The 144179-nt window shown below is 37.6% G+C and overlaps 2 protein-coding genes across 6 annotated transcripts in view; both read right to left on the reverse strand.

Moving 5' to 3' along the window:
• Nucleotides 1–966: 966 nt before the first annotated feature.
• Nucleotides 967–56669, reverse strand: FXYD6 (FXYD domain containing ion transport regulator 6). Of its 3 annotated transcripts, XM_031960057.1 has the most exons (9): nt 56235–56669; nt 53992–54124; nt 14817–14882; nt 14256–14294; nt 14028–14102; nt 6417–6453; nt 4742–4791; nt 4294–4346; nt 967–2833 (listed from the first exon to the last, which is right to left on the reverse strand). In XM_031960057.1, exons 2-8 carry the CDS (start codon nt 53993–53995, stop codon nt 4318–4320), a joined length of 300 nt encoding a protein of 99 aa, XP_031815917.1. In that variant the 5' UTR covers nt 53996–54124; nt 56235–56669; the 3' UTR covers nt 967–2833; nt 4294–4317. The 3 variants fall into 3 exon arrangements, with proteins under 3 accessions (XP_031815917.1, XP_012402608.1, XP_031815918.1); XM_012547154.3 differs by lacking the exon at nt 53992–54124 and having other exon boundaries at nt 56235–56665; XM_031960058.1 differs by lacking the exons at nt 53992–54124; nt 56235–56669 and adding an exon at nt 56057–56172.
• Nucleotides 56670–106671: 50002 nt separating this feature from the next.
• The window catches only part of TMPRSS13 (transmembrane serine protease 13), a 50243-nt gene continuing 12735 nt past the window's right edge, over nt 106672–144179 (reverse strand). Inside the window, exons 2-13 of one of the 3 annotated variants that reach the window (XM_031960060.1) lie at nt 132419–132779; nt 131178–131282; nt 128094–128216; nt 126588–126717; nt 124557–124649; nt 122042–122085; nt 119430–119592; nt 118418–118590; nt 113550–113648; nt 112111–112253; nt 111764–111916; nt 106672–109527 (exon numbers count right to left, since the gene is read on the reverse strand). In XM_031960060.1, coding sequence (XP_031815920.1) covers nt 109501–109527; nt 111764–111916; nt 112111–112253; nt 113550–113648; nt 118418–118590; nt 119430–119592; nt 122042–122085; nt 124557–124649; nt 126588–126717; nt 128094–128216; nt 131178–131282; nt 132419–132779 — 1614 coding nt within the window. In that variant the 3' untranslated portion in view covers nt 106672–109500. Of the gene's footprint in view, nt 109528–111763; nt 111917–112110; nt 112254–113549; nt 113649–118417; nt 118594–119429; nt 119593–122041; nt 122086–124556; nt 124650–126587; nt 126718–128093; nt 128217–131177; nt 131283–132418; nt 132780–144179 lie in introns of all 3 variants that reach the window. The other 2 variants (XM_031960059.1, XM_031960061.1) reach the window with 2 other exon arrangements.

The raw sequence follows: 144179 nt of genomic DNA on the forward strand, positions 1-144179 counted from the left end.
AAGAAAAATAAAGTGAACATGGCATGTGTTGGTTTACATTCATTCTCCAGAGTTTTCTCTCTAGATACAGATGACATTTTTTATACAAAGTGGGATTGCCTTGGGTCACTAAACTGCTGAGAAGAACCAAGTCTTTCATAGTTGATCATCACATCATCTTGCTATTGCTGTGTACACTGCATTCCTGGTTCTATTTGTTTCACTCAGCACATGACAACTATTACTAATGAAGAGGAGATTGACATCGCTTCTCGTTTACCAGAACGCCTTGATTCAACCTATTTTGAGCCTTACCCCCAACTATACTATAGTTCACATCTCTCTTGTCCAAAAGAACATTCTGAGGCCTTTATTAAATACCTTGATGAAACACAAATATACTATAGTCATGTTATTTTCCCTATGACAGATGAATAACCCTATCTAGGTTATTATAATAAATAATGAGATTCTTCAAGTATAGCCTGACTTAAACGAATGCATGCTAGCTTTTAATGTCCAATTCTCTTTCAAAATGGTCATAACCTATCTTCTTAATAGCATGTTCTAAAATTTTGTCATAAATTAGAAGACAGGTTTAATCTACTGGTCATCCTGCCATCTGGGGGAGGGGGTGGGGGGTAAGAGGTGAAAAATTGGAGCAAAAGGTTTGGCAATTGTTAATGCTGTAAAGTTACCCATGCATATAACCTGTAAATAAAAGGCTATTAAATAAATAAATTTAAAAAAATAAACATTAAAAAAAAGAGAAGGCAGGTTTATCAGCTTATTGTCTGAAGAATCTTCTTAATCTTTTTGAAGCATTTGCCTAGCTTTCATACCACACCTCTCTTAATAGAAGCTCAGTAATCACATTTATTAAATTCTTTCCTAAGCAAAGACCAATTGGCCCTTTAATCGAAGCATTCCCCAATACATGAGTAACTTCTACAAAAATAAATATAAATAAATAAGTCTGAGAGCCTCTAGGATAGAAATGATATTTTATTCTTTTTTTTTTTTTTTGCTTTAGGAGAATCTAAATCACAATACAGAATACAACAGTCTTTGATCACAGCAATACAGTTTGCTCAATTTCCACAAGAACACAAAGGTGGTAAGGAGGCAGGTTGTGGCCTTTTTTTTTTTTTTTTTTCATTCATATTACAATACTTAAGATCTCATCATTTTTGATGCACATTTGGGCAAAAAGGACTAGATTTGTGAAAAGATAAAATAAACAGCCACATCATGCAATCTCCACCTAAGTAAGCTACCATCACCACCAACATTCTGAGTACATGAGGCAGTGTGCACTGCAAGCACAAAAGGACTGAAACAGAGAAAAAGGCATATAGGGAGATGCCTTGATTAATATCAATATTCTCTCTCCTCTTCCTCCTCCTCCTCCTCCTCCTCCTTCTTCTCTTCTCTTTTCTTCTCTTCCCTTCTCCTCCTTTCTGCCACCCCTGAACTCCACACTTTGTCTTTCCCCAACTTTAGTTTCCCCTCTAGTGCTGTTCCCTCATATCAGAAAAAAATGATAATAAGGGTTAGGTAAACTTCAGACAGGGTGAGACCAAACACCCCCATTAAACCACAATAAGCAATTCCTGCCACGGCCCACATTTCATACTAAAGGACAGTAGTTTGGAGTTCAGCTGACACCAGGTGAAGGAAATTAAGATCCTAAGAGCAAGATTTGGATTTGGGAACTATATTAGGCTTCAGAAATACTGGGGCTATTGCTAAGATTCTGAAAATCAAGCTGAGACTATCCATAGAATCTCAACACCTCCACTTTGGGGTAGAGGATGGGGGTTAGGGAGGAAAGACAGAGGCTTTATCTAAATGTCACTATGACATTCAGGCTTTCCTCAGCTTGGGAGATGGCAAATGTAGGACCATGATAGGGGTTGTTATCAAGGAAAAGATCAGAAATAAAGGACAGACTCTTGATGGCTTCAAGGCAAGTTGATTTTGATTCAAAATAGAAAGGAAAACTCTTCAACAATTAAAACAATCCAATAATGTCACAATCTGCTTTGAACAATTGCCAGCTTCCTGTCTCTCAAAGTGCACATGCAGGAGTTAGATGTCAAGACTACTGTAGGAGGAATTATTGCACTATTTGAGGAGTTAGCTAGATGGCATCTCAGTATCCATGATTCTAAGAAACGGCCAAGTGCTACCCTTCTTCCCACAGAAGCAAAAGCTGCAGCTCTAAGTTGCCTTGGGCTTATAACAAGTGTTTAGGTATCCTCAGACCAAGCTGAAGGGCAGAATATGCAGCTGTTACAGGTGGGGAAGAAGCAGGAGAGATAAAAGACTACAACTAAGACCATTGCATATAACACCTATGTTGCCATCCTCTGGGAGACTCAAAGTAGTCAGAAATGTATACCCTGCCCTTCCTTATCCATACAAATCAAGGAAAAGAACTGCTTGTCTCCTTGGGAAACAGCAGCCTTCTCTGAGCAGGGTGGGAGGAGAGTAGATAGGAAGAGGAGACCATGGTGGTGGGTGGATTTTCTAACTCCTGACCTTGGGGAAAATTAATCCAAGTTTTACTAGGGACACAATATCATCCACAAACACAGAGTCACAAAGACCATATTGACCAATCACACACATACACATCACACAAGTCAGACAGGACAATAGGGTAACAGGAACAAGAATTAGAAGTCACCAGACTTCTTTTGGAGGAACCACTTTTGGAGGAAATGGACGGGAATGAACACATGACTTCTTGATTTTTCCTGGGAAAGCTTTTGTTGCTGTGGTTTCCAGGTTTTTCAAGCATCACTGTTGGCATCTATGGTATTGCGCAGTGATCTTTAGGGATTGGTGGCTGTGAAAAGAGAGGAGAAAAACACTTCTTTTGATTTTGTAGTATGTATAGTAAGAGCATCAAGGTGGTGCGATGAATAGAGTACTAAGTGGAGTCAGGAAGTCAGGAAGAATCATCTTTGTGAGTTCAAATATGACCTCACATTTTCTAGCTGACCCATTGTTAAGTCACTTAACCCTGTTTACCTCAGTTTCCTCATCTGTAAAGTAAGCTGGGGGACGAAATGGCAAGCCATTCTTTGTCAAGAAAACCTCACATGGGGTTATAAAGAATTCGACACAACCAAAAAATGATAAACAGCAGCATATGATATTGCACTTTTAGGTTTGTAAAGCACTTTGTATGTGGTATATGCATTGATCATGTGGAAGAAAGTAGGTCTCAGGGGACTAAATCTCCTCACCTGAAACCTACTTTCTTTCACACTATCACTATACATATTTAACGTACATCAGATTGCTTGCTGTCTTGGGGAGCAGGGAGGTAAGAGAGGGAGGCAGAAAAAATTTGGAACACAAAGTTGTATGAAAATTAATGATGAAAACTATATATGTATTTAGAGAATTAAATACTATGTTAAAAAGAGATCATATGCAAGTCTGTGTTGGGAAAGAAAGTTTGGATATTTGCTACTTTGGAGCAAAATTATGACTTTTATCCTAATTATAGATCTGCAATCATTCAACTTTTCTGGGCTTCAGTTTCCATATCTATGAAATGGCCAACTTTGTGGAATAGAGAGGAGACAATAGATATTATTTTTAAATAGGTGAATGTTGATAACCATATGACATTTTGATTATAATAAAATCTGATTTACTTAATATTATAACAGTAGAAACTGTCACATATGCAACTCTGTATCATATATATGAAGGACAAATTGCTGTATAATTGACATTATTTATATTTTACCAAGGAAGAAACTGAGGCATAGGGAAGCAAAAGAATTTGTCTGTGGTTAGTATAAGGGACAGGGCTCAAATCCAGATCTCCTGTTCAGTATTCTTCCAGTTAGTTCTGAAATGTCCTTAAGAACCCACTCAAAGTGCTTTGTGAATCTTCAAAGAAAGGTTGTTTTCAGTATAGCTTCAGTATTAGGTGTTTATTGCATTCAAGTATGCAATTCTTCAAAAGCTTCAAAAAATGACAAATATATAGAATCACTGCTAACTCCTCATTAACAAAATTTTGGATTATTTAGAGTCCCCTACTTGTACAGGGCCAGAGAATTAACTGCAGTCACACATTTCAGCACTCAGAGTTTGCCAGCAGTTAGCCTTTCCTCTCAGACTCAGAATTCCCTCAGGAGAAGACCCCTCTAGTTCCATTCTCTTCTATTGCCTTCCCCCAACTCTCTCAGATATTAGTATAAGACTGTCTCTCTCTAGGGGTTTACTTTGACATCCCCTGACTAACTGCCATCATAAGCTGGGAGAGGAGGTAGGGAGAGGGCTCACCATTTTGTCTGATGGCTGCACATCTCAGTTCTCCACTTTCTGTGGTTCTGTGGCTGAAAAGGAAAAAAAAAGCATAAAGCATAATACAGTCTGACCAGCAGGGAGGCACTGCCAGGCTATACCACTGTCTGACTAAAATGAGATTTGATTTTTGCTTTCATAGGTGGGAAGGGGATAGGAGACAGCAAAAGTGACTTGCCAGAGGTGCTGCTGGTGACTTGTGGGGATACACCAAGCCAGCCTTGAAGAGGGCTTCCCTATCCTACCTCCCTACACACACACACACACACACACACATACCTCCCAGTGACTTGCTACATACAAAACTCCTAGGGATTATTTTGGGGGGGGGGGAGATTTTTTTTTACTATGTTCTTCATCTTCTTTTTTAAACCACTTTTCTACATCCCCTTAACTCCATTGTGACCAGGTAACTGTCAAAAGTTACCATTTGAGGTGATCAGGTTCTCCACCTGGGCTTCCTCATCCCCAGGAGCTCTGAAAGAGAAGACATAATAACATTGGCCCATGGTTCTCAGAGAATCCTTTCCTTAAACTACAGATTCTCTGACAGACCAAAACAACCCAGGGAGAAGATTACAGACACATAAGAGCAGGGTACATTGGGATACTGAGAAGAAACCAACAGAAACTGATGAAACAGATACAGACATTTTTCAAATGTCCATTTCTCAAAGATCATGGAACATATCTGGTCAAAAACTTTCAAAATCAGTCAGTCAACAGACATTTATTCAGCATTTTTTAAAACATGTAAGGCATTTTTGGGGGGCACAAAATAACAGACAGTCCTTGTTGTCCTGTGGCTCTCTCTTTTATAGTTGTTTTCTATGAAAAAAATCAAAATTAATTATTACCTTCATGTTATATTGACTTTTATTACATTGATTTCTATTGTATTAATTTTATAACTGGATCTGTATCCAGCTGGCTTCAGCTCAGTTTAAGAATCCAGCTGAGCTATAGCTTAAAGTTAGTTTAAAAGAAAGGTTGTTCACTCTCATGCTGGTACCCCTAGAATACTTCATACATATCCATTTGTTTAGCCTCTCAAAATCTCCATTTGCAAAAGATAAGTTGTCTGTCCTTTCCTGTTTTTACATACTAAAGAGAGATTTTAATCTCCAAGTAGACAGCAAGTCTGTTAGTTGGAATGCCCTAGCAAAGATCACAAGACAGAGATGAGCCCCAGAAGGCAATTAACATTTCTCAATAGTTAAGAGAGGGGAGTGATTAGTCTTATCTAATCCAGTTCACCTTTCTCAGTATAGATAATCATAATAACGTTTCTGCCCCAATCCTATAACCTATCATCTTTTCTCCACTTCTCACAAAACCCTTTCTTTGTTGTATGTTAATAAAGGAAGTTCCTTCCTCCTTTGGGGATTGCTGACTTTACTAAAGTCAGAGTAACCCACTTTATTCACAATTATATTTACCATTATTAATAAACTCAGGATCTATAACTTCAGTCTCTCTTTATTACATTTACTCACCATACTCCCAAGGGAATTTTTCAGCTTGTACAACCTGCCCCTCCTAATTAGTTCCATTTCCTCTAGATACAACCATCTCTACTCTATTCCCATTATTTTTCCTGGCATAGATACCCAACAATTGCTCTGCTTCTATATGCATAGGAGAGTATATCACAGGCTTACAATGCCAGGATTCACTGGATCCTTCTCTGGCTGATTTGAAAAGTTAGTCTGTCTAAGGAAGAGGAAGAAACACGATTCTTTGAAATGGTCTCCCAGGCACCTTAGAACTCAAGACAGCCAATGCTCCTGAACATTGGTGGTGTTCCTCTAAGAAAGGTCCCAAGCCAAAGAGAAGGGAGATTGGCAAAAATGGAAATATATACTCTTTAAAGCCAATTCCATTCCCTGACTGAATTGTCCTGTGTGTTCCAGCTTCAAGATAGCAGATCTTACTTCCCACAAATTAAATGAAGATGAAGTTCTATCCTCTCACCATCTTCACTACAAAAACTTCAGCCCACTTCCTGTCTTTGTCACTGATTTAGAAAGGTAGAAATACTTGGGATCAAACTGATTATAGCAAGTTTTTCCCCAATCATTTCAGACTTCACCATGTATTACCTGGGCTTCTGATTGAAGCTGCACTTGCATCTCCGACCTAAGAGGAAAATGATAAAAAAAAAAAAAAAAAAAAAAAAATCCAGTCATCCAAGTCTCAGATTGTAGTAGATGAGACTCTCAATATATTTTGCCCCCAGGGCCACAACTGTGCTGGGTTGTGGGTATTACATCAAGAAAAGAAATTATCAATCTGAAGTGCATCTGGGATACTGAGAAGAAGCCAACAATAACTGTTGGAACAGACACAGACATTTTCCAAATGTCCATTTCTCAAAGACCAAAGAAATGTCCACTTCTCAAAGGAACAACCAAGATAGTAACACAACTTAAAGCCATATCATATGAACATAAATGGAAGGAATTAGGATTTTTAACTCTGAGAAGAATTAAAGGAGACATTTTAACTCTCTTCAAAGTATTTTAAGCAAAGATTCTTATGCCCCATATAGGATCACATAACTAAATGTGGGGGTCACAAAAAATTTAGCAATAGTAAAAAGTTTTTGAATACTCTATGTCCTGCAGTATCAAATATTCTACCAAAATTTAATTCTTTACGTAAAAATAAAAAAGTGTATCTATCTTAGTAGTATGTAAAATTGCTTTCATCTTTAATTATAAAATTATATGTATACCAATGAATTGCTTAAAATAAATATTTTTGTGGTTTATTATCAGTAAATATTTGATTTGAATACCTATTTTATATAATTACATACCTGGAGCTGAGTAAAAATGTCTCTGGCATAAAGGGGATGCAAATAGAAAAAGTTTAAAAAGCCTTGATTTAAAAGATTGTCATATGCTTGTGATAAAGAGAGCTATTTGCATCCAGAGAGAGGACTATGGGGTCTAAATGTGAATTATGACATAGTTTTTCACTTTTTTTGTTATTATTGCTTGTTTTTTTTCTTTCTCGTTTTTCTCCCTTCTGATCTGATTTTTCTTGGGCAACATGATAAATGTGGAAATATGTTTAGAAGAATTGCACATTTTTTGTGCAAAAATGTTTGTGGCAGCCCTTTTTATAGTGGCAAGAAACTAGAAACTAAGTGGATGCCCATCAGTTGAATAATGGCTGAATAAATTATGGTATATGAATGTTATTGAGTATTATTAATATATAAGAAACAATCAGCAGGATGATTTCAGAATGGCCTGGAGAGACTTACATGAGCTGATGCTAAGTGAAATGAGCAGAACCAGGAGATCATTATACATGGAAACAACAAGATTATGCAATGGTCAGTTATGATGGATGTGGTTCTTTTCAACAATGAGATAATTCAGGCCAATTCCAATGGACTTGTGATGGAGAGAGCTATCTACACCTAGAGAGAAGACTGTGGGAACCGAGTGTGGTTCACAACATAAAATTTTCACTTTTCTATTGTTTGCTTGCATTTTATTTTCTTTCTCTATTTTTTTTTTTTACTTTTTGATTTGACTTTTCTTGTGAAACAACATAATTGTGTGAATATGTAGCCTATATTGGATTTAACATATATTTTTACCATGTTTATCATATATTAGATTACATGCCATCTAGGGGAGGGTTTTGGGAGAAGGGGAAAGAATTGAAACACAAGGTTTTTTCATGGGTCAATGTTGAAAAATTATCCTTGCATATATTTTGAAAAGAAAAAACTTCAATTAAAAAAAAGAATTGTACATGTTTAACCTATATTGGATTACTTGCTATCTAGTGGAGGGGGTAGAGGAAGGAAGGAGAGAGAAAAATTTGAAACACAAGGGTGAATGTTGAAAATTATCTTTGCATGTGTTTTGGGGAAAAAGCTATTATTAAAAAAAAAAGATAGGCAAGGCAAAAATAAATAAATTACTGTCATTTGGAAGAGAAATCAGATTTACTATGCTTTGGCCCCAGGAGTAATGGATAGAAGTTACAGATTTCAAATGTAAAAGAACCCAAACTTGCTAATATTTAAAGCTATCTAAAAAATGTTATGTCATCTTAGAGGGCAGTGAGTTTCCCCAGCGGCCTTCAAACAGAGTTTGAATGGTCATTAATTATATCAAAAAGGTGATTCTTGTTCAGGTATGTGTTGGATTAGATGGCTTCTGGAATCCCTTGCAACTCCACAACTCTGCTTTTATTGTTTTGGCTTTAGCTCACAGAATTATATAAAGTTAAAAATGGGAGACACTTAAGAGATCCCCTAAGTCTAATTCCATTTACACTCAAGGAAATTAATGCCCCGAAATAAAAAGTGATTTGTACTATGAAACAAAAGTAGTTTATATCAGAATTAGATCTAGAACCCAGACCTAACTCTCTGGTTCTATATTCTTTCCATTACAATATCATTGTTCTATAAGAAATAATGATCAGGCTGATTTTAGAAAAAGCTTGGAAAGACTTCCATGAACTGATAATAAGTGAAGTGAGCAGAACCAAGAGAACATTATATAGAGTAACAATAAGATTATGTGATGATCAACTGTAATGGATGAGATTCTTTTTAACAATGAGGTGATTCGAGGCAATTCCAATAGATCTGGGATGGAAAGAGCCATCCACATCCAGAGAGAGGACTATGAAAACTGAATGTAGATCAAAGCATAGTATTTTCACCTTTTTGTTGCTGTTTACTTGGGGTTTTTTCCCTTTTTTCTCATTTTTTCCCTTTTGATCTGGTTCTTGCACAGCATGACAAATATGAAAAAATATTTAGAAGATCTGTACATGTTTAACTGATATCTGATTGCTTACTGTCTTGGGGGCAGGGAAGAGAGAGAAAATTTTAGAACACAAGGTTGTGCAAAGTGAATGCTGGAAATTATCTTTGCATGTATTTGGAAAAATTAAATACCATTAATATATATGATATTTTTAATATTAAGAAAAGGTTCATTTATTCCTTAAAAAATATTCTTTCCCTTACAACATCCATTTCTCCCTCAAATACTTAAGAATAGTGCTTTTGAGGCCACGGGTACAGATAGGTTTTGTCCCCTTCTATGCTATTAACTTTCTCTCTCCTATGTTCCATCCCATCCATACCTTGTTCACTGTCTCATACAGATATGCCATTGTCTGTTATGGGAAATAAAGCAAGAGAAACTATGTATGTCTTAGTACAAATTACTCCCACTCTTAGAAAAATAAAACCAAGTAATAGCACATGCTGTATCGTTTTAGTTCACCTGTTTTTCTCAACCCTTATTCCATTGCAACCCACTTAAGTGCACTGGCCATTTAAAGTTCAGACAGCAAAATATACTGTAAAGATTTTTATTTTTTATTTTCCATTTTTCAGGTTAGTGTTGATTAGTCACCTCCTCTCTAACATTTGGGCAAGTTATTTTTAACTCATAGAATCAAGAATTTAGAGCTGGAAGAGCAAAGGAAGTCATCCACTTCAAGCCCTTTATTATACAGGTAGGCATGTATCACACAGGTTGCTAGGGTAGTGCTGGGATTTGAGCCTTGAACTAATGCTACATCTAGTGCTCACTATGCAAAACCACTCTGGGTCACTTAATCTTTTTTCTACATCTATACAATTAAATGATTTGATTAGAAGATCTCTAAGATTATTTCTTATAACTTTATATTCTAAATCTTTATATTATAACCTTATATTCTAAATCCTGTGATCTAACCAATAAATATGTAATTAGTACCTAAATATGTTAGACACCCAAATACTGATATTCCAGTTGGGAGTTGTGATCCATCCTCAGTTCCCACAGTTCTCTCTCTGGGTATAGATGGCTCTCTTTATCACAAGAGGACTGGAACTGGTCTCAGTCATCTCATTATTGAAAAGAACCACGTCTATCAGAATTGATCATCATATAATATTGATATTGCCATGTACAATGCTCTCCTGGTTCAGCTCATTTCACTTAGCATCAGTTCATGTAAGTCTCTCCAGGCCTCTCTGAAATCATTCTCCTGATTGTTTCTTATAGAATAATAATATTACATAACATTTACAGATAAGTTATTCAGCCATTCTCCAACTGATGGGCATCCACTCAGTTTCCAGTTTCTTGCCACTATGAAAAGGCTATCATGCAACTTTCCAAAGAATAATCACAGGATTATTCCTGTGCTGATCTGCATTGACAATGGGTGTCTTGCTGGGCATTCCCTCTCCCCATGAACTCACAGGTCTAATCCTAAACCAGAGTAAGTACTGTGATTTCATTATGGTAGAAATTCCCAGATGAGGAAATACTTTCTCTGCAATTTATAATATTTGAATTGCAAAGAGCAGTAAGAGTTTAACTGATCTGCCAAAGGTTATATGTATCAAAGGCAATCTTGAACCTAGATGCCAAATTCAAATAAAAACAATGGCTACTAAATCATACAAAAGGATTCCTGCTGGTCAGCTATTGACTTAGAAACCCACATAGTAACATTATCCATGTTAAATTTTTATATATTTTACTGTTCTGTAAGAAATGACCAACAGGATGATGTCAGAAAGACCTGGAGAGACTTACACGAACTGATGCTGAGTGAAATGAGCAGGACCAGGAGATCATTATATACTTCAACAACAATACTATATGATGACCAGTTCTGATGGACCAGGCCATCCTCAGCAACGAGATCAACCAAATCATTTCCAATGGAGCAGTAATGAACTGAACCAGCTATGCCCAGAAAAAGAACTCTGGGAGATGACTAAAAACCATTACATTGAATTCCCAATCCCTATATTTATGCACACCTGCATTTTTGATTTCCTTCACAAGCTAATTATACAATATTTCAGAGTCTGATTCTTTTTGTACAGCAAAATAACGTTTTGGTCATATATACTTATTGTGTATCTAATTTATATTTTCATATATTTAACATCTACTGGTCATCCTGCCATCTAGGGGAGGGGGTGGGGGGGTAAGAGGTGAAAAATTGGAACAAGAGGTTTGGCAATTGTTAATATTGTAAAGTTACCCATGCATATATCCTGTAAATAAAAGGCTATTAAAAATAAATAAATAAAATTTTATATATTTTAATTATTGTGTTAAAGATTTCCTAATGACATTTTAATCCAGTTCAAGTCCAGTGTGTTATAAAGTTGTCTGTATGAGACCTCTGTTCTACAGTAGGGCTTCTTAAAATTTTTCCATATGTGACCCCTTTTTGCCCAAGAAATTCTTATGTGACCCCAGGTATACAGGTATAGAAATCAAACATTTACTGATAATAAATAATAAAGAAATTTATTTTAAAACAATTCTTTGGCATACTTATAATTTTACAACATATAAATTTACAACTTATTAAAGATGAAAGCAAATTTGCATGCTAATGAAATGGATGTTTGTTCATTTTTACATTATTTTTCTTTATGTAAAAATATTCTTGGTAGAATATTTGATGCCTTTTATTGCTGCCAAAATTTTCATCACCCCTACATTTATTTATGTGGTCATGACCCACAGTGTAAAAAATTTGTATAAATATATTTATACATATTGGATTTAACATATATTTTAACATGTTTGATGTATATTGGATTGATTGCCATCTACAGGAGGGGGTGGGGGAAAGGAGGAGAAAATATGAAACAGAAGGCTATGCAAAGGTCAGTGTTGTCAAATTATCCGTGCATATGTTTTGAAGATAAAAAGCTTTATATAAAAAAAGGAAAGTTGCCTGAATGACTGGCTTAGGCTGCACTGTTAGAACCACAAAGCTTACAAAGGCAGAACCTGAAATTAGATCTTCCTGAATGGGAGGCCAATTCTTTATGGATTCAGAGTCTCCTTACAATAACTCCTTGGCTCCTAGATTGCCTTATCCTGCACTCTTATTTATCTTTTCATGTGCTAATATGTATAAAAGGTACTGTAAAACCTAAAATACTATATAAATGTTAATCATCACCATCACCATCTTTGATCTTGTCTTCCCAAGATTTGTGGTTTCAGGACTCATTTGTGCTCTTAAAAATTATTGGTAAGTAGCTTGTATTTATTTGGATTATATGAATCCATATTTATAATACTGGAAATTAAAATTGATACATTTTTAAAATATATATATTAATGTAAAATAACAAATCCATTATATACTAACACAAGTGATATATATTTCATAATAGTTATATATGTGTTTATATATATAACTATAGTTGCATAACTACATATAAAAATAACTACTTTCCAAAACAACAAAAAAATTCAATTGGCATTGTTTTGCATATTTTTGCAAATCTCTAATGTCTGCCTTGTTAGAAGGTAGCAGGATTCTCATATCTGTTCCTACAGTCAATCTGTTGCCATCTGTTATTTGGGTTGAGGTATATGAAGAAAATCTGGACTCACAAGAACATGTAGTTGAAAAAAAGGAGGAGTATTTTGTTTTTTTCAGTCAATTCAATCATAGCTGATTCTTCATGGTTCCTTTTGGGTTTTTCTTGGAAACTTATGGGAAGAGTGTGTGATTTCCTTCTCCAACTTATTTTATAGGTAAGGAAACTGAGACAATAGGATTAAGGGACTTGCCCAGGCTCACACAGCCAGTGAGGGTCTGAGGCCAGATTTGAATTCAGGAAGATGAGTCTTTCTGACTTCAGATTCAGCACTCTTATCTACTGCACAACCTCGCTGCCCATATCACATATGAGTATCCTTTTTTTTTCTATGTTTCTAGATGTTCCTGAGATTAATGTAGTGCAGATTCACTTTACAAGTTATTGAACTCAGAGCAGCTTTTTGCCATTTAGTGTTTTCTCAATTAATGAATGCTAATAAAAAATTGTTTCCACAGGTAGCTATGTGACTTTTTAAATGCTAAACAGGCTTCTCCATACCCCAAAGAGTTTGGGAACCACTGAACTAGACCATTAAAACAAGAGGAGTTTAGAAGAAGGAGAAACCTCTATGAGTGGTGATCAGGGAAGGCTTCACAAGAGTCAAATTTGAGCTGGGCCTTAAGTGATGAGTAGGATTTCAAGCGACATAGAGAAGACATTCCAACTACAGGAGGAAACAAGTTCTATTGTGGCAATAATAATAAAAGCAATAACAATAACAAATTACAGTTAATAGATCACTGGATTTTCTGCCAGAAATTCTGCCCCAGACATTTACTAGCCATCTAGTCCTGGGCAAAACACTTTGCTTTTCTCAGTCTCAGTTTCCTCACTTATAAAATGAGGATGAAAAATAATAGCTCTTGCTTTATAATGTTATTGTGAGGGTGAAAAATACTTTACAAATTTTAAAAAAGGTATATAAATGTTAGTTATAATAATAGTTGAAATTTGAACAGCATTTTAAAGCCTGTAAAGTATTTTTAAAATATCATTTCACTTTATCCTATAAGCTGTGTGAAATATGTCTTACAGGCATTTTATGGATAAGAATATAGAGGATCAGAGAGGTAAGGGATTTATTTGCCTGTAGTCACAAAGCTAGTTAGTGTTATAGGAAGGAATCTGAGTTCTTAACTGCAAGTCTAATATTCTCCAGAATAGCACAGAGCTTCTCTAAGAGGGATCTGGTCCTACCAACCCATTCAGGTGAAGGAACAATTGAGCCCTGAGTTCTAAAAGGGTACCCATTATGGGGCTGGGAGGTGAGGGATTTTATTTTCTCACTTTCCCTTTTATCACTTACTCAGGATAAGGAGGATCCCAACTGAAAACAGGACCACAGCAAACACCAAGCCTCCAATCCTCAAACTCTGGTAATCTGTAGAAGAAGCAACCAGATATGAATGAAAAGGGAAGGTGAAAAATACAAGCAGGCATTTCCTGCTCCGTCTTCAGGTTGTTCACCAAACTCCCAAAAAAACCTTCCCTCAAACTCTTCTTAAAGCCCCTTACCACCCCAAAGGATGCTCACCATAATGAAAAGGATCTTGTTCTTTTTTCTGATCAGCAGCTGGAAAAACAATACAAGCAAAATCATGAGGAAAGGAGAATAACAATTCATTTATAGAGCATTTATGATTATACAGCATTTTCACAGAAATTACCTCATGTCAACCCTGTGCTGTCAATGGGAAAAGGTGGCTCTGTTTCATAATCACAGAATATTTGCATTGGAAAAAATTTCAGAGTTTTCATCTACTCCAGGAGTTCTTAACCTTTTTTTCTGTTATAGAAAAATATACCCTCCATTCTTTCCTCCATTCCTTCCTCCCTCCCTCCCTTCCTTCTTTTTTCTCTGACTTGCCCAGGGACACAATACTTAATTATTATTAAGTGTCTGAAGGAGGAATGGAAGAAAGGAGGGAGAAATTGACCAGTCCTGAGCTTCATCATAGAAGCTGTATCCTATTCCCAGCCCCTGCTCAGGGGGTAAGTACCCAGGCTATATATGGCAACATCCAGCAGCTCTGGAGCATACAAGGTTCTATAGGCTCTTCCCTTGTCCACCCAGGTCCCAGGAGAGTCCACTTACCACTGGCTAGGACTAAAGGAACCAATAGGCTACATAGAAAGGTCAGCACCATCTCCATGGTGGTATCTGGGGAAAGAGGAAAGAAAAGAAGTGACTCCAATCTAAAGACTCCTCAGGCTAATCATCAGCACAGCTGGGAGAAGAAAAAGGCATGATCCTGCCTCCAAGGAGCTTACAGTCCAATTGGAGAAATAGAACATTCGCATATGAAAAAAAGAACAGATTATATAAAGCAGATAGGGTGGGGTGGCAAGAGATCTGGACCTGTAATCAAGGCTTCTGGATTTAAATGCAGACTCTGCAGAGTCTTTATATAATCTGTTCTTTTTTTCATATGCGAATGTTCTATTTCTCCAATTGGATTGTAAGCTCCTTGGAGTTGTTGATTGACTATTATATACCTTGCATTTTATGACATTCATTGGTCAGGATTCTCATGCTTTATAATGCTGTTATTCACATGAAGCCACAAGGTTTAGGTTAAGCACTGTTCTGTAGGAGGCACAATGCTAGGTACTGAGGGATATGTGAAGATAAATAAGATATAATCTCTCTCCTCATAGAGCTTGCAGTGTAGAAGACAGCCATTCTTACCACTACATCACCAGTATAGTCACACACAATCTCTGCCAATGGTAAGCTTGCAATATAGTAAGGACATGGTATTTACATATGAAACTATAATTTTAAAAAGAGGGCATCATAAACTCAGAGACAAATTAATCCGTGCTTTGTGAGGTCTGAGGAAGAAATAGTACTCCTGGTGGGGGGAGGGAGATGAAAGCATTGAGGAAGAGGCAAGTCTTGTCTCCATTCTTCATTTCTTACAAAAATATAATCTATAGAACAAATTCCTGACTATGAAGGAAGATTCTAATAAAGAAGGAAAACCTCCACAACAGGACATTTTAGAAACAAGGAGGATATCTGATGGAAATCAATTAGAAGTATCTCATTTTTCTGGGATTACTCAAAATTCACATTATCTAAAAGTAGAAGAATGGCTCCGTTGAAGCCAAGAAGACTTGCACTATGGAACTCTAGGTCACACCATAGATAATCATTGGAGTGGACTTGATAGAGAAAGCAAAGGGGTCAGAGTTTCAAAGAGAAATTCCATTTAAAGTAACTACTGATAGGATTTAGGAATCTATCTGCCAAGGGAAAATCAGAAACTTTATGAGTAAAATTACAAACCACTTTTCACACAAATTAAGTCTGATCTAACCAACTGGAAAAATATTAAATGCTCTTGGATAGGGCAAGCAAATATAATAAAGATGACAATACTACCTAAACTAATCTATTTGTTTAGCACTATACCAATCAGACTCCCCCAAAACTATTTTTTAAAATTTAATAGCCTTTTATTTACAGGTTATATGTATGGGTAACTTTACAGCATTGACAATTGCCAAACCTCTTGTTCCAATTTTTCACCTCTTACCCTCCACCCTCTCCCCCAGATGGCAGGATGAACAGTAGATGTTAAATTATTAAAATATAAATTAGATACACAATAAGTATACATGACCAAACCATTATTTTGCTGTACAAAAAGAATCAGACAAAGCAGGGGTAGCAATCCTTATCTCAGATCAAGCAAAAGTAAAAATTGATCTAATTAAAAGAGATAAGGAAGGAAACTACATCCTGCTAAAGGGTAGCATAAACAACGAAGCAATATCAATATTAAACATATATGCACCAAGTGGTGTGGCACTCAACTTCCTAAAGGAGAAGTTAAGAGAGTTGCAAGAAGAAATAGACAACAAAACTGTAATAGTAGGAGATCTCAACCTTGCACTCTCAGAAGTAGACAAATCAAACCACAAAACAAATAAGAAAGAAATTAAAGAAGTAAATAGAATATTAGAAAAATTAGGTATGCTGGATCTTTGGAGAAAATTGAATGGAGATAGAAGGCAATATACTTTCTTTTCAGCAGTTCATGGAACCTATTCAAAAATTGACCATATATTAGGACATAAAGACCTCAAAATTAAATGCAAGAAAGCAGAAATAGTAAATGCTTTCTTTTCAGATCATGATGCAATAAAAGCTACATTCAACAAAAAGTTGGAAATAGACCAAAAGTAATTGGAAACTAAACAATCTCATCTTAAAAGAATGATTGGGTGAAGCACAAATTATAGATACAATTAATAATTTCACTCAAGATAATGACAATGATGAAATCATACCTAAAATTTGTGGGATGCAGCCAAAGCGGTAATAGAGAATTTTATATCCTTAGAGGCTTACTTGAATAAAACAAGAAAGAAAAGATTAATGGATTGGGCTTGCAACTAAAAAACTAAAAAGACCAAATTAAAACCCCAATCAAATACTAAATTGGAAATTCTAAAATTAAAAGGAGAAATTAAAAATATTGAAAGTAAAAAACTATTGAACTAATTAATAAAACTAAGAGTTGGTCCTATGAAAAAGCCAATAAAATAGATAAGCCTTTGGTAAATCTGATTAGAAAAAGGAGGGAGGAAAATGAAATTAGTACTCTTAAAAGTGAAAAGGGAGAACTTTCCACCAATGAAGAGGAAATTAGAGAAATAATAAGGAGTTATTTTGCTCAACTTTATGCCAATAAATTTGATAACCTAAGTGAAATGGATGACTACCTCAAAATAAAGAACTTCCCAGACTAACAGAGGAGGAAGTAAATTGCTTGAATAGTCCCATTTCAGAAAAAAAATAGAACAGGAAATTAAACAACTCCTAAGAAAAAATCCCAGGACCAGATGGATTTACATGTGAATTTTACCAAACATTTAAAGAACAATTGGCCCCAATGCTATATAAATTATTTGATAAAATAGGGAATGAAGGAGTCCTACCAAATTCCTTCTATGACACAGACATGGTACTGATACCTAAACCAGGTAGGTTGAAAACGAGAAGAAAATTATAGACAATCTCCTAATGAATATTGATGCTAAAATCTTAAATAAGATATTGCAAAAGACTACAGAAAATCATCTCCAAGATAATACACTATGATCAAGTAGGATTTATACCAGGAATGCAGGGCTGGTTCAATATTAGGAAAACTATCAATATAATTGGCCATGTTAATAACCAAATTAACAAAAACCATATGATCATCTCAATAGTGCAGAAAAAGCATTTGATAAAATCCAACATCCATTCCTATTAAAAACACTTGAGAGTATAGGAATAAATGGACTTTTCCTTAAAATAATCAGCAGCATCTATTTAAAACCATCAGTAAGCATCATATGTAATGGAGACAAACTGCAACCATTCCCAATAAGATCTGGAGTGAAACAAGGTTTCCTACTATCACCATTACTATTTAATATTGTATTAGAAATGCTAGCTATAGCAATAAGAGCTGAGAAAGAGATTAAAGGAATAAGAATAGGCAATGAGGAAGCCAAATTATCACTCTTTGCCGATGACATGATGGTATACTTAGGACCAGAGATTCTGCTAAAAGTTATTAGAAATAATCACAACTTTACAAAGTTGCTGGTTATAAAATAAACCACATAAGTCATCAGCATTCTTATATATCACTAACAAAATCCAACAGTCAGAGTTACAAAGAGAAATTCCATTTAAAGTAACTACTGATAATATAAAATATTTAGGAATCTATCTGCCAAGGGAAAATCAGAAACTTTATGAGCAAAATTGCAGACCACTTTTCACACAGAATTAGTCTGATCTAACCAATTGGAAAATATTAAATGCTCTTGGATAGGGCGAGCAAATATAATAAAGATGACAATATTACCTAAACTAATCTATTTATTTAGCTATACCAATCAGACTTCAAAACTATTTTAATGACCTAGAAAAAATAACAACAAAGTTCATATGGAAAAACAAAAGGTCTAAAATTTCAAGGAATTAATGAAAAAAATCAAATGATGGTGGCTTAGCTGTACCAGATCTAAATTATATTGTGAGGCAGCAGTTACCAAAACTATTTGGTATTGGCTAAGGAATAGATTAGTTGATCAGTGGAATAGATTAGGTTCAAGGGATAAAACAGTCAACAAATATAGCAACCTAGTCTTTGACAAAGCGAAAGATCAGCTTTTGGGATAAGAACTTACTGTTTGATAAAATTGCTGGGAAAATTGGAAACTAATATGGCAGAAACTAGGCATTGATCCATACTTAACGCGTACCAGATAAGGTCAAAATGGGTTCATGACCTAGGCATAAAGAATGAAATTATTAATAAATTAGAGGAACATAGAATAGTTTACCTCTCAGACCTGTGGAAGGGGAAGGTCTTTATGACCAAAGCAGAACTAGAGATCATTACTGATCACAAAATAGAAAATTTCGATTATACCAAACTGAAAAGTTTGTGTACAAACAAAACTAATGCAGACAAGATTAGAAGGAAGCAATAAACTGGGAAAATATTTTTACAGTCAAAGGTTCTGATAAAGGCCTCATTTCCAAAATATATGAAATTAACTCTAATTTATAAAAAATCAAGCCATTCTCTCAATTGAAAAATGGTCAAAGGATATGAACAGACAATTCTCAGATGAAGAAATTGAAACTCTTTCTAGTCATATGAAAAGATGCTCCAAGTCATTATTAATCAGAGAAATGCAAATTAAGACAACTCTAAGATACCACTACACACCTGTCAGATTGGCTAAGATGACAGGAAAAAATAATGATGATTGTTGGAGGGATGCGGGAAAACTGGGACATTGATGCATTGTTGGTGGAGTTGTGAATGAATCCAACCATTTTGGAGAGTAGTTTGGAACTATACTCAAAAAGTTATCAAACTGTGCATACCCTTTGATCTAGCAGTGTTACTACTGGGATTATATCCCAAAGAGATTATAAAGAAGGGAAAGGGACCTGTATGTGCACGAATGTTTGTGGCAGCCCTTTTGTAGTGGCTAAAACTGGAAACTGAATGGATGTCCATCAGTTGGAGAATGTTGAATAAATTGTGGTATATGAAATTATGGAATATTACTGTTCTGTAGAAATGACAAACAGGATAATTTCAGAAAGGCCTGGAGAGACTTACATGAACTGATGCTGAGTGAAATGAGCAGGACCAGGAGATCATTATATACTTCAACAACAATACTATATGATGACCAGTTCTGATGGACCAGGCCATCCTCGGCAACGAGATCAACCAAATCATTTCTAATGGAGCAGTAATGAACTGAACTAGCTATGCCCAGAAAAGAACTCTGGAGATGACTAAAAACCATTACATTGAATTCCCAATCCTATTTTATGCACACCTGCATTTTGATTTCCTTCACAAGCTAATTGTACAATATTTCAGAGTCTGATTCTTTCTACAGCAAAATAACGTTTTGGTCAAGTATACTTATTGTTGTAATTTATATTTAATATATTTAACATCTACTGTCATCCTGCCATCTAGGGAGAGGGTGGGGAGCGGTAAGAGGTGAAAAATTGGAACAAGAGGTTTGGCAATTGTTAATGCTGTAAAGTTACCCATGTATATATCCTATAAATAAAAGGCTATTAAATAAAAAAAAAGAAAAAAAAACATAAATAAGGCTAAAAAAAAAAAAAGAATCAGACTCTGAAATATTGTACAATTAGCCTGTGAAGGAAATCAAAAATGCAGGTAGGCAAAAATATGGGGATTGGGAATTCAATGTAATGGTTCTTAGTCATCTCCCAGAGTTCTTTCGCTGGGTGTAGCTGGTTCAGTTCATTACTGTTCCATTGGAAATGATTTGGTTGATCACATTGCTGAGGATGGCCTGGTCCATCAGAACTGGTCATCATATAGTATTGTTGTTGAAGTATATAATGATCTTTTGGCCCTGCTTGTTTCACTCAGCATCAGTTCGTGTAAGTCTCTCCAGGCCTTTCTGAAATCTTCCTGTTGGTCATTTCTTACAAAACAATAATATTCCATAATATTCATATACCACAATTTATTCAGCCATTCTCCAACTGATGGGCATCCACTCAATTTCCATTTTCTAGCCACTACAAAGAGGGCTGCCACAAACATTCGTGCACATACAGATCCCTTTCCCTTCTTTATGATCTCTTTGGGATATAAGCCCAGTAGTAACACTGCTGGATCAAAGAGTATGCACAGTTTGATAACCCAAAAAACTATTTTAATGACCTAGAAAAAATAACAACAAAATTCATATGGAAAAACAAAAGGTCAAGAATTTCAAGGGAAGTAATGAAAAAAAATCAAATGAAGGTGGCTTAGCTGTACCAAATCTAAAATTATATTATAGAGCAGCAGTTACCAAAACCATTTGGTATTGGCTAAGGAATAGATTAGTTGATCAGTGGAATAGGTTAGGTTCAAGGGACAAAACAGTCAACAAGTATAGTAACCTAGTCTTTGACAAACCCAAAGACCCCAGCTTTTGGGATAAGAACTTACTGTTTGACAAAAATTCCTGGGAAAATTGGAAACTAATATGGCAGAAACTGGGCATTGATCCACACTTAACACCATACACCAAGATAAGGTCAAAATGGGTTCATGACCTAGGCATAAAGAATGAGATTATAAATAAATTAGAGGAAAACAGGATAGTTTACCTCTCAGACCTGTGGAAGGGGAAGGAATTTATGACCAAAGAAGAACTAGAGATCATTACTGATCACAAAATAGAAAATTTCGACTATACCAAACTGAAAAGTTTTTGTACAAACAAAACTAATGCAGACAAGATTAGAAGGGAAGCAATAAACTGGGAAAACATTTTTACAGTCAAAGGTTCTGATAAAGGCCTCATTTCCAAAATATATAGAGAATTGACTTTAATTTATAAAAAATCAAGCCATTCTTCAATTGAAAAATGGTCAAAGGATATGAACAGACAATTCTCAGATGAAGAAATTGAAACTATTTCTAGCCATATGAAAAGATGCTCCAAGTCATTATTAATTAGAGAAATGCAAATTAAGACAACTCTGAGATACCACTACACACCTGTCAGACTGGCTAGAATGACAGGGAAAGCTAATGTGGAATGCTGGAGGGGATGTGGGAAAACAGGGACACTAATACATTGTTAATGGAATTGTGAATACATCCAACCATTCTGGAGAGCAATTTGGAACTATGCTCAAAAAGTTATCAAACTGTGCATACCCTTTGATCCAGCAGTGTTTCTACTGGGCTTACATCCCAAAGAGATCATAAAGAAGGGAAAGGGACCTGTATGTGCACGAATGTTTGTGGCAACCCTCTTTGTAGTGGCCAGAAACTGGAAACTGAGCGGATGCCCATCAGTTGGAGAATGGCTGAATAAATTGTGGTATATGAATAGTATGGAATATTTTTATTCTGTAAGAAATGACCAACAGGATGATTTCAGAAAGGCCTGGAGAGACTTACACGAACTGATGCTGAGTGAAACGAGCAGGGCCAAGAGATCATTATATACTTCAACAATAATACTATATGATGACCAGCTCTGATGGACCTGGCCATCCTCAGCAATGAGATCAACCAAATCATTTCCAATGGAGCAGTAATAACTGAACCAGCTACGCCCAGCGAAGGAACTCTGGGAGATGACTAAGAACCATTACATTGAATTCCCAATCCCTATATTTTTGCCCGCCTGCATTATGGATTTCTTCACAGGCTAATTGTACAATATATCAGAGTTGATTCTTTTTATACAGCAAAATAAAGGTTTTGTCATGTATACTTATTTTTTATCTAATTTATTTTTTAATGTATTTAACATGTACTGGTCATCCTGCCATCTCGGGGAGGGGGTGGCAGGGAAAGAGGGAAAAATTGGAACAAGAGGTTTGGCAATTATCAATGCTGTAAAGTTACCCATACATATATCCTGTAAATAAAAGGCTATTAAATAAAAATAAAATAAAATAAACAAAGTAAAGGGGACAAAGGAGGAAAAAACAAAGTGGTCTTTGGGGAAAACTGCATAGTGTTCTAAGTGATGGAAGCCTGTGGACCTAAATGCTCTTCCCATCTCAAAGTCTGAGTTCCCTGGAAAAGATTAAGCCTACTTTGGTTGCGTGTGGGTTTGGGGGACTGGAAAGGGTGTGGAATCCAACACCACAAACTTTTCCTTAGTGTATTCAAGAAGATAGCCATCCTCCAGTTCCTCTAAAAGCCACTAGGGGCCAGGATTGCTCCAGGGATGCCTTGTACTCGGCACTAACTGAAGAGGAATTTTGTTTTTATTTTTGAAACAGACCTGAAGCATTATCAAGGTCAGCTTCTTCATTCAATTTATCAAGGGCTTTGTTTGGACCATAATGTGTAAAGAGTAATCTGCAACAATTCTGGAAAGACCAAGGAGTGGAGCAAAATTAGAAAAGCCTTTAAATGCCAAACTGAGAAATTTGTATTTTATCTTTAGAGCCAATAAATAGGGAGTTGCTGAAACTTGCTGTGAAGGGGAATCATATGATCAGATGGGCTTCAGGAAGATTAATTTGGCACTGTTTTGAGGATGGTTTGGAGACAGGGAGAGATTGGAGCCAGGATCTAGACCAGAGGTCCTCAAACTATAGCCTGCGGGCCAGATGCAGCAACTGAGGACGGTTATCTCCCTCACCCAGGGCTATGAAATTTTTTTATTTAAAGGCCCACAAAACCAAGTTTTTGTTTTTACTATAGTCTGGCCCTCCAACAGTCTGAGGGACAGTGAACTGGTCCCCTATTTAAAAAGTTTGAAGACCCCTGAATCTGTGTTCTAGATAACTACTAATTCACTTTTTGGTCTTATTTTCAAGCCCCTTACCATCCAAGATGACCTCTAGACATTATTTCTACCTACAGAACCTTGGACAGGTCAAGTTGTCTTTCTCATCTTCCTCATCTTTAAAAGAGGATTTGACTAGATCATCCTAAAATCCCCTATTTATGGGTTCAGTCTTTCAATATCCGTTCTAAAATATGCTGCCCAAGACCAAACACTGAAGTCCTAATGAGTGTGACCATGGCAGAGCACAACTAGAATGTGACTCTCTTTTCTGAACACAGAATTCTTAATTAAAAGAGTCCAAGATTTGCCTAAGAGCAATGGCGGACAATTGCAGAGAGGTAGGTTTAGACTCAAGAAAAAGTTAGGAATAATTTCCTAACAACGAGAATGGGTCCCCCTAGTGGTGGGCTCTCTCGAGTGTGAAGGTCTAATCCAGAAGTAGAAGAGTCACTTGTTGGGGATATCGTAGTGAAAATTCCTTTTTAGGCACAAGCTCCAAGAGCCCTTCCAATGGTTACAGTCGTTGTGATTTGAAAAGACTTTCAGTCAGTTCATCACTGACTAACTCACCATGGGGTTTTTTGGACTGCAAGATCGTTTTCATAAGAACTGTCCTCTAGTTTAAGTCCCTGATACTTTAGAATTAACCCTAGACTCTTTTGATCACATTGACCAAAAGTGACTAGAGAAGAAACACCGAACATGAGCAGCCTTCTCATCAATATGCTCACAAGTCTGGATAGATTCCAACTCTAATTCAGCTGTGTGGCTTCTAAATGCCTGGGTAAGACACTCTCTCTCCAAAACAAATTGGACACACCCATGATTAGAGGCTTTAAGGAAAGGTCCAGAAGCCCATTAATGAGCTAATTTTTACCAAATATACTGCTTCACCTTCACTCTTTTTTTTTTTTTTTTGGTTGGGAGAGGGTTACTGCTTTACAGTTTTTCCGGATTTCATTCCCCACTTCTACCTATCTGCTCAGCCCCCATGCCAGGAGCAAAATCCTGCCCATCAAAATCCCAGGACTAGTAACCAACCAATGTGTAGAAAGCTGTCCTCTGAGCCTTGTGGGCCAGTGGATCACCTTAAGCCCAGTGACTTATCTCAAGAATGCAAAATGCTCTAGGTTTTCAGTATGGGAAGCAACATAGTGGGAGGAATGCTGGTTCTGAAATCAGAAGTAAGACTTTAAAATCTAAAATCTAAGCAGGAGATGCTACAAAGCTTACATTCCAGCCCAAAAGAAAATGCGTAACACTGTTGTGGAGAATGCTTTGCACCAGGGGACAACGTCAGACATTTTTCTAACTTAGAGGTGGGTAGGAAGAATTGTCCTCTAGAAAGTACAGTAGGCAGAAAGGCAGACGCTTCTGTGGGCTGGGGAAAACTTTCTGCCCTTCACACACTTGTGTGTGGACCTAGCTCATCTCCAGGCAGAGCAGTAGCCTCTGGGCCCTTCCCAGCCTGGTGCCCCTGAACTCAGGGTCCAAATACAGAGGCTTCCTTTGTCCCTCCCCAGCTAGCAGGTTGCATAACAGCTCTTAGATAATATAAAATACCTTTGTCTGCCTCTGCCTTCTAAGAAACTGAATCTTCCCCACACACACAACTACCACTCACCCCTCATCCCTCCCCCACTTTGTCCCACATTCCTTCTTAAGGGAAGAAGCTAGGTCCAGGGAGGCAAAAGGGACTGGGAGTGTCTCCTTTCAAAGGAACATCCTACAAGTGCCAGAAGAGACAGACCAAGCACCCTCCTCCTAAGCCTGTCCTCTCCCCTCCCCAGGCCCAAGAATTTCTCTGGCTTTTAAGGGCCTGGTTTACTCACACTCCATCATCAGTGGAAGGTGGGGGCTCACTGCTAAGAGGAGCAAGAAAAGTCTAGGAGGGGACAAGGAAAAAACCCGTTCCTGGGCCTTTCTTGTAGACGTCTCACATCTTCTCTTTTGATCAGGAAATCAATCACTGCATTATTCAGGTCAAGTCACTCACACTTAAACTGGAGCAGAATTTAGTAGGAGGAAGGAAGGAATGCTATATTTGGAGGCAGAAGATCTGGGTTCAAATCTCAGCCCTACCCATTACCTCTGTGACCTTGAACCTTCCATAGCAGAGGACTGGATTTTCTTATCTATAAAAAAAATTAAAAAGTTGGACCAGATCTCTTAGGCCCCTTCTAACTGTAGGTCCTAGCTATCTCTGAGGTATTTTTCTTGATCTTCCTTCAAGCTATAGTTCCACCCCCTCCCACACACCAATTAGTTTTTTGGGGGACCAGACTGTTTGGTTTGGTGGATATGAAGAAGTCCCAATGAAGAAACTCTTACCACCAATAAAGAGTAATACAAGGAGGGAATTAATGAAAAAAAATTAAATGAAGGTGGCTTAGCTGTACCAAATCTAAAATTATATTATAGAGCAGCAGTTACCAAAACTATTTGGTATTGGCTAAGGAATAGATTAGTTGATCAGTGGAATAGGTTAGGTTCAAGGGATAAAACAGTCAACAACTATAGCAACCTAGTCTTTGACAAACCCAAAGACCTCAGCTTTTGGGATAAGAACTTACTGTTTGATAAAAATTGCTGGGAAAATTGGAAACTAATATGGCAGAAACTAGGCATTGATCCACACTTAACACCGTACACCAAGATAAGGTCAAAATGGGTTCATGACCTAGGCATAAAGAATGAAATTATTAATAAATTAGAGTAACACAGGATAGTTTACCTCTCAGACCTGTGGAAGGGGAAGGTCTTTATGACCAAAGCAGAACTAGAGATCATTACTGATCACAAAATAGAAAATTTCGATTATACCAAACTGAAAAGTTTTTGTACAAACAAAACTAATGCAGACAAGATTAGAAGGGAAGCAATAAACTGGGAAAATATTTTTACAGTCAAAGGTTCTGATAAAGGCCTCATTTCCAAAATATATAGAGAATTAACTCTAATTTATAAAAAATCAAGCCATTCTCCAATTGAAAAATGGTCAAAGGATATGAACAGACAATTCTCAGATGAAGAAATTGAAACTATTTCTAGTCATATGAAAAGATGCTCCAAGTCATTATTAATCAGAGAAATGCAAATTAAGACAACTCTAAGATACCACTACACACCTGTCAGATTGGCTAAGATGACAGGAAAAAATAATGATGATTGTTGGAGGGGATGCGGGAAAACTGGGACATTGATGCATTGTTGGTGGAGTTGTGAACGAATCCAACCATTTTGGAGAGTAGTTTGGAACTATGCTCAAAAAGTTATCAAACTGTGCATACCCTTTGATCCAGCAGTGTTACTACTGGGATTATATCCCAAAGAGATTATAAAGAAGGGAAAGGGACCTGTATGTGCACGAATGTTTGTGGCAGCCCTTTTTGTAGTGGCTAGAAACTGGAAACTGAATGGATGTCCATCAGTTGGAGAATGGCTGAATAAATTGTGGTATATGAATATTATGGAATATTACTGTTCTGTAAGAAATGACCAACAGGATGATTTCAGAAAGGCCTGGAGAGACTTACATGAACTGATGCTGAGTGAAATGAGCAGGACCAGGAGATCATTATATACTTCAACAACAATATTATATGATGACCAGTTCTGATGGACCTGGCCATCCTCAGCAACGAGATCAACCAAATCATTTCCAATGGAGCAGTAATGAACTGAACCATCTATGCCCAGAGAAAGAACTCTGGGAGATGACTAAAAACCATTACATTGAATTCCCAATCCCTATATTTATGCACACCTGCATTTTTGATTTCCTTCACAAGTTAATTGTACAATATTTCAGAGTCTGATTCTTTTTGTACAGCAAAATAACGGTTTGGTCATGTATACTTATTGTGTATCTAATTTATATTTTAATGTACTTAACATCTACTGGTCATCCTGCCATCTGAGGGAGGGGGTGAGGGGTAAGAGGTAAAAAATTGGAATAAGAGGTTTGGCAATTGTTAATGCTGTAAAGTTACCCATACATATAACCTGTAAATAAAAGGCTATTAAATAAAAAAAAAAATTTTTAAAAAGAGTAATACAAGGGAGGCAGCTAGTTGGTGCAGTGGATAGAGCTCTTTGTCTGCCTCTGCCTTCTAAGAAACTGAATCTTCCCCCCCACACACAACTACCACTCACCCCTCATTCCTCCCCCACTTTGTCCCACATTCCTTCTTAAGTGAAGAAGCTAGGAAGGCAAAAGGGACTGGGAGTGTCTCCTTTCAAAGCACCATCCTACAAGTACCAGAAGAGACCCTACTCCTAAGCCTGTCCTCTCCCTTAAGTCAAGAGGACCTAAGTTCAGATCCAGCTGATGACACTTAACACTTCCTGGATGTGTGACCCTGGGCAAGTCACTTAATCCCGATTGCCTCAGCAAAAGAGAGAGGGTGGGGAGGTAAGGAAGAAGGGAGGGAGAGGGAGGGGGAAGGGCTCAAGTTCTATCTCAGTTTGTGTAATAAGGATTCATGTTATAACTGGTTTCTATTCCAAAAGAAGAGAGAATGGGAGTAAAGATGGAAAAGAAAGGAAGAGGGAAAGCAAGAAAAGAGAAAGAAGGGAAAGGGAAGGGGGAAAGATTAATGACAGTAGAAAGAAGAAAAGTAGAGAGAAGGTAAAAAGAAAGGAACAGAAGAATTTAGATTTTTATAATATATAATGAAGGGGTCTAGCCTGTGATTTTGGTAGTGTAGGAAATTCCTTCCACCAACACTGATCAGCAACTGCTATGCAACTTACAATCTTAGAGAGTTGTCTGAGGCTCCAAGAGAGAAAAGATTACAAAGATGGTCATCTTTTTCTTGGTATAGTGTTAGAGCTACTTGTTTAATGCAGGATTCAAATTGTTTGAGCTTAAAAGCACAGAATGTTTGAGCTGAAGAGGAATTTAGAGATCCCTCAGTCTTACCACTTTACTTTAGAGATTGGGTAATTAAGTGTTTGGCTTTTAAAATTTTTCCATTAAAAGGTAATGGGGAATGTTGGAGGGGCTGTGGGAAAACAGGGACACATACATTGTTGGTGGAATTGTGAATACATCCAGCCATTCTGGAGAGCAATTTGGAACTATGCTCAAAAAGTTATCAAACTGTGCATACCCTTTGATCCAGCAGTGTTACTACTGGGCTTATAAAATCCCAAAGAGATCATAAAGAAGGGAAAGTGACCTGTATACACGAATGTTTGTGGCAGCCCTCTTTGTAGTGGCTAGAAACTGGAAACTGAGTGGATGCCCATCAGTTGGAGAATGGCTGAATAAATTGTGATATATGAATATTATGGAATATTATTGTTCAGTAAGAAATGACCAGCAGAAGGATTTCAGAAAGGCCTGGAGAGACTTACACGAACTGATGCTGAGTGAAATGAGCAGGACCAGGAGATCATTATATGCTTCAACAACAATACTATATGATGATCAATTCTGATGGACGTGGCCATCTTTAGCAATGAGATCAACCAAATCAGTTCCAATAGAGCAGTAATGAACTGAATTAGCTACAGCCAGAGAAAGAACTCTGGGAGATGACTAAGAACCATTACATAAAATTCACAATCCCTATATTTTTGTCCGCCTGTATTTCTGATTTCCTTCACAGGCTAATTGTACACTATTTCAGAGTCCAATTCTTTTTGTACAGCAAAACAACGATTTGGACATAGATACTTATTTTGTATTTAATTTATACTTTAACATATTTAATATGTATTGATCATACTGCCCTCTAGGAGACAGGGTGGGGAGAAGGAAGGGAAAAATTGGAAAAAAAGGTTTGGCAATTGTCAATACTGTAAAATTACCCATATATATAACTTGTAAATAAAAAGCTATTTTAAAAAAATGTTTATGGTACCCTTTAACAAAATGTAACAAGAAGAAAAGTACATCTTGTTAAAGGGTACCATAAACATTGAAATGATAATGATACTAAAAAGACTAAATATATAAATAAATAATTCTCCATTAGACTCTAAGAAAAAGTAAACAGAAACAAGAAAAATAATCTCCTAAGAAGTTCAGTGAATTTTACTAAGAGTTACTTTAGTGGATATGACAGAGTTAGGTCCAATTATAATAACTATAGAAAATTATATTGAAATTCTGTTATAAAAAATAATTAATATACAATATTTTATTTTCCCCAATTAGATGTTAAAACAAAATTTTTTTGAATATTTGTCTTTTTTGTTTTAAGTTTTGAGCTCCAAATTTTATCTTTTCCTCCCCTGACATGGTAAGCAATCAGATATGGGTTATATATGTGCAATCATGTAAAACATTTCCACATTAGTTATTTGATCAAAAAATTGTATAAAAACTATTGATCTAAAGAGATTGGAATCATAAATTGGCTTGGAGACAAAGGGACTTATTCTGGGAGTAACTATCTGGAGAAGGTGAATCCTATGTAGAATCCAAAAGGAAATAAACATTCTAGTTAACAAAATTAGGTTCAAAGTAAAGAATGAGTAAGTTACATGGGACAATGAGCATAATGGGCTGAGCAGAGTTAAGACATTCAGCTAGGAATGGTAAGGGCTGAAGGCAGGATCACAACCAGTAGAGGAATCTTGGAAGCTAGTGTGGAAATAAAAGAAAACAAAACCCTGAAGTGGGTTTGCAAGCAAAGGAGAGAAAGGTTATGAAAACTGTTTGAGGAAGGCAGTTCTTGAAGCTTTGTGTAGGCCTTCTGAGTACATGAAGAAAGTTTCCTCCTCCTACCATTCCACTTCTGCATTTCAGAGGACAAGATGTGCTCGTGAGTATAGCTCTTCCTCACATATCACAAACAGACAGACTGTGTGCTTATCACCTTGTCTCTGGTCCTCCTTCATTAGCCCGAAGCCTTATTAAACTCCTATGGCCAGCTTCAGTCAGCTCTCCCTCCTCCACCACTAATCTCCTCCCTACCCATAAAAATTTAATTAAGATACCAAAAGCATCCCATGGAAAAGAGGGTCAAAATGGAGAAGAGTGGGGAGAATAGGCTTCCTGGTTAAATATTTACCAAAAAAGCTGGGCAATAACTGTGGGCTCATAAATATTCATATGGTGCCTGTCTGCCTGCCCTCCTGAGGGATGATTCATATTCCCTTGTTATAGTCTGTAAAATAAAAGGGATGAACAGATTATCTCCCCAGTAGGCCCCTTCCACTTCTAACTTAAATCTCAAGCATTCTGTTGAGGAAGCAATGGAAGCATTCTTTACAGGATAGATTATTAGGATCATGAAATGAAAAAGTACTTATTGATGATAATCAGAGAAGTCCTAAAATGCAAGGAACTGCCTTGGGAAAGGACAATAACAAATAATAAGAAATCACATTTGAATGGAGTTTTGAGGTTTGCAAAGAGTTTTAAGCCATCCTGGAGGCCTAGAAAATAAATGATTAACCAATAATGTTATAAATCATACAATTATCCCTTCCACACTGCAGGGGTCAGGGCTGCAGCACCCCTATGATCTGGAAAATCTGTGTAAAAATTTTTGGCTTTCCCTTTGTACTAGAGAAGAAATCTGAATTTTTCTGCTTTTTTTCTTTTATGGAATGCTTATAGTACCTTATTGTAAAATTTTGGTTAAGTATTTGGTCATATTATATTATATGACTGAACATACATTTTATGCGTTTATAATTTCTAAACTTTTTGTGTTGTGTGACACCCTTTGCATATTGTTTATCACTTCTGCAAACGTCCCCCAGAAACCCCATTTAATTTCTTATGCCATTGCATGATATATTGAAATCATGAGAGGGAAAGTTGGGATGTGAAAGGCATAAATGTATTCCTTTTCTGATGCAGTTTAGATTCTCTACAGCAATTATTTTTAACTTTGTGTCAAGGACCCCTTTGGCAATCTGAAGAACTCTGTGGGGCTTCCTTTTTGTTTAGAATGATGTTTTAAATATATAAAATAAAATACACAGGATCACAAAAAAAAAAAAAACCTAATTATATTTCAATTAAGTTTGGGGTTTGTTTGTTTGTTTTTTTAAGTTAAAGAGCTCCTACTCCAGAGACTAACTTGCCCATTCCTTGCTTTCGGAGGTAAACCTAAGTCTTTGTAGGTGAGGAGTGGGAGAGAATCTAATCTTAGACCTTTCCAGTATGCTGAAGACTCAAAGCCAAGAAGTTTTTTCTAGCTCTAATTCAAATCTTCACTCTTTCAGTGTAGGTCCATTGCTTAAATGGATCTAGTCATTTACCATATTAAGGACTATTTAAACTAAGTTCAGAGGCTATGCTGTATACATGATATGGAAGGTAAAGCTGTTAAAAGGGAGAAATATTTTGCCTATCAATTAGTATGTGGGTGGAAAAGGGGGGTGGGGAGGGAAGAAGAGGGAAAAAGAGTAAAGCTACATAATGCTAATTTCTCCATAGATCTGTAAGTGTATACTTAAGTTCTAATGTGAGACTCTCTGATAGAGATTCTTGTTCAGTGGTTATGGGAAAGTGCGCTTAGAGATCCTCATTACAAGAATTTATAGTGAAGTTTGTAAGAGATTAGACCCATAACTGCCATTAGATCCATTAGGTATGGCTGTATGAAGTGCCCAAGAAGGGAGAGAACCATTCTACCACTAAAATAAGGGTAAAGCATCCCCAGAATTATTTAGAGGGAGTGAAAATACCTTGAAAACATATTCTAAATCAGGTCTCATTTATATTCAGGGCAGGGCCACATTAAAGTGAGAAGAAAAATACTGTCTTGTGACTGACACACTATAAGGCCTTGGAGGAGCCAAGAGGAAAGGGGCCCAGACCCTGTGCTCTGCTTTGCTTCTTAGAATCTGAAATATTAGAGCTGCGATCCTTACCTCGGCTTGGCAAAGCTAATAACTGCCCTCCCATTCCTGAGTCCAGTAAACGCTTCATTTGCCCAACACCCTTACCCTCTGCCACAGGGAGTGGTCCCTGGCAATCTATCTCTTCTGTGGGTCCCTGTCAAGCTTCCTCCTCCCACAACAAGCCACCTCACCTCTTGCTTCTCACCCTTCCTCCTTTTCATCTTTTATCTTCCCTTCAAGGAGAAAAGAGCAATTGGGGGACCAAGAAAAGCAGGAGGGGACAGTGAGGGATGAGTGCTGCCATCTGTTCTCCTCCCTTGCCAGGATCACACCTGATTCTTCTTCACTCCAGTATTGAGGAGCAGAGAAGAGGTTAAACTGAAGCTGACACAAGCGGAGCAGACTTGGGGGGGGAATGATAGCCTAAGCCAACATTTCTCCCTCTAGAGAAAACAGCCTGAGTCATCTGAGGCTCCACTTAATTTTGTCACTTTGGGAGAACATGACTGACTGAAGAGCTGGACTGGAGGCCAACTCCAGTGTGTGTGTGTGTGTGTGTGTGTGTGTGTGTGTACAGAAAGAGAGGAAGGAAGGTAAGGAAATGAAGGAAAGAGAAAGAGGTGAAGAGACAGAGAAAGAGAGAGGGAGAGACAGACAGAGAAAATGAGGGAGGGAGAGAAGAAGAGAGGGAGAGAGGGAGAGGAGAGAGCGAGAGAAAGGGGGAGGGAGGGAGGGAGAAGGGATAAGGGAGAGAGAGGAAGGGGAGGAGGAGGGGGAGGGGGAGAGAGACAGACAGACAGAGAAAGGGAGGGAGAGACAGAGCGAGAGCGAGAGAGAGAGAGAGAGAGAGAGAGAGAGAGAAGGAAGGAGGGAGGGAGGGAGAAGAAGAAAGGGAGAAAGGGGAAGGGGAAGAGGAGGGGGAGGGGGAGAGGGAGAGAGACAGATAGACAGAGAAAGACAGAGGGAGGGAGGGACAGAGAGAAAATGAGGGAGGGAGAGAGGGGGAGAAAGAGAGAGAGAGAGACAGAGAGGAGAGACAGGGAGAGGGAGAGGGAGAGAGAGACAGAGAGAAAGGAAGAGGAGAGAGACAGAGAAAGACAGAGAGAGAGAGAGAGAGAGAGAGAGAGAGAGAGAGAGAGAGAAGAGAGAGAGAGAGAGAGAGAGAGAGAGAGAGAGAGAGAGAGAGAGGAAGAAGAGAGAGACAGAGAGGAGGAGGAAGGAGAAAGGGAGAAAGAGATAGAGGCAGACAAAATGAGATACAGAGAATGAATATTCCCCAGCTGAAACTGAGGAAATCTGAGAGAATCTCCCCAAGAGAGACAAAGGTTGGGCAATGAGATTGATGAAGAGAGAGATAGAGGGAGAGAGACAGAATGAATAATTGAGAAAGGAAGAGCTTTGCAAAGAGCAAGAAACAGAGAACAAAACAGAATAAGACAGAACAATAAAAGGAAGAAATAAAAAAGAAGATAGGAAGCTAGGAATGTAACAGTAGTGAGATACCTGAGTCAGAGATAAAAATCAAAAGAGAGGATGAAAAACCCTGAAATAGGGAAATCAAAGTGGAAAGCAGAGAAAGGGGTAAAAATCTATTTTAGTGGGAAAATCCAAGAGTCTGCCAGTTTCCCCTTAGGACCTCTGACTAAGCCTGTCCCAGCATCTTCTGTCTCCTGCCTGTTTTGCTATGCCCCTTGTTAACCTGGCAATACACTAAAACTGAAAAGATTTGGAGAACAGCAAAGGAAAGTACCATAAGGATGTGTAGAGTGTGGAAAAGTCAAGACAACTGTTGTTACAGGGCAGAAAATCTCTCATGTCTCTCTTTGACTGCTCAACAAATCTGCTTGATGATGATGTAAAATGTTAGCTGCAGCCTACTCTTAATGTTAAGTAATCCATTTTACGACAACTCCAAAAATCAGCATAGATTGCCATCTTCCTCCTGTGGATCATCCATAGGAACCCTTTCCTCCAAAATGCAGGAGGAAAGGTGGCAAAATCCAGTGGGGCATTGCTGAAGGCTCTGCAGAGAACCCATCATGGTTTGATCAATGGGATATAATGCAAAAAGATTATGTGGGAGATTCAGTCTAATCCTTCCTGTTAATAACCAATAGTATGTCCTGGACAAGTGTCTTAAGCTCCCTGGATTCCAATTGCCTCATTTTTTAATATGAGAGGGTTATGCTAAGTCTCTAATGTGCCTTCCAGCTTTAACTGGACAAGAGATGGGCAGCCTGGTATTCAGATATCAAGCGTATGAGGAGCGAAGCCACAAAGCTCATACCCAAAGACAGGTTCTTTATTACGGTCTCCCCAAACTCTTATTTTGCTTCTTGTCTTTAATAAAGAAAACTTTCCCTCTGTTGATTATCTCCAATTTACCCTGATTACATCTCATCATCTGTACATAGTTATTTGCATGCTGCTTTGCCATTAAATGATGAGCTTCTTGAAAACAAAGACTCTTACATTTCTTTGCATTTCTAGTGCTTAATACCTAGTAGGTGCTTCATAAATAGTACTAACTGATTTTTTCCAGTTCTCTTTAATGCTACAGCCTTTCCTCTTGTTGATTATCTCTAATTTATCCTATCTTGTATCTTTATCTTGTGGATATTAATTTTGTAATTTAATATGTTAACAGATCCTTCTTGGTTTCTTTTCACTTGCAAATTTTGTAGGTAAGTCATCTCTGTCTTCATCTAAATTATGGGATTATGAGTAATAGGATTTAGAACTCTTTATTAAAAGATTTTAGAAATAATCTAGTCCAATATGAAGATGTGATTTACATGATCGCACATATGTAACCTGTAGCAAATTGCCTACCATCTTAGGAAGAGGGGAGGGGAGAGAGAAAAAAATCTTGCAAAAATGAATGTTAAAAATTGTCTTTAAAATAAAATACTACTGAAAAATAATCTAATCCAATCAAACCAAGATTATAGACAAGGAAACTGGGAACCAGAGAGGAAAAGTGATTGATTGCCCAGTGTTATATAGTTAGTAAATAGTAGAACCAAGATTTAAATCAACATCCTCTGACTACATATTTAATACTCTCAACTAATTGCATGCTGCCTCTTTTCACTGATAAAAGTATTGTATAAAACAGAATCAACAATATAGAGTCTTCATTCTAGCTGGCCATCTATAGCTATTCTTTGGGACCTTAGTTCTTACTCTGCTTAACAGAATTATTATCTAGCTCATGTACCTCCATCTTTTACAAAAGGATATCATTTGTGACCCTTAGGGGAGAGATTGTTTCATTTGTGATCTTGTGGCCCCAGTACCTAGCACTGTACTTGCATATAGTAGATACTTAATAAATGTTTGTTGATTGATTTTGTCAAATGCTTTGCTGAAACCCATCCGTATTATTCTAAGGGGTACCTCTAGTATACCAGTCTACTAAGCCAGGCCAAAGAAAGAAAATGAGTTTAGTTTGGTAAGACTTGAATTCAGGCTGTTTGTTTTGTTCACTGCTTCCCTTTCCAAATGCTCACAAATCATCTCTTCAATATGTTCTAGAATATTGACAGGACTCATCAAGCTCAATGACTCATTCAAAGTCTGTGTAGCCTTTCCTTTTTTGAAAATTGGAACAACATTTGGCAGTCTTCCATCCTATGGCTCCTATCTCATTTTTCAAGGATGACAGTAAATACATCTGCTAATCGATTCAGTCATTTGGGATGCAATTTGTCTGCTCTTGACTTATACTCAGTAAGAGAAGGTAGGTTTTTTTTACCATCTCCCTACTATTTTGAGGTTCCAAATTCCTGTTTACCATCATTTTAAATAGTAGGATCAGAATACAAAAATCATATTCATATGCACAATATCAAGGAAGCATAGCTAAAAAAAATTCACATATATAAGATCTAGAAGACTTAGGAGGCTTCAGTTTTAATAAGAATCAACAATGGAATGTGAAAGCTGCTTTTCTAAGAGCTACCACTATTTATTAAGAGCTTACTATGTGACAAATGTTGTCCTTCACAAAGTGAAATGCTGGGAGAGAGGTGAAATTTAAATTATTCAAGGTCTCTCTGTCTTCACAGATCTTACAATCTGCTGGGGGAAAACAAATCAACAAAGATCGCTAAGATATATGATATTACTTAAGAATTACATCAAAGTAAAATAGAAAAATGTCAAATATGGTCTGAAAGGAAAGGTCATTATTCCTGATCCAAAGGGACCACATACTGAATAACAGAACTATAATAACTAGAATGAGGTAGGCTGTATTCTACCCTGATGAGGCTAGACTTGTTCATCTATGAACACAACAATTTAGGAAGGACATTGAAGAACTAGAATATGCTTCACAGGACAGGAGGTCCATAAGGATAGCAAGAAGACTGGTTAATAAATTTGGGAATATTTAACCAGGAGAGGCAAACTGATTGTATTTGAAGTGGAATATGGAAGAAAAATTATACTTGTTCTATTTGGCTTTGATATGCAGAACTCTGAATGGGGAAGCAGATATTTGTTCAACAAAAAGAAAAACATCCTAGGAATTAAAAGTTTTTCAAAAGCAAAGGAGAGTTCTCCATTGCTAGGGGCCTTCAAGAAGATGGATGAGCAACTGTTAAGAATATCATAAAAGGAATAACTGTTCATGCATGAATGAAACTAGATGACCACTGATTTCCCTTTTATTTTTTGAAATTTTGTGATTCTCTAAATTTTCTTGAATGTAAATGATTTCTGTCCTTCTATGGTATTACCATTCCTAATCAAGCTCTGCTTAGAGTGATTAAAATAGGAGATGATCTCATGTAATGATCTCACAAAATCCTCACATTCCTAAGAGTTAGGGAAGGAGTTAGCATCAACATTTTAGCTACTTTCCCAAGATCACATATCAAATGACTAAAAAATGTGGGACTAGGTCTTTTGACTCTCAGTTTAGCACCCCATTCTGCTTCTCTTCCCTATGGCAAGTCATTCATTCAGTGTCCCATCTCCTTTTCTTTCTTCTAGCTAATTATGATAACTGAATCCAACAAACATTTGCCAAAAGTCTATTAAGTACAAGGAACTATGTGCTGGGATAGACAAACTACTTAATTACTTCAATGATCTGCACTTACTCCTGCAATACACAATATGTGTACAAAAAATATGAATATACTAACTTGATGAAGAATGACAAAAACGGGCATGTATACATTGGGCATGGTATGTAACTGAGATTTGGAGGAAAATAGAGATTCTAAGAGGCAGAGGCAAGGATATAGTGCATTGGGAGCAATCTATGCAAAGGCAGAGAGGCAAGAAAGAGAATTCAGAGAATTCCAAGTTCAGCAAAAGGTAAAAAGACTAATTTGATCAGACTACAGGATTTAGCACAGTGTCTGACTAGGTGCTTAATAAGTATTCACTGATTGATTTAGGTAAAAGAGAATAATATGGAATAAATATAGAAAAACAGGCTGATTGCAGAACTTGATACCTAAACTTGTATGGTTTACTATTGGAGTGGAAAGAAGGGCACATCTGTAAAAGATGTCATGGCACTATAGCAAACAAAAATGAATTCTGTTTTAGAGATTTTTAATTCAAGGTGCCTATAAGATATCCAACAGGTAGTTGATGACACAGAATTAAAGTTCAGGAGAGAGACTAGTACTAGCTATAAAGATCTGAGAGTCATCTACAAAAAGGTAATAATTGAACCCATGGTGGTGAATGAAAAAGAATTAGATTAAAAATCAATCCCAAAACAAAGGTGACACCTAAAGTTAGGGGACAGAATATAGATAATGATCTAACAAAAGGGATTCCAAGATAAACTTGACAGATAAATAAGAAGGGGATCAGGAGAGTATAGTGTCATGAAAACCTAGGAAGGAAAGAAAGTTCAGAAGAAGGGTATAGTTACCAGCAGCAAATGCTGCAGAAAAATCAAGATGCTAGCCAATTTAGTGATTGAGAATTTATTGGTTATCCTGGAGAAAGCAGTTTCAATAGAATGGTGAGATTGGGAGGCAGTTTGCAAAGGGGTGGGAAGAGAGGAAATACCAGAAAATACCAGTGGAAATACTTGAAAGAATATAGAATACAAGGGGAAATTTTAAATTTTAAAAACAAATATGTATGTGACACTTTTTCTAAGACTTTGGCTATGAAAAGGAGGAGGAATATAGGGTAATAGGGTGAGGATATGAAAAAGTCAAATAAGAGGAGCCTCAGTTTTCCCATTTGTAATATGTGGATAATAATACCGGTAGGTTATATGGCCCAAATGATATACTACATGTAAAGCATTTTTGGTCTTTAAAATAGTTGTATAAATGGCAATTACTAGAACTATTACTCAAATTTCCTTGAATATAGTTTATTATTTTCTTAGCTCTGTATTTTTGCTCATACCTTAGTCTCCCCAGTCATCTTCATCTCAAAATCCAATATTCACTTTGCACAAATGCCACTTTCCTCAGAAAAGGCCTCCTTCAATTCCCTAAGACATATTTCTTCTGATAATATGGTAGAAGAAAGAAGTCAGCTGGGTAAAGTTCCTAACTCTGTCATTTACTAGCTGTGGACATTAAGCAAAATTACAGAAACTTTCTAAGCCTCAGCAACCCCAAAGAAAAATGTGAATAATATTTACTAAAATCCTATGAGGCAAGTGAGGTAAGTTTAAGTAATTTTTAATTAAAATACTGCTTGTGAAAGTGTTTTGTCGGATACAAAGTGTTATATAAGTGAAACTGGATTCTTCACAATTTTGCCAAAGGCCATGGCAGTGAGCCTCTCTGACTACTGAAAACCATATTCCTTGTTATTTTATGGATCAAGCTGCCAATGCCTGGCCCATTCCCTCAGAAGAGAAACTTATGATGAGGCTCGTGAGCTCACTGTAGGATCAGCTACTGCCCAGAGTCCAGGCCTCAAGTCCTATGCTCAGTCCTGTCTGATTCTTTGTGATCTCATTTTGGGTTTCTTTTAGCAAATAGGCTGGAGCAGTTTGCCATTTCCTTCCCCAGCTCATTTTATAGATAAGGAAATTGAGGTAAGCAGGGTGAAGTGATTTGCCAAGGATCACAAAGCTCATAAGTGACTAAGGACAGATTTGAACTCAGAAATTTCCTGACTCCAGGCCCAACAGTCTATCCACTATGTCATGTAGTTGCCCATTAATAAACCCTTACTAATTCCCACTTTACTGTTCTATTGACCAAACATGTAAGACAGGAGCCCTATGTTTCCTGTGACTTCCAAAGGTCTATCAGACAAACCTAAAGATTTCATTCCTTCCCTTTCTTTTCGAGCTTCAAGGAATGTGTGAGACTGAAATGGAGCATGGAGGAGAGAGATGCTTCACTCACTCCCACATTCCTCCTGGGCACCAAAGCTCAGCTCCTGAGAAACCTTGCCATCTTGGAGTTGGCAGCTGAGCCAGCCAACAAATGCAGCATTATTCTGTGCCACCATCAGTAGACTAGAGACCAGCCAATGGGTAGATAATTCTGTATGACATAGAAACCTATCTGTGATTCTGACAGAATTCTAGATGAATTCCCTGAAACCTAGAATATGAAAACAGAACAGCTGTAAGCAAAAGCATCCTTTCCCTCATCCTCCTTAGAGGGAGAGAGGTGGTCATCCTTGATAATGTGTGTGTGTGTTTGTGTGTGTGTGTATATATATATATATATATATATATATATATATACACACATAGTATATGTAGTTTCTACAATAAAGGAGCACAGGCAATTAAAAGTGTCTAATATGGTGGGAAAATAGGTGATGAAGAAAGGAATTCCTGACTTAGGCATGGAAATTTGCAAGATAGGAATTGCCAATAGATATCCAGTTTTGTGATCTAGCAGTTCATTAGAATCACAGATCTAAAGGAGTATGGAGGCTAATCCTTTCATTTTGTAAAGAAACAAACTGGGGTCTAAAGGGGTCAAAGGATCATAATTTGAGTAGAAAGAGACAAAAGGAGATTTAATCTCCCCATTTTATACATGAGGATATTCCACTCATGGGAAATGAGATGAAGCCATTCCCCCAGGTCTCATAATACCTAGCTTGTTTGTCTCTAAGTTCAGTGCTTTTTGAGGCAGCTAGATGGCTTATTGAACTAGCGAAAGAAGTCCTGGGTTCAAATGAATTTTGAACCTTAGACCTTTACTAGATATGGAATCATAGGCAAATCACTTAATTTTGTCTATCTCAGTTCCCTCAACTGTAAAAGGGAGAATAATATTATCACCCACCTCCCAGGCTTATGAGGATTAAATGAAGATTATATTTTATTTATAGCTAAATGTCCCCTTAACATATCCCAACATTGGAATCAATCTTTCAGTCCCATATTTCATATTTGTCAAGTGTTTTTCAAAACACTTTCACATCCTTTATCTCTCTTGATCCTTAAAACAATATCACCAAGTACAATGGAGGGAGCAATACTCACCCTTTTGATAAAAATAAAATTTGAGACATATAAAGCAAGAGAAGTGAATAGTCTAAAGTCACAATAGATTAGTGACAAGAGTAGGCACTAGAATTTTATTCATTCATTCAGTAATCATTGATTAAGCCACAGCTACTATATTTTAGGGAAGCTAAGTAAACAAGAGGACCTTGCCCTCTTGGAATCTATGCCCATAAATATGCCACAAAATTAGGCCAAGATTCCTAAATACTGGGATCTTTTCTATCACATTCTTCCACAGAAACACAAAGATTGCAGCAAAGCAAAAATATCATTTGTGGTTCCTGGGAGTCTGGACTGTCACTTTCTAGCCCAATACTTAGCCTGAGGAGACACATACCCAAGAAGCAGATGAATCAAATTGGTGTCGAGTCAGTCCAAAAGCTGAATGTCTGCCTCCTCCCCGTTTCTTCCCATCAAAGATCTACCTAACCCACCAACCTGAGAATAGAAACAACAGCCAACCCTACCTCCCAGGTCATGCTTGAAATACACCCAAGTCCAGGCCTAAGAGCAAGCCTCCTTTATTTGTTTTACAACTGACCTCCTTATTCCTTCCCTTCTGGGTTTAAGCCTAGCTAGTCAATTAAGATAATGGCAAACAGGTCAGGTTGTACCACCCTTCCTGAGAATAATTGGATCACCTATCTAGGAAGGAGAGCAAAGAAGCAACAGTGGAACGTCTAGAAGAGGTTAAAAGCTGTCAAGTCTGAATTTTCTAAATAGTTGAGGAGAAAAAACAAAGACCTAAGACCAAACCTGAGTTTACAGCAAGCTTGGTAACCTAGAACCTGACCCTGTCTGCTTCCTCTGTGAAGGTAGTTTTTTTTTATCTTTCTTTTAATGGTCTTTCATGGTACCCTGATTTCTATTACTCCCTACCCATAATCTTACTGGTAATTCTGGTCTAATAATTAGTTCATGCCCATTAGCTCTTTTAGTCATCCTACAGAGGAAGCTCAGCACCTGCCTAGAGATCCTCGAACTGTTGAGAAGGAATTGCAAACTTCTTTCCCCACCCCCTTCCCATATTCTTTCCTTCCCAGATCTCCTTGCTTCTGATCTGTCAGTCTCAATAAACCCCCAGTCATCAAAACCCATGTATGCCAGCTCCCTTTCTTTGCCTCCAGCCCTTAGGGCATCTCCCAAACATCGGTTCATTCAGGAGTTAACTTCTTCAGAGTTAACTTCTTCAAACTAACAGTAGAACTCAGATGAGAGAACAGGTAAAGAAGTGAAAGTAAAAGGTGGGGAAAAAAAAGAGCAAGGGTGTATAGCATTGAAGGAAAAAAAATGAATTTATACAGCCACGTGGAACTATACATTTATAGAGTAGAGAGCATATATGGATAGGAGGAAGGAATAACAATTCACCACTTTCTTTACAATAATCTTCTGTGGGAGTTAATAGCACCCAAAAACAAAAATTCCCATTTTACAGATGAAAAAATTGAGGCCTGAAAAAATTGCAAGAGGTCCAAGATCACATAAGTGGTATATATTCATATGTTGTCAGATGTGTGTGTTTGTATACTTTTTTATATTAGAGTCTATATCAAAATGGACATGTGAGAATATAATTATAACACTGAGGACATGTTATATTTGAGTCAATCTGGGTGTGTATGTGCACTCTTATATTCTTTACCTTTTCTTCAGTTAGATTTTGTTGCTTCCTGGGTTTCTGTTACTTTCCCTGGTTGAGAGAGAGAGAGAGACCGAGAACCCTCTTTAGGTCATAGCCTCAGGCTCCCCAGTCTTAGTCCTGAGGCAAAAGAAGGTAGGGATGTGAATGGTGAAGAGAGATCAGAAAGCCCAATGATAGATTTTCTGAATTCCAGAGAAGTCACCAGAAGCAGGTTATGGATGAGGAGGAAGAATGAAGTAACATTCCATGTCTCTGCTGAGATTCAAACCTTTATGAAGTGCCCAGAATCCCTGCTCTTATGTAGCAACAGACCCAGACCTGAGACACTGGTTTCTGGTCTCCTACTATTCCTTCTCCTAAATTGACAGCAAGGCAAACAGCCACACTCCCCATCCTCCTCTTCAAAAACATTCCTACGACCCAATTAAGCAATCAATACTTTGGAAGGACCATCACAACCTCAGAAACACACAGGTACAAGACATCTGTATGGTCCAATAAATTATAAAATAATTTTTTGAAGATAAATAATCAACATTTTAAGAATACATATTAGAAAATAAGCTCTAACAATGTGTCTAAGAGAAGATCATGGAAGGTGGAGAGGGAAGATTCACCTGGGGTATTGCTGAAGAGGGAAAAAATGACCTCAGGTGAGCCCACAGCATCAGTATCTATTGCCACACAGTCTGAGATGGGTAGAAGTATGGCCAGAACCATGACTCTAAAACCTCAAAATCCCCCACAATGGAGCAAAGCCCCATGCTCCACCCACCCAGCAAATTCTCTGTGTGAAATATTAATTGAACCCAGAAATTGTCAGATCTATTTGAGGCATTCTCCTGAATTCACACTCAGGTTAGAAAATAGAAACTGGTAAGACAAAATTTCAAAGCTGAAAAAGATTTATTTGGAAATAACATTGGTTGAGGTCAGCCAGTTGTTAAAGGCCAGAAGCAGTTAGAACAAGGGACTCACTAAAAGTTAAAGACTGCCAGGATATCATGGGAGAGACTGATTTTGGAAACTTCCCTTTATAACTTCTATGGGCCTCTTTGACCAGCATTAGGGAAATTTTCATGCTCTGAAACTCATGAGTTCTCTAAAGTATGTCTTGCTTTATTTTACCTCCCCCCTTTATTAGTAAAAGTCCTTCCTGAAAAACTTTAGCCTGTGTCTCCAGCAGAATTAGGGGGACAAAACTTTTGTGACCAAGCCAGGAAAACCAAGGGAATTCAAGTCTCCTAGAATCTAGGCTAGAACTGGTGATAGCAACAGTGAGAGAGGAGTACCATTCATGCAGATCCAAAATCCAGGATGAGGAGAGGTGGAAGGAAATCTCCCTGAGTATAGAGATCTAGGGTCCAGTTGACTATAATCCCCCCTCTTGGCCTTGTACCTCTAAGTCAAATTCCTATTTTCCCATTCTAGTAAGGGAATGCTGCCAAAGTATGTCTTGACATGTCACTCAGAGTGATACTATCATGAGGAATAAGGGTATGGGTGCCTCCTCTCTCCTGACCAGTAAATCTGATATCACAGCCATCTTTGACTTCTTTCAGTCCTCCTCTTAAAGATTTCCAAAGGCAGTCTTTTTAAGGCTCTGAAAAAATCACTTTATTCAGTTTTTTCTTCATTATGTCATGTCCTAAACACTCCCAGTCCATCCTAACAAGATCTTAAGCGCGACTTCCAGCCAAGATGGTGGCAAGGAGGCACACAGCTGTGTAAGGTCCGCATTTTCTCTCAGAATCCATCTCATTACAAGCCTCTGAATTAATGCCTGACTGAAAAAAAAACCCACAAATAGTTACCAAGAGAAGAAATCCTTGAGATTTGCCAGGAAAGGTCTGTTTTTCTCGAGGATGGGGCGGTTTTAGATCGGGCACAGGCTGAGGGCAGCAGCAGCGAGAGCACAGCAGGCAGCTCACACTAAGCAGACCGGATGGGGGTGAGGTGTGATGTCAACCGTCTCTGTGGGGAGAGCATTGCTACAGGCTTGGATACTTTGCCCTGGCAGCAAGACAGTAGCCCAGCAGAGAAGCTAAAAACACCGGGGAGGTGAAGAATACAACCCCAAACAGCTGGAGTTTCTCGGGACCTGGCCACCCCTCCCCCACAGTATCTCAATACGCTCTCAGAGTCTTGGAGTGCAGTTACAGCACAGTCCTCCTAGTGCCTCGCTGCTGCCCCCGCAGTCTGTAGAGGAAGCTCGGTAACACCACGCAGCCCCTCCCCCCAAAAAAGCAGATTCCATTTGGGTTTTTTTCTTTTTTTCTTTGCTAGTTTGTCTCTGATTCTTCTCTGACAAAATGAGCAAAAAATTGAAAAGGACCTTAACGATTGACAGCTTTTATACAGACAGAGAGCAGACTCTAAACCCTGAGGAGACTAAAAGCAGACTGTCTCCAGGTGAATCCCCAAAGGAGGAGATCATCTGTTCCTCAGCGCAGATGAATCTCATAGAAGAAATTAAAAAGGCTCTCACAAGAGAGCTAGAAGAAAAATGAGAAAAGGAGAGGGAGGCTTGGCAAGAGAGTCTGGAGAAGTCATCCCACTCATTTTAAGACAGAGTGGATAAAAAAATCAAATCCTTGAAAAATAGGATTAGTGAACTGGAAACAGAAAATAGCTCTCTAAAAAACAAAATTGGTGAAATGGAAAAACATTCCACAGAACAAATTGGACAATTAGAAAAAGATATTAAAAAAAGTGAATGAAGAAAATACCTCATTGAAAATCAGAATCGAGCAAATGGAATTGCATGAATTGAGGAGACAAGAAGAATCAGTCAAGCAAAAACCAAAAAAATCAAACAATGGAAAAATGTGAAATACCTTCTTGGGAAAACAACAGACCTGGAAAATAGGTCTAGGAGAGAAAATTTGAGAATTATTGGACTCCCAGAAAAATATGATGAAAAAAGGAGGCTAGACACTATTTTCCAGGAAATTATCAAAGAGAACTGCCCAGAAGTCATAGAAACAGAGGGTAAAATAGACATCGAAAGGATTCATTGATCACCTACTGAAAGAGATCCTAAAATCAAAACACCAAAAAATATAGTGGCCAAATGCCAGAACCCTGAAATGAAGGAAAAAAATAATCCAAGCAGCTAGAAAAACCCAATTCAAATATAGAGGAGCCACAATAAGGATCACCCAAGATCTAGCAGCATTCACATTAAAAGATCGAAGGGCCTGGAATATGATATTCCAAAAGGCTAAGGAACTTGGTATGCAACCAAAAATAACTTACCCAGCTAGAATGAGCATCTTTTTCCAGGGAAGAAGATGGTCATTCAACGAAATAAGTGAATTTCATTTATTTTTGATGAAAAAACCAGAACTTAATAAGAACTTTGATCTACAAATATAGAAATCAAGAGAAACCTAAAAAGGTAAAAAGAAATCTTGGGAACTATATTTCTGCTGTAAAGATGTATAAAGGATACATGTATACCCTGTTCTAGAAAATAGAGGTGGAAAAGACATTGTCCCAGAAAAAGGGTAAAGTGGGGGTACTACATCTCACAAAGAGGCAAAGGAAACCTATTATATCTGAGAGAAAGAATGGAGGGGGATGAATATAGTGGGTATTTTACTGCCATCAGAATTGGCTTTAAGAGGAAAAATTTTAGACATATTCAATTTATGATGAAACTTCTCCCATCTCATTGAAAAATGAGAAGGGAAAAGTGAAAAGGGAAGGAAAGCTAAGCAGAAGGGAATATGGGAACTGTGAGGGAAAGGAGTAAGATAGGAGAGGAACTCTAAAGTGGGGAGGAAGGATACTAAAAAGGGAGGGCTGTGAGAAGCAAGTGGTGCTCACAAGTTTAATACTGGGAAGGGGGATAAGGGGGAAAGAAGGGACAAAAGCATAAACAGGGGTTAACAAGATGGCAAGTAATACAGAACTGGTAATTTTAACCATAGATGTGAACGGGGTAAACTCCCCCCATAAAGAGGAAGTGTTTAGCAGAATGGATGAAAAGCCAGAATCCTACAATATGTTGTTTACAGGAAACACACCGTTAGCAGGGAGATACATGCAGAATAAAGGTAAAAGGTTGGAGCAAAATCTACTATGCTTCAGGTGAAGTCAAAAAAGCAGGGATAGCCATCCTGATCTCAGATCAAGCAAAAAACAAAAATTAATCTAATTAAAAGAGATAAGGAAGGGCACTATATCTTGCTAAAGGGTAGCACAGATAATGAAGCAATATCAATATTAAACATATATTCACCAAGTGGTGTAGCATCTAAATTCTTAAAAGAGAAATTAAGAGAGCTGCAAGAAGAAATAGACAGCAAAACTATAATAGTGGGAGATCTCAACCTTGCACTCTCAGAATTAGATAAATCAAACCACAAAATAAATAAGAAAGAAGTCAAAGAGGTAAATAGAATACTAGAAAAGTTAGATATGATAGCTCTCTGGAGAAAACAAAATGGAGACAGAAAGGAGTACACTTTCTTTTCAGCTGTTCATGGAACCTATACAAAAATAGACCATATATTTGGACATAAAAACCTCAAAATCAAATGCAATAAGGCAGAAATAATAAATGCATCCTTTTCAGACTACGATGCAATAAAAATTATAGTCAACAAAAAGCCAGGGGAAAGTAGACCAAAACATAATTGGAAACTAAATAATCTCATACTAAAGAATGATTGGGTGAAACAGCAAATCATAGACATAATTAATAACTTCACCCAAGAAAACGACAATAATGAGACATCATACCAAAATGTGTGGGATGCAGCCAAAGTGGTAATAAGGGGAAATTTCATATCTCTTGAGGCATACTTGCATAAATAGAGAAAGAGAAGGTCAACGAATTGGGCTTGCAACTTAAAATGCTAGAAAAGGAACAAATTTAAAAACCCCAGTCAAACACTAAACTTGAAATTCTAAAAATAAAAGGAGAGATCAAAAATTTGAAAGTAAAAAACTATTGAATTAATTCATAAAACTAAGAGTTGGTTCTATGAAAAAAACAACATAATAGACAAACCCTTAGTAAAAAAAGGAAAGAGGAAAATCAAATTGTTAGTCTTAAAAATGAAAAGGGAGAACTCGCCACTAACAAAGAGGAAATTAGAGCAATAATTAGGAATTACTTTGCCCAACTTTATGGCAATAAATTCAACAACTTAAATGAAATGGAAGAATACCTTCAAAAATATAGCTTGCCCAGATTAACAGAGGAAGAAGTAAATATCCTAAACAGTCCCATCTTAGAAAAAGAAATAGAACAAGCTATTAATCAACTCCCTAAGAAAAATCCCCAGGACCAGATGGATTTACATGTGAATTCTACCAAACATTTAAAGAACAATTAACTCCAATGCTATATAAACTATTTGAAAAAATAGGGGTTGAAGGAGTCCTATCAAACTCCTTTTACAACACAGACATGGTACTGATACCTCAACCAGGTAGACTGAAAACAGAGAAAGAAAATTATAGACCAATCTCCCTAATGAATATCGATGCTAAAATCTTAAATAAAATATTAGCAAAAGATTACAGAAAATCATCCCCAGGATAATACACTATGACCAAGTAGGATTTATATCAGGAATGCAGGGCTGGTTCAATATTAGGAAAACTATTAGTATAATTGACTATATCAATAACCAAACTAACAAAAAACATATGATCATCTCAATAGATGCAGAAAAAGCAGTTGATAAAATCCAGCATCCATTCCTAATAAAAACACTTGAGAGTATAGGAATAAATGGACTTTTTCTTAAAATAGTCAGGAGCATATATTTAAAACCATCAGTAAGCATCATATGCAATGGGGAAAAAACTGGAATCTTTCCCAGTAAGATCTGGAGTGAAGCAAGGTTGCCCACTGTCACCATTATTATTCAATATTGTATTAGAAACACTAGCCTCGGCAATAAGAGTCAAGAAAGAGATTAAAGGAATCAGAATAGGCAATGAGGAAACCAAACTATCACTTTTTGCAGATGATAGGATGTTATACTTAGAGAACCCCAGAGATTCTACTAAAAAGCTATTAGAAATAATTTATAACTTTAGCAAAGTTGCAGGTTATAAAATAAATCCCCATAAATCCTCAGCATTTTTATACATCACCAACAAAATCCAACAGCAAGAGATACAAAGAGAAATTCCATTCAAAATAACTGTTGACAGCATAAAATATTTGGGAATCTATCTACCAAAGGAAGTTAGGAATTATATGAGCAAAATTACAAAAAACTTTCCACACAAATAAAGTCAGACTTAAATAATTGGAAAAATATTAAATGCTCCTGGATAGGCCGAGCAAATATAATAAAGATGCCAATACTCCCTAAACTAATCTATTTATTTAGTGCTATACCAATCAGACTTCCAAGAAAATATTTTAATGATCTAGAAAAAATAACAACAAAATTTATATGGAATAATAAAAGGTCAAGAATCTCAAAAGAATTAATGAAAAAAAATCAAATGAAGGTAGCCTAGCTGTACCTGATCTAAAACTATATTATAAAGCAGCAGTCACCAAAACCATTTGGTATTGGCTAAGAAATAGATTAGTTGATCAGTGGAACAGGTTAGGTTCACAAGACAGAATAGTCAACTATAGCAATCTAGTGTTTGACACCCCCAAAGATCCTAACTTTTGGGATAAGAATTCATTATTTGACAAAAACTGCTGGGATAATTGGAAATTAGTATGGCAGAAATTAGCCATGGACCCACACTTAACACCATATACCAAGATAAGATCAAAATGGGTCCATGATTTTAGATATAAAGGATGAGATTATAAATAAATTGGAGGAACATAGGATAGTTTATCTCTCAGACTTGTGGAGGAAGAAGAAATTTGTGACCAAAGACAAACTAGAGACCATTATTGATCACAAAATAGAAAATTTTGATTACATCAAATTAAAAAGCTTCTGTACAAACAAAACTAATGCAAACAAGATTAGAAGGGAAGCAACAAACTGGGAAAATGTCTTCACAGTTACAGGTTCTGATAAAGGCCTCATTTCCAAAATATATAGAGAACTGACTCTAATTTATAAGAAACCAAGCCATTCTCCAATTGACAAATGGTCAAAGGATATGAACAGACAATTTTCAGATGCTGAATTGAAACCTATTACACCATATAAAAGAGTGTTCCAAATCATTATTAATCAGAGAAATGCAAATTAAGACAACTCTGAGATACCACTATACACCTGTCAGATTGGCTAAGATGACAGGAAAAAATAATGATGATTGTTGGAGGGGACGCGGGAAAACTGGGACACTGATAACTGATACATTATTGGTGGAGTTGTGAACAAATCCAATCATTCTGGGCAGCAATCTGGAATTATGCCCAAAAAGTTATCAAATTGTGCATACCCTTTGACCCAGCAGTGTTACTACTGGGCTTATATCCCAAGGAGATACTAAAGAAAGGAAAGGGCCCTGTATGTGCCAAAATGTTTGTGGCAGCCCTGTTTGTAGTGGCTAGAAACTGGAAAATGAATGGATGCCCATCAATTGGAGAATGGTTGGGTAAATTGTGGTATATGAATGTTATGGAATATTATTGTTCTGGAAGAAATGACCAGCAGGATGAACACAGAGAGGCTTGGAGAGACTTATATGAACTGATCCTAAGTGAAATGAGCAGAACCAGCAAATAATTATATACGTCAACAACGATACGGTATGAAGATGTAATCTGATGGAAGTGGATTTCTTTGACAAAGAGCCCTAATTCAGCTTCAATTGATCAATGATGGACAGAAGCAGCTACACCCAAAGAAAAAACACTGGGAAATGAATGTAAACTGTTTGCATTTTTATTTTTCTTCCCAGGTTATTTTTACCTTCTGAATCCAATTCTCCCTGTGCAACATGAAAACTGTTTGGTTCTGCACACATACATTGTATCTAGGATATACTGCAACATATTCACCATATATAGGACTGCTTGCCATCTAGGGAAGGGGGTGGAGGGTGGGAGGGAAAAATCGGAACAGAAGTGAGTGCAAGGGATAATGTTTAAAAAAAATTACCCTGGCATGGGTTCTGTCAATAAAAAGTTATATAAAAACAAAAAGGTCTTAAGTGCTTACTGTGTTCCAGGGATATGCTAGGCATTAGGGATATAAGGGCAAAGATGGAATATTTTCTGTCCTTAAAGAGCTTAGATTCTACTAGAACATGGGGCCACTGGGAAATGGATATAGCATACACATGAAAGGATAGTGTCCTAGAATAGAAAGACTACCAGGTTTGGGGTCAAGTTTCCTGGCTTCTAACCCTGACTCTGCCACTTATTACCAGTGTCTCCATCTATAAAAAAAAACTAATGACCTCTAATCAGTTAGTGATTTGAGAAGCATTTATTAAGCACTTATTATGTGCCAAGAGCTAGGGTGACAAGGACACAATGAACCAGTCCCTTCTCTCATGGAACTTGCATTCTATTACAAGATCATCATGAATGTAAATGGATTAATATATAGATAGAGATGTACATATATGTGTGCATAAGCATATGTCTACCCAGACTAAATATATTAAAAAATTAATGAAAAGCAAATACAACTTAATTAAATACAAGACAGTCAAAGAAAGGAGGGTCTAGCAGTTGGAAGTGATCAAGAAAGATGATAAAATGTTAGATGAGTTCAAAAGAAACAAGATATTCCATAAGCCAGAAGTGATGAAAGAGTGCACACCAGTACTGGGATATGGGAAAAGCAAAGGCATGGAGATAGGAAATGGAATACTAGGTAGGAGGAACAGAAAGTAAGCCAGTTTGGTAAGACTTTAAAGTACAGAAAGGGAAGGAATGCGTATTGAGGACAGAAAGATAGGTTGGGAAAATGATATTTCATACCTAAACTAAGCTTCTCAGAAGTATCCTCTTGTACTCGTTGGTGACTATATTAAATATCATTTCTCATAATACGTGTGCTGGTTGAGGGGAATTTGGAGGAGGGGGTTATTACCTGATACCTAGGAATATCTAAAATTAAGGCTTTCTTTCCTACATTGACACTGGTGTCAGATCTGAACCCAATTCCACCTTAGTTGTGTCACCTTTGATATGTCACATCATCTCTCTGTGCCTCAATTTTCACATCTGTGAAATGGGTTGGCCTAGATTTCTGAAACTTCCTTCAATTTTAAATATAAATAAATATAAATTTAAATATTTAACTATAAATAAATATGATCTGAAAAAAGCATGAACAGATAAGTGCTTGAAAGTACATAAACTGCCTGTGATCATCATTTATCAGCACAGAGATTTTAAATGTCATTTTGACTAGCCCATCATTTTTCAAAGGAGGCACCTCAGAGAGACTGAGTAACCAGCCTCAAGTCACATAGCTGACAGATGGCAGGAGTGGGGTGAAGACCCAAGATCTCTTGGTTCTTTCTATTAGACTATGCTAGTCCTTGTGAGCCACATTTCTGCTCTCTGGATACCAGAATCAATATCTGGCTGGTTTCCAGGAGGGAGCTATGGCAGTCTCCTAGCCAATCTGTTACCAGAAGGTGTTTGAGGGGTGCCTGGCACAGCTGCCTCAGCAGCTGGCACCTGTGGGGCCTTAGCTTTTTGACCTCCACCAACCCTCATATCAGAGACTTTGATGGAGTCCTAATTTGGGGGTGAGAGCAGGGGAGAGTTGCCTCTCCAACCTGAAAGGCCCTCATAAATTGAAAAGGACTCAGAAGCAATCTGTGCCTTTCTCCCAGCATACGAGGTTTAATGGGCATAGAGATTATTAAAATCTTCAAGTCCAACTTCCTTAACTGAAAGCCACAAAAATTAGGTAAATTAGCCAAGGTTACAGTTATAGAGGTAAGATTTGAATGCAGGTCTTCTTGAGTACAATTACCAGTTGACTCCAGACTTTGCACAGCCTCCCTTCATTTAACTTCAATTCACTTGCAAGCCACGGCATCACCTCCCTGATGTCATGGTCCTCATTAAGAATGAAGAACAAATAAAAATAACCAATATTCTATTCATTATATCATGCTGAAATTTAGAAAATGATGTTCTTCCACAGGTCCCTGAAGGGAAAAAATCCATCTGCCCTTTGGAGGAGCTATGACTAGAACAAAAGAGCCTATTTTCTAGTTTCTGGGGTTTTGTTTAAAGGTAAGCAAAGGAACCCTTTCACTTTCCATGGATGCAAAAAAAATCATGTTTTTTTACCCTCTAAGTATTTCCCCAATCCCTAGAAGAAATCACTCCAAAGAATAACCACAAGGCACAAGAGAAAGGCAATTACTCTTCAGTATCAAAAAGTCATAGAAAACTCAGAAGTCATTTAGCCTAAATCCCTCATTTTACATATAAGGAAACTGAGACCTGGAGAAGTAAAATTATTTGCCTAAGGTCATAGAGGTAGTAAATGGCAAAGAGAGGACCTGAACCCAAGGCTCCTGATCCTAAAATCAATACTTTTTTTCCCTTGCACCACAGAAGCTGCCTTCTCTAAACTTCCATTCTATAGCTTTGAAGTTCTAATCCAGCTATAAAAGAGGAGAGGAAGAGAGGGTAGGGAAGAAGAGAAAAAGGGGTGAAGAGGAGAGAAGGGAGAGAGAGGGCAAAAGAGAAAAGATGGAGGGAGAGGAGAAAAGTGGAGAGGGGGAGAAAGTTGGGGTAGAGAAAAAGAGGTGAAGAGAGGGAGGAAGAGAGAAAAGTCTGTTCTGCCTATAGCCTGAGATGATGGAAAATAGCTATTTCCTTGAGCTCTTCCCATTTCCCTTCTCTTGGCAAAAACCAACTCTCTCACCATTGTTGAGGTAAATACGGCTCCTTCTGGGGTCTTTTTCTTTTGCTGTTTACTGATAATTGAGGGGAACAAAGCTTGTAGAAGAGGGGAAACTATTAAATACATAACTTTTTCTAAGGCTAAGAAAAAGGAAGAGCAGAGAATGAGAACAATGTGAACTTTAGCAAATTTCTGTGCAAGTCCCAACTTTTCTCTTCTCTCCCTCCATCTCAAATACTATATTTAGTGTTTCAAGCTCACCCTCAGTGCACTATTTCCCAAAATCCTTTACTTTATTATCTTGTATATACTTCTCCACATAATGTGAATAGCTGAAATATATATATATATTTGTTGTTTCGTTGTTTTTTAGTAGTGTCTGGCTCTTTGTGAACCTTTTCGGGGTTTTCTTGACAAAATACTGGAGTGGTTTGCCATTTCCTTCTCCAATTCATTTTACAGATGAGGAAATTAAGGCAAGCACGATTAACTGACTTGTCCACAGTTACATAGCTAATAAGTATCTGAGGTCAGATTTGAATTTAGGAAGATGAGTTTTCCTGATTCCACCAGCATTCTATCCATAGGGGCTACCTAGCACCTCATTTACATGATCTCATTTGAGTTTAAGACAGCCATTAGTAAACAACTCTTGGTGTTATGATCCCCATTTTACAAAAGAAAAAACTGAGTTCAGAGGCTAAATGGCTTGCCTGAGGTCACTCACACATCTAATAATCCTGCTGAAGGTAGGATGTGAATACAAGTATTCTTGCCTTCAAGTCCAGCATTCTATTTCTGATGCCATCCTTCCCAGTCTTAAACCTTTCTGTTCCTGGTCCCATCATATCTCCAACAATCTGCAATTGCAAATCATGACATAAGTGGGATTTGAATCTAGGCCTTCCTGACCCAAATCCAGCATCTGTCACATATTGCCTCCTTGCATACCACCCCCTCTGAGTCCCTGCATGATGCTAAGTGAGCAGAACCCCTACCTATCTATAACTTGACCTCTGCTTCTAGAATCATATTCATTAGACCTGAAAACAGACCTGAAGATCACCTCTTATGACTGAATTAGCCCTCTTGTCTCAAGTTCTGTCTCAGCTCTACCATTATCCTTAATCCCTGACTTCCCAAACCTGAACATCCATCAGTTCCCTCTTGGCCTTTCTTTCTTTTTTTTTCTGAATTTTTCGAGAGACAGGATAATCCCCTTCTGAGTTCGAGCTGAATACAGATTCTGTGATTACTAAATTTACTTTTTTTTAAGAGAGAGGGAGGGAATATGTGAAAGATGAAAGAGGCAGTGATGAGGTCAGAAGGGGGGAGAGCCACAGCCTAGATAGAATTGGGTCTATGTTGGGGAGGGGATAGGAGGGAATTTGGGTATATCAAACTGGAGACGGCGGTTGGGCATCCAGAATAAAGTCTCCAGAAAAGCCAAGAACAAGCAGTATCTAGGTAACCATGTGTAGAGGAGGGGGCAGTAGGCAGGGAGGGATAAAGAGGTGGGGAGTGGGCTGGAGAAGAGAAGCAGAGTACTGGAGAGGAGTTTCCATGGCAACTGCCAGGCAGGTCACGTGAGAAAGAGCTAAGTTGCAGAAACACATACACAATTTGAGGGAAGCAAGGCGAGCCTGGGGCCGGTCTGGGTGGGGTCCATTCAGTAAAGGAACAGCCTAGACACCCAACTTGCTCACGAGATCCACCCCAATATCCTTCGAAGCTTATCCCAGGCCAGCTCTACAGCTCCAGAGACAAAGAAGGGGAAATCAACCAGCAGCTCTAAACAGACCTTGTATAATAGTCATTACCCTAATACCTGAGAGCTGGCAAGGGTGGATTGGTAGGGGGAAGAGGAAAACAAATCCATTCCTCAGGTGTGTCTACACCCTACCAGGCAGCTCAAGTCAAGTGTGTCTAAACTGCCCCACCACCACCACCACCTCATATAGGTCCTTATTTGCTCCTCCCAATTTTCCATGTGAGGACAGGGAAAAGAGACACTCATGAGGATTGTAGTAGTCAATACCCCCAGCTCTGCCTGCTCCCACTGTCTCAGAGAAAAGAAATGGGACTGGGGGGAAGAGGGAAGGAGGAGGAGGCAGCATTCGATCCTGGGAAAGAGGGAAGGAGGGAATGTGTGAAAGATGAAAGAGGCAGTGATGAGGTCAGAAGTGGGGAGAGCCACAGCCTAGACAGAATTGGGTCTATGTTGGGGAGGGGATAGGAGGGAATTTGGGTATATCAAACTGGAGACGGCTGTTGGACATCCAGAATAAAGTCTCCATTATAAAGGAGGGTTCAAATGAATTAAAGAGAAAAGAAGCTTTCCATTTCCATAAACTAGACTCTTCAATTCTCTTCAGTCTGCCACTACTCAATACCCTACAACCAACTACACCCAAATCTTTATTACTTAAATACCCATATGTACACACAAATCCGAGGATACCTTTCCAAGTTCACATATGCTAAATACAGGCATACTCTTAGCCTTGAGCCACTGACACAGCCCCCAAGTAACAAAGGGGAAAAATAATCTCTCAAAGAAAAAAAGAGTAGGGGGAGCAAATGCTCCCCCTCCTCAAATGCCAAGTTCAAGATAACCATTGAAACCATTCCTGGTTTTACAGTCCTACCCCTGGCCCCATCATATTTCCAATTATCTGTCTCCCTTTAACTCCTTTTTCCTCTTCTTCCAATCTCTGCTTAATACCCCCTCCCCCCAAAAAACCCACTATGATTTATTTCTCCTAAGGTCATTTCCCACCTGAAAATCATACCTCTACCCCTCTCGGAGAGAATCTCATCTAACCATCCAAATTATGCCATCAGCAAATCAATCGGTTTCTAAAGCAGCCCTGGATTCCAGGGGGCTTCCATCCAAGCCACTTCCTCCTCCCCCCAACAAGTACCAAACTTTTATCTGTCTTCCCCCTACCCACCCCTCCTCCTACTTACCTTTATAGCCCCAGTCTCCAACAAAATCCAAGGAGGCCCTAGAAGTCTCTCAGATTACTAGGAGTGGTGGGGGTGGGGTAAAATTAGGGGTTGCAAGTAAGCGTTTGCTTGTTTTCCCCAAGCCTCTCTTCTTCTGTGTGGGAGTCCAGGCAGGCAGGAATAAAGTGTTCTCTGTGTGATGTGTGTGTGTGTATGTGTTTGTGTGCGTGGCAGGGCTGGGCTGCTCTTGTTAAGTCTGGGAACCCAGATGCATCCGTCTCAGCTGTCTAATGGCTTCTGGATAGGTTCAGACACAGATGCCCCCTCCCCTTCCTTTCCCTTCCCCCCATGGTCCTGTGTACAGTCCTCTCCTCTCTGACTGGTGGAGGGGGAAAGATAAAAAGGCCAGTCAAGCATGAGAAAGCAACAGGAGCCCTGCCTTACTGTGGGTGCGGAGGTGGAAGAAAGAATTTGCAATCAGCTGTTGCTTTTTGGTTTTTCTTTGGTAGGAGTGGATGAGAGAGAAGCATGCACACACAATGAAAGAACTAGTGTTTTCCCCCTCCTACTCTGTCTCTCAGAAATAGTAAACGAAGGGGAAAGAAAGGGTAAAAACATTTAAAAGCCCAGTACCAGACTCAAGCAGCCCACGTTCATTAGGAGCCTCAGTAATTAAGGAAAAAAATGGATTAAAATTATGAATGACTGCATTGTAGTTACAGGGAGCCCAGCCTTTGTTTGGTAGAAATCTTATTTTTAGCTATAACTGACAGGGGATGACTGTGGTCCTTGCCAGGATGGCCAAATCCTTCCAGAGATTTTCTGTTCAGCATACCTGTGAGATTTCAAGTACACCCCTCAATCGAGATCAAGGAACTTGGTCTCAAGAGATGTAGCCTTAGCACTATCAGAAAAATCAAGACGACAATAGCAGTCTAAGTGGAAAGAAACAAGGACAAGGTGTGGACCTCTCCACTGAAAACCATAAAGTACTTTCTAAATAGGGAGTCATTACTAATATTGCTGCCACCACAACAATCCCAGGGCTCTTGGACCCATTAAAAGAAAGTTAAAAAACAAAAAACAAACCTTTCAAAGGAATGGTTTGGAAATTGAGCTGAAAATACAGTACTTTCTCTACCTGGACTCCTTTACCAGGAGCCAGCCACGTGAGCCATGGTTTTGTACAGAGCATGGTCCTGAAGAGAAGAATTTTATCTTTTGAGACTGGGATATGAGACATGATAACAATAATCAGAATCTCCTGTGGGAACTTATTGCTCAATCATACTTCAATGGCTTTATGGAAGGCAAAGAATAAGAGGAGATGTGGTCAAATTCCATAAAGTCCCAGATAATGGAATCCCAAATGTCATTTATGCCAAGAGGGAACAAGGCTTTGTTCACCAAATCCAGCAAAGTGATGAGGAAGATGTAGTACCTACTCTTTGAAACATTAGTGAGTTAAGTTTAGGGCATAGATAAAGAAGCCAGAAATCCCTAGCAGGTAATAATACACTTAGGGAGCTCATTACTCCCAGGAGGTACTAATATTTGCAGACAGAAATGGATTGAAAATGGATTTGGATCAATTAATGAATTATAGTCATACTTTGTTGCCAAGATATAGTAGAACTCTGCCTAATCTTTAAGGTAATTTCAGGGAAAACAATCCTAGATTTTTGTCAACAGGCAATCACATCTCCCCAGTAGAATATAGGTTTCTTGGAGGACATTTCTATCCTTGTATTCCCTATTAGAATGTAAGCTCCTTGAGTGCAGGAATTGTTTCATTTTGTGTTATATTTGTATCCCTAGCTCTTAGCAAAGTGTCCTGTACATAGTACATACTTAAATGCTCAGTTGAATTCCGCAAATGTTTTGATACTTCTGTTGGCAACAGTATAAACTGCATTCATGGTCTGAGCCAGTGTAGAGAGATTTCTATGTTCTTAGGGAAACAAAGTCTTGGCAAACCAATCAAGTCCAAAACCTATCACATATGCGATGTTTTATAACTGAATTGATTATTCAATCCTTCTGTCCCTAATTCTTTCTACCTGTACATTCTGGACTATTAGTTTCCTCTTCATTTTCTATTTTGGGCATATCCCAAATGCTATATTCTGGGCACCACTTAGTGCCATTTTCCAGAACACCTTCTGTCAAGGAATGATTCAAATCTGGACTATACAAGTACCTCAATAGGAGAGGATTTGCCAATGGATCAGAAGCTTGAAGTGGTAACGCCTGTTGGTCCTAATACCTTTCATAATGAGAATAACAAAGTCCTTTGCCAAATCACTTTTCAGGATCACTTTGACTAACACTGCAGGAATTGCCTAGTTTTGATATAATACAACAACTGGTCTAAAAAATGCCTTCCCTCTCCACTACAAAAAGTTGTAAGAACAGATTCCAAAATGGATGTGAGATTTTTAAGGATCTTAGACATAATATAAATTCCTAAATTGATCCCCACTACATTCCAACACCAGATGCTTTAGGAGAACTTTGGGGTGAAATTGGTGATTAGTATTTCATTATAGTGATCAACTGACATAGATTGCATTAGATCCTACAATTTAAATCAAAATGTATTTTGATTTTAGTGATTTTCATTTGAGAATGGATAAAGAAGATATTGAATGCTATATTGGAAAATATGATTAAAGAAACAAAAGTAACCAACTCACAAACCCCAAGCTTATATATCACCAATGCTTACCTCCTTTAAGAAAGGAGTGGGAACATGCTGGACCCTACAGATTTTGTATAAATGTAGAGAAGGACTAGGTGTTTCAAAGACTCTCTTTATATAGTTTAAGGGAGGTAGAACAGATATCTCTAGCTTTTTCTCCCCTGTCCTTCTTCAAAGAAAACTTTAATTCCTACTAGGAGGGCAAGTAAGAAGTTGGGACAGGAAGCTACAATGCTCTCTTCAGAAAGAGGGAATACCAGGTTGGATTTATATTTCTCTTCTCCCTTGGATATTGCTAATCTGGAGAATATGATCAAGTTCAATCTAACTAATTTCTGTGTCATTATTAGGGGGAAAGAGGACCTCCCAGTTCTGTATCCCCTTTCTTACTAGATATAAGTTCTTCAATGAATGCATATAGCAAATAGCAAAGAAACTCATTTATCCAAATCATAGCAAAACAGAAATCAGAGAAGGTATGCATAAAGGAATGAAATAATTCAGCTCCAACAAGAAAAAGAATCCTAGATTTCACTTAAGGGGAAGTTCTTCAAAGTCTCCACTTTAGTCAGATGAGGATAGGGACATAATAGAGAACTTTCAGTTCCAAACATGAGGTCCTTCATGATGGATATGGTTGGCAAAGAGAAAGCAAAGAATTGATAAAATTATTCCCTGGGGCAGGCAAGGAGAAGACTGTTTAGTTCAATGGTCCCACCCACTGGAGGTAATCCTGGCAGAAATCCAAGTTTTATCGAGTCTTTCAGGCTAATCTCTATCAGAAAAGGGTTTACCTACCTTACTAAAATCACAGATCAGTTTTATCAGATTTTATCATTGGTCCTTTTCAAAAGCAAAGGGCAAAGGGGGCAGGTAGGTAGTGCAGTGGATAGAGCACCAGCCCTGAAGTCATGAGAACCTGAGTTCAAAACTGTCTCAGACACTTAACACTTCCTAGCTGTGTAACCCTGGATAAGTCACTTAACCCCAATTGTCTCAGAAAAAAAAAAAAAAAACAACCACAGGGCTTCTAAAAATGAAGGGCAAGCAACAATTATTCTCTAATTCTGGTATACTCCCTCCACCTTTGTTGAATTAATATTCTTAACTCAAATATTACTTTCTCCAAGAAGCCTTCCCTGATCATACTAAAATATTTTGTACCCTTTGTATTATTATTATTATTTTCTCAATTAACTTACATAGCTCACATGGACTTGAGATTATATACTTATAGGGTAAGGAAGAGGGATAGATAGTGGAGTTGGATGGACCATAATAGAACTCTACCCTGCTCTTCCCATCTCCATTCAACATCCTATTCCAGTGTCTCCATTTTCCCCTCTGGCTGGACTTTTCCCCCTTCCTTTCCACCCTCCACACCTCACCCTACCTCCCTTTCTCCCTTGCCCCCAAATTCCACGTATTCATAGCACAGCCTACACCCTCAGAAGGACAGAGAGAGAGATAAGAGACAAGACAGAGAATAAGAGAGACCAATACAGAGAGACAGGCCTATCCAAAGGTTAGGTAGTCCCAGCTCCAAAAGCATCAAGTTCATAGTACTTATAGTCTCTTGTATTATCAAATATCAAAGGATTCTGTAGAACTCAGCAGGATTGATTGGGGAGTAAGCCAGGGACCATTTGCCACTGCCAATTGCTTCCCATTTGCAAACTGGTCCAGGAGTAGCGTTATAGCCAATGTTCTTTAGAGTGAGAGAAGAATGCTTTATTCAGCAATTCTCATGAGAAGCAAGTATACCTATAGATGAGACACATCGGATACTTTCAGGGATCAAATTTTATATTGGTAGCTCAGTTCTTTACTTTCAATGTTTACATTGGTCAGATTTACAGTCAGAGCTGGTTATAATTGGTTGGATTTACTATCAGAATAGCAATTAGGTTGGATTACAATCTCCTCAAAAAGTCTTAAGCTTTGTCACTGATCATAGCTGGTTTGGGTTGGTTTAACCCTAAACCCTTTTTGTCAGGAACTTAGTTGTCTAACCAATTCCCCAAGTGATTGGAGGTGATTGGAGACATCCCAACAAGATATTTCACTCCCCCTTCCCCATATCCTGTTCTAACAATATCTACCAAAACCCAGCTTTTCATATTTCTCACATTGAGATGTCCCTCTCATGGCACGGTATCATAAAACTTAGCAATGTTGTAAAAGTTCCACTCCACCAAAACTAGTTCCCACTCCCAGCTTCCAACTCAATTCCTACCCTGCAGTTCCTTCCCCTTTCTCTAGTGTCTAAAAACTTTGGGAACTTCAAAAAAGAGAACCTGAAATGTTTCCAAACAGAAGTTTTGTACAAGCTTGGATGATTTGATACCTGGTATACTGGAGAGCCTAGTTCTCAAGGCTATCAGAGCACATCCACAAATGCAGTTCCTACCAAGATGCAAAATTTTGCAATCTAGGCTCCATGATACAGTGTGTGCCTGTTGATCAAAGGCTGGCTGGGCCAGACGCAGGGAGATTGGGTTGGCATCTGGTCTAGCCACTGTGTCATGATTTTTATTTGTTTTTTGGTCAAAATACTTGTGAAGACGATTTATAGTTATAAAAAGGATGTGATGTGTGACCGTGGAGAGAGGACTATGAAATTACAGATCTTTTGATGTACTGTCTCTGGAAGATATGAGCTCAGTGCCAAGCACATGGGCTGGTGAGACTGGGTGGAAAGACTTGCAGGGACAATACTAAAAAATGCACTAGATTTAGAATCAAAGGTCCTGGACTTAAATACAGATAGATAGCTAACACCGTGACTAGAGCTGGAAGGGGTTATATAGTCCATTATGTTCATCTTGTAGGAGAAGAACTGGGAAGCAGAAATATTAAACAACCTCAAATTTCATTCCCTGCAGAAATAAATTCAACAGACTTTTCTCTTTCCTTTAAAATCCTTATAAGGAAGAATATCTGCTACCTGAGATGGTCTATTTTACTTGTGGAAAGCTTTAATCATTAGGAAATTTTTCCTTACAATAAACCTACATTGGTGCGATTGTTGCAATTATCTCTGTACTTTTGAGGCCTAATCTCTTCTGCAGCAGGCTATCTCTACTCTTGACAGAATCCCGCCCCTTCTGCTCTTTGCTGGGAATTTTTAGGGTGGAATCTTTCTTGTACTCTGCTTCTTTCTCAACATACACTGATATACCAAGGGACTTCCCCCGGTTAATCCTTGCTTCACTTCTTGTGAAGTGAAGGGTAGGTAACTAATCAAAGCGCTGAAGGAAGACTCCTGCTCCCTCCCTATGAAATCCACAGCCTTTTAACTGTCACTGGGCACCTTTCCTTGGCTCTGGTAGGAGAGTGCAACCTGCCCTAAATGGTTGACCATGTTGGCTGCTGTCCTGGTCTCCACCGTCCGTATCTCCGTAAGCCTTCCCTTAGATGACCGAAAATAAATGGTAATCAAATTTACTATTATTATTATAACACTCTGATGCTTCTATATGTCCCAAATTTCCACAATTAAATGTGGACAGTTTACTTTTTGTAGCTGGTATTTATCCTCTGGAACCAAACAGAAAAAATCCTATGGCTCTTCCACTGACAGACAGATATCACCTCCTTACTATCCCCTTCTCTCAGTCAATCTTCTCTTCTCCAGAGTAAACATCCCCCTTTCCTTCAGCTGTTCCCCATATGGCATGATTTTGAAACTCTTCAACATCCTAATTGTCACCCTCGGGACACTTTCTAGTTCTTCAATGTAGCTGTTGTCATTTTAGTCACATCCAATTAAGAGTGACCCCATTTGGATTTTTCATGGGAAAGATATTGGAGTGGTTGCCATTTCCTTCTCCAGTTCATTTTACAGATGGAGAAACTGAGGGAAATGCAGTTAAATAGCCGGCCAGAGTCACACAGCTAGTGAGTGTCTGAGACCAGATCTGAATTCAGGAGTATAGTTCCTGACTCCTGGCCAAGCACCCTAGCCATTATGCCATCTTTATTATTGCTTCCTTTTCCAGAAGGTTTCACTAATCATCTCTTTGTAAATATGTTCTTGAATTTTACCAGAAACATAAGTTAAGCACACTGGTTTAGAATTTCTAGATTCCACTGTTTTCTTTTTTGGAATATTAGGATAATCTTTGCTTTTCTCTATTCTGGCTCCTCTCCTGGTTTTCACAATCCTTGACAATGGCTCAGCAGTTAAAGTATTCATTTCTTTCAGTATCATTGAATATAGTTATTTGGGGCTGATTATTAAAATTCATCAAAGAGAGCCAAGCATTCTTTATCTCCTTCCTTATCTGGTTATCAGTTCAATGATTAGCCTCTTCCTCCAATTTTATGTGCTGATCAATTTAAAGATCATCCTCTTTAGAAGAAAATATTTAAAGCAAGAATCTAATAGGTCTGTTTTCTTTCAGTCATCTTTGGTCATTACCTCATCCACATCAGACAGTAGTCCTCTTTTCTGCAATACAGGTAAAAGAAAAACAATTTTTAGCTGTCTTTTTCCTTTCCTACTAGGCAGATTATTCTGAGCTTTAGAACTCCCTATGCTTCTTTATTCTTATTTTTATTGATATGTTTTAATATTACTTTCACTTTTTAATATATAGGGCTTTTCCCTATCCCACCCTCAAGCCAATGAAACATGCCCTGAAAAAAAGGAGAAAAAAAGAAAGGAAAAAAATCAGTTCCAATATGCAGTGTTTCAGATACAGAATCCATCTCCTGTGAAGAAGGGAGAAAGGTATATTTTCTCCTCTCTTTTGGGGACCAAACTTGTCCATTATAATTACACAGCACCTGATTTTTGAGTTGCTGAAGTTGTTGCTTTTGCACCATTTGCACTGTTGTAGACATTGTGAAACAACTAGTTGCTGCAGCAGATATAAAGCCTGGACCTGAGGTTATTAATAATGATTAATAATAGACTTAAAGTTGGGAAGATCTGAGTTTAAATCCAACTTCAGACTCTTACTAGTTGTGTGACATTGAGAAAGATATTTAACCTCTAACTGCCTTAATTTCTTCTCTGCAAAATGGAGATATTAGTAATACCTATCTCTTAGACTTGTAAGGATTGAATGAGAATATTTATAAACCATTTTGCAAACCAACCAGCACTATGTAAATGCTAGCTATTTATATTAGATTCAGAAGAGCAGTTTCCAGCATGAGGCCTTCCACCTTTCAATGAATGGAGTACCATTAAGGCAAATCAAGAAAATATTAGTGAACCCGCTTTTGACTGAATGGGAATACCAACAGATACCCATCTGGACAATTCAAGTCCCCATCATATCATATTTATCATACCTTTGGGCCAAGCTTGCTTTGTGATCTATTTCCCAAAATCCTCAACTCTTTCCTCTTTCTGTTCAGATCTATAATAGGTCCTAAAGTCAATATCATTGGAAGTAGCCAGATAGCTTGTGGATAGAATGGTGAGTCAGGATAGCCCTAAGTTATCTTAGTCTCAGCTGTTCACTAACTGTGTGACTCCAAGCAAGTCATTTAACATTTATTTGCCTAATGTACTGAGGAAAGAAATGCAAATCACTTCAATATCTTTGCCATAGGATGCAACTGAACAGCAACAATATCAATATCACACCTATTTCTGCTTCCACTGATCTTCACACAAATACTTTCTCTAGTTCCTAGATTTCCTCACATGTATAAATCCCACTTGATTGCAGTATTAATCTGATTCCCCTTTATTTATTCTAGTCATTTGTATATTATATATCCCTCCAGAACTATAATTCATGAGAAATCTTCTCCCACTAAATTTCTTTTTTTTTAATTATAACTTTTTATTTACAAGACATATGTGTGGGTAATTTTTCAGCACTGACCCTTGCAAACCTTTCTGCTCCAACTTTTTTCCTCCTTCTCCCCACCCACTCCCCTAGATGGCAGGTAGTCCCATATGTCCCACTAAATTCTAGTGACATACATGATGCCAAATTTGCCTTTTGCATCAGTATCTCTAGTGAGTTGTGCTTGTTACCCATACTTAACATCTGTGGCCATGGGTTGTCATGCTGACTCCCCTTAAATTTCATTTCGTATAATCTGGGTATCTCTATTCTTCTTCCTACATTATAATCCCAGTCCTCTACTTGCCATCTAGAGATGCACACATACACACATACCACACATACGTGTGCACCCAGGAAATATAATCCACACATTTTCACATTCATATCAATACAATTAAATGGACAAAGATTCCATAGATGTCTTGTTAGCATTGACCCCTCTCTTTACTCTCTCTCTCAAAGGTTTCATGATAGGAAGGACAAGGCATATATTGATTGGGTAAAGCCACTTTTCCTGGGCCTCAGTTTACACATTTGTAAAATGAAAGGATTGGCCTAGATAGTCTAAATAAGGTCCCTTCTAGTTCTACATCCTATGATGTAATGAAGTCAGGAATTAAATTAAATCCCTCTTTCCTCTCCCACCCCTCAGAAAACAGTCTTTTAAATGAACAGCATTATTTAATAATTACCTATACAAATATAAGTGAAATTCATTCCCCAGTATAAACTTTGTTTTCTTTCCCCCTCCCTTCCTCATCTTATCAGAAGAAGCACTAATTGCCTCATTAGATTAAATTTGTCTTCCAACAAAGTGAACTATCTCCTCCTGGGGTTCTCCCTTAATTACCAGTATGCATCTCTCTGGACATTCCCTTAGCTCTATTAAAATATTTGCTTGTCAATTCTTCACCAGCCTCCCCCACCAGCCCCAGGTTCACATGGACACATTTTGGAGGAACATTTGGCACAATAAGCATAAATGGGAGGTATAAGGAGCCACACTAGCCTTCGGAGATAATGACTTTGGAAACTGGAGACATAATGGGTCCCCTGACAAAACTAGAATAGCTCTCCATTTCTTCTTCTCTCATGTTCAAGGAAGATGACAGCCTGTTAGCATAAGCAGGAACTTGACCCACACACTCACCAAGAGGAGCACCGGGGGCCTGTTTTTCAACACAAGCACTTGTCATCTTGTACTTTGAATTCAATTCAATAAACATTTATAAAATAAGTCCATGGGCCAGACTGTAAACTGAGCACTCAGGAGGTAAACATGGAAAAATAAACAACCTATTCTCTCTCCTAGAAGGTGCTTACAATGTTATAGGGAGGTAGAAGCTATGTAAATAAGATTGATACAAGGTACATAAGGATGAAAGAGAAATATTGATAAAGTGCTATAAAACCCACAACAAAAGACCCTCAGATGGAAAAAAGCAGGGAATCAAAGGAGGCATCATAAAGGAGGTGACTCTTAATCTTGGTCTTGAAGGAAGATTTCTTTTTTAATTTGTTTTTAGGAAGAAGATTTCAACAAGTGGTGATATGATATGAAATGTGATAGAAGTGCCAAAGCTCAAAATCAGGGTCATAATCATGTTTCTGAGTTTAAGAATAACCAAAAGACCCCATAAGGCAAATTACAACTTGAGGCAATTTTATTCCATTTTCTCTCTTCTCATCCTAACCTCCAGCCCTCTGGGATGGAAGTGGGCAAGCTGAAAAAAAAATAGCTATGGGCTGGTAAATAGTTGGAATTTATTTTCAAAGTTACTATGACCTCACAATACATTGCAAAGCTTCCAGAAAGATCATATTGAAAGGGAGAGGTAAGGATGGTATTCCTCCAAAACATAATAAACCTCTGCTTGGCAAGTGGAAAGCAAAGGAGAGAATGAAGTAGGAATAGCAGTGGCTAGAACATTAACAATTTTGGCTGAAAACCTTATACTCTGGGTCTGTGGTCAGCCTGCTCTTGGAAAAGTGCACTGTTTTGGTAGCAACAAGTAATCAAGAGTGACCTTTTCATGTGGTTCAGATCCTTAGAAGCTTTCTCTATCCTGCCCTGCTCTTCTCCAATACAATTATCTCAAACATGGTGTCTTAAGGTTACTATCTCTCAGTCTGAGGATCATAATTAATGAGAATTTGATAGAAACCACTTATTGCCATAATCATGCACCATGTCATCAGATAGTCCTTGGAAAAAATATCCTTCCCTATGGATTTTTAAACAATAAAATGAATATCCATTTGGCTGAGTTGAATTCAGTATACTCTATATTAGAGGCAAGAGATAGACTAAAAGATTTGATTCAAAAAGCTAAGCCATATAATTGACATTTAGGCATTAGGAATTATGGAAAGCAGATCAAAACTCTTACCCCTATTTGATTAAAAAAAAAGGAAGTGAGAAAATAGTGATAATAAATGCAATTTACTTCAATTGAACAAACATCTAGTAAACATCTACTATAAATAAGGCACCAACCATGCTAGGCATCAGGAATACAAAGATGGGAACACAGTACTTAACTAGCAGAAAAGACAACACAATAGGGAAAGTGGTTTTCCTAGTATGAGACAATCATTGCACAAATACTATGTACTCTTAAATTTAATCTACTTCATTAATGTTTCTTCTATCATGTTCTCATCTAGACAACTAACCAAACAATAATTGAGCTCGGATTTGTAGCATTTGCTTTTTTGTCAAGTATAAAATGGACACACTGAAAATTTAATAATCAGGTTAGAGCTAGAGCTAGGTGTGCTAGAGCACACACCTGCTCCTACCCAATCTTTCTGGAGCATGGCTTTCATTTCCTTCAGGAGACAAAAAAATTTCCATCTGATTTCTGCATTTCTTATCTGATTATCCTAATCAATCAAAGAAACACTGACTGGTTCCCAAGCTTGTAGGAGGATACCACCAACTTCTAAGATGGCACTGATAAATAAATCTGATAATTGAGCATCTCTACAAGTTATAACTTCTAAAAGAAGAAGGAGTGGAGGGTGTCAGGCACTAAAATTTATGGATCTGTAGCTAAAACATTTTCTCTCTTGCTTTGGTTCTCTTTCTCTCTCCCCAGAAGCCAAATGTCCCTTAATATTAGGATTCAAAGGAAGTCTTAGAAGCTCCATTCAAACTGGGTTTATTTTGAGTCCCCTCCCCACCTTTTTTTTTTTCTAAAACTGTTTGGCAAGCTGCTTAAATGCTCCCAGCTATTATCTGCCAGAGGCCAAACAAGAGGGAAGGGACTTCCATGGTGGAGGAAGGGGAAATTGGGGAACAATTTTTTCCCTTCAGTTAGAATTGATATTATGAAGTAGTAAAGCCTGCCTTCCCAGAAGATAAAAATTTTGTTCCCAAATGTCAAGACTTCATGGACCATGTGCTCAAACAGCTCAGTGTCCCTTTCTTCCAAGGCTTCTGAGGATAATTCTGGGAACCATTCAATGAGTACTTATTATACAATAATAATAACTCACTTGTACCACTGTGCTAGTCAACATGGACAGCACATTTCCCCAGATTTGCAACCTATCATCATGCAACAACAAAAGGGAAGACTAGAACAGTAATAGTGTTTTTGAAAATAATTTTTACTTAGAAAAATAAGAATTTTCACAGTAAATCACTTTTAGTAACTAATAATTTTGTGTAAGTGGGACAATGTGGTGGAATGGGTAAAATGTTGAACCTGAATCAGATAATCTGTGTTCAAATCCTGACTCTCCAGCAATTATTAGCAGTATAAATATGCATATCATTTAATTTATCTGATCTTCAGGCACTTTTCTAAGAGTTTTCTGCTATTATAAATAGTGTGATTTGTATATGTTGGAGAGGTAATATGGTGGAGTTGAGTAGATCAGCTTTGGCATCAAAAAATCCAGGTTCAAGTCCTGTATTTGACTCATATCTAAGTACCAAAGGGCAAGTCATTAAACCTATCAGCTCTCCAAGAAATTTCATGGCTACAAATTATAGATAAGTTAAAAATTCATTTGTACGCCAGAAATCGCAGGTGGTATATTTAGGCAGTCAAAAAGCATTTTAAAACATTTGGTAATGTGACAAGCTGGAAATACAAATATAAGCAAAAAAAGAAAGTGGTCACTGCTCTTAAGGATTTAATATTTTAGCTGGGATTTGAAGGAAGCCAGGTAGGTCCAGAAGAAAAGAAGAGGAAGAATAATAGGATTTTAGGACGGGAGACAGTCAGTCAAAATGATCCAAATCAGAAAATAAGAGTGTTTTCATCAAGGAATAGGTCAATATTATTGTAGAGTATGTGAAAGAAAGGGGGAGTAAGGTATCATAAAACTTGAAAGCATGTGTGTGGCAAGGAGACTAATTATGAAGGGCTTTGAATGTTCTACAAAGTTTATATTTGATTCGGGAGATGATAGGGAGTTACTGGAATTAATTGATAGGCAGTAACATGGTCAGACCTGAAATTTTTGAAGATCACTTTGGCAGCATAGTGGAGGATGACAGATTGAATATGAGAATGAGAGAAACTGAGGAGTTGAGGTTGACACCTAGGTCACAAGTGTAGGTGATGAAAAGGATGGTGATGATATCTTTGAGAATAATAAGGAAGTCAGAAAAAGAAAAAAAAGAAAAAATAGGTGAGAATTGAATATGTACAATTTTAAAAGTCTATGGGAAATTCAACTCAAGATGTCTGATGGCATATGAGAGATAAGAAGCTAAAGATCGATGGAGATGTTAGAGTTGAATAAGTAGATATTAGAGTTGGAAAAGTAGATTTTAAAATCACCAGAAATGATAACTAGTCTTTGGAATCCGATAAGATCACTAAGTAAAATAGTATAGAAGAACAGAAAGAAAAAGAGAGTGATAATGACAAAGGCTTTAGAGGGTCAAAAAAAGATAAGGATTGAATTGATGTGCTTTTCTCTCTTTTTAAAGTTTCATTGACATTATTCCCTGTTCCCAACTTCTTAACTCTTCTACACAGAAAAAAGGAAATGTAAAACATCCCTTGTAAAAAAAAATGTATGGTCTTAGAAAAGACCATTGACCTTACAATCAATTTATGTCTCATTCCTCTATTCCATCAATTCTTGTCAAGAGATGTAAAGTAGTAAAGAAGTGTAAAGTTGTCAAGAGATGTAAAGTAAAGTTATCAGTTTCCTAGAATCTTGATTGGTCATTGTCAGTCATTCAATAAACATGTATAAAACACATACTGTATCTTGGTAGTTAAATCTTTCAAGGTTTTTCCCCGCTTTACAATGTATAGCCACTGTATAGATTGTTTCTCGCTTCTGCTAGACATATTCATTCAATTTAATTCATTCAGCTCCTCCAAGATTTCTCTGAATCTGTTTCTTTCATCATTTCTTATTGTGTAATAATAATCCTGTATTTTTAATTTAAGACATTTAAGTAAATTTGAAGATAAATAGATATCTACTGATTGAGGAGTGAGTGGATCAATTATAGTACACAAATGCAATTCAATATTGCACTGTCATAAAATATCAAATACAAAGACTTCAGAGAAACTTGGGAAGACATATGACTTGAAGGACAGTAAATCAAAATCAAAATTATAAAAGCGTCTACAGTATGATAACACTAATGTAAAAAGAGAAAGATTTTGATCAATGTCACCATTTGTAGATTCAAAATAACAGTGAAACATACTCCCCTCTGTCACCAGAAGGGGGAATAGAAGTAAGAAATTATGTTGTCCATTCAACTTCGTTCTTTTTTTTTTTTTTTTTTTTGTCACTAAACTCCATGAGAAGGTTGTCTTTAGTGGGTGCCTCCCATTCTCTTCTTAATTCTCTACAATCTGACTTTCAGCCTCCAAAATAACCAGTGATCTCTTAATTGTCAAATCCAATAGTCTTTTTTTCTCAATCTTCATCCTTCTTGAACTTTCTGTAGTCTTTGACCGGGTTAATCACCTTCTACTTGCTTTTCCCTTCCTATTGTGTTCTCTTATTCTCCTATTTATCTTACTGCTCTGTCTCCAGTCTCTTTTGCTAATTTTCATCCAAGTTAAATTTACTAAGCATGGGTGTCCCACAAATTTCTGTCCCATAGTTTCTTCTCCCTCTATACTATTTTGCTTCATAATTTCATCAACTCCCATTGATTAAGTTATCATCTTTATGTTTAGATCTACTTATTCAGTCCAAACTGTCTGCTGGCCTTTTATCTCTAATTGCATATTGATGTCTTAAATCCCAACATGTCCAATACTGAACTCACTATCTCCTCCCTACCTTCCACCCAAAAAATCCTCCTTTTTGATAAGTTCTTATTCTTGTGATGGTACAATCATCCTTCTAGTCACAAATGTTTGCAGCCTAAGTGTCATCTTCAACTCCTCGATCTTTCTCACTGCAATCTATTGCCAGATTGTTGATTCTACCTTCATAATATTCTTTGTGTATTCTCCTTTTAGCCTCCCATATTGGTATCATCATGGTGCAAGCCCTCACCACTTCATTGCAGTAGCCTACTGCTTGGTCTCTTTGCTTCATTTCTTTCCTCATTTCATTCCATCCTCCACTCAATTTTCAGAATGATCTTCCTAAAGAAACTTACCTCTCCTCCAGCCCTCATTTACTAAATGCCAGTAGCTCCCTATTATCTCCAGGGTCAAATATAAACTCCCATTTTTGGTGCCCAAAGCCCTTCCTATCTTTCAAAATTTCTTATACCTAGTACCCACCACCACCATTATGTCACTTGATTCCTTGCTGTTTCTCAAATAAGACACTCCATTTCCTGATTCTGTGCATTTTCACTGGCTGTCCACTCAGGCTGGAATTCTTTTCCTCCTCATCTCTGTCCTTGAACTTTCCTAAATTTCTTCAAATATCAACTAAAATATTTTCTACAAATATACTCTTCTGATTTCCCTAAATTCTACTGCCTTTCTTCTCTCGATTATTTCCAACTTATCCTACATATATCCTGTTTGTAAATAATTGTTTGCTTACTGTCTCCTCTATTAGACTGTGAACTCCAAAGCAGAAACTATCTCCATATCTTTCTTTATATATTCAGTGCATAGCAGTGCCTGGAACATAGTAGAAACTTAATAAATGTTTGTTAGCTGGACTTGACATGTGATAACCTGTTCAGTCATTTCCTAGTTAATGAATACGTATTTTATTTATTTACTATATATACTTATATGCTATATACTTTAAATATAATTACATACCATATGCTTTTTTCTTTTTCTTTGATCTTTTTGTGAGCAAAAGCATTGTAGTGGCAGTACTGATCTAAAATGTATGCATATATGACTTTGAGGGTACAGTTTTTTTCTTTTTTAAAACTTTTCATTTTCAAAACATATGCATGGATAATTTTTCAACATTGATCCTTGCATAGCCTTGTGTTTCAAATTTTCCCTTCCTTTCCTCCACCCCCTCCCCTAGATGGCAAGCAATCCAATATATGTCATACTGTTAAAATATATGTCAAATCCAATATGTGTAAATATTTATACAATTCTCTTGCTGCCCAAGAAAAATCAGATCAAAAAGGAAAGAAAATGAGTAAGAAAGAAAATGCAAGCAAACAATATCAAATAGAGTGAGAATGTTATGTTGTGATCCAAATTCAGTTCCCACAATCCTCTCTCTGGGTGTATATGGCTCTCTTTGTCACAAGATCTTTGGAACTAGTCTGAATCATCTCATTGTTGGATAGAACCACTTCCATCAGAATCGATCGTCATATGATCTTGTTGCTGTGCACAATGATCTCCTGGTTCTGCTCATTTCACTTAGCATCAATTCATGTAAGTCTCTCCAGGCCTCTCAGTATTCATCCTGCTGGTTATTTCTTACAGAACAATAATATTTCATAACATTCATATACCACAATTTACCCAACCATTCTCCAATTGATGGGCATTCACTCAGTTTCCAGTTTCTTAAGGGCTGCCACAAACATTTTGCACATGTGGGTCCCTTTCCCTTCTTTGAGATCTCTTTGGGATGTAAGCCCAGTAGAAACACCATTTTAGACCAGCATCAAGTGGTCCATGAGCTCAGACAAGCACCTGCAGGAACCATGTTTCAGTCATGAAGTTCTGCTATGAATAGACTTTTTTACTAGGCAAACTTGCCTCTTGTTGCTATTACTCCTTACTGCCTGGCTGTTTGTTTAGCTTCAACTATACGTGTTAAATCTTAGTTTAGCTGCTTAGCATGTGTGACTAGGTGCCATCATCTTAGTGGAGATCGTCATCATCTCAAACCTAGACTATCAGAAATGGCCTGATGCTCTACAAATCTCTACTAATCCAATCTGTTCTCCATTAAACTGCCAAAGTGATCTTCCTAAAAAATACTCTCCCTGGGAAAGGGATCCACATGTGCAAAAATGTTTGTGGCAGTCCTTTTTGTAGTGATTAGGAACTGGAAACTGAATGGATGCCCATTGATTGGAGAATGGCTGAATAAATTGTGGTATATGAATATAATGGAATATTGTTCTGTAAGAAAGACCAGCAGGATGATTTCAGAGAGGCTGAAATGAGTAGAACCAAGAAAACATTGTACATGGCAACAAGATTATATGATGCTCAATTCTGATGGTTGTACCTCTTTTCAATAGCAAGGTGATTCAAGCAAATTCCAATAGACCCCATCTGTACCCAGAGACAAAACTGCCAAGACTGAATGTGGATCACAACATAGTATTTTCACTTTTTGTTATTGTTTGCTTGCTTTTTATTTTCTTTCTCATTTTTTTTCTTTTTGATCTGATTTTTCTTATGCAATGTGATAAATGTGGAAACATGTATAGAAGAAATGCATATGTTTAACATATATTAGATTCCACTAGGGGAGGGGGAAGAGAGGGAGAAAAAAAATTGGAACATGAGGTTTTACATTGGGTAAATGTTGAAAACTATCTATCTATCTATCTATATATATATATATATATATATATGTTTTGAAAATAAAAGGCTTTAAAAAAATTCACTCCCCACTTCTCAATTAATATAGGCCTTTTGCCTGTAATCTCTGTGAACTCTTTGGTATTATTTAATTTTCCAGAGTTTTAACTATTGGTGTACAACTTCTGAGACTTTGGTTATTTTGTTTGTCAGAGTTAAGAGCTGATGTATAATCTCTGTGAGCTCCTCAGTATTTTCAGAGTTCAGAACATAATCTCTATGGTATTTTAGCCATTTATTTTCAGAGTTTGATATCTTGAAAATCTGTTTTTATCACTGTCTTTCCTGAAGAGTTGGTCTTTCTTCTTGCCAAGACAAACCCTTCTACATGCACAAGAATCCTATTCTAGCCAGTCTTCTCCAGAACAGTCTGCTGGACAGATGCCTTTGTTTCCCTCATTCTCAACAAACTCTCATCTGATACTTCCATCTCTGCTAGCTGTCTTCCACATCTTTCTTCCATTTGGTGACTCAATTCCTTCAGAAACTTACTTATAATTGATACCTGCACTTCCCAAGTCAATATAATACTGCTTCTGATCTCATCATTCCCAGTGTTACCATATATATATATATATATATATATATATATATATGTATATGAGAGAGCTCTCTTAATTACCACATTTAACTTTCCACAAAGCATTTAACCTTTTTAATCTCTCTAGAGCTTATCATTTATTGACTCCTTCATTTTTTCATTCTTTTTAGTTTATGTGACTGAGTCTTGCTGTCTAACAGAGATATTAGCTTCCCTTTGCCCTGTGCTAGTTTTTAATGTGTGGTTTTCTTCAGTTAGCTTTTATATGTATTTTTTCCATTTGATTCTACTTTTTAAGGAGTTGTTTTCTTTAGACAATTTTTTCCTTTCTTTTCCAAGCTATTGACTCTCATGCATATAATTAATTTTCTTTTTCATTTTTTCTTCTGTCTCTCTTATTTGCCTTTTAAAGTCTTTTATGAGCACTTCCAAGAAGCCTCTTTGGACTTGAGACCAATTTATATCACTCTTTGAGAGTTCCTCTGTGGGCATACTGTCCTGGTCTGAGTTTGTGTTTGGCCCACCCTGTCATCATAATAGCTTTCTATAACCAACATTCTTTCCTGTTTCTTGCTCATTTTCTTTCCTTTTCTCTTGGCATTTCCTCTTCTTTTAATTTTTATAGTTGAGCTCTGCTCCTGGGGTAAACAGGGCCCTGTCCCAAACTTTCTGGGCAGCTCTGAGACTTGGCTTTGAGCACAGGGGTCTCTTGCATCTGTAGGGGTAACTTTGCCTGCTTTTTCCAGGACACAGCCTGGTTTCCCAGTTTCCTTCTGAGCTGGGACTGGAAGCTGTGCTTCTCTGCTGAGCCGGGACTGAGGGTCTTAGCTGCTGATTTGCTATTATTAAGACCCTTTCACTGTCTTTGCAGAGTCTGAGCTGGGCTAAATACCTTTTTTGCCCCAGTAAAACTGACCTTTCTTGAAGTTTTTCTAGTCTATCTTGAGCTAGAGAGAGGGTTCATTCCACCAGACTTTGTTCAGAGGCTTGGTTTCATGTGGTTTTCAAGAGAAACTGGGAGAGCTCAAGCCGTCCCCTACCTTCACTCCACCATTTTGATCCCATCCTCAGAACTCCTATTGACTTGCTTTATTCTCCTGATTCTTAATTTCCATAATACTTCTCTCTCCTATTTCTCCTTCTATCTACCTTGCCATTCCTTTTCAATCTTTTCTGCTGAAGCTTCATCCAGATCACACCTGCTAGTAATGAATGTTCTCCAAGGCTCTGTCCTAACACTGCTTTTCTTCTCTATATATACTTTTTTGTCTGTTGTTCTCATCAGGTCCAACAAATTCAGTTATTATCTATGTCAATGATTCTCATATCCATCTATCAAATCCTAACCTCTCTGCTGACTTCCAGTCTTGCATCTCCAATTGCCTATCCGACATCTTAAAATAGATTTTTCAGGCATAAAATCCAGCAGGTCCTGTCATCTTCAGGATCAAATATAAACTCATCTCTTAGTATTCAAATCCCTTAATAACCTGACATCTTCCTACCTTTCCAGTCTTCTTATACCTAATATTTCCCTCCCCACCCTCATATTCTGTTATCCAATGACATGGAGCTTCTTGTTATTTCTCAAAAAAGACACTCCACATCCCAATTTCATACATTATCTCTGGCTGTCTCCAAAGCATGGAATGTTCTTCCTCCTAAATCTCTTTGCTTCCTAACTTCCTTGACTTTCTTCAATTCTCAGACAAAGATTGGTTCCCATAAAAATGCTTTCACAATGTAACTTAATTCTAGTGTCTTCCTTCTACTGATTATTTTTATTCTGCATATGTCTTATTTTGCATAAAGTTATATGTTTGTTCCCTCCCCAATAGACTGTGAAATCCACTGCAAAGACTGTGTTTTGCCTTTCTTTGTATTCCCAGTGCTTAGTACAATGCTTAGCACATAGTCGGTGCTTAATAAATACTTGTTGACTGGAAGAGAAAGGATACATAAAGAAATAGTGGTTAATAAAGTAAAAAAACTATAGAGATATCATGTAGACCCAGTAGTGTCAAACTCAATGGGGGCTAATAAAACTTAAACAATACATAAGAACCACATATGGAGTTTTAAAATGTAATATTATCTATGTTTTATTGTGTTTTTATTTATTTTATTACATATTTCTCAATTGCATTTTAATTTGCTGCCAGCTCCAGTTTGGAATGTTTCAGGCACCCTCAGGCATGTTTGACATCTCTAATGTAAACTGAAAACTGAGAAAAAGTTGCCAGTTTTAGCAGTTAATAGATCATTGGTAGAGAGAATTTGAGTCATGTAGTAAAATTAGAAGTCAGTATACAAAGCGTAGAGAAGTGAGTTAGATAGTGAAGTGAAGGCTGTTATGATAGAAAATATTTTTTTCAGAGTTTGGTTGTGAAAAACAGAGTTTTAGGATGTTTACTTGAGTGAATAGGAAGGTTAAATAAAGAGTTTTAAGAAAAACAAGGACAACAAAAAGGATTTTTCTTAGATACATATTGGGAAAATAATAATAGTAATAACCACCATTCATAGTGTACTTTAGTGCTTTTTTTTTAAATAGTGAAGAATTGAAAATATTTGTAGGTAGTAAGAAAGTAAATATTGAAGATGAGAGATAGAAAGGGAATGAATGAAGGTCCAAACTTCTAAAGGGGAAAAGAAGATAGGGAATTAAGCGTCCAAGTAAACAAGTTAAGCTTGATGAGGAGGGTCACCTCTTCCTCAGTGACTGAAATAGATAATGTAGTGGGGTTGTGAGATACGAAATAAGGGACAAAAGAGAATTCAATGTTTTCTCAGTAAACTAGAAAGCAAATTCTTCTCCTGGGAGAGATTTAGGAGGCCACATCTTAAGGACTTGAAGGATTTGAAACACTCTTTGTTGGAAGCATGGTAGAATCAATTATGAAAGAAAAAAAGGATTTCTATTCAATAGTAAGGTTCCAGTTAAACTTAGATCTCATCAACCTGGATTGAATCCTGCTCAAGTCAAGTAATTCAACCTCTCTGTTTTTTTAGTTTCCTCATCTGTTAAAAGTAAGTAGTTAGGATTTTATTTCATTTTTAGAGCTAAATCTCTGGCCCTTTGACATATGTATCCTGAAATTGTGTGGCTTTTTCCAATTGTTCCTCTCCTACCTAAGTAGGAAGCGAAAAGGCAAGTGTGATGAGAAGAGCATATGGAATCACACAAGTAAAGTGCTTTTAAAACAATATAAATATGTTAGCTTCTATTATCATTTTCCCAGGATTAGGTTTTGGTAAGGTGTGCCTGACAATGAGACAAAGAAGCAAGTTCAGAAATCCATCTTTCGTTGAATTGATCAAGTATAGGGTCCATATGATAAAGGGAGGAAAGTGAGATCAGCTTTTGGGTAATGGCCTGAAAAAATAAAGAGGGTTGAAAATTCTAACATCAAAAATTTACAAGAAATATTTATAGCATCTCTTTTAGTGGAGACATAGATTTGAAATTGAGGGGATGCCCATCAGTTGGGAAATGGCTTCCAAGCTATGGTATATGATTGTCATAGAATATTAGTGTGCTTTAAGAAATGACAAGCAGAAAAAACTTGGAAAGACTAAAATGAACTTATGCAAAGTGAAATGAGTAGAACCAGAACATTGTACATAGTAACATCAATATTGTTAAGATTATCAACTAGGAATGACTTAGCTATTCTCAGCAGTACAATAATTCAAGACATCTCTAAAGGACTTATGACAAAAAATACTCTCTCCCCAGACAAACAATTGATGATGTCTGAATAAAAGTTGAAGCATCATTTTTTTTTACTTTTTAAAATTTTTACTTGTTTTTTAAGTGTATGTTTTTTTTTAAAACAACATGACTACTATGGAAATATGTTTTTCATGACTACACATGTATAACTTATAAAAAGTATAACTTACTTGCTTTCTTAGTGAGAAGGAGACAGGGAATTTGAAACTCAAATTTTTAAAAACAAATTTTTAAAAATATTTTTACATATGATTGGGAGAAAATAAAATTCTAAACAAAGTAAAAACAAAATTGACTGGAGATCAATCTAAAGATGAAGAATGACTCCAAAGAACCAGTGATGAAATTTTCTATTCACTGAGGGTAGAGAAATGTTGGTTACAGGGTGTAGAATAAAACATATTTTTAGCACAGCTAAAGGAGAGGATTTAAATTGCTTGACCATGGATACTTATTACAAGGAATTTATTTTTTTTCCAATGGGGTGAAGGTAGGAGGGAAACAAAATAGATTTTTTTAAATTAAAAAATAAAAACTTAATTTAAAAAAGAATAGGTCTAGAAGGAATGAAGCCAAGGGAAGGAATGAAAGTGAGAGTAATGATCAGAGAAGGGGATTTCAGGATTCAATATGTTGGAGATAGCACAATAACAGCACAATCTAAGCTACAGTCATCACTGTAAAAGATTGAGATGGAATGAAAATGTAAATAATGGAAATTGATAAGGTTGATAAACTAGAAGGCCAGGGATATTTGGTGCATAAATACTAAAAGCATAAATATCCCTATGGAATTCTCTTAGTATAAAAGGCAAAGGTTGTAGTATGGAGGAAGGTACTGAATTCATTCAGAGAAAAAAGAAAATGACCTGGAGGCAAAGAAATGACTGTATCAAGTATCAGTAGAGAATAATATCCATGGATGGAGAGAACTGGAAGAAGGAAAGGTTGCTAAGCGGTCATGTGAGTGAAGAGATGAATAGATCTCCTCCTAGATCAGATGGTGAGTCCTTCACTTATTTGAGGAACTCAAATTTCTTGTTTGAGATGGCCCTGGCTTTTGTTGTATTCCATCAGGCAGTGAATTGTACATAGCAAAGCAACATCCCATTGTGTCCTAGAACCGTAGTCATCACAAGACTTTAGAGCTAGAAGGGAGCTTACTCATCTATCACCTGATTCAACCTCTTGGTCACCATAGAGATAAAGGGAGGATATAAGGTAGAGATACTGGGTAGCCAGCAATGCAATGTCTTCCAAGAAGATCCAGATTTTCATGAGTGCAAGGAGCTGGAAACATCTCAAGAGTTTATCTGGGAGCTCTGGAGATCACACCAGAAGTTCAGGCAGGAGCACAGGGAATGGGAAGGAGGCAAGACTATAATGAAAGTGGATATTTATTGGTTTATTGGTTAAAAGAGAAAAGGGGTTCCTCTTCAGCAAATAGTGACTCTGAATCACAGAGATACAGGCACTTAGTAGCCATGGACGACTGGCTCAGACTAAAAACTCCTCTTTGGCTCTGCATGGGGCCATTTTCCAGATTTCTCAGCATTATAGTTTATAAGTCCCTCATATATCCCCATCCTCCCTTTCAACCCCCAATCCAAAGTAGAGCAGCCAAGACACTGAAACACTAGAGACAAGCCCCATTCTGAAGGCATCCAAGCACCTGGTGAAATCTCTTTTCCCCACTCCACCCCATATTTATATGTGCCCCATAACCATTTCTAAAACCCATTAGTATAAAATTGCTACCGGGGGCCTGGAAACATAGCTCCTGCCTGTAGTCATGGCCCTCACTTCCCTCCTAACAGCAGTTGGAAGTCATTAGCTGGAGTTGGACAGGAAATTGCTTTCTTTGTCCCTGCAATCTGTGGAAAGGAAAGGAAAAGGGAGGGGATGTTTTTCCACTATGAATAGGTTATTTCTTGCTCTCCTTGAGCAAACCTCTTGTTTTCTACATAGTTGAGATTAGATTTCTGTATTTGATTAAAAAAAAAAAGAGGGAGCCTTGTGACAGTGGTATCAGAGAGGAACAAGAATCAGAGCAATCCATTTGGGGGGGAGTAGTCTCAGTTGGGGGGAACATGTGGACACCACCATCACCATAACCATAAGCTTCATCAGCATTCACTCTTTGCCAGGTGCCTACAAGCTACCCAGCTCAGACTCCATGCCATATCAGCAGAATAGGGCTATGCCATTTAAGCAGCATGGAGGATGGAACACTGGACTTGGGAGTCAGGAATCCTGGGTTCCCAACAGGGTTCTGATGCTTAAATGTGACCTAAACAAATCACTTCATCTCTCTGAACCTCAGTTTTCTTGTCTCTATAAAGGGAATAATGGATACTTTCATCACTGATCTCATGGGGTGGTGAGAAGGAAAGTCCAGCACTTTGATTTCATCAGTGGAAGGAAAGCCCAGTGAAGAAACATTTTTTACCACAGATTAGTGCTGGTCAGTCTCAGAGAGTCACCTAGAAATCTGAGAAACTGAAAACATTACCCAAGCAGTGTTGTATGAGAGATAGAATATGACTTCAAATCCAGCTCTGTTAACTAACCAGTGAAGTCAAACTCAAATAGAAATGGGGGCCATTAATCCTTATATAATGATTTCATTTTTTAAATTGATGCTATAAATATTTTACTGTATTTTAAACATATATTTTGTTAAATATTGATTGTCATTGATATTTTAGGAGTGTAGCCCCTTAACCATATATTTGATGAATACCTATGATGCTGACTTGGGGGAGGTCCATAACAGAGCTGACATTGTTTAGAAAAGCATTTTGTAAGCCTAACGTCAACTAAATGTGAGCCCTTTGTGGGGGGCAGTAGATGAGACAAACCCATAGAGCAGGTTTCTAGACGCTTAGATTGAATGGATAAAAATTTGAGTCTATAGGCCAAATTATACAACCTCATTCATCCCCTTCCAAACACTCAAGCCCCGCCCCCCCACTCTAGTGAAGTATTTCCATGGCATATAAATGTACACTTAATGTTAGAATATGTAGAAGTCTTGCTAGTATTTGCTCCTGTCTGTGATTCTCCTTTCTCCAAAGTGCCTTAACCCCTCCATTGTTGCTTCATTCATTCCCCACCCATTTCTACATTATATTCTCTATACTCTGGCCATCATCCAAATCTGCCTTCTCCTGGAAACTTGGATTCTCCCTTGAGACTCTAACTCTGGTAGGTCAGCTTTTCACCTTGTCCTATCTGGAAACAAGACTCCCCATCACTTCTCAATCCCCTCTATACCATATAGTGATGGGAATCTCCATTCCCCTTACATCTCATCTTCCTCCATTAGGAAGGAAGGAATTGTCTTGTTTGCTTATATATGTACCCCTTGTGTTTAGCACAGTGCCTGGAACATAATAAATATTCCATATACTGTTTATCTGTCTGTCTTTCTGTCCAGCTATCTGTCTGTCTCTGTCCATTTATCTATGATCTATCTCTTTTCCTCTCTCTCTCTCTCTCTCTCTCTCTCTCTCTCTCTCTTTCTTTCTCTCTCTCTCTCTCTCTCTCTCTCTCTCTCTCTCTCTCTCTTTCTCTCCATCAGCTGCCCCTTACCCCAAACCTCTCTGTTCTTTCCCTCCATTAGAGCTCCATTCAGAGCTCCCAGTTTCCTGTTTGGGAAGCACCTGAACTGGTTTACACAGGCCTGGTCCAAGCTGAGAAAACTATTGATTGGATTTTGCCTAGTTCTACTCAGTCTACACCAAAGCTTTTTCTAACTTCTTGTGACCTCCCTGTCATTGCCTTGTTTCATTTTTCTGCCCAACATGACAAATATGGAAATATATTTAAAAGAATTGTACATATTTCATTTATATCAGATTGCTTGTTGTCTTAGGGAGGGAGGGAGATAAAAAAGATAGAGAGAACATTTTTAAATACAAAATCTAACAAAAATGAATGTTGGAAACATTCATTTATTCAACCACCATTTGATGTCCTACTATAATCACCATTTATTTAGTATCAAAGTACAGGACCAAGCCTATAGGACCACTGAATCCATAATCATCTCTAGTCTTCCTGATCTGTATCTTACTGGACTCAGATGACTCTCAAGGAGAAAGTGAATCTAGTGACTTTGCATAGCCCTCCCTTATTTAAAATCCAACTCACTGGAAAGTCATAGCTTCACTTCCCTGATTTCATGGTACTCTTTGAGAATAAAGGACAAACAATGAGATCAAATATTTTGGGAAGTATTAAAGTGAATAGTAATAATATTTATATGATGTTTTAAGGTTTGCAAAGTGCTTTATAAGCAGTATCTCATTTGAGCTTCACAGCCATACTGAGATAAGTACTACTACTATTTCTATTTCACAGATAAAAAACCTGAGGGAGATAAGTTACTTGTCCATAGTTATGGGTAAGGGACAGTGCCTGAAGAAAATGAGAGACAGAGACACAGAAAGACACACACACTCACAGAGAGAAAGAGAGAGAGATGCATACACATACACACACAGATAGAGAGAGACAGAGAGGAGAAGAGAGAGGGAGAGGGAGAGACAGAAAGAGAGACATAGAGACAGACAGACAGACAGACAGACAGACAAAGAGAAAGGGATGGGAGAAAGGAGAGAGAGATAGACACAGAGACAGAGAGACAGAGACAGACAGACAGAGGGGTGGGAGAAAGGAGACACAGAGACAGAGAGACAGAGATATGGATGAACAAAGACAGAAAGACAGATGGATAGACAGACAGATAAGAAATCTCTGATGCCAAATTTGAATTCATGTTCCTGACTCTCAGTCCAGCATTCTAACCTATGCTAGCATTTAACACTTAGGTCCCCTACTCTGGATAGCCTTGAAGTACTTAGTCTAGAAGGAGATCTAGATCATGTATTCAAGTCATTGTAGGAAAGTACAAAAAAACATTCTGGGGACAAAGCTATGCCCAAGGGTAGGCAAAGGAGGCAACTACTTAGGGCGTAGCTCAGAGGAAGGAGCACACTGATAACCAGTTCTTTGTACCATCTTTCATACGTAACAACTCCTCTGAAGCAATGAAAATGAAAGTCTGAAAAATGCCTGTAATAGCCCTCATCCACATCAGGAATATAGAGATATGAAGTATGTAAGGAGAAGGGACCAATAATCTAGGTTGCTGTCCAAGGGCACTTACTATATTCTGAAAGCTGTTCCAAGTCCTGGGAATATAATACAAATAGAAAGTTTCTGTCTTCACAGAGTTTACATTTTAACGAACAAAGACAACACATCAAAGAAAGCTGAAGATAAAGATAACAAGGTAAAGAAATCCCAAGTACAACTTGGTGAGAAACGAGACCTGGCTGGCCTGGGTGTCCTTAAATAAAGGTTATAGGAGAAGGCATGAAATCTGAGAGACAGACTCCCAAGGCATAAACTCCCAGGCTGAACAAGAATTCAGGATAAATAGGTGTCTGTAACCTAGGGGAGAAGTCAGAAATGTAGCCCAATGGGCTGATTTTGGAGACACATGCCATACCAGAACCAAATATCTTGAAAACTTGAGACTAACTATTCAACCCTGCCATTGAACAAGAATTCCTTTTAAATCAGGGTTTCTTAACCTTTATTGTGTCATGAAGCCTCTTTGGCAGTTGGGTAAAGCCTGTCTTCACCCTTTCTCAGAATAATGCTCTAAAATGCATAAAATAAAATATGTGAGTTTACTGCCTGTGTATTTGTACTGAAAAGAAAATGCAAGGTATTTTTTTCCCATTCAAGTTCACAAACCCCTCTGAAATTTATTAATGGACTACAAAGGCTCTTGCTGTACAATGTGTGGTGCAAGTGGATAGAGTACAGGGCCTGGGATCAGGAAGACCAGAGTTCAAATGTTGAATGGCTTAAAGCCTCCTTCAAAGACTGTTCCAGCCTTTATTTGAATATTTCCCCTGAGGGATATGATGAATGAAATTTGGAATAACTGAGGAAACAAAGGTTCGAGTTTCTGAGCATATCAATTTTTTTTAATTAAAGTTTTTTTATTTACAAAACATCAGCATGGGTAATTTTTCAACATTGACTCTTGCAAAACCTTCTGTTCCAAATTTTTCCCCCCTTCCCCTCATCCCATGTTCTAGCTGGCAGGTAGTCTTCATACATGTTACATATTTTAAAGTATATGTTAAATCCAATATATACATATATATATATATATATATACATACATATCTATACAGTTATCTTTCTGCACAAGAAAAATCAGATTTAGAAAGAAAAAAATCTGAGAAGGAAAACAAAATGCAAGCAAATATCAACAGAAAGAGTAAGAATGCCATGTTGTGGTCCGCACTCATTTCCCATAGTTCTCTCTGGGTGTAGATGACTCTCTTCATTACTGAACAATTGAAAGTCGTCTGAATCATCTCATTGCCAAAGACAGCCGCATCCATCAGAACTGATCATTGTATAACCTTGTTATTGTGTATAATGATCTCCTGGTTCTACTCATTTCACTTAGCATCAGTTCAGTTCATGTAAGTCTCTCCAAGCTTCTTTGAAATCATCCTGCTGGTTGTTTCTTACAGAACAAAAATATTCCATAACATTCATATACCACAACTTATTCAGCCATTCTCCAATTGATGGATATCCACTCAGTTTCCAGTTTCTTGCCACTACAAAAAGGGTTTTCCCTTTCCTTCCTTTAAGATTTTTTTGGGATATAAGCCCAGTAGAAATACTGCTGGGTCAAAGGGTGAGCATATCGATTTTTAAGCAATGCATGGCAATAGCATAACAAATTGGGACCAGACCACTCAACTTGGCACTGGAGCTGATTTCTTATGCAATTGGCATGCATTGTTTACTAATCCTGTCATCTCCCCAATTCATCCCACTCTTATCTAAGTTTAAATTCTTAGTAAGTTCCTCCTTACATCCAGTTTAAACTAAAAGAACCTCTCTGTAACTTCCACCCATGAAAACACAAAACTACAGAAATTTAAAGTTGAAAAGGACCCCAACAGCTACCTAGTCTCTCTGGTCCTGAGCAGAATGAGTCTAATCCCTTTTTCACATGACAGCCTTTCAAAGCTTTCAGAGCTTTACTCTGGATATCACAAATTCCCCCTTCCCTATTCAAATTGCTTCTTTATACCGAATAGCCACAGAACATTCTGCCCATCCTCCTAGGGCAGGATATCAACACTTTTATCATCATGTTTGCCCTGCTCCAACCTAATAATGCTCTTTTTAAATTGTGCTCCCAAAAAGAGCACAATATTTCAGATGTATTCTGGACAGGGTTGAGAATAGCAGGAATCTCCCGTTGATCCTGAATACCATCTCACTCCCAATATCATATAAACTCAAATCAGCTTTTCCCTCACCTAGTTAAAAATGGTACAATTATCTAAAAAATAAAATTAAATTAAGGGATGAGGAAGAAGAATACACTGGGGGAAGAGGAAAGGGAGAAGTAGAATGAGATAAATTATCTGACATGAAGAAGCCTGGAAGAGATTTTACAGTGGTAGGGAAAATGGGGGATTTGGGGAGGGGAGCACATGAACCCTGCTCTCATTGGAACTGGCTTAAAGAGAGAGTAATAAACACACTCAGCTGGCTACAGAAATCTATCTTGCCATACGGGAAAGTAGGAAGGGAAGGAGATAGGAAAAGTGAGAGTGGAAAGTAGGAGGAGCAGAGAGGAGCTGATAGAAGAGAAGGCAGTTTTGGGGAGGTAAAAGTTAGAGGCAAAATATGTTTGGTAATGGAGAGAGCAAAAGGAGAGAAACAGAAACAGAGAGAGAGAGAATAGAATAAACAGGAGGAAAATAAGATAGAGGGGAAAACATAGTTGGTAATCATTATCATGAAAAAAAAAAGTACAGTAAATTTCTCTGATAAAGACTTCCTTTCTCAAACACAAAGTAAACAGTCAAATTTGTAGAAAATAAGATCCAATCTTCAATTGATAAATGGTCAAAGGATATGAACAGGCAGTTTTCAGACAAAGTAATCAAATGAATAGTCACATTAAAAATATTATAAATCACTATTGATGAAAGAAACAAAAATAAAACTACTATCTCAAACCTGTCAGGTTGGCTAATATGATAGAAAGGAAAATGACAAATGTTGAAGGGATTAGCAAAAATTAAAATATTAATACACTATTGGTGAAATTGTATAACCTTCTGCAGAGCAATTTAGAACTATACCTAAAGGGCTATATAAAACCATGCTTACCCAAACAATATCACTACTAGGTCTGAACCCTAAAAAGCGGAAAAAAATGGGGGAAGGGAGAAAGATTTATGTGTACAAAAACATTTATAGCACTTCTTTTAGTGGTGGCAAAAAATAAGAAATTGAGAGAAAGTTCAATTGGGGAAATACTGAACATGTTGTATATGATAGTGATGGAATAACATTGTGCTTTAAGAAATGATGAAAAATATGGAAAGACTTACATGAACTAATGCACAATGAAATGAATCAAACAAGGACAACATTGCACACAGTTAACAGCAATATTGTATAATGATAGATTATGAATAACAGCTATTTTAAACAATTCAAGACAATTCTGTAGAACTTAGGATGAAAGGTGCTGTCTACAGTGAACAAACTAGTGGAATTTTAATGTTGATCAAAGATACTGTTGTTGTTTTTTTACTTTATTTTTCTTGGGAGCTTTTGTCTTTGTTTCTTTTACAGAATGGCTTACATGGAAACATGTTTCACATTTGTCAAATTACTTAACTTCTCAATATGAAGGAAATGCAGGGCAGGGAGAGAGTATTTGTAATTAAAAATTTAAAAGAAAAAAAGAATATTAAAATTATTTTTAAATGTAACTGGAAACTAAATATTAAATAATATTTTTTAAAGAAGCTTAGGAAATATGAATACTTGTAGAAAAGAATTGGAAAACCTTGGACATGGTGACTGCAAAAATAAAACTGAGTATTGATTGTCAAAAAAACAAGAAAAAATTATTGATGCGAAAATAATTTCAAATCAGCTGTCTGAGTATAGTCATAACTACAGAAGAGTTAGTCAAAGCCAAGATCAAAACCCAATTAGAAGAAAGACTCCAAATGAGGAAAAAACACTGTGTACAATTATAACAGCTCCAACCCAACCTATTAATAGCTAACATATAACAATACCTAGCATTTATATAGCACTTGAAGATTTGTAAATCACTTAACAAATATCTCATTCAGATTGACTAATGTGATAGAAAATGATAAATGTTGAAGAAAATGTGGGCAAATTGGATCATTAATGCACCCTTGGTGGAGTTGTGAAGTGATCCAACCATTCTGGAAAGCAAAAGGCTATTAAACTGTGCATATCCTTTGGTCCAGCAATACTACTATGAGGCTATATCCCAAAGAGATCATAAAAAGGGAAAAGGACCCAGATGTACAAAAATATCTATCATAACTATTTTTGTGGTGACAAAGAATTGGAAATTGAGGGGATAACCATCAATTGGGGAATTAGTTATGTTACATGAATGTAATGGAATACTATTGTTCTATAAGAAATGATGAGCAGGTGAATGTCAGCAAAACCTAGAAAGACTTACATGAACTGATGCAAAGTGAAGTAAGCAGACCAGAGAACACTTTACAAAGTAGCAGCAACATAGTATGATGATCAGCTCTGACAGACTTATCTCTTCTCAGCAATAGAGTAATCCAAGACAATTCCAAAAGATTTGTGACTGAAAATGTCATGCACATCCAGAGAAAGAACCACAAAGTCCAAATATAGATCAAAGAATACTATTTTCACTTTTTTAAAATATGTTTTTTCTTTCTCATAATTTCCCCCTTTTTCTGGTTCTTTTTCACAACATGACTAATATGGAAATTGTTTAACACGATTGTATATGCACAGCCTACATGATTGCTTGCTGTCTTGGGGAAGGGAAAGAAAAGAGAAAGAGGGGGAAAATTTTAGAACTCAAAATCTTAACAAAAAATTGAAAACTATCTTTACATGTAATTGGGGAAAAAACTATTAAGTGAAAAAAATTTAACAAATATCTCATTTTATCATAGTAAGTGTCTGAAGCAAAATTTAAATTCAGGTTTTTTTCTGACTCCCAGTCAAGTGTTCTATTTACTATACCACCTAGCTACATCAAAATATGCTATTTATTCTGAAAAAAATGGAATAGGGATAAAAATCAAAAGACATTGACTGATCATCATCACATCTTATCAAAGTTTAACTGATATGAAGCAACTGCTACAAAGAAGGGAATAGCACTTTAAGGCCACTTCAGCCAGTAAATGTTTTATCTTCTTGTCAAGCATAGAGATATGATAGCCCAGGGTATTACCTATTTAGAGAATAAGCTCATTTGTAAAACACCAAGGAAAATGATGACAGAAAGCTACAAAATAGTATCTAGAAAAAGCAGTAGAAAGGAAAATAAGTCTGCAGAAGACTTGACATGAGACCCAAATCCCAAGAGTATCTATAAATGAAACTGAAAGGATACCAAATATCCCTGCCCCTACAAATGGAAAAGTTCTGCCAGCATTTCTGTAACTACCTATTTCATCACTCCTGATAGTGAAACTACTATACTGAGATTCTAACACTTCACTTCTCAAAACTTGAACTTGGAATGGCACTAAAGAATATGAAATGAAAAAGAAGGGCGCAACCTGGCCAAAGGCACGACACAATTTTGAAGGCACTCAGGGACTGATTTTTAAGGTACTTTAAGAAAAGAGAGAATGAGACCCTCACCCACACCAAAAACAAAGAAAAAAATATCACACCTGGTGGTATTTTTTTAAGTGGCCCAGAAAACATTAGCAAATATAATCCATGTACCTACTTTCTCATCTTTTGAAATATCTTGTGCAGCAGCTACACAATATAACCTGACTTACAATGTGTTGACTTCCCCATTGGTTCCATCTTCCTCCTATTTTAGTGGCAAGATTTAGTGACAACTTGGTCTATGATCATGAGTCATAGAACACAATGGTCTCTGAAAAAATGAAATTGAGGATAACCTAAAGGACAATGGAGAGAGCCATGGTAGTCTTGCTCTACATGACAGATACAACCCATGGCCCAAGCTCTCCCAAATGTTCATGAGCCAAAACAAAGAAGTGATTTCAAAAGAAAAGTAGTATAAAGGAATTAATCAAAGAAATAGATGCATAATAAATAAACTGATCTTCACTGGTGAGAGTGAAGGATAAATGTTGGAAAGCCCAAGCACTCTACTGGCATTTTCACAATGTTAATTAAAAGACAGAAAAGTTCTCAGGATTTTGGGTGAACCTCTCTGTAACAAATTTATAGGAGGCTTACCCAGAATGAGCAAGCATTTACAGGTTTGATCTGTATCATTAGATTACAGAGTTTGAATATTTGAAAGTAAAGTAATTTACCAGTATGATTAGAGCAATGCAAAAGGTGAATGTGGGCCTATGAGAGGTGATGGATTATCTCCCATTGGAGATCTTTCAAGCAAAAAATGAATAACCACCTATCCAGTATTTATAGAGGAGAGTTTTTTTTCAGTTATGGATTAAACTAGATGGCTACAAAGATCCTCAATTCTTAAATTCTGTCATTTTATAATACTATGATAACTTCATGGGACATTTAATTAAATATTATGGCAATGTTTATAATAAAGTATTTTGCAAATAAATTATCATGAAGACAGAATATCTATTACAAAGGATAGGACTGGAAAATTTTGTCATACTTTAATATTAGTTTTGTTTCAATTCAAGGAAGAGGATGGAGAAAATGTTGGAAAATAACTTAAGAATGAGAAGTTTTGCAAAGGCTTGTGGACTATGTAGAGGCTTCGCACTTCTAAATAATCTATATATTCTTCAAGAATAATGTTTGGAGGCATTGGGCATGTTGAGAATCAAACAACATCACAAAAAATGAAATTGATTATGTTCTAACCAAAAGGAAATGATTCATTTGTGATATGGTCTCATTTCCAAATAAGCTGCCTATGTCCATAATTATTAATGCAAAGATAAAAATCAATAGGGAATAAAAATGAGAAGAAAAACTGGAGAATGATTAAGGTAATTCCATATTTAAACAAATTGTTGATATAGAAAAAGTGGAAATAAACAATTTGTTTAACCAGTGAAAATGGATAAAAGAACAGATATTAAAAAAAAAAACTATAACCACTTCTTAAGGAAGTTCAACTGTTATAAGCTAATGAAAAGATCAAAAAAACTTTGAAATCAGCTGCCTCATCTAGCAAATATTTTATCTCTTTGCCAAATGGAGAGATATGGAAGTCAAGGACACTGCTTTAGAAATATAAACTCATTCATAAACTCTTATGGAAGAAGAAGCCTATGAATCACACCACCTCATAAAACAATAATAAGTAATTGAAAGGGAAAGAGCTTCATAAAATTCAACAAGCATTTTTAAAAGCATCTACTATGTGTTAAGCATTATGCTATAAGAATACAGACGCGGCCCCTGTCTTTCAGGAGCTTACATTCTAGAAATGGAGTTGGAGTGAGGGAGAGATAACACATATGTAAGTAATTAAAAATATATCAAAATAATTACAAATTAATTTCATCAGAAAGAAGACTGGGATGGGGGTGGGGACCAGAATTAGCCTCACATAGGAAATTTAGAACTCATTTAAACCAAGCACCCAAGGAAGACAGAGTTTCAAGATGCAAAAGTGAGAAGGGAGTGCATTCTAGGAAAGGATACAATTAAATCTTATTATCCAAGTACCTGACCTGCTGCACGATGAAGTAGAAATGGCATTAGATAATATAAGAAGGCAATATCTATTTGACTTTTAGGAGAACTAGAATAAATACAGCTCTAGCATCTTCTTCCCAAACCAGGGAAGCTTTGATTCCTGCTAGAAAGGGGAAAAAAGAGATTTAGGCCAGAAGTTTCTCTGCACTACTCAGGGATAAAGAGTTACTAGGTTAGAAGTAAATCTATCTGCTCCTTTACATATTGTTAATCTAGAGGGGTAATTTTCAGCAAGCCAAACTCCTGTTAGTTATTCATTAATGAGAAAAGGAGATCATATCCAAGGCTTAACTTCTTTCGCACCAAATCTCAATTTCACAATAAACATACATGTGGCAAATAGCAAAGGAACCAATTTATCCAAATCAATACATCACCACAGAAATCAGACAAAAGATGCATATGAAAATATGTACCAGACAACAGTGACAGAAGTCTTCTACTGGCCAGAGTGAGACATCTTAGCTCACCCAAAAGAAAGAGTTCTAGATCTTATCCAAGGGGAAAATTTCTTGAGGTTTCAGTATAGTAAGCTAAGAAGAGGGACATGATGGAGATTGCCAACTCCTCTCATGAACATTCTTTCCAGAGTCTTTCTGTTTTCATGATACTGAAGAGAAATAGAATTCACACACATTTTCTCTTTTAACACTGGAGACCTCAGAAACCTCTGAGTGAGACTTGAGAACCTGAAAACACCTTTCCTCTCTCCACCCAACATTACCCCACTCCTCAGATAGATATTGATCTTCTCCAATAAGGAGAAAGTCCCATACCAATGGACTTTGGAGTTTGGGTTGCCAATATACAGGTAGAAAGAGCAATTATGCCCTATATAAATAAAAGAAATTTATGCTGGAGGAGACACCATTTTGATGTTGTTTTTTAAATATCTTAGACATATTTTTTGAAAGACCTAAATAAAGCTCCCTCTGACTATATCTAATTTACCTTGGGCAGTCCTAATTAATGACAGTGAAAAAAAAACAAAGGTTTTTGTTTTTTGTTTTTTTCCCTGATGAATGTAAAGATCAGGCATCTACTAATGTTGAAAGTTAAGATAGTTATTAGTCGAGATAGGAGAAAACAGCTCTTATTCCCCAATTTAGTCTTTAAGTTCTTCCAATGCAGTGATTTCACTTAGGATTCATCTCTTACTATTCACCCTTCACAGATGCTTCATTTCAGCCACACTATTCAATCTTTACAAGTCCAAACCCATTTTCTCTGATTAGAATGCTCATATCCTTCCCTTTTTTACAAACCCTGGTAAAACTTCAGCTTCCCCAGAAAGGCCCCTTAGATCTTATATCTCTTCATCTCTCTCTCTCTCTCTCTCTCTCTCTCTCTCTCTCTTTACAAAGTTGGTGGTTCACTAATTGACTCTTGCTTCTCCCTTTTTGAAAGTGACTTTTCTGTCTTCATGTATATGTGTTTGTGTGTGTTTTCTCCTTTGCTGGACAAAGAACTCCTAAGGAAGTTTCCCTCCCTTTGTATTTTCAGTAGTTGTTTTCTTTTCCTCCAGTCATGCAAACCTTTGGGTTAAAGATATTGGAGTGGCTTACCATTTCCTTCTCTAGCTCATTTTACAGATGAGGAAACTGAGGCAGACAGAATTAAGTGATTTGCCCAGGGTTACACAGATAGTAAGTGTCTGAGGATGGATTTGAATTCAGAAAGATGAGTCTTCCTGACTTCAGAATCAGCATTCTGTCCACTAAGTGCCCACTATATACCAGGCACTGAAAAAGAAAGACATAAGACAATTCCTTTCCTGAGCAATTGAGGTAGACAACACATAAAAAGAAGCTGGAAAGAGCTGGAATATGAAGCTTGGGGGGTAATTATGAAATCATGTCACTAGGATGGAAACGATCTCAGGAAGCGAAAATGACTAAGTTGATTTCATTTTTGTGGGATGATGAATTCCTGGAGATCATGGAATCCAGAGAACATCTGGGTGGGAAATAATAAGATGAATGTCCCAGGCACAAAAATCCAAGAGGAACAAAATGTATCATACCTGGCCTTCAGGCTATGCAGGTTAGGACAGTCATTGTTATGTATGTATATTTTTCATAAGGGTTTTATTTTTTCCCTTTCAATTAGGGACTGAAGTAGAAAAAATAAATTCTTATTAATTGAAAAATTACATTGATTTTTAAAAATGCTTTTGCATTTGTTCATTTTAATATTCATTTCTACCCTAAAGAGGTCATTTTTTCCAAGAGAAAGTCATGTGAGGATGTATGAAAATCTTTGTGAGAATCTAAATTAAGGAAGGACTCCTAATTGGCTGAAAGAAACAAAATGTGATGTCGCATATCTGCCCAGGATTGATTTTTGGAATTTTTTGAGAAGATTTAAGAAGGGACCAATTAATTAAGAAAAGGAAGGGGGAATTTTTTGAAAGACAAGACAAGTTGGCAACATTATAGAAATGTGGAAGTGCTAGCATCCAACATATCCCTTGAATTTCTTTGTTTGAAACCCTAGAAAATAATGAGAATAGACTCCCCTTAGTAAAAAATTTCCCCCTTTTTTGGTGAAAGTGAAGTTTTTGTTTTTTTCTGCTCACAGATGAAGTTACTTTATTCTTATTTATTCTTTGGTCTATTCTAATATGTATAATACTCCCTACTTCTCTTAATTGTTTTCTTCAGATAAGTGATTTTTCTTGCTATTATATTGGAGAGAAAGTGATAGTATTAAGCTATCACCCTCCTCTTGAGAGCAGAAGGAATGGTTAAGTTCTGCTTATTTTCAGTCCTTGAGTTAAGTTAGTTAAGATGATTAAAGTCTTGACCATGAAACCAAGATCATGGGATTGATAGTTGAGAAAATACATGCAAAGGAAAATGATTTAAAGAACATAGACTGCTCATCACAGGCTCAAGCAGTGCTCATGTAAATATGGGTGACAATGGTCATAGGGAAGAACAGATAAGAGAGTGAGGACAGCTCAGTACATTCTATCCTTGCCAATTGAAACAACAGTTTCCATCCTTGATTTAAGGTTAATAGGATCATTAAGAAGAGCCCAAGCAACAGGAAGAGATGGAAAGAGAAATTCCATTTAAGTAGTTGCATACAATATAAAGTACTTAAGAGCCTACCTGCCAAGACAAGCACATGAACTATATAAACAAAATTACAAAATGCTTTTCACACAAATAAAGTCAGATATAAGCAAGTGGAGAAATGTTCATTGTTCATGGGTAGGTTAAGTCAATATAATAAAAATTGCAGTTATACCTGTTAATTCATTTATTCAGTGTCATAAGAAATTGCCAAAAAGGTATTTTATAGAGCTAGAAAAGTAATAAAATTCCTCTAAAAGAAAAAAAAGGTCAAAAATATCAAGGAAATCAATGAAAAAATATGAAGGTGGCTCAGCAGTACAAGATCTCCAAATTGTGCTACAAAATGATAATTATCAAAACCATCTGGTACTGACTAAGAAATATAATGGTGGATCAGTGAAATAGATAATAAAATTGTAAATAGCCATAAAATTCTAATCAATATTGAGACAAGAAATCACTATTTGGCAAAAACTGCTGGAAAAACTGGAAAGCAGTTTGGCAGAAACTGCAGATATAACAACATTTCACAAGATATACTGAGGTGAGTTCAAAATGGATATATGAGCTAAATAATGAATGATATGAGCAAAATAGAAGAGCATTATATATTTTACTTGACAGCTTTATAGATAAGGGGAAAAATAATGAAAAAAGAGACAGAAAGCATTATGGGATGTTAAATGAATAGTTTTTGTGCATATCCTTTGGTACAGCAGTGTCTTTACTCAGTCTGTATCCCAAAGAGATCATAAAAAGGGGAAAAGGACCCACATGTGCAAAAATGTTTGTGGCAGTCTTTTCTGGAGTGACAAGGAACTGGAAACTGAGTGCATGCCCATCAGTTGAAGATTAGTTGGAGAATGGCTGAATAAGTTATGGTATATGAGTGTAATGGAATACTATTGTTCTGTAAGAAACCATCAGCAGGATGGTTTCAGAATGGCCTGGAAAGACTTACATGAACTGATGCTGAATGAAATGAGCAGAACCAAAAGAACATTGAACACAGTAACAAGATTATGTGATGATCAAATGTGATGGACTTAGCTCTTTTCAACAGTAAGGTGATTCAAGGTAATTTCAGTAAAATTGTGATGTAAAGAACCATTCACATCCAGAGAGAAGACTATGGAGACTGAATGTGAATCAAAGCATACTATTTTCACCTTTTGTTGCTGTTGTTGTTTGTTTGCTTGCTTGTTTGTTTGTTTTTCTTTCTAGTTTTTTTTTCTTTTGATCTGATTTTTCTTGCACAGCATAAATTATTATTATTATAAATTATATTATTATATTATTATATTATATTATATTATTATAAATTATATTATAAATTATTATTATTATAAATAAATTATACATTATTGATGGAGTTGTGAACTGATCCAACCATTCAGAAAAGAAATTTGGAATTATGTTTAAAGGATTATAAAACTGCATTTCTTTTGACCCAGCATGATCAGGTCTCTACCCCAAAAGGATCAAAGAAAAAGGGAAAAAACCTTTGAATGTGAATAAAAATATTTATATTTGTGGTAGCAAAAAATTAGAAATGGGAAGAGATGCCCATCAATTGAGGAATGGCTGAACAAGTTTTAGTATGCAATTATGTGGCATACTATTTTGCTATAAGAAATTATGATCAGGCTTCTTTCAAAAAAATCTGGGAAGATTTATGTGAATTCATAAAAAGTAAAATGAGCAGAACTGGGAGAACATTGTGCACAGTAACAGCAGTATTATATGATAATCAACTGTGAATGACTTAGTTATTCTTGGCAGCAATACAATGATCCAAGAAAATTCTGAGGAACTTATGATGAAAAATGCTCTCCACCTCCAGAGAGAGAATTGATGGAATATGAATGCGTATTGAAGCGTACTTTTCTACTTTCTTTATTATTCTTGGTTTGTTTCTTTGTTTTCATCTGTGTTTTATTTTGTAACATGGTCGGTATGGAAATATGTGCTTGCATGACTACACATATACATTCTATGTAAAATTGCCTGTCTTCTCAAGTCAGGGGGAGAGAGAGAGATTTTTCATCAAAAAATATGAAACTCAAAAAATATATATTTTTAATTAATGTTAAACATTTTTATTTATAAGTAATTGAGAAAAAATAAAATAAAAATTAAATGTTAAAAAACAGCCCATTACCTAGTATTAATGACATTTTATCAAAAAGACCAAAAGAAAAATATCAAATTCATCATCCTAAAAGAATAATTTTATTCAGTTCCCCTTTTCTGCTATCTCACCAGCTACTCCTTTGGGAAGGGGAAAATTTTGGTCATTATTTCTCCAGTTTTGTCAAGATGAATTTCCCAACAATTTTAGCTGCCTATACCAATGAAATCATAGGACTAGTTCCCAAAACATGTCTCACTACTTTTATGACATGATTTGTCCTTTTTCATCTCTGGTCCTCAGTGTTCTCATCTGTATAATGGAGGGATTGGATTAGATAACTTCTAAGATTCCATCCAACTCTCAATCCATGGTCCTATGATCCCCAATCCCTATGCTAGCTTTGACAACAGTGAGCTCATTCTGTGAATAAAGAACTTGACTCCCCCAAAAAGGAGCAAAGACTATCCCTAATATAAGCTATTCTTTCTGAAGTAGGGGAAATGAGATGTAAGGGACCCATCCCAAATCCCCATCCCACTCCTTCTTTGAAGGAAGCTCTAAGGCAAGAGTTCCTAATTGAATAGCCAAATTTTTCACTTCAGGGAAAATTTGGTTACAGATTTTGTTTCCCTAATGTCATAGGGCTGTGGGAAAACAGGTACACACTAATATCCTGTGAGTAGAGCTATTTTGGAAAGCAGTTTGGAATTAAGCCGAGAAACTTCATTATCAAGCTCTTTGACTCAGCTATACCACTAACAGGTCTATATTGCTAAAGAAGTCAAAGAAAGAGAAAAAAGATCTCTATGTATAAAAAATATTTATAACATCTTTTTTCATGGTGGAAAATTAAGGAGCCATCTTCCTGTATAGTATATCCTTTCCTGTGAAAATGGCTAAACAAATTGTGGTATATGAATATAATGCAAAATATTGTGCCATAAGAAGTGATGAATTGTACAATTTCAAATGAAACTGGGAAGACCTTTATGCACCTATATAGAATAGAATAAGCTGAACTATATAATTATACAATGATAACATTATGGAGAAAGAGTACTTAGAAATACTTTGGGATTCTTATCAGTGCAATAATGAACCATGAATTTTTAAAAAATAAAGATGGAACATTCTTCACCTCTTGGCAAGAGAGATAAACTTAAAATGCAGAAAATATATTTTAGAATGTGGATAATATGGAAATTTGTCTTACCAAACTATATGGATATATGTTGAGAGATTTGTTTTTTTTCTTTTCTTTCTTTTTTCTCTTTAATTTATTTGACAAATGGTAGTGGGAAGGGAGGGGATGGGAATGAAAGAAGCAGATTAATAAAAAAAATTGCTGCTTAAAGGAATAAATAAACATTTTTTGTCTTCTCTGACCCTCCCAGAACAATTTTAGGACCCACTCAGAACACACTTAGTGAGCTGGGCTTTTACTCATATTTGGTATTTCATATTTACTCATACTGGTATTTCAGATATAAAAGGCCTGGTTAAAAGGGAGGAAAGAGAGAATAGGAGACAATTTCTTCTTCTGGCCAAATACTCATGCCAATTGGAGATGGGAGTGGTAACCTCAAGGTGACAGTCTTAAGTGGCATGAGAGGCCCCCTGGAAATACCTCTGCCATAGGTGTGGTAGGATTCTGTGTCTGAGGGCAATGAGGCATCTGACATAGAGCCCACAGGGAATTTTCCACTTTTTGCATTTTTCTAAAAACTCCTAGTTCCCAGCTCATCAGGAGGATTGGGCCACTCAGCCTTGGGGATCTTCCTGCCCACACTACTTAGTCATGTACCCTATAAGGGTAGACATCATGGAGAAAAAAAGGTGGAAAAACACAGTGCACAAAAATCTCTCCTCTAATTTCTTCCCATTGCATAAGGACTCTTTTCCCAAGTAAATATGGAAAACAATGGTCTGTTGTATTGGGTGGGTGTGGATAGGGGTGGGCAACAAGGAAAGAGACCAATTGGCTGGATTATAACTGTAGTTGGCTCTTACTCCAAAGATCCCCCACTCCAAGAAAATTCCACAGAATCAATAGAGAAGTTGTTTCCCATTGTGAGTGACTATTTGATCCCCTCATTGGCCCTCAAATTCAGATGCCTGACTGTGGTATCATTCAGTCTCTCCTCATCTGGATTCCACCATTCCCCCTTCCCTGTTGAGCTTGGATAAGACCTGGGAGGCTGTCATAAACGTTTCTTTGATCTTTTAAAGTCTTAACTTACCAGTCTGAAACAAACAAACAAACAAACAAAAAATGTTTTCTCCTTTCCCTAAATCCCAAGCCCCTGATCTTTTCCTATGCAACTCTTGGGGACCAGACCAAGCTTCTAGAGGCTATCTTAGTAGACATATCACAGCAACATGGACTGAAAGTTATGAGATTCTGCAGTCCCTCCAAGTACAAGAGAGTAAGGGGCAGGGAGCATGGAAGCAACAGCCCCAGAATCATAATGGGGAATTTTTGTACATAGTGTAGCCTTGGTAGCTGTGGGCCAGCACAGTAATTTCCCTTTTCCACCAGAAGAAGAGAAAAAGACAACAGTAGAACAGAGCTGGTTCTCCATCATGGCAGCCCTCCCATTGGGCGGAAACTCCAGTGTTTCAGAGGCCTTTCAGAGACTGGAGAAATGATTCCCCATTCCCCTCCACTTGCTTGTATATTAGCAGATATTGATTTATGATTTGTTTTCTTGTCACACACTATAAGCTTTTTGCTTTATACTGACTTTTGCTTTTTCTATAAATATTTAGTCCACCAAGATATTGTTCATCCTTCATTCATGAGGATGATGCCTTGACTTAGGTGTGAATTGGATTTAAGGGAGGCAGATTTGCACAAAGTTATCATTCTTACTCTATCGTCTGGATCATAGATGTCAAATGACAAGACAAAGAACAGGACAACTGGAGATGGCCCAGGATGCAGTAAGTAACCTTGGCCTTTCTAAATTAAAGTCTTTCTCAAGTTTCAGTTGTTTGAGGTCAGATGCATTCAATAACTAAGGGCTAGATAAGAATTAAGACAAAAAATGACCTAATTTATCATCATAAAAATATCAATCAAAGTTTCTGACCAAAATAGAAAGTAATTGCTAAAATTATACTCATTCTAACCCATCAAAATCTAAACAAGTCATAGAGACTTGGGCTCTATTGGGCTAATATTGGTCATTCAGTGAAAGCCAAAGTGATCTGGGTTTAAAGGCATAGTCAAGTAGCGCCATCACAATGTTTTTTTAAGCCAGTTTTTACAGAGCTATATTTCAAGAAATTCATAAATGAAAACTGCACAGGACAAAAAGGAAATTATACCAGCTTTTTGAAAAAAATAATTAAAATCCAAATAAAAAAACTAACCCCAAACCCCCAAATATCTTATAAAATATAAACAATCAAAAATTCTTTTCCTCTGGATAGAGCACCTGTATCTAAGATATGGAACTCCAAATGGAGAGAGAGAGAGAGGCCATGTGTGGTGAGGAAATAAGAAAAAGAAAAAGAAAAATGAGGAGGAGGGGAAGAGGAGGAAGATGAGTAGCATCTCCCAACTTCTATTAGAATTGGCAGGCTGGGTCCCCAGAAGACAACGACTGCTGCTTTCAGGATTCTAGAGATAACTCTAAGAGACTGTACTTCTCCTACTGTAAATTTTGAATGTCAAGTCCTTATTGAGTCACCCAATAGTCTTGATTAGTTTTTATCAATTTACTCAGGTATTACTCAGTTTTATTTTAGGAAGAAATTTGGTTAAAAAGAGCAGCATGCAAAAAATGAAAGTTCCCAGTTCTAGCTTAGGGATGAGATGTGTGTATCTGTATGTTCCCTATAGGCTTAATGTGCTATTTTTTAAAATTATGGTTCTATAATTATATAATTATTTTAACAAAGATAAACTTAAACCTAAAATTGGAAATTTACTTTCTTTACTTTTAGAAAAATAAGGTTATGTTAAGTCATGTGTGACTGAGATGTGGTTCCTGAAGCTAAAACTTCAGAGTTAAGAGTGCATGGCTCTTAGTCTTTACCTTGACCCAAAATCCTTGCCATATATAACCAATCAACCAGCCTTTATTTATAAATGCTCATTATACGTAAGGCACTGTGCTAGCGACATCTAGTGGTTTTATCTAATGTACCCAGTTCCTACTACAAGATGACCGGAGAGGGTTCAATTTGCATGTTCTGAGCCCTTGGACGCTAAGTCCCGTGTTTGGGTCTTCTGGGGATTTCATTGTGGTCTGAGAAAGAGAATCAGATCCTGGCACTTGATGAAGATGTCACATACCCCATTCTCTCCCTACCTTTCCCCACCCCACATTTCTCTGGGGTGATGAAAAAGGCAGAAGGAATCTATTAACCTACTTTCAACTATTAAAATTTTCAAAAAAAGAAACTGAGAGCAAGAAAGGTTACGTTACCTACCCAAAGTCACATGGATTTCAGGATTCAAAGCCAGGTCCTCCAACTCTAAATCTGCTTCATTCCTAAGAAAATTTATTTTTTCCATGACATTAACAGGCTAAAGAGACCAAAGCTTCACATATATCAATACTAGGACATATGAAAGCAAAAGTGGGAAATTTTGCAAATAAAATCGACTATATTCTTGAGCATCACTAATGTTGGGAGGGATAGGATTGAAATGTTCAATCTAGGATATATGAAGGGACCAAGAATAAGTTAGAAAAGACAAGTGGAGAGGCAATGAAGAAAGCATCAAATTTGTAATTAGAATAATTTAATGTCAAGGTTAGAATAGACTTTAGATTTAGATTTATGCTAATAAACTACTGAATTAGAATTCCCTGACAATATTCTTAATAAAAAGTCCTAAAAATATAATCCTTCAGACTTCTGGAAGACCTTTGATGAAGGGAAACCTAAAGAGATGGCCCATTATTTCACTGTTGGATAGTTTTAATTGTTATGTATTTTTCCACACTAAACTGATGTTTGTCAGTTTGTAGCTACCATTCTAAATTAATAGTTCTGCCACTGGGACCAAGCAGAAAAAGGCTATTTCTCTTCCACGTGAGAGCCCTTAGAGTTCTTGAATACAGTTATTATGTGCCTTTCAGTCTTTTCTTGGCTAAAGACATCAGTTCCTTCAACCAACCCTCACATAGTATGATATAGATATTAATAATTTCCTTTTCTTCTTTTTTTAAGTCAGATTAACCAATGGTTTATTTTTTTCATAAAAGCAGCTCCTAGTTTTATTTGTTATTTCAATTTTTGTTTTCGGTTTTATTGATTTCATTTAATTTTCAAAATTTTCATTTTGGTGTTTAATTGGCAACTTTTTTTCTTTTTCTGTTTTTTTAAAGTTATATGCCCATTTTTCTCTTTTCATTGCTCTCTTTTATTGATGTACATATTTATAGCTATTGTCTCATTGTTATCATTATCTTTAATGAAATTGTTCTTGTTTCTATGATTTGTTTTTGGTTTTTGATTCACTCATTCTTTAGGATTAGAATATTTAGTTTCCAATTAATTTTTAATATGTTTCCATACAATTTTTATTGACTGTAATTTTATTGCATTAAAGTCTGAAAAGGATACACTTAATGTTTCTGCTTTTCTGCATTTGTTTGTCAGGTTTTTATACCCTAATACATGGTCAATTTTTATGAATTTGCCATGTTCAGCTGAGAAACATCTACTTTTTTCTATTCTCACTTAATTTTCCTCCAGAAGTTTATCATTTTTAACTTTCCTAGCATTCAATTCATCTCCTTAATTTTTTTCTTATTTATTTTATGGTTAGATTTATCTGTCTCTGAAAGGGGAATGTTGAGGACCCCCACTAATATAGTTTTATTCTCTATTTCTTCCTGTAAATTATTTAACCATTCCTTTGATGCTTTGCCATTTAGTGCATATATAATATATATATATTATATATATATATATATATATGTTTAGTATTCATATTGCTTCCTTATCTTTGGTATCTTTGAGTAAGATGTAGTTTCTGTTATTATTTCTTTTATGTAAGTCTATTTTTGCTTTTGTTTTGTCCAAGATCATGATTGCTACCCCTGCCTTTTTCACCTCAGCTAAAGCATAATAAATTCTCTTCAAACTCCTTATTTTGGCTCTGGGTATATTGCTCTGTCTTAAAGTGTATTTCTGGTACACAACACATTGTTACATCTAATTCATTCTGCTTTTCATTCAGTCTCTTTTCATTTTATGGGTGAGTTTATCTCATTCACATAAACAGTTATGATTACTAACTGTTCATTTCCCTTCATCCTATTTTCTTCCATTTATTCTTCTCTGTGTCTCTCTCTGTGTCTCTCTCTCTTTTTATCTTGTTACTCCTCAAAAGTCTGTTTTGTTCTGACTACTGCTTCCCTTCATCCCTCCATCTCTTTTATCTCTTTTTCCTGCTAATTCCCTGTTGGGAAAGTTAGATTTCTATACCTAAATGAGTGGCCCTATATTTTCTTCTTTGAACCAATTCAGATGAGTGAGGTTCAAATTAGCAGCCCCCATCCTTCTCACACACTGTAAAAACTCTTACAAACCTCATTGATGTGAGATAATTTTCCCCATTCTTTTTCTTCTTCTTCACTTTTTCTCAGTGCAGCTTTCTCTTGTGGTCATTTTTTTTAGATCCTCTCAACACAATCAACTCAGTCCTTTACTCAGTCTGTGTAGAGTCTAACTGCCCCCAAAATGATAGTTTGTGGGCATTATATGTGTCATCTTCTCACATACAAATGTAAACAATTAAACCTGATTTTGTCCCTTATGGCTTTGTTTTCACTTTTACCTTTTTATACTTTTATTTTATTTAAAAATTAATTTTTTTTCATCTCTAGCCTTTCATCAAGAAAACTTGGAAAGTCTACATTTATCAAATAATCATTTCCTTCCTATAGGATTATATTCAGTTTTGCTGGGTTAATTATTCTTGGTTGTAACCCTACTTCCCTTGTTCAGAATATCATATTCTAAACCTTCTGCTCTTTTAATGTATAAGCTGCTAAATCTTTTGTGATCCTGACTGTGGTTCCACAGTATTTGAATGCTTTCTTTCTGGCTGCTTAAGGTATTTTCTCTAATGTAGAATTTCTGAAATTTTACTATAATATTCCCGGGAGTTTTCATTTTGGGATCTCTTTTAGGAAATGATTTTTAGATTATTTCAATTTCTATTTAATCCTTTGGTTCTAGGATACTGAGGTAATTTTACTGGATAATTTCTTGAAATATGACATCTAAACTCTATTAATCATAATTTTCATTTAGTCTAATAATTCTTAAATCATCTCTCCTCAATCTATTTTCTAGATCAATCTATTTTTTATGATATATTTCATATTATTCTATTTTTTCATTCTTTTGACTTTGTTTTATTACTTCTTGATGTTTCATTGAGGTATTAGCTTTCACTTGCCCAATTCTAATTTTTAAGGGGTTATTTTCATGGAGCTTTTGTGCCTCTTTTTCTATTTGGCAATTCTGCTTTTTAAGGAGTTATTTTCTCTATTTTTTTAGCTTTTCACCAAGTTGTTTCATAATTTTCTTACATCATTCATTTTTCCCAATTTTTTTTGACTACTCTTATTTGATTTTTAAGGTTCTTTTATCTCTTCTAGGAATTCTTGTAGGGTTTATATCAAATTAGAGTTTTCTTTGAGGCCTTTGCTTATAGCTGTTTTGACATTGTCTTCTGAGTTTGTCTTATTTTCTGTAGATTTTATGGCTAAATTCCTGTTGTTTTTGTTTGTTAATTTTTCATCCTATTTCTTGATTTTTAACTTTATAAGGTTAGGCTTTGTTCCCAGGCTGGGAGTGAGGAACTGTTCCAAGTTTCTAGGTTTTTTCACTGCTGTTTTCAGAACTAGTTTTAAGTGTTTGGAAGTTTTCAGTTCTTCCAAGGTAGTATGAACTAGGGACAGGTGTAGATACTGTTATCCTGGTCTGCTCTCTGGTCCTAACTTGGATGACCTCTGATTCCTTGTAACCACAAGAGCCACTGTTTCCCAGGACCCCTGATCCTTTGTGACCAAAGTGCTCCTCCCATCCTAACCTCAACTTGGAAATGGGGATAACCACGGAGTTCTCAAACAATACCCTGCCCTTCACCCAGCACTAGCACAGGGGTCCCCTGTAATTTCTTTCTGATCACTTGTTATTTTTTCCTGGTTTGAGAACTCCTGAAGATTCTGTTGCTGCTGTCATTGCCCCTAAGTCCCAGTCCAGGTCAGCCTCCCCCCCCCATCCCATTGTCATAGATCCTTCCAACTTTCTAAGTTGTCTTGGTCTGGAAAATGTCTCACCTGGATATTTTGTGACCTCTGTCATCTCAGAATTTGATGTCAGGAAAAATTCTAAAGTTGTTTTCAGGAGAACATTAAGAGTACTTGGCTGTGCTTCCTCCACTCACCTTTACAACAGGCATGATCTTGAGGGTCTTCACCATAGTATTCACCCGACTCTAAATTTTCTCCTGCTTATCATCATCTTGCCTTAAACATGGCAACCAGAATTAAACATAATATGTCAGCTGTGATCTATATAGCTTCTATAGCAGGACTGTCACCTCCATGGTCCTGGGTAGTGGAATTTTCTCTTGGCAACCCAACATCACTTTAATTTTTTAGCAACATTATCACAGTATTGATTCAAATAAAGTCTGAAATTCAACAAAAAAAAATCTTTTTCAGATAAACTGCCATCTCCCTATGTGTTATTTGGGTAGCTGATTTTTTATACTCAGGCATAACTTTACTTTTATGTCTATTGAATTCCATCTTAAAATATTCACCCCAGTATTCTAGCCTGTCAATATCTTTTGGGGTTCTGCCATCCTATATACTAATCCCTGCTCAACTTTGTGTCATCTGCAAATTTCAAGTGTGTCATTTATGATTTTATTCAAGCAATTGACAAAACAAGTTCAAAAATGCCTTCCAAGCAAAGGTCTCTAGGGTACCCCAATGAATATCTTCAAAGATGCTATCTTCAGTGACTACTCTTTGGACCTGGATATTCAATCAATTTGAAATACATCTAGCTGTACTTTTTGTCCAGCCCATATTTCCCCATCTTGACCACAAAAATGTTATAAGAAATTCTGTGTTATTCTTGTGGTCAAGATGGATATGTAAGATTAGACAATAGTAAAATTAATTGCTGTCAGAGCTAGTTGCGAAATTTAGATAAACTAAATTACTGTGGTAAACTAATCATGTTGCTAAAATATATATAAACTCAATCTATAGTACTCTTTTGATATATCAGTTTAGTAAGTTGGCCAAAAGTTAAGTGAAATTGATTTGATATGATCTGTTTCTGATGAAATCATTCTGTTTTTTATGATCTTCACTTCCTTTTTTAGATGCTACTAATCATAACTTTCATAATGCATTCTAGAATTTTTTTTTACAGGAATTAAAGTAAAGCCTGTAATTTTACTTTCTAGAAAAAAAAAGAGATACCTCTCCTATCCTCCATAATCTTTCATCAATCACATCTACTGGTTCTTTTGAAACTTATGTGGGATGTAGGTTGACTAGGCCTTATAATTTGAATTTATCAAGAGCTAATAAGTTCTCTCACTGTCACATTTGTAGTTACACCTTTGTAAATGTTCATTAACTGAATAACTGACTGACCTATTTATTATCCACATGTTTCCTGCCTAAACATTGTTTTATTTGAAAAGCATAGTCAAAATAAAAGTTGAATGAAAAGTCTGCCTTCTCTTCATTAAAAGTTTACATTTTCCATTCACCCTAAGCACACTTCTTTTCTCCATTATATATCTTAAAAATAAAATAAAAAATGTTTGTTGTCCTAAGCTTTTTGGGGAGATTCTCTACTTAAGCAGCTCAATCCCACATCATTCTTATAAGAATTGGCTGTCTCTTTATCTCTTTTTCCCACTTACAATTTTTATCTTCATATTTAATACAGATCTTTTTTAAAATCTTGAGTTGCAGTTCAGTTCTTATATATCTATATTGATCTATTGAAATAATTTCCTCTTTTTCTTTCTGAAAGAAATTATTTTCTTTGTGTCTTCAGAATTTCATCCTTGAAAGCTTATTCCCAAATTTAAGCCACGGAATTAGAATATCCTTTTTCTGAACCCTTTGATCTCTGCCCTTCCAAAATTCATATCAGACTATATCCAGACTTCCCTTTCTTTTTATCACAAATTCTAAGATGGTGCAGCCACTTTTCACTAAGCTTCACCATTTCTGCCCCAGCAACCAGTTAAGGTTATTATTAAGAAGGACCTAGTCCATGCTATTACTTGCCTTTGCTGTAGTCTGTTCTATCTTTTGAATGATTGAATTATAATTAAGACCAGCCAAGAATATAATAACAGCTTTGTCTTTGGCAGAGGGAGAGAGCTTCCACAGATGGCCAGATAATTGAAGTCCCCCATTAGTACTATCTAAGGCTTTAATACCAGGCTTTCGATCTATTTTCTAAATGTTTCATATAGTCGGGCATCCTGTCCAGGTGGTCTCTAGCACAAGGGTCAAACAGAGACTGTAGGCTTTGCTGCTTGCAACATTTCCCAGTTGGCTGTAACCAAACTAAAATATAATGGGGAAATATTTAACAAATTAAATAAAAATACAACAGAATATATATAATATTAATATGTGATTTTCTAAGTCAATATAAGGACAGCAGCCCTTTTCTTTTTGAGTTTAACACTACTGATGATCATAAGAATGATCAGTTCTGCTGATTCCTTAAATAAAATTATACTCCATGATTTGTAAGATCCTTAATAACTTTCAGGTCCAAAGATCTCTGAAATTTCCTTGTAAAATGGAAATAGCAGAGATGTAAAAGGCCATAAGTTTAGTTTTTGATAAAGGAGGAAAGAAAAGGAGAAGGAATAAGAAAAAAAATAATCAAGACTGAGGTAGGAACAAAATGAGGGATGTTTGGAGCTTCATTTTGTCAATTTGATTCAAGAAATATTTAATAACCACCTACTTTGTACCAGGCACTGTGCTAGGAACACAAAAACAATTCTGCCCTCAAAGAGCTTACATTCTACTGAAATACAGGGGCCGGGGAGCAACAAGTACATTGGTAAGTAAATAAAAATATATATACAAAATAAATATAAGCTAATTTCAGGAGAACACTAACAATGGAAAAATCAGGGATGGCCTGTTGTAGGAGGCAAAATGAGCTGAATCCTAAAGGGAACTACAGATTCCAAGAGGAGGGTGAGGAGAGAGAGCATTCCAAATGCAAACCAGGGACATGAAATGTTGAAAGTGTAAATGGGAGGAGTGTGAAATCAGTCTGGAAAGACAGATTGGAGCCAGGCTTTGAAAGGCTTTCAACGCCAAAGAAGGTTGTATTTTAACTTTGTGTTGAGGCAAGGTGGGACCAATGGAAGGTTTTTCACGTATCAGGGGAGCTACGTGGTCACAGTATGCTTTGGGAGTCTCAGTTTGGAAGCTTGGTGGAGGATATATCAGAGAGAGGAGAGAAAGCAGAAGTGAGAAGCAGCAGGTAATAAGGAGCAAGGTAATTATGGTGAGGGTGGAAAGAAAAGGACCAATGACTTGAGGTTGTGAATCAAGTATCTCAAAGGATGCTGGTAATTTGACAGAAACAGGAAAATTAGGAGAAGGGATAGGATGAGGGGACAAGAACTTGGAATCTGGGACTGTCCTGCTAAGTCCTGGTGTCATGTTGCAGAAATGTGGCTGGGCAGCCTCACGACCATGAAAGGGAGCCACCATAAAGTTGCCTTGGGCTAAGAAGGAAGCCTGGTTTTGAGGTCAGCAACCCATGACGACTCCCTAAAGTTGGATAAATTTTATTGTTGGAGCAGTTTGTGTGGTGCAGGAAAAGGAAAAGAATGTCCCCAGGAAAGGGACTGGCATCCCCTACAGAGACATTAGCCAGTACATCTCAGGGCAATGGTCCCTGCTTTGGCAAAGAAGCGCCAGGATGTGGACAGAACCTGGTTTCTCTGCTCTGATTCTTGTCTTGCTGATGACCCCAAGCAAGGAAGCAAGGAAGCCCCTCACTTCCCACAGGCAGATTGTGCCCTTTTTCTGCACATGCTGCCCCATCTTCTGGCTCAGAGGCCAGTGTGGGAGTAAGAGGTAGCTCCTGGGAGAATGAGAAGTGTGCAAGAAGAGGAAAAGACATTGTCCATACATTCAGCATCTGGAGGGAGATGGGAAGCTGGCCACACCAGTGTCTTCTGGGAGCAAAACCAGCTTGGATCCTCAGAAAGAGCAGTGTGGGGAGATGAGAGCAGGGGATGTACGTCCAAACTTATACAAAGGGGCCACATGGTAAGACCCAAAGGGAAAAAGAGGAAAGCATCTATGGAATCTTAAGGCACTGAGGGCTTGGGAAAAGTCCGTGATAGGAAAGATGTGTCTGTCCAAAGGATTTTGCCACGGATTCTCAGAAACCGGGGCAAGGGCCCACATATTTGCCACTTCCAGCCCTCGAGTCTTTCAGGTGGGGAAAATGTGGTTCACTTGCTGGAAGCCAAAGGAGAAACCAGGTATCTCAGAAGCCTGACAGGATGAGAGGAGTCCTAGGGGGATCTCTTGGGTTCTCATACCTTCTGGCAAAGTCCAGCTGCAGACTATGGACACAGGAGAGACTGGGAGGAAGATGTCGGCTCTGAGATTCTGTGAAGACCTCAAAAATATCTAAAATTAAAAATATCTAATTTCTTTACAATTCTTAAAAAAAAAAATCAGCCCTGAGATGGTTGAGCAGCAGATACAGGTTACTTTATAGCTGCTTCATTGACAGTCATGAGGTGTGATGGTTGATGTGGTAGATACTTCAGCATTAGAAGGACAATGGGGAGAGGTACAGAGAAACTTTACTAGGTATACATTGCAGATCCAGCTGAAACTTCCTTCTGGAAAACCATTATCTAAGCACTAAGGGAGAATTTGTTTCACAGGCCCTCTACACACAGCCCACTGACTTTCCACCTCCAGTATGGCTGCAGACTAAAGAACTGAGTGCCTTTGTTAGCTTGTCTTTTTGCCACAATCCAGAAGTCAACAATAATAAGAGCAGGAGAATGGTACCTACTGAGGGTATCTCCAAAGCTCCTCCTCCATGACCCTGATCGCTGAATCCAAACATGTCAACCTCTTTCCCTCACTAAACTGATGTGATATCCCTGTTGAAAAGATCCATGGAATTCCAAGGTCAACTCTTCCAATATTTTCCAGTTTGATTAAGAAATTAGGTTCTTTTCCACTGTAATGATGCTACCCAGCTTGGGAAAGCAGGGACACATAGGCACACAAATATACCCACATATGTACATGCACACACACATACATAAACCCATTGAATGAGATAATAAAGTTACTGAAGAGCATCTTTTGGGTCCACATTTCCAGGCAATACTGGAGAAATCCCTGCCACTTCAATCATAGGTAAGAAGAGCCTTCAGAGTCATTGCTGTGAGATGATCTGGCTTGCCACGCCAGCTGTTTAGGACTTCTGGCCCCGCACCTCACCCTGAGAATGGAAAAAAAAATACAGAGCTCATTAGAAGGATATTGCAGGACCTGGAATTCTCCTTGCCCTCCTTAAAATGCATTTGTTTCCTGCCTCTCAGGTCATGTATCCATTCTGATGCTATCTTGGTAAATAGAATAACATATAGGCTTATGCCCGATTTCTTCATACTACTTTTTAGTTTTTCCCAACACTTTTTTCTGCCAAATAATGAATCCCATAATCCCACAATATTGTTTTTACCTTTCTCAAATACAAGATCATCCTATTTATTTGCTGTTAAAACTATATGTATTTCTCTTCTGTTCCATTAGTCTAACTTTCTTTTTCTTAGTCAGTATAATGAAAAGTGAAATGATAAGAAACAAAAGAACAATGTATACAGTAACAACAATATTGTTTTAAGGATAACTTTGAGGGGCAGCTTGCTGGTGCAGTAGATAGTGCACTAGTCCTGGAATCAAGAAAACCTGAGTTCAAGTTGAGCTTGAGATATTTAACATTTAGTAGCTGTGTGACTCCAAGCAAGTCACTTAACCCTAATTTCCTTGCCAATAATAATAATGATTTTGAATTAAAAGTCATTTTGATTAGCATTAATGTCCAAGTTAACTATAAAGACATATGAAGAAAGATGTTATCTGTATCCAGAGAAAAAAAATGAAAAACAGAAGTATGTACAGAATAATTATATGTGTGTATATATATACATATATATGTATACCTATTTGTGTCTAATGGTAGCTATCTCTGGGAGGAGGGAGAAAAACAGGGGGAAAAGGAAATTTACATTATACTTTGTTATGTATTTCATTTTTTTTTTGTCTTTTTCTACAGCACTTTCTTTTTTATTATTATTATTATTATAACTTTTTATTGACATAACCCATGCCAGGGTAATTTTTTACAACATTATCCCTTGCACTCACTTCTGTTCTGATTTTTCCCTCTCTCCCTCCACCCCTTCCCCTAGATGACAAGCAGTCCTATATATGTTGAATATGTCGTAGTATATCCTAGATACAATGTATGTGTGCAGAACCAAACAGTTTTCTTGTTACACAGGGAGAATTGGATTCAGAAGGTAAAAATAACCCAGAAGAAAAACAAAAGTGCAAACAGTTTACATTCATTTCCCAGTTTTTTTCCTTTGGTTGTAGCTGCTTCTGTCCATCATTGATTAATTGAAACTGAATTAGGTCTCTTTGTCGAAGAAATCCACTTCCATCAGATTACATCTTCATACAGTGTCGTTGTTGATGTATATAATGATCTCTTGGTTCTGCTCATTTCACTTAGCATCAGTTCATGTAAGTCTCTCCAGGCCTCTCTGTATTCATCCTGCTGGTCATTTCTTACAGAACAATAATATTCCATAACATTCATATACCACAATTTACCCAACCATTCTCCAATTGAAGGGCATCCATTCATTTTCCAGTTTCTAGCCACTACAAACAGGGCTGCCACAAACATTTTGGCACATACAGGTCCCTTTCTCTCCTTTAGTATCTCCTTGGGGTATAAGCCCAGTAGTAGCACTGCTGGGTCAAAGGATATGCACAGTTTGATAACTTTTTGGGCATAACTCCAGATTGCTCTCCAGAATGGTTGGATTCGTTCACAACTCCACCAATAATGTATCAGTGTCCCAGTTTTCCCACATCCCCTCCAACAATCATCATTATTTGTTCCTGTCATCTTAGCCAATCTGACACATGTGTAGTGATATCTCAGAGTTGTCTTAATTTGCATTTCTCTGATCAATAGTGATTTGGAACACTCTTTCATATGAGTGGAAATAGTTTCAATTTCATCGTCTGAAAATTGTCTGTTCATATCCTTTGACCATTTGTCAATTGGAGAATGGCTTGGTTTCTTATAAATTAGAGTCAGTTCTCTATATATTTTGGAAATGAGGCCTTTATCAGATTTGTTATGTATTTTAAAAGAATAGCAAGTTTATATAATGGATTTTTGGTTTCATGTGAAATAATCTTTTAAAAATTGTAATATGTTATAGGAATGCTTGTTTTATGCCATAATTTTAAATTTTGATTATTATAGTAAAGGATTATTATTATCTGTTTTATAACAAAATATACCTCATTAATTATGTAACAGTTTTCAAATGTCAAAAAAAAAAAAAAGTCCAACTGGACTATTGGAGAGCAAGGTCTAGAGCTCAGACATGAATACCCATCTCTCTCTGAAGAACATTTTCTAGTTTTCTCACCTCCATTTTGCTATAAATCCAATGAAGGACTTCTGTCACTTTGGTGTATACACCAGGTTTGTTCCTCTGGCCACAGCCTGTGCCCCAGCTGGTCACACCTGTGAGGTACCATCGGTTGTTCCTCTCACACACCAGTGGTCCCCCACTGTCCCCCTACAAGGAGAAGATAGTGGTCACAGACAAAGAGGGAGAGCAGATTCTTCCCCAGGTATCTTAGGCATCTTGCTATAGGGAAGCCTGAGTCTCCATTTCCCCTTTTCCCCATTCCTTCCCACTCTACTCTATCCCCTCAGACATTAGAATCCACTCTCCCCTCACTCTCACCCAAATAGAAGTCATTCCCTCACCTGGCAAGAATCTCTCCCTCCACGAAGGTCCCCAGCACACATCATTCGAGGAGTTAGGTAATTGTCATAGACCAAATAGTTATTGCACTTATTAAAGTCGATGAGATTGACTTGAACCTCTCGCAGGTAAGGGGAAGTCTTCTCTTCATGAAAAAATGTGAGAAAGGGGAGCAAGACAAATGGGGAATGAAACCCAGAGTTTGATTTCCAGCCTCCAAGACCAGTCCAACCTAGCCCAACTCAAATCTCCACAGTGCTCGTGACCAGGGAGATCTCCTGGGGTTGTAGAAATCTTTTTGTTGGGGGTCTTCCAAGTGTTATTGCTCTTTATACTTGACCCTAGGCCCAAGTTAAATATATACCCCTCAGGACACATCTATAGATACATTCTAATTGACACTCATAAATGTATACAGATACACACACACATAATACTTTGATTTTGCATAAACTAGTCTACAAGGCACCTTCACATACCTGCACTGGTCCTCAAAAAAGTTCCTTGAAGAAAGCAGGTCAACTATCCTCATTCCCATTCTATTGATAAGGAAATTAAAGTTGAATGAGGTTGCCTTAGGTCATCTGACTGGTTACCTGGGAACCTAATCCAGAATTTTTCACTTCCAATATGCTATATCACCTTATTTTTCCATATACTGCATTTATGCATATATAACCCCCCCCCAAAAAAAATACCCTGCAGTTATACATGCAAACACACGAAAAGAAACATTAAATTTACACAGGTATATAAACACAGACTTCTCTTACAGAGACTAGAACCCTCCATCTGGTTCCCATCCCCCTATTGCACTTCCCCCAAGACTTTCAATCTAAGAAGCCATAGAACACATCATCATCATCATCATTAAAATTTATTTATATGTGCCCTAAGCATTTTTGTGCAAAACATTTTATATTATGTTATCTCATCTTAACAACCTTAATAACAATAAGTAATTGTTGCTATAATTCTCATTTTACAGATAAGGAAACTGAGACAAACAGCAGTTAAGTGACTCACCCAGATTTATACAGTTAGTATTTGAGGCAGAATTTGAATTCGGATTACCTTGATTTTAAGTCCAACATTCTATTTTACTGCATTTAACACCAAAGACTTAAAGTTAAGCTGCCTGCCAATACTCCTGGCTCTTTATGGTCAGTGATCTGTAGTAATGACTATTGCTAGGGTCCTCCACTTCTCTCCGGAGGCAGATAACTTCCCTCTGGAATGCTCAAACCCCCAGTGCTAGTGGCTTCCCTTGCTCACAAAATCCCTAACTAGATTCTGGGGACCTAGCCCCCCAATATTATTCCCCACAGGTTATGGTCATTTCTGTACATAGCTCCCCTCTGGTACAGGGCAGGAAATGTAAGACTGTGATTCAGGTTGCCCACAACCAGGCACTATCTCAGTATCATTATTGGCTCCTTACCATCCGTCTCCTTCGTCTTGCCAAAGCCTGTGATCCAGCAGGTCTCATTAAGACTGAAGGTTTGTCCATACATGGGGAGGCAGGCAGGATGGACATGAGCTACAATAAAGACTCGACAGCATCAGCCCAAGCCCAGCATTAGAATTTTTTTTTCGGTTTTTATCATAGGTATATAATCCACCAAAGGAAAAGGAAAAAAATCCACCAAATGCCCTAAAAGTCCTTGTTCTTCCCTCACCATGCTCCTGTGTCCCCCAGAGATCTCAGAATCCTCATGACACCTGAGACTGACCCCATCCCTCTTCTCAAGGAGTTCTCATGTCTCATAGGACCTCATTTTCCCTTTTCACACATATAGAATCACATTGAATTTGAGAGTAAGAAAGAACTCTAACTAAGCCATCCATACTTTGGTTTTACCCCAGTCCCAAGGTCAGTGTTCAGACCACCCAAAGCCATTATAGGATTAAGTGTGTGGTCTGTGGACACTGAGCATCCTGGAAGCGGCTCCTTCCCTGAACACTGAGGCTCTCTTGTACCATCCATGCAATAGAGGGACATCTACCTGACAGCGCACATGGGACAGTGTTTTGTAGCCAGTGGGCACTTTTTGCACTCTTTATTTTAGAGAGAAGAAAGCAGTAGTCTGAATTCCTGGACATCCAGGCCAATGGTCTGGCCTCTTAGAGCTATACCCATTCCACTTTGGTGATGGTGTCTCCCCCTTATACCTGAGATTAATTCACAGAAGTATGACCCAAGGAAAAGGTCTTCTAATTTGTTTACTATGGCTCCAACTCTGGCAAAATGCAAAGAAGAACACTGAACAGAGAATCAAAAGATCTTGGTTCAAGGCTAAGCTCTGACATTTGCTAAATACCTATGACCTTAAGGAAGCTACTTCTGTCCCCAGGCCTGTTATTTAAATGAAGACTTGAAAACTGATTACTTGATCTTTAATTCTTTCTAAAATGTGGTCTTGAGCATGTTTGCAGGCACTAAAAATGCTTATTAAATTAAATTACACGCCTAGTAAATCTCTCAAGTATGGATCTGTTCCATTGCTTTCTCTGTTTTCCATTATGGGCCCCATAAGCAGAGTTTCTTTTCCCTCCAGCCTCCTTCTCTTCCCTTCAAAAGTTTGTTTAAACTTTCCCATTACAGACTTTTCCTGCACAGGAATGAATGTTTTCTTCTTGATAGTCTGAACACATTTTAGAGATGACAGGTTATCACACTTGAGACTCCCCCACCAATATCTAACCTGCATCTCAAAAGGGGACCCTCAAAACGGAAATCATCAAAAACAGATCTTGTGATGGTCACAGGCTCTGGGTAGGCCCCCTGGGTTTCCCTGTGCCCTACTTCCAGTCCCACCCTGTACACCAGACCTCAATTTCCTCCTCAATCCAATGGACTAATTGCAATGACTCATGGTGTCATCTTCATAATTAAGGAGCCAGATACCAACCAGTACCCCAAGTCCCAAGAGCATGACAGTGGCAGGATTAACAAGGTTAAGATTCCTGGGATCTCCTGCTGGCATATGTTAGACACATAGAAGTCATACTCCCACTATTTCTTCCATTTCTCCACACCTTTGTAGGACCATAAGATCAAAGATCTGAGAGTGTAAGGAATTACCAACCTTTTTATTTTGCTGATGAGGAAACTAAGGTTCAAGGAATCTAAGTAAGTTGCTTATAATCACACAGGCAGTAAACTGTCAGAGGTTAGATTTGAACCCTGGTTCTCTGTCTCCAGAGCTCTGTGTTCCTTGTACTTTGCACTCTCATTTTATGGGCAAAGACTCTAAGACCTAGATTAGAGAAGTGATTTTTTTTTCATGGTCACATAGCTAGTTAGTGAGAGGGACAGAATTAGAGCCCAGAACTTCTGACTCCAAAGTATTCTTCCCACAGCATCAGGATTGATTGCAGGTCTTCATTCTTTTTGCCCTCTTCCCCAATTCTTCCCCATATTTCAAAACCCAATTCAAGTGTTTCCTCCTCCATAAAGCCCCTCTGTGTAGCACAAATTACAGTGACTGCTATCCCTCCTTTGAACTTCTGAAATCTTTACTACCTGAATCATTCTTTGGTACTTATGAAAACTCTCTCCCTCCCCATCCCTACTACTGAAAGAACAGGAAAAACAAAACCACGCATATTAAGTCAAACTCAATTCCTGTGTTGACTATGTCCAAATCAAAAAAAAAAGTTTCAATATGCAGTTTTTCACTTTCTATCTATAGAGAGGGATAGCACACTTTTAAGAGTCATTTGACATTGTGTGATAATGTCTTCCCAGACATTCTGGAAAGAAAAAGTGGAATTATGCCCCTCAAAGGTCACAAAATTGTTCATACCCTTTAATCCAGTGGTAACACTACTACAACTATGTCCCAAATAGGTCAAAGAAAGATAAAAAAGGATTCATATATACAAAAATACATATAATAGCTCTTTTTGTGGAACATCAAAGGATTGGAATAAATTATGGTATGTTAATGTAATGGAACACATTAGAAATGATAAGTCAAGAGAAACCTAGGAAAAGTTGTATGTACTAATGCAGAAGGATGTGAGAAGAACCAAAGAACAATTTATAGAAAAAATAATAATAGTATAAAGACCAACAAATTTGAAAGACCAACTATAATTCTAGGTCTGATATAATTCTAGAGGTTGGAAGCATGGTAGCGATGTACTCCTCAAGAGGTAGATAACTTATAGGACATGACCAATGAAGGAATTTGTCTTGCTTGATTATTACTGTTTGTTTAAAGAGACTAGTTTTTCCTCTTCTTTTTTTCAATAAGGGGCAGAGGTAAAGAAAGATGATAGTGAAAAAATAAACGCTTGCTAATTGAAAGCAAAAAGAAAATAACAAAAACAAACAAAACAAAACAAAAATAAAATAATAATGCAGATATTTGATCTTTCCAGCTGGATTGAAAACTCCTGGAGTCTAGGGGTCACAGAGAGAAAGCAAAGGATAACAGCTTCTGTGAAACAGGCTCAGGATTTTTAGTGGAATGCATGCTCAATATGAGCCAACAGTACAGCAAAGCACTCTCAAACCGTATAGTCCCTTAACTACTTCAAGGGATCTATTCTTTCATTGGCAAGAATATTCTCTCTACTCACAAAGTTTACAGCTGTTCTTTGCCATAGGAGTTAATTTTCATGAATTCTTGTGGCCCAAAGATACAACACCTGACTCAACATCCAGCCCAGTACAAAAAGCCTCTATAGTCAAAATCTCTTCAGGTGACTAGGAGATACCATAACATATGCTCTATTGGTCAGGATCACCTCCATGTTATAATGTAACTGCAAAAAAGGACTTCAAGTAGAGGTGGCCCAAATACAATCATGGGCTATATCAATATAAGCATTAAACAAGTGAGATGAAAGTCCCACTGAATTCTACCCTCACTACACTCTGCTTTGGATATGATATTCAATTCTCTGAGCACCATATAAAAATTTGGGGGAATTTAGGATTTTATTAACCTGGAGAACAGATAACTTAGAGGAAGCATAATAGTTGTCTTCAAATATTGAAGGAATGTCACCTGGAAGAGGGATTAGATTTGCTCTCTGAAAAAGGAGCATGACTAGAAGCTTCAGATTTCAGCTCAATATAATTAAAACCTCCCTAAAAATTAGATATTTGAGAGCAAGATGGAGTTCCTCAACAAGTAGTTAAGTTCCCCATCATTTAAGAACATCAAGAAGGGGCTAGGTGACATTTCTTTTTGATATTGTAGAGGAAATTAGTATTCAGGTACCAACAATACTAGATGACCCTGATCTCTGCTTGTTGAATCCGTATCCATTTTCCAAAATACTGTTCTAATACTGCAGCCTCTATAAAGTTTTCTGTGATACAACCAGCCCAAAATTATCTTTTCAAGATTCTCAGAGTGATTTGACCCTCTCTCAGTTTTTATTCTATTTCTGCATGACATCTATAATGTATTTATTACATGTTTGTGTGTAAAATACTTTGTATTCATTTCTTACAAATTCTATAATTGTATGTATTACATTAAAATGTAAGTTCTTTGAGGGTAGGGACCTTCACTTTTGTTTTTGTCTTCCCAGTGCTTAGCACTAAGTAAGTGCTAAATAAATGTTGATTGATTCATATATATGTGCCATGTGACCCATGCCATGTGATATCATGGGCAGCTAGGTGGTACAGTGTGGGAAACTTATCTTCCTGAGTTCAAATCTGATTTCAGACACTTATTAACTAGGTGATCTGGGCAAGTCACTTAACCCTGTTTGTCTGTTTCCTTATCTGTAAAATGAGTTGGAGAAGGAAATAGCAAATCACTCTGATATCTTTGCCAAGAAAACCCTAAATAGGGTCAGGAAGAGTTGGACATGGCTGAAAAAAAAATGAACAACAGCACGCCATCATCATAAATGAGATTATGTAATGCCTTAAGGTTTGCAAAGCACTTAAAACATGCTCTCCTTTGGTCTTCCCAACAAACCTAAAAGCCAGTGCTGCAAGTATTATTATTATCCTGTTTTACAAATGAGGATACTAAGACTGGGAGAAAATAAATAGTTGCCCAGAGACACATAACTACTATCAGAAGGGAGATTGAAGTCCGATTATTCCTATCTCAAACCTAACTCTCTTCACTGTATCATGAAATCAGGGACCGAGTCTCAAGTCTCATCATGTTCTCTCCCTGTCTCCCTTCCTCCACACCCCAATGTTTTGCACACAGTAGGCACTTAACACCTAATAAATGACTGAGTGACTTAATGGAGGCTACAAAGCTTTCTCTTTCTCTGGTATCATCCCCAGGCAGATCTGGGAGGAAGGATCTTGAACTCACTTACCAGAAAGGGTCAAGGGTTTGTCAAGCTTCATGAGAGCAATATCATAATCATCCTGCTCATCAGTGTAGTTGGAATTGATGATAATCTGGGAGACAGAGGCTGCTTCAGGCAAGTGGAGCAAGTTAGTGGTCCCAGCATATACTTTCCAGCCCTCTAAGATCTTCTCTTGGGTCCTGCTAGAACAATAGTGAGAGTGGTGTTGTGACCAGTTGCCCACCTACCCTGGCTGGCAGATAACATCCAACCTTATTGAAAGCTTGGTGGTGAATGGGAGGGCCTTTCCGAGGGACAGAGTTTTCAGGGGTTCACTCACCCTTAGCTCCTGCCTTTTACTATACACACCTTCTGCTTCTGCAGAATACCTGCTACTGATGCTCCTCTCCCACCAAAAAATCCAGACACCGGGACAGCTGTCCATCCCTAACACCCCTGTGCCAGTAGGGATGCGAATAGGAAATTGCTCCTGTTCGATCCTTCCCCTGTGAGCTCTGATTCAGTGGTTGCTGCCACAAGAAAGCCACCTTTTTGGCTCCATTTCACAAATGCAATCTCACCTTCTCAGTATGTTGAGGCTACTTTTGCCCCCACCACCTTGCCCTTCTGAAATGTCCCAAGAGAGATGAAGAGAAAGAATGTTGAACTTAGCATCACAGGACCTGAATCCCAGCTTTCAGACTTGCCATTTCTGGAATCATTTAACCTTTCTCCACTTTCTAATCTGCAAAATGAGTGCTTTGGACCAGAGTTCTAAGACGCCTTCTAGCTCTAGGCCCATGGTCATATGAATTGTTTTATTTAATTTTCGTTCTACAGAAGAGATGAGGCTCCTGAGAGAGCAGTAGCATCTTTAACCTCCCCCTGACCATGAGCATGACCAGCAGAGATGGCCCAGATGCATGGAGGAGAAGGAGATTCTTCACTTGGGAGTGTGTCCCAGCCCTTACCAACCATGCCAGTTTGGAAATTCCCTGCCCAGCCCAACCCACTCTGCCCTCCCCAGATCCTCACTTACACAAAGAAGCAGTGGGCGGCTGTGAGCACCCACTGGGCATCGATGAGGGTCCCCCCGCAGATGTGGGCTGTACCGAACTGGAGACTAACTTGCCAGGGCCATTTGTTCTCAGGAGCCAGGGCTCCCCCCACAATTCGCCCAGTCATGACCCTCATACCACAGCCTGTGAAGGAAAAAAGAAGGGGAGAGACCTAGAAATTCTGATTCTTCACTGGGCTCCTCAACCTGGGCTTCCCACTGTTCCTTTGTGGGCCCAGGAAAGGCTGAGAAAGCCTCACCCCTGCAAAACACACCCACACACACCTGCTGCATCATGTCCCAAACATGACCTGGCTTTATCATTTCCTAGTCTCACATTGCAAAACTGCAGAGACCTGCTTTGGGCATCAGTCACTTTGAGGATTGTCTAGTATTTGGCGATTCCAGTGAGATAACATATGTAAAGCACTTAGTAAAATTCAAAGTGCTATTTAAAATCTGTGAGGGTGGTCTGTTGTTGTTTTTATTATTCTCTCTAGTCTCTGAAGGCTATGACACTTCCTCTCTTTTTCAATCTAATTTTAATATCATTCTTAAGCAAGATTTAATTAGGATAATAAATCTGTTTTTTAAAATAATCATGTGATATACTTCAAAGCCCAGATTAAATATATTTTAATTTATTTTAAATTATATCATATATTTTTATCTTCTACTCCATAGCTCCCAGATAACTGAGGGTTAACTAGGACTCCTTATTCTGAGTTAGCATATTCAAACAATCTATTTCATCAATGAGTTTCTTTGGTGATAAGTGATATGCAGGGGTAAATGGAATAGATAGAAGTGCCAGGCCTGGAGTAGGGAAGGCTTATCTTCATGAGTTCAGATCCAGGCTGAGACATTTAATGGATTATTCTAGGCAAATCACTTTGTTTGCCTCAGTAAAATAAACTAGAGAAGGAAATGGCTAACCACTATTTTTGCCAAGAAAACAGAAAATAAGATCACAAAGCGTCAGAAATAAAACTAACTAAAAACAACTGAACAACAACAATATTCTGGGGTATGTTAGTAAAAGTTTAACAAGGAAAAAATATTTGCATATATGCTTTTAAGTATAATCAACATGACACTTTTTTAAGTCCAGACAAACAGCAAAGTCATAAATGAAGCCCTGATTTGTAGCAATTGCTCATTGTTAGAACTGGCTCAAGCACATACCTGCTAATAGGGAAGCAAACTTCAAAGCACAGATTGGACAGACTTCCTCTAGAGGTCAGCGGTCCAGAAGCCAATGAGGAAGTTTACACTTTTTTGTGATGAGAGCAGAGGGAAGAAATGGGAGCTAAGTGAGCTTTTGGGTGCTCTGTCTACCAAGGGACACATCTAAGCTAGGACTCGTGCTTACTTACCCCTGTTCTTTTGAACAGTTTTGTCAGATTCAAATAGAAATGGGTCCACTAATCTGTACATAAGGATTCCAGCAGTTCACAGATTGACTTAGTTTTAAAATGTTATGTCACTTATATTTTGTGGTACTTTTTCCCCAATTACATTTTTATCTGGGCCAGGCTGTGTTTTAAAATAAGCTACATGTTTGACATTTCTGCCTTATAATACAATAGATTCAATATTCCCTTCTGAGCCTGAATGAATTAAGCTTGACTCTGACCACAATCAATGGAAATGTGAAACCATCATTCTGGGAATATAATGTGACATTGAGAGATTCCAGCCCTCTTCCAAAAGCCTAGCTTATACTTTGTAATGTTATTAGTAAAAATAACACAAAGTACTTTAAGATTTGCAAACTGCTTTATAAATATGAAATCCCATTTGAGCTTCACAACTACCCTGTAAGGTAGATGCTAGAAATATTCCCATTTCACAGATCAAAAAGTTAAGGCAGACCAAGGTCAAACGACTTCTCCAGGTGACACAGAAATAAGTCTCAGAAGCAAGATTTAAACTCAGGGCCTCTGACTTTTCAGTGCTTTTTCTCCTGTATCGGAGTAATGTTAGAATAGAGATAAACTGTCCAAACAGTAATAATAATGACTCATGTCTCTCTAGCACTTCACAGCTTACAAAGCATCTTCTTTACAACAGGCCCATGAAGTAGGTAGTATATGAAGTAGGTAGTATACATATTATGATTCCCATTTCACAGATGAGAATACTGAAGCTCAGAGGGCCAGCATGGTATAGGAAAGGGCACTGGTGTTCGAATCAGGAAGAACTAGATTTAAATTCTGCCTCACACACTTATTATCTATGTAACCATGAACAAATGTGATCCCTGTTAGTCCCAGTTTCTTCAACTTGTAAAATGAAAGGATTGGACTTAATGGCTTCTAAGTTTCTTCCTGATTTTAATCCTATGACCCTATAAATGGTCATACCTACAGCCTACATAACCAGCAAGTATCAGAACTCTTGTTTTCTGATTCTTTTTGCTCTTGCCCTGATATTCCATAATAAAGCTATATCTCTCAAGTAGTCTGTGGTCCAGAGCCACAAAAGCCTAGCCACCCACTCCCCTCCAATTCCCTGATGCTGCTTTTAGCCCAAGCCTGGCTCCCAGTGGTGGATGGTTTTACTCTAATCCAACAAAAAGGGAATCTTCTTACGGGTGCACTGAAGAGAGATGAACTGATGGGAAGGGCAGTCAGACCTAGAGAAGGAGATACACAAAAAGGTGGGAAGCAAGAAGGACAAAGTCATCACCCCAAGAGCCTCCCCTGATCCCCCCCCAGTTGATCTGTACTGCAACTGCCGCAGCCATGCTATTAGAATTCACTTCACATAAAAGTCTAATAATACCTATCCTTGGCAGGCCGAACTGACCCACTGCCAGTAGAGCTGGCTATTAGATGTTGTTCTTGGGCATCTCCTCTTTCTCAATCAGTTGCTCTCGGGCTCAAGAACTGCACTTGCCAAGATAGATGGGGTTCCATAATTTCTCTCTGTATAAATCTGATTTATGGAATCTATGAGGGTGATATAGTTGGAAGAGTCCTGAAGTTGGACTTGGGAAACCTCGATTAGAATCCCAGTTTAGCCACCTCTTGGCTGTGTGACTTTAAGCAAATTGCTCTGCCTTTCTATACCTCAGTTTTCCTATTTCTAAAATGAGGGGATTGGACTGGATATCTCATTTCCCTTTGAATTCTGAATCCTACACCCATGAATCATGCTTATCTTCTACTGGCTCAGCGCCCTATTTACAGAGTGCTGTTAGTATTCCTCTGTTTAGCTCCAAAATGGAGCTCAGGAAATGTCATCCACTGACAAATCACAATGTTTCAGGCACAGGAGACCAAGCAGTATCAGAAAAACCCATCGGCAGAAACCATTTCCATAGCAATGTGGAAACTCAGCACTCAAATCCTGCCAGTTCTTGCAATTGTCTCCATTCTTCTACCACATCGATATATTCACCCTCCCCATTCCTATTTAAAATCCATTTCCTCCTAGCAGATTTATACTGAAAACAATGTGATATTTACCTTGGCATTAGCTTTATTAAATGTAATATTTTGTTTGTGGGTTCAAATCAGCTATTCTGTCCTTAATGACAGCTTTCCAGAAGCCCACCAAGTAAAGTTATATCTACATGGCATGTTCATTCTAAAAAGGCATTGCATATATGCTTATAGATCATAAAAGAAGGGGAGAATTGAATTTCCTGTGATCTCCACACATGTCACAAAGTCGCAGAATTTCAGAATTGGCAGAAACCTCCTAGGTCATGAAACCATGGTTTCCAAAAGTTAGAGCTGGAAACAGGCTTAGAGGTCATTTATAGATTTAAGAACTTGCTGTCCGGAGAGGTCATGTGACTATCCTCAACTATACTTGAGCAGGCATCTCCTCAATAACTTTCCCAATAAGTCATTATCAGCCTCCACTTGAAAATCTCTAGTAAAAGTGGGATCCTCCACTTTAAGAGCAAATTATTCCATTTTTAATAATTCTAATTATTAGGAACTTTTTCCAACATCAAGCTTAAATTTGTCTCCTTGTTTGCTCCTAGTTCTGCCTTCTAGGGCTAAAAAGAACCAGCCTAATTCCTTTTCTAGATAAAAACCTTCATATACTAGAAGATAGCAATCATATTTCCTTCTCCTCATCCCCTCCTCCTCAACCAAGTCATCTCTTCTCTAGGCTAAAACATTCCCTATTCCTTCAACTGAACCTTGCATAGCATTGTCACCAGCCTTCTCAGTTTGCTGATCATACTTCTTTGATTCAGAACAATTTTGTTAATGTCCTTAATAAAATGTGAAACCCACAATAACACAATATTCAGACTATTAAACTAACTACTCTAATAACTATTAATGACAGAGAGACTTTCCCTTTCTTTTATTGGAAACCATGACTTTCTTTTTTTGTTGTTATAGCTTTTTATTTACAAGTTATATGTATGGGTAATTTTTCAGCATTGACAATTGCAAAACCTTCTGTTCCAACTTTTCGCCTCCCTCCTCCTATCCCCTCTCCAGATGGCAGGTTGACCAATACATGTTAAATATGTTAAAGTATAAGTTAAATATAATATATGTATACATGTCCAACAGTTATTTTGCTGTACAAAAAGAATTGGACTTTGAAATAGTATACTATTAGTCTGAGAAGGAAATAAAAAATGCAGGTGGACAAAAATAGAAGGATTGGGAATTCTATGTAGTGGTTCATAGTCATCTCCCAGAGTTCTTTCTCTGGGTATAGCTGGTTCAATTCATTACTGCTCCCTTGGAACTGATTTGGTTCATCTCATTGCTGAAGAGGGCCAGGTCCATCAGAATTGATCATCATATAGTATTGTTGTTGCTGTGTATAATGATTTCCTGGTCCTGCTCGTTTCCCTCAGCATCCGTTCATGTAATGGAAACCATGACTTTCTGAACACAGCTAAAGATGGCAAAAGTTTTTTTGGCCACCATGTCACACTACTGATGTACTTGCCCATGACTATAACCTAGGAGTCTCAAGTTCCATATCTAATCCAAGTTGTAGAAGACCCCTAACACCAGCACTGGTCCCCTAGCCCTCTGACCCACCTGACAGGTGAGAAAGAATGGAGTATGGAGGGACAGATGGCCTCCAGACAAACTGGTAGCATACCTTCTTGATCCTTACCTCTTGATGCTCTCCTGGATGGTGGTGTTGTAGTCAAACACAGAATAACTACTGGTGATCCCTTGGAGAACAACTTCATCTGTGTGGTGAGCACTGCCAAGAAAAAGGAGAAAAGAATGAGAACCCTTGAACCCCTGAGGGTTCCTGCCCTGGGTCTCTTTAACTTTAACACAATCCTGAAGTCAAATGATAAGCACTCACAATCATATACCCTTAACACTGATGGAACTCTTTCTTGACCCCCACCCAAAGCATTTTTGCCTATTGTCTTATTTTATCCTTACAACATCATTGAAACGATGAATCTCAGGCACTGTCTATCCCTATTTCAATCTAGTAGAACAGCTACTTTGCCCTTTCTAATAGAAGTTTTCAGGATTCTTGGTCATCTCTCCCAAAGATAACAAGAATATGGGACTTGGATCTGGAAAGAGTCTTAGATCACTTAGGTAAATTCTATTATTTTGCAGTAAAGAGACTGAGGCTCATAGAAGTGAAATATCTTGTCCAAGATCTTATTTAACTGCCTCATTCTATGGCATGAGATCCATGCAATTACTGAATATCAAGTGTGAAATGGATATGAGAAGTCATCTAGTTTACCTCATTATCCAATGTAAGAGACTTCTCTATGACATCTCCAGAAGTGGTGATTGAAGCCTGACTGCAATTATCTCTCATGACAAGATGTTCATCATTTTTACTATAACTACTTTAGCCAGCTGGATTCTTGGACAGCTCTCATAGTTAGGAGGTTCTTCCTTAGGCCAGAAGGAAGATTAGACATGCAGGATGGCTTTGAAAGTGGTAAGATGAACTTATTAAATGCCTTTTTTTAAAAAAGCAAGTTATAAATAATTGACATATGCAAATTCATGTACAACTCTCTTCTGCTCTCCTTTGTATATACAAATACTCATTCTATTTGGTGTTTGTTAAGATCAATAAAATTTAAATAAAATAAAAAAACTAATTCTTAAAATTGTTCTCCCTTAGCTTTATATGAACTGATGCAAAGTGAAGTGAGGAGAACCAGGAGACACAGAAACAATATTGTAACAATAATCCACTGTGAAAGGCTCAGGTGTCCTGATCAAGACAATGGTACAATTCCAAAAGACCCATAATGAAAAATGCTATTCATTTCCAGAGAGAACTGACTAAGTCTTGAGTGTAGATTGAAGCGTACTTTTTTTTTACTTTATTTTTTTTTGTGGTTTGGGGTGTGTGTGTGTGTGTGTTTTCTTTTTCAACATAGGCTAATATAGAAATGCATTTTGCATGACTTTATAGCAATATGATGTTACTTGCCTTCTCAAAGGGTGGGGAAGGGGTGGGAGAGAGGGAGAATTTAAAACTCAATTTTTTTAAATCAATGTTAAAATTGTAAAATTTTGGGAAATATATGGGAAAATATTTGGGAAAAATAATTGGGAAATATAAATAAAAATTTGTTTATAGTAAAAAATGTTCTTCTTTCTTATATGACATTCATCTTAGGACCCTTCTTGGGATTTAGAAAATCATTTCAGGATGGGTCCTTTCATTGGTGTGCTAGAACTCCCTCATTGGATAGTGAGGTAAACTTCTCATATCCCAGTTTTCAATATGAAAATTTAATATCTCAAAAATCAGCAAACACTGCAAATAAGGGCTTGATTTATTGTTTTGTTGATTTACAAACTTAAGAAAGTAATGAAGAAAATTTTAATCATGTTGACTAAACTTTAAAATGTCATGCATTATTTTCCCCTCAGAGAACTGATTGTTAAATATTTACCAGCATACCTTTGAGTTCTTTGGATCCCAGCCATTTTATTAAATAGTACAGCTGCCTCATCAGAGAATACTTTAGGCCAAGGGTTTGGCTTTCAGACTAATATTTAGTTAATTCAGCTAATATTTAGCTATTATAAGACTTAGGAAGCTTTGGAGGCTGATGTGGGGCTGTTGAATAGAAGGCAATGGGATGTAAAGCATGAGGATATAGGCATAGGACTGATGAAAGGATCAGTAAGGATCAGAAAGTACCTCTGAAAGCCAAGTTGTTGGCAGATCTTTTCAGAGTAGGAGTTGTTCCAGCCATCACTGCAGACAGGCAACCACTGGTGATGAACTCCAGAATAGAGTCTAAGCAGAGATTTGTCCCAATCAAACCTCACTGGAAAGAAAGGAGAAAGTCTCTGAGGCTTAGGATCTATGGAGTTAGAAGCCAGCTTCACAGAAATGGAACTGAGAGGAAGAAAGCTAGACATACTGAGGGCTTGGACTTCTGTTTGTGCAGAGAATAAGATTCCAAGACAAAATCTCCAAAACAGGAGCCCAGCCAGGAAACTCAATATTCACTAAGGTTCAGGCATCCTGTGGCAGTATATGAAAAAAGAGAGGACTCCAGTTGTGTTGATTAGTTTTGCTGACATACTTTTTTCTTCTTTTCCCTTTAAAAATTTTTTGTGATAGGGAATGATTTACTGGGAAATGAAAATTCAGTCACTTACTCAACAAACATTTGTTAAACCCCTACTTCATGCCAGGCACTGTACAAAGAAAGGTTATAAAGAATTACATAAAACAACAATCTCTCCTCTCAAGGGGTTCATAATCTAATGGGGGAAGCAACATAAACACAACTATGTTCACAAAAAATACATATGTATATAATCTGTAAAACAAGCTGGAGAAGGAAATGTAAAACCACTTTAATATCTTTGCCAAGAAAATTCCAAACAGGGTCACAAAGGGTTGGATTGAACTGAAGCAAGTGGACAATGACAACAACAACAACAAAAATTGGGGATAGTCTCATAAGGAAGGCACTAATATTGAGGAGGAATAGGAAAGGATAGAGGAGATATATATTAGGAAATGAAGGTAAAGTAACAAAATCAATAAAACTATAAATAAATATTTATAGATTTATTGATAAATATGTATATAATACATAAATAAGAATTATAAATAAAATTATTTTTTAAACTAGGGTTTTTGTGATTGCTGTTGCTTTAAAAAAAGAAGCAACTTCTTCCTAAGACTTGGTTTCCTTATCTATCAAATGAGAGGATTGGACTATATACTCTCTGATGTCCTTTCTAGCTCTAAATTGATGTCCTATGCTCCTAATCCCCTGGGTCACAAGACCTTGGTCAAGCTAATTGTACCTAGGGGGGCCACAGAAGAGAGAGCAGAGACCACAATCTAAGCCAAGTTCATACATATCAAAAGATAAAGCATCCTAAATTTGGAACTAAAAGGTACCTTTGAAGTATCTTAGAATCCAATCTATTTATAGAGAGAAACTCCCCTGAAACACATATAGGCATATGTACTCATTTAGATAGGCTCCCATGTAAGTAGAATATAAACACACATGCATATATAGATATTCCTAGATATTAATACTCAGTATCCTGACTGGGGATGGGGCAGACATAAGAATCTTTTGTTTGTCTCACATTCACCTTCTCACCTACAGACCCTGCTTTGCATACCCAAGCACTTATGCCCAGAGTGCTGCCCACCCACCCTGATCCCACTTACCACATCCCAGCTCATCACTCTTAAACTTGCAGTCCACAATCCCATCACAGCGCACGGCATTCCTGTGGCAGCTCTCGGTGGGTTCCTTGTACTTGATCTCTGTGTGGCCCTTCCAGAAATAAACTGGAAAGAAACAGGAGGCTCAGCAAAGAACCAGAGTCTGGCAGAAACATAGATCTGGTTTCTCTTTAGGACTATTGGGTTCTCTTTCACCATTTTCAAAGAATAGATAATCGCAAAGGGCTATAACATGGAGAGCAACCTCAAGGGAATGAAACCAAGTCCTTTCTCTCACTCTTTAGACTCAGTTTGTGAAATGAAAGACTTGGACTGGTGATCCAAGTTGATTTAAACTATAAATGGTCAAGAAGGTAGTGTGACAAAGTGGAGAGAGCAATGAACTGGACCTGGAAAACTTTGGATTCTGCCTCTGACAACCCAGTTGTGTGACTACTGGACAATATACTTAAATTCTCCGAACTTGGGTTTCCTCATGTATAAAATCAGGTTGATGCTATCTACACTACATACCTCATAGAAGAGTCGTAAGGTTTAAATAGTATTTTTATGATAATAGGTAAGGTAAAAGTGAAGTGAAAACTCTCATAAGTGACTATGAATCCAGATTCATTGGAAAAAATGTCCTCTATGCTGTTAGTGCTATGTGCCATTTGTCCCCGTCACATCTCAGTCCTAAAATCCTCTTGGAATACTTTCTATACCACTAACCCACACAAATTCTGTCCACTAACTGACTTCCACCATCTCCCAGAACCACAAACATTCATTACAGGCTCCTTTTCCTCTTTTTATCCATTCAATGAAGGAGCCCCTCAAAATTTTATCTTGACCCCTTTTAAATTCATTCCCTCATTAACTGTACTGGATTACCTCTAAAGCCCCTTCTAACTCTGATGATAGATGACTACCAGTAGTAGACAATGTGACATAGTCAATAGAGGAAAAGGTATCAATTTGTTTGATCAAGTTGATGAGATTTAATCTTTCAGTATTCTAGGGCATTCTCTAAGATTATATATCTCAAGAAGCTACTGACTTGCATTGGTGGAGGGAATTGCCTTACCTGTGAGTTCACCAACAAAAGTACAGACATATTTATATCCATTAATCTTTTGGTGAAACAAGACTCATCTATGATCACAATCATAATTACCATCTCTTTGTGGTACATTAGCTCATTTTAGTGACTTATAAATCTATAAGCAATGAACACCACAAGCCACATACCACAATCCATTCTGTTACTTTTTTGGTCATACCTTTTCCAGTAACTATACCCAGCCCTGAAGTCTCATCCAAGTTCTAGTCCCTGTTACTTCAACTGATTCCTGGTCATCTCCATATCCGCATCCTCATCATCACTTACATTTTAAGGTTTACACCTTCCTCACCACAGCCCTATGAAGTAGGGATAGCAAACATTATTAATTCAATTTCACAGGTGAAGAAACTAGACTTTGAAAAATTGAGTGACTCTCCTAAAGTTAACATAACTCATAAAGGTTGGAGCTTGGATTCTAACTCAATATCTTCTGACTACAAGTTCAAATTTTTCTACTACATAATGCTATTCAGTATCTCCTCCATCTCAATGTCTATCCTCGCCTCATTCCCTATTGCTAATATTGCTGGTGCCATTCTCCCAATACTGCAATCTTGGATAAGCTTTGACTTTTCCTTTCTTTAATATTATCTATCAAATCTGTTGCTAAGACCTGTCAATTAATCATTTGCAAATCTCTTGAATTAGTCTTTTCTTCTTCTTTGTACTGAATCTAGACTTTCTCCTCTTGGATAACTATTTTAATCAATTAGTCAGTCTTCCTGACACCAGTACGTCTATTCCTGACCTGCCCTAACCCCAAATCAAACCATGATGAATATCATCTAATTAATTTTTAAATGCCACTTAAATCCCATCACTCCCTTTCTCAAGAATCTACAATATCCTCACTATGTATCAGAGCAAGTCCAAAATAAGCATACTAAAACTTAAGTATGAGTCCATTATCTGGTCCATTTTACCTAAACTAAATCTCTCTCTTACCACTCCACATTACATATCCTTTGCTCTGTCAGTCAGGGCTGACTCCTCACCAGCTTCGGAAGTTGTTTCTATGCTTATTCTTACTTGCTTCACCTACAATGGAACTGTGCATCCCACCTGGAATGTCCCACCTGGAATATCTTTTCTCTTTCTTGTTACCAGTCCAAAATATAGCCTTTCTAAGTCTACCTTAAGTTTTCCTTCTTCCATGAAGTTTCCTCCTACATATTCCTCACCCAAAAGTTTGGTCTCAGATACTTCCTAATTGTGTGACTCTGGATAACTATCTAAACTCCTATGAGTCTTGGTTTCCTCATTTGTAGGATAATAATAATAAAATAATGGAAGTTATACAACACTATAATGTTTATAAAGCACTTTACATATATTACCTCCCTTAATCACACAATCTTATGAGGAAGGTGCTATTATTAGCTCCTTTTTATAAATAAGGAAACTGAGAAAGTCAGAGAGTGACAGGGGCAGGGTTACACAGCTAATAAGTGCCAGAGGCAGTATTTGAATTCAATTCTTCCTGACTATAAGCCCAGTATTCCCTTGTACCACCTTGCTGCCTTTTGATGGAGATGAGACAGTAGCAGTTTCTTCCTATAAAGATATATACATATATATATATATATATATATATATATATTAGGTATATATTAGGAATATTAAATAAGATAATATATGTAAATTGCTCCAAAAACCATTAAGCACATATGCTAGCTATTATTATTATTGTTAGGGGAAGAGTTAAGTGGTTGGTTCTCTGGTCACGTCCTGCCAAGGAATCAGAGTATCACTGAATTGGAAGGAATCTAAGGCCATGTCCATTATGATCCAGAATCTGCTCTATGCCATGCCAGACCTGTGGATGACAGGCTTTTGTTTGAAGGCCTCCAATGAAAAGGCACCCACTACTTCCCAAGATAATTCATTCCACTTTGGGATAACTCTAATGAGGATGCACTTGACCTTGTCTGCCCAGCCCACCCAGCAGCAGCAGGACTCACACAACAGGATGAGTGCAACAACCAAGGCAATGAGCAGCAGGATACAGCCAATGAGGGAAAGTCTCTTCTGGCTCCCCTGCCAGGTGATCTTGGGCATGGACACACCTAGGAGTGGGGTAACAGCACAGGAAGGTGAGGTTCTTGGGAAGGATGCAGGTACCATAGAAGAGGGAGGAGGAAACAAGGTGAAGGAAACAAGTCCCACATGAGACATGTTAGGGTTGTAACTCTCCACAAAAAATTCTCTCAATTGATTGACTGACTGAAACTTCCCCAAATAACAACCATTTAGAACAAAGTACCTAGACCTTTATTCTCACTGTGAGGACACCATTTGGGTCTAGAACAAGTTGGCAACATGTCCAGGGAATTAGGGAACAGTTGGGATGGCTAGCAGAATGAGCATGGATAAAACTTGAATACTATAAGAAACAATCCATTCACAATGATTAATTGTCCTATAGATCAGTGGTTCTTAACATTATTGGTACCTTAAACTTCTTTAACCATCATTTGAAATCTGTGGGTTCCTTTAGTGTATTCAAATAATTGAAGGAAATGACAAATTTCATTTAGAGGTTGTGGAAAATTAAAATATTATTTTTTTTACCACTCAAGTCCACAGACTCTCTGAAATCTATCCATGGGTTCTTCCCTCCCTCACAAAAAAAAAAAAAACCCTTGCTGTAGAGGAATTACCACCAACATGCTTCACCTCCTTCATGTCAATCTCCTTCAAGAGAGGGAAGCTTTTGATCTTAGTCTTTCTTCACAGGTGGATCTTGCTTACTATCACTTCAATCCACAGCTAGTAGTATGTGGAACAAGATGGCTCCATAGCTAGTTAAATAGGATGACCCAGTAGGAAAAGCGGTGGTTTTTAATTCATTTTCTGTTTGTAATGGACTACCCATACCAGGAAATCAGAACATCAGACAGAACAATAGCAGTCAAAGTTCTTATAGATCTTACTGGTACTCTATATTCCCTACCTCCTGTATTGCCATAGTGACCGTGTTCTCCTATTTAACTACTTCTTCAAAATCTCAATAAATACTCAGTGATTGATAGATCTTCATCACCAGCTCTTCTTATTCTCTTAACACATACAAACACATCCAAATTCCAGAAACAGAACCATTAGCAGAACCCCACCCCCATTCTGTGGGTTTAACACGCCTACTCTTTCTCTATGACCCCAATCCTGTTTTTGTTCCCCTTCACCCAATATCCCATCTTACTTCTGCTTTCTGGGGCTGCTCGTGTGGCTGGAGATAACCTTGTCGGGGCTGATCTGACAGCAGATCTCACTGGGGTTGATCTAACCAATCTGACCGGGGATGCTCTGGCAGGGGATGAACTTGCTGGGGATGATGCAGTGGATGGTGACCTGTTGGGTGATGACCTTGCTGGGGATGATGCAGTGGATGGTGATCTGTTGGGTGTTGACCTTGCTGGGGATGATGCAGTGGATGGTGACCTGTTGGGTGTTGACCTTGCTGGGGATGATCCAGTGGATGGTGACCTGTTGGGTGATGACCTTAGGGGGGATGGTGTGTTGGATGGGGACCTTGTGGATGATGATCGAGAAGGCAAGGCATTCTGAAAGGAGAGGAGATGGATAGGGTATTTTGGGTAATACCCCTGAACTTTCAAATGCTTATAACTCCCAAATATTCCCAAACCAGGAGATAGAAGCCACACATTAAGAATATATTTTTCTATGAAATTTCTTTATAAACAAGAGTCTGAGATGATTCCAGCATGAAACACTATAGCTCTCCCAAACTATCACCTCTAGAGATCTGCTAAGGGTAAGATGGGATCCTGAGGGCAATTGGGCATTTTCCCTCAGGACCTTTGGGGGCTTTTTCTATGCAGTGGAAAACAAAAGTGGAATTAAGGCTTATAAGATGCTAGATATATAGAAAGATAGAGAGATAGACATAGATATATATAGAGAGAGAGACAGAGACGGAGACAGAGAGACAGAGAGAGAGAGAGACAGAGACAGAGAGACAGAGAGACAGAGACAGAGACAGAGAGACAGAGAGAGAGACAGAGAGAGAGACAAAAACAGAGAGAGGAAGAGAGAGAGAGAGAGAGAGAAAGAAAGAGATGTGGTTCATGCCTCATTTTCAAAGATACCCAATGACATCATGGCTGATGTATTGACTCACATATGAATTGGATTTAAGGCAGAATTGTGCAAAGTCATCACCTTCACTCTCTCTTTCAACATCACTGAAGTCCAGTGCCAGGACAAAAGTCAAGACAAATGGCAATGGCCCAGGATGTAGTTGATGACTTTGGCACTCTGATGTCTGACCAAGCTCTGAGTACTCCACCACCCACTTTAGTCGCCTTCATGGCCATTGGAACAAACAGTTCTCATCCACCCATTCCACAAGGAAAGTCTTCACATGCCTAGGATAGTGATGGATTTGAGGACTATTAGTTAACCTCAACCTCCTTCAGTCTATCTGCTTTACCAGAGCGTGGCTGCTGCACATGCTGCAGCTTTTTGGAGCCATAGGATAGAGTCCAAAGGTGGACTCCAAAAGTGGATGAACAGCCCTGAAAGGGCTCAACAAGCCCTCACAACAGAAGTGCTAGTTCTTCCTAATCATCCCATATACTTCAGATAGATGACATGCATGGATACATATATACACACCCATATTTATAACATACACTTCCCAGGGTTGTTGTGAAGATCAAGTGAAATAATATTTTTAAAAATGCTTAGCACAATACCTGGAACATAGTAGATGGTTAACAAACATTTGCTTTCTTCCTTCTTTATTTCCTTTCTCCTTCCCTCCCTTCTTTCCTCTCTCCACCCCTCCCTTAGTTCCTCTTTCCCTTCCTTGCTTCCTCCCTCCATTCTTCCTCTCCTCTCTCTTTTCTTCACTCTCTCTCTCTTTCTTCCTCCTTCTTCCTTCCTTCCTTCCATTTATGAAGTATTCCCATGTGCTAAGCACTATATTAAGCATTGAGACACTCTCTGGGCTAAAGTTCACATTCTAAAAAGGGAAAACAATGCAAAAAAAAGAGTTGGTAAGGGAGAGAGGAGGAGGAAGGAGAAGGACACAGCTGCTGCTGGTAAAGAGCTGGAAAACATGGGGAGGGAAGAATATAAGAAATGAAATGAGCATGAGTGAGGGCCCCTCCTGAGGCAACAGTCAGGTCAGGGCTGGGGACTCACCAGTCCTGAGAGCAGCCTCAGGACACAGACAATGAGCTAGTCAGCAACCAGCAGGCATCAGCACTAAGAGACCTGGGGAGGCTTCTGAGTCTGAGGAACTCTAAGTAAAAGCCCCCGGACCTTGGGACCCACAGCTGTCCTCGGCCAGTGTTTTGGGAGCCACTTCTCCCCCTCTCATGCCCCTGCTGAACACTAGGCCTATGGAGTATCCGATTTCCCCTTCCAAGCTCTGGCTACCACCCTGGAGCAATGCCAGAGCCAGCGTGCTGATGCATCTTTGCTGCCGGGTACTTTTCCAGCCTCGGAGCCCGCTGCTCTCAGGTGATGCTTCCTGTTTGTGCCTGACACTGCTGCAGCTGGAGAAGGCCTTCTCTTCCTTCTCCCAATCAGCCCCTTGGGGATAGGAACAAGAGACCCAGCAGGCCAGTCCCTGCGTCCCTGTGTTCCTCACACAATTCAAGCTGCTTGGACTGATACCAATCAAACTGCCAAGAAATCACTTTACAGAGCTAGAAAAAATCGTAACAAAATTCATCTGGAAGAACAAAAAAGGTCAAGAAATTCAAGAAAATTAATGAAAAAGAAATCAAATGAAAATGGCCCAGCTATACCAGATCTAAAACTATACTAAAAATCAGTGGCCACCAAAACCATTGGTACTGGCTAAGAAACAGAGTAGTGGATCAGTGGAATAGGTAGAGTTTATAAGACACAATAGTCATGTAGTGTTTGATAAACCCAAAGACCCCAGCTTCTGGGATAGGAATTTACTGCTGGGAAACTGGAAACTAGTATGGTAGAAACTAGGTATTGACTAACACCCTAAACCAAGATAAGGTCAAAATGGGTTCATGATTTAGACATAAAGAGTGATACTATAAGCAAATCAGAAGAACGAGGGATAATCTAGATTTCGGATCTGTGAAGAAGAAAGGAATTTATGGCCAAAGAAAAACTAGAGAACACTATGGAATGCAAAATGAATAATTTTGATAATACTAAATATAAAATATTTTGTACAAACAAAACCAATACAACCAAGATTAGAAGAGAAGCAGAAAACTGGGGGGGGGAGATTTTTCATCCAAGAGCTCTGATAAAGATCTCATTTCTAAAATAGAGAATTGATTCAAATGTATAAGAATACAAGCCATTCTCCAATTGATAAATGGTCAAGGGATGTGAATAATTTTCAGATAAAGAAATTAAAGTCATTTAATTTTCAGTCACATAGAAAAATGCTCTTAGTAACTATTGATTAGAGAAATGCAAATGAAGACAACTCTGAAATATTACTATAAACCTCTCAAATTGGCTAGGATGACAGGAAAAGATAATGATAAATGATGGAGGGGATGTGGGAAAACTGGGATACTAATACATTGTTGCTAGAGTTGTGAACTGATCTAACCATTCTGGTTAAAGGGCAGTATCTTCACTGAGTCTATATCACAAAGAGATAATAAAAAAGGGAAAAGGACCCACCTGTGCAAAAATGTTTGTGGCAGCCCTCTTTGTAGTGGCAAAGACTGGAAACTGAGTGGATGCCCACCAGTTATAGAATGGCTGAATAAATTATGGTATATGAATGTTATGGAATATTATATGAAAAACAATCAGAGAGGCCTGGAGAGATGTACATGAACAATGCTTAGTGAAGTGAGCAGAACCAAAAGAACGTTGTACACAACAACAAGATTATGTGATTATCAACTCTGAAGGACGTGGCTTTTTTCAACAATGAGGTGATTCATGCCAATTTCAATAGACTTGTGATGGAGAGAGCCATCTGCATCCAGAAAAGGGACTATGAGAAGTGACTGTGAATCACAACATGTATTTTCACCTTTGTTGTTGTTGCATTTTGTTTTCGTTCTCATTTTTCCTTTTTGATCTGATTTTTCTTGTGCAGCATGATAATTGGGGAAATATATATATAAAAGAATTGCACATGGTTAACCTATACTGGATTACTTGCTGCTGGGGGAGAGGGTGAGGGAAAGGGAAGGAGAAAAATTTGGATCACAAAGTTTTGCAAGGGTAAATATAGAAAACTATCTTTGCAGGTATTTTGAAGGAAAAAAGCTATTATTAAACACAACAACAACAAACTACTTGAGCTGACAGGTGAGTGAGGTAGAACCGGGAAGAGTAGGATCCTAGGAATTCCAAATTTAGAGTTAGAAAACTATCTCTTCCAACTCCTTATTTTATAGCATGAGAGGATTCAGAATCTAGGAAAGCTAAGGGAGAGATGGCCAAGGTCATGATGAAGTAGCAGGGCCAGAATGTAAAGCCAGATGCTCTAATTCCAAGCCATTACATATAGTCATGCTGAATGGAAATTTGGATACTTTATAGGCCAACATATGCCATTTGCTTTGGGGAACATAAAGAAAGCTGGCTCTGAGATCTAATATATTTGCTGTGCTAGGTGAGTTTGAAAAAGTCACCTCTCTAATGTTTCCAGTTAATTTAAAGGCATAGTAGAACCTCCCTTATAATTATTTAACTTTATTACTAGGGATAACAATTAATAAAAAATTATCTATCTAGTTATTAAAATCTTTGCCTCAATCCAACACTAGCATCCCTTTTGGGGGGGATACATCATCAGCATTATTATTATCATTATTGTAATTGCTATGTTATTATTAAGGTAATAAGGTGACAGACTGGATAAGACCTAGTTTCCCATCCCACTTCTGACCCATACTGAATGTGTGTCCTGGGCAAGTACTTAACCTGATCATGCTCCCAAATTGCCAGCAGGTGCCCTCTGTATCGGTAGAAGTTTTCTCATTGCAAGTTCCCTACATAGGTGGAATCCTTCATCCAGTCCCACCCCCAAAAAGTCTTATTATTCACAGCTCTGAAGGTAAATGATATGGAGTTCTGGGAAGGAAGGGCCTCTTTGTGATAATACCCAAGGCTCAGCGATGGAGAACCACCTTCCATATGCCGTATTCCACTGGCTGAAGAAGTGATTAGAAAGCCTGGTAACTTGGCTAGCTTGTTGCTAGAATTAATTACTGAATATCTGCTAGTGGTGTTGATTTCCCAAGTGATTTTCTCAAATGAGATATTTGTAAAGCACTTAGCACTGTGCCTGGCACATGGTAGGCATTTAATAAATGTGTGTTCCATTCAATTGTTTTACTCTCAGGAGTGTCTGGCTTACAGTGCTCAGAGATATTTTTGTCTAACTGATGATGATCATGACTGACCTATCTAGGATATTGCTTAGTAGGGAAATTTTCACCTGGGGTAAAAACAATGGGGGGGGGGGGGCAGTGGGGAGCAATGAAGAATAGGGCAGCACACTCTCTAAACCTCTCCATGACTTGCCTTCATCCTTAACTCTCATAGGATATGAGGCGCAGGCTACACTGGGAGAAAGACCTTTGTCACTCAAATTCTCTTCCCTGTCAGGGGGATGGGTTGTGGAGGAACTGCAATGTGTGAGGCAGGTGCAAACCCGTCAAAGAAGAAGCAAACTCTCCTGGATGTGGGCCTTAGGACATAGTCTTGCTTAGCCCACCCTGGTTTTGGTTCTGTTCTCAGAAGCTAGAGGCTGGATATGCAGAAATATTCTCAGTGAAGATTTACACCGGAGAAGGATGTGTGCTTCCCCCATACATCTCATCCTCCTGTTTTCACAGCCACATAAATCATTAGCCATGGGATAGTCGCTAACCCTTGAAATACTTTTTCCAGACTCCCTGAAGCATCTGGCCACTGATGTAGTACCATAGGCATTTGCCCAACCTGCTTTCTCTGTGTACAAGATGTGAGCCTTTCCCTGGTTTTTGGGAGAAAAGGAAACATGCAGAATCTTTTCTGAACTGTTCCCCAAAATATAAGCGAGGCATGAGGTTTGGTACTGGGGTGGGCTCTATAGAGTAAATAAAAGTACCCCTGATCCTGTGGTCTGGGGCTGGAGATTGTCAAATGGCCTCTCCGGTGTCAATTTGCGTTTCCTTTCATCCCAAAGATTTCAACCTGGAGAAACTACAGGAAGAGGGTGAGAAGGGCCTCAGAAGGGCATCATCTTTCCTGCCAGATTCATTTTCTTTTAGCAAGTAAGCAGGTTAAAAATATTTATCCACCCACTGCTTCAGCCCCAGCAGGAAGTGGGAGAGCCAGGCTCAGTGGTAAGGAAAGGAGATTAAGTCCCATTTTCTCTAAAAAGGAAGATAGTAGAAAAGAAGGCTTGAGCCTCATGCAGCTGTAGCCCTAGCCTTAGCTCGTCAGGGTAGGGACAGAGTTATCCCCAGAACTAGGAGCTTAAATAAATAAATAAGTTCCTAGTTTCCTGTTGCTCATTGTGAAGTGTTCACAAGCCTGGAGGGTGGAGGCAAAATGCCAGGAATGAGGTCCTGTCCTGGGAATGAGGTTATGTGTGGAGAGGAGGGTAGGGAAGGGAAGAAGTAAAGAGATTAAGTATGGGACAGAAGAGGACACCTTAGAATTCAGAAGGGACAAGGGGCCTACCCTACCCAAACTCTATTCCCGAGACCCAGCTTTGGGCAAAGGTACCCATACTCAGGGAAGCAGAAGAACAGGTAGGCTATTTGGCAAAGCTGCTGAGAGGTGGGGAGGGTGGAGAATCATTGGAAGAAACCACAGATATTAGCAACCTCCCTTGGCAGAATCCCTCTTAGGGAAAGCACTCAAACAAAGCTTCCTTAGAGTACCAGGAGCTAAGTGAGAGAGTTCCCTGTGAGAGATCTGTTTCCCTCACAGGGATATAGTGGGAAGGAGATTAAAATCCCAGAGGGAACAGGCATCTGGGGTGTCCTAGAGTGGCTTTGGGTTCGAATCCCTATTTTGCCCTGACCAGCTGAGCCCCAGTTTCCACAAAAGTAAAATTAATGGATTGAATTTGATGATCTTGCATGTCTGTAGGTCTATGAAATCTTTGGTTAGAAAAGGGCAGAATCAGGGTCTTCCAGCACAGATATAGTTCTTGAGGTGGAACCACACCCCAACTGATTCACAGAGTACATAGAGTGATCTAGCTTGTAGTATCCACCTAGGAAGACTAATGTTTTGCATACAGAGTGCACTTGATAATGAATGTTTATTTAATAGGATTCCACAGCTTTCCTCTTCACTGCTTCTAGTATTTGGCATTCTCCCAATAAGGAATTCCTTCTTAAGCTGTAAACTAGAGCACAGTAACTAAACTGTCTCTTCTTCCTTCTTCAGTAAATGTGGAGAATTCAATTCCACAAATGTTTATTTTTACAATATGCAAAGGACTGCTCCATAAACAGGAGGTATAAAGAGAGGGAAAAAAATCAAAAAACAATTCCTGTCCTCCAGAATTTTGCATCCCACAGCAATCTTGTGGGGGCTAGTGAGATTCTAGTGTTTTGGCCAGAGTTCTGATATTTTCCCCACCCGCCCTCACCTCCAGGGACAGGTCATATTCATCTATCTCTGGAGACTGTAGGTGCTTTCACTCACTCAAAACAATTTATTAAGGACCTATTTTGTGCTAGATAGGAGCAGAACATGGGACTCAGGGCCAGGAAAATTAATTTTCCTGAATTCAAATCTTACCTCAGATACTTACAAGTAACTTAGTCCTGTTTGCCTCAGTTTCCCCAACAGTAAAATGAACTACTAGAGAAGAGAATATCAAAACACCCGAATCTCTTTACTAAGAAAACCCCAAATGGGTTCAGAAAGAATTGGACGTGATTAAAACAAATGAACAACAGCAAAATTGTGCTAGGGACTTTGTTTTTTACCTTTGTATTTCTAGCATCTAACAAACTAGCTTCTACCTTCAAGGAACTTACATTCTAAAACAAGGGTTATTAATTTTCCTTGTGTCATAGAAACTTTCAACAATCTGGTGAAGTCTATTGACCCCTCTTTGGAATAATGTTTTTAAATGAATACAATTTAAATACATAGGATTACAATTAGATTGAAATAGTAATTATTGTTTTTTAAGTTTATGGACCCTCTCCCAGGTTAAGAACCCTTGTTCTACAAGATGAACCAACACATACACAAATTATTCTCTACATTCCAGATGATGAAACTTCCTGGTCTTAGGCAATTACCACATAGAGAGCTTAGGTTGCCTAGAATCAACCAAGTAATGACCTTGTTGGGGCTAACTTTTCCATGCTGCTTTTTTTTGTATATTCAAAATATGTACAAATTAAATATAGAAAGAATCAGGAGGTTCCAACTTCAAATCCTGCCTCTGACAAATATTGGTATATGATGTTTAGTACATCATTATACCCCAGTGAGTCCTGGACAGCTCTCAGATTTTCAGTTGCAGTTGCTAGTCCTCTTCGGTAGAGGAAGTTTTCCTCACTGACAGTTCCCTCCATTTATGAAATCACAAATTCAGACTCATTGCTCTCCTCTTCCATTCCTCAAAGAAAACAAAAGAATTTGAAAGAAGAAGAGCAGTAACAGAGGCCAAATTCAGGAGTCCCTTGAGTTGAGTTTTGGAGGAATCAAGGTGTGTGGAGGTAAGGAGAGAGCCTTCCGGAGAGGGGTGACAGTCAGAAATGGAATGCTATATATGGGGAACAACAAGTTGGACAATTTGCCTGGGAAGTAGACTTGAGGGTGAGACTGTTGTGGAGTGGTGGGGAAGCCCTGGATTTGCAATCTGTTGAAATCTCAGCTCTATCCCGTGTAAATAATCTGAGTTTTCAAACTCAGAGAATTTCAGGATTAGAAGGAAACTCAGATGTCATTTAATCTCATGCATAGCTGAAACCTTCTGAAACCTAGGTAAGGTAAGATATTAAGTAGAGCATGTAGGACTATTAAAATAACTTTCCAGAGGAAAATAACAAGGGCCAAGACTGGAGATCCAGGCTTGAGGACTGAGCATAGAATCATAGCATGTAGAGGTTAAAGATATTGTAGAGATTGTGTAATCCACTCAACATCCCCATCTTTATTTTACAGAGAAGGAAACTGAGGCACAATGTTTTCAAGTGACTTGTCCAGGATCACACAGCTGCTAAAAACAATTAGGTTTCTGATTACAAAACCATGACTCTTTCTACTATGTTACATTAACGCTTTCATAGCATTTTATAATTTACAATATTATTTTTTACAACAACCTTGTGAAACAAGACTTGTGATAATATTATTATTTCCCTTTTATGAATGAAAAAACTGAGACTCAGAGAACTTAAGTAATTTACCTAAAGTCACACAGTGACCTTAGCTCTAGTGTTAGAGCTAGAATTTTAGCCCCAAACTCCCATCTTCAAGTCCAGCATGCTATACCCTGCACTCAAAGAGAACTTTATTGATCTTAAAGTGTTCTATAAATATGAGCTACTATGAGATTAAAGGCAGAGAGGCTGTTGAAACAGTCCAACCAGGTAGCAATGAGACAAAATTAAGAGTCAAAACCAAGGCTTGTAGATTCTTTTTTTTTCAGACTTCAAGAAACAACAAATTATCCAAAGTCACAAAGCAAATATGATATTTGTGGAGTGATAGGGAAGTCCTGGATTTGGAATCTGTTGAAGTCCCAGCTCTATCTCATGAAAATAATCTGAATTTATAAACTCAGAGAATTTCAGGATTAGAAGGAACCTCAGATGTCATGTAGCCTCACGTATAGCTAAACAGTACCCCCTTTACAGCAACTCTGATAGACCATTCAACAACTACTTGAAGGCCTCTAATGATAAGGAAACCCAATACTTCTTATTACTTTGGAGAGTGCTAATTGCTAGAAAGTATTATTTAAGTCAAGCCTAAACCTACTCATTGACTTCTCTGAAACTTCTCTCCATTTTTCCTGGTTCTAAGATCATCTAGTAGAACAATCTAATTTTTATTGTCCATGACTATACTTAGAGACAGTCTTTTCTTAGTGGTCTTTTCTAAAAGTTAACTATCTCTCATTCCTTAAATTATGCCAGTCTTTGTTTGGCAGGATCTCAAGGTCCTAAATTATCGTGGTCATCCTCTCTGTACTGATTTGAGTTTGACCTTCCTAAAATGTGGTCCTCAGAAAATAATGTTCTAGATGTGGTCTGAACAATTTAATGGATAAGGAGACCATAACTGGCCTTTTTCTAAAGCCTGGGCTGCTTTTAACTCATCTTAAGATTATGTTTATTTTTTTTTGGCTGCCATATGATTCCACTGATTCATATCAGGGTAGCAGTGTACTAAAATTCCCAGATATTTTTCATACAAACCTCGGATTAACCTAACCAGTCACCTTCTGTATTTCTAAGGTTGATTTTTGGACCCATTTAGAACTTTAATTTATCCCCACTAGAACTCTTAAAAAAGGAAGATGAGTAAATGAAAAAATATTTATTGAGAACTTACTAAGAGAAAAGTATTGTGCAAAGAGCTGAAGATAGAGAGAAAGATAGTCTCTGTTCTCAAGGAGCTCACATTCAATTGGAGGAGGCAACATATAGAGAAGGTTTCAGCTGCAAGACAGAATTAAGGCTATTGTTCCAGCCTGACAACAAGATGCTTTTGGATCTGTTATCCAATCTGTTTGTTATTCATCCTAGCTTTGTGACATTTATACCTACTCTGTTTCTTTATGTGAAATAATTAGGCTACCAAAAATTTCTAAGATGAAAGGGTTCTCAAGCTGTATTTCATATTTCAGGCCAGAATTCTTCCTTTCCAACCAATAAATTTCTATTATCACTACTACTACTGCTGCTGCCGCTGCTGCTGCTGCTGCTGCTGCTATTTATTATGTTGATTAATATTTTTTAGTTCTGAATGTTTTTAATGAGCCTATAAAAAATAAACTCATAACCTAAATTTTTTATTGAATTACACAAAAACAATTATTTTAGCCACTTGTGCAGCTGTCTTCAGGCCAACATCTTTCCCTGCATACAGGTTCATTTCCAGTCATCCTGATCTATATCTTGCCACTGGGTCCAGATGGCTCTGGAGGAGAAAGTAAGGCTGATGACTCTGCATAGCCCTTCCTCACTTTAATCCAATTCATTTGCACATCATGGCATCACTTCCCTGATGTCATGGTCATTTTTGAGAATGAAGGACAAATAACATTAAGTAGAAAATACTAATAACAGAATATTGACTTACCCAAGACTATTTCTATTTGAATTCCATAGAAGATGAAAAAACTTGATGATTGTTATTAATAATTGAACTATTGTTTTATTAATAATTATAACTATATGTCATGTATTAATATATAATATGAATAATAATTATAATAATAATAATTAGTATTGATACTACTAATAACAACAAAACCTTCTCTATAAGGTTTTCTTCACAGCAAATCCTTGCAGGTAGGTAATACAAGATTTATTATTCCCATTTTACAAATGATTTGGCTAAGTTCAGAGAGGTTAAATGACTTGCTCAGGATCACACTACTAATAAGTTTTGGGCCTAATAGTTGATTCCACTCAAGCTTTCTCAGTAACAAGACAGGGGGAAGGAATACGTACTGGAGAGAATAATGAAGGAGGAGAATTTGTGAGTGTCTGGCTTCTCACAGGCCTCAGTGACATAGGGGACTTCCCTTCTCTAGCTTGCATAGCCCTGCATTCCCCATCCCCATTTTTACCTCAATTCTCTAACTCCCTATTTGAGCTTCCCTATCTGAGTTATTTCTCTCTCCCTTCCACTCCCTGAGGCAGTGACCTCTATAGCCCTTGGCCTTCTCCTTCATGAATTCCAACCCCTTCTAGATCTGAGAGACAAGAGACATATTGTCTTAGCTATGAAAAAGTCAGCAATAACACGCTTCCCTTATTCCTTTCCACTCCCAC

Source organism: Sarcophilus harrisii, chromosome 3, assembly GCF_902635505.1.
Source record: "Sarcophilus harrisii chromosome 3, mSarHar1.11, whole genome shotgun sequence".
Classification (NCBI taxonomy): domain Eukaryota; kingdom Metazoa; phylum Chordata; class Mammalia; order Dasyuromorphia; family Dasyuridae; genus Sarcophilus; species Sarcophilus harrisii.

Coding starts and splice junctions, on each gene's coding strand:
- FXYD6 (XM_031960057.1), bottom strand. Junction 14,295..14,816: donor TCCTTTAGTCCTAGCCAGTG/GTAAGTGGACTC, acceptor TTGTTTTTCCAG/CTGCTGATCAGAAAAAAGAA. Junction 6,454..14,027: donor TGGGATCCTCCTTATCCTGA/GTAAGTGATAAA, acceptor TTTTCCTCTTAG/GTCGGAGATGCAAGTGCAGC.